The sequence below is a fragment of the Thunnus maccoyii genome, chromosome 3 (genome assembly GCF_910596095.1).
Source record: "Thunnus maccoyii chromosome 3, fThuMac1.1, whole genome shotgun sequence".
Taxonomy (NCBI): domain Eukaryota; kingdom Metazoa; phylum Chordata; class Actinopteri; order Scombriformes; family Scombridae; genus Thunnus; species Thunnus maccoyii.
The window spans coordinates 17,579,855-17,685,509 of NC_056535.1; the positions used below are offsets into that span (position 1 = coordinate 17,579,855).

The 105,655-nt window shown below is 40.7% G+C and overlaps 13 protein-coding genes across 25 annotated transcripts; 7 read left to right on the forward strand and 6 right to left on the reverse strand.

The window, feature by feature from the left end:
* The first annotated feature begins 10,894 nt into the window (after nt 1-10,894).
* On the forward strand, nt 10,895-20,281 carry LOC121893888 (von Willebrand factor A domain-containing protein 1-like). Of its 3 annotated transcripts, none has more exons than XM_042406033.1 (7): nt 10,895-11,237; nt 16,017-16,556; nt 16,753-17,031; nt 17,279-17,335; nt 17,535-17,810; nt 18,057-18,350; nt 18,475-20,281. In XM_042406033.1, exons 1-7 carry the CDS (start codon nt 11,156-11,158, stop codon nt 18,492-18,494), a joined length of 1,548 nt encoding a protein of 515 aa, XP_042261967.1. In that variant the 5' UTR covers nt 10,895-11,155; the 3' UTR covers nt 18,495-20,281. The 3 variants fall into 3 exon arrangements, with proteins under 3 accessions (XP_042261967.1, XP_042261968.1, XP_042261969.1); XM_042406034.1 differs by having other exon boundaries at nt 18,060-18,350; XM_042406035.1 differs by lacking the exon at nt 17,279-17,335.
* On the forward strand, nt 18,484-24,163 carry LOC121893924 (olfactory receptor class A-like protein 4). The gene is made up of 5 exons (XM_042406096.1): nt 18,484-18,538; nt 21,087-21,692; nt 21,974-22,237; nt 23,021-23,266; nt 23,496-24,163. Exons 2-5 carry the CDS (start codon nt 21,414-21,416, stop codon nt 23,706-23,708), a joined length of 1,002 nt encoding a protein of 333 aa, XP_042262030.1. The 5' UTR covers nt 18,484-18,538; nt 21,087-21,413; the 3' UTR covers nt 23,709-24,163.
* Nucleotides 23,783-39,098, reverse strand: LOC121893896 (olfactory receptor class A-like protein 4). 5 transcript variants are annotated; one of them, XM_042406056.1, is made up of 3 exons: nt 39,011-39,098; nt 25,645-25,854; nt 23,783-25,549 (listed from the first exon to the last, which is right to left on the reverse strand). In XM_042406056.1, the coding sequence occupies exons 2-3, from the start codon at nt 25,729-25,731 to the stop codon at nt 24,527-24,529; spliced, it is 1,110 nt and encodes a 369-aa protein (XP_042261990.1). In that variant the 5' UTR covers nt 25,732-25,854; nt 39,011-39,098; the 3' UTR covers nt 23,783-24,526. The 5 variants fall into 5 exon arrangements, with proteins under 5 accessions (XP_042261990.1, XP_042261989.1, XP_042261991.1 ...); XM_042406055.1 differs by lacking the exon at nt 39,011-39,098 and adding an exon at nt 35,998-36,125; XM_042406057.1 differs by lacking the exon at nt 39,011-39,098 and adding an exon at nt 28,809-28,865.
* On the forward strand, nt 28,013-30,128 carry fndc10 (fibronectin type III domain containing 10). The gene is made up of 2 exons (XM_042406063.1): nt 28,013-28,098; nt 28,253-30,128. The coding sequence occupies exon 2, from the start codon at nt 28,401-28,403 to the stop codon at nt 29,472-29,474; it is 1,074 nt and encodes a 357-aa protein (XP_042261997.1). The 5' UTR covers nt 28,013-28,098; nt 28,253-28,400; the 3' UTR covers nt 29,475-30,128.
* Nucleotides 32,644-37,823, forward strand: ssu72 (SSU72 homolog, RNA polymerase II CTD phosphatase). Its single transcript, XM_042406083.1, has 6 exons — nt 32,644-32,684; nt 32,778-32,926; nt 33,899-34,042; nt 36,132-36,271; nt 36,444-36,562; nt 36,874-37,823. Exons 2-6 carry the CDS (start codon nt 32,847-32,849, stop codon nt 36,973-36,975), a joined length of 585 nt encoding a protein of 194 aa, XP_042262017.1. The 5' UTR covers nt 32,644-32,684; nt 32,778-32,846; the 3' UTR covers nt 36,976-37,823.
* Nucleotides 39,070-41,316, forward strand: LOC121893920 (transmembrane protein 240-like). Of its 2 annotated transcripts, none has more exons than XM_042406093.1 (4): nt 39,070-39,344; nt 39,482-39,589; nt 40,288-40,496; nt 41,120-41,316. In XM_042406093.1, exons 2-4 carry the CDS (start codon nt 39,504-39,506, stop codon nt 41,269-41,271), a joined length of 447 nt encoding a protein of 148 aa, XP_042262027.1. In that variant the 5' UTR covers nt 39,070-39,344; nt 39,482-39,503; the 3' UTR covers nt 41,272-41,316. The 2 variants fall into 2 exon arrangements, with proteins under 2 accessions (XP_042262027.1, XP_042262026.1); XM_042406092.1 differs by having other exon boundaries at nt 39,071-39,268.
* A 1,018-nt stretch (nt 41,317-42,334) lies between these two features.
* atad3 (ATPase family AAA domain containing 3) lies at nt 42,335-48,472 on the reverse strand. Its single transcript, XM_042406022.1, has 16 exons — nt 48,135-48,472; nt 47,475-47,551; nt 46,679-46,780; nt 46,442-46,501; nt 46,273-46,342; nt 46,005-46,170; nt 45,720-45,789; nt 45,060-45,215; nt 44,890-44,946; nt 44,648-44,773; nt 44,409-44,533; nt 44,225-44,276; nt 44,005-44,075; nt 43,746-43,913; nt 43,189-43,297; nt 42,335-43,097 (listed from the first exon to the last, which is right to left on the reverse strand). The coding sequence occupies exons 1-16, from the start codon at nt 48,334-48,336 to the stop codon at nt 42,618-42,620; spliced, it is 2,091 nt and encodes a 696-aa protein (XP_042261956.1). The 5' UTR covers nt 48,337-48,472; the 3' UTR covers nt 42,335-42,617.
* A 509-nt stretch (nt 48,473-48,981) lies between these two features.
* Nucleotides 48,982-52,716, reverse strand: mrpl20 (mitochondrial ribosomal protein L20). The gene is made up of 4 exons (XM_042406091.1): nt 52,480-52,716; nt 52,249-52,359; nt 50,434-50,511; nt 48,982-50,326 (listed from the first exon to the last, which is right to left on the reverse strand). The coding sequence occupies exons 1-4, from the start codon at nt 52,564-52,566 to the stop codon at nt 50,153-50,155; spliced, it is 450 nt and encodes a 149-aa protein (XP_042262025.1). The 5' UTR covers nt 52,567-52,716; the 3' UTR covers nt 48,982-50,152.
* A 660-nt stretch (nt 52,717-53,376) lies between these two features.
* On the forward strand, nt 53,377-59,288 carry sdhb (succinate dehydrogenase complex, subunit B, iron sulfur (Ip)). Its single transcript, XM_042406068.1, has 8 exons — nt 53,377-53,541; nt 54,754-54,887; nt 55,662-55,747; nt 56,375-56,511; nt 56,694-56,810; nt 56,914-57,015; nt 57,112-57,234; nt 58,648-59,288. Exons 1-8 carry the CDS (start codon nt 53,392-53,394, stop codon nt 58,726-58,728), a joined length of 930 nt encoding a protein of 309 aa, XP_042262002.1. The 5' UTR covers nt 53,377-53,391; the 3' UTR covers nt 58,729-59,288.
* A 1,322-nt stretch (nt 59,289-60,610) lies between these two features.
* On the forward strand, nt 60,611-67,677 carry mfap2 (microfibril associated protein 2). The gene is made up of 9 exons (XM_042406089.1): nt 60,611-60,704; nt 62,657-62,718; nt 64,541-64,588; nt 65,001-65,027; nt 65,142-65,231; nt 65,345-65,386; nt 65,472-65,559; nt 66,671-66,744; nt 66,861-67,677. The coding sequence occupies exons 2-9, from the start codon at nt 62,688-62,690 to the stop codon at nt 66,962-66,964; spliced, it is 504 nt and encodes a 167-aa protein (XP_042262023.1). The 5' UTR covers nt 60,611-60,704; nt 62,657-62,687; the 3' UTR covers nt 66,965-67,677.
* Nucleotides 67,678-67,820: 143 nt separating this feature from the next.
* LOC121893877 (rootletin-like) lies at nt 67,821-91,929 on the reverse strand. Of its 5 annotated transcripts, none has more exons than XM_042406011.1 (37): nt 91,634-91,929; nt 87,819-87,945; nt 87,570-87,715; nt 85,670-85,861; nt 85,506-85,586; nt 85,324-85,415; nt 85,044-85,209; nt 84,851-84,957; nt 84,509-84,736; nt 84,338-84,428; nt 83,758-83,844; nt 83,438-83,650; nt 82,075-82,274; nt 81,769-81,951; nt 80,917-81,061; nt 80,680-80,826; nt 80,320-80,550; nt 79,912-80,105; nt 79,705-79,832; nt 79,283-79,452; nt 79,015-79,194; nt 78,700-78,834; nt 78,444-78,587; nt 77,793-78,031; nt 77,540-77,699; nt 77,218-77,385; nt 76,696-77,119; nt 75,337-75,500; nt 75,108-75,228; nt 74,824-74,987; nt 74,080-74,295; nt 73,328-73,552; nt 73,093-73,242; nt 72,675-72,875; nt 72,019-72,150; nt 69,789-69,962; nt 67,821-68,768 (listed from the first exon to the last, which is right to left on the reverse strand). In XM_042406011.1, exons 3-37 carry the CDS (start codon nt 87,702-87,704, stop codon nt 68,670-68,672), a joined length of 5,886 nt encoding a protein of 1,961 aa, XP_042261945.1. In that variant the 5' UTR covers nt 87,705-87,715; nt 87,819-87,945; nt 91,634-91,929; the 3' UTR covers nt 67,821-68,669. The 5 variants fall into 5 exon arrangements, with proteins under 5 accessions (XP_042261945.1, XP_042261943.1, XP_042261946.1 ...); XM_042406009.1 differs by lacking the exon at nt 91,634-91,929 and adding an exon at nt 91,161-91,220; XM_042406012.1 differs by lacking the exon at nt 91,634-91,929 and adding an exon at nt 89,602-89,672.
* Nucleotides 91,930-93,319: 1,390 nt separating this feature from the next.
* On the reverse strand, nt 93,320-98,525 carry necap2 (NECAP endocytosis associated 2). 2 transcript variants are annotated; one of them, XM_042406075.1, is made up of 8 exons: nt 98,219-98,525; nt 96,972-97,072; nt 96,587-96,691; nt 95,731-95,812; nt 95,108-95,216; nt 94,728-94,881; nt 94,547-94,631; nt 93,320-94,415 (listed from the first exon to the last, which is right to left on the reverse strand). In XM_042406075.1, the coding sequence occupies exons 1-8, from the start codon at nt 98,311-98,313 to the stop codon at nt 94,370-94,372; spliced, it is 777 nt and encodes a 258-aa protein (XP_042262009.1). In that variant the 5' UTR covers nt 98,314-98,525; the 3' UTR covers nt 93,320-94,369. The 2 variants fall into 2 exon arrangements, with proteins under 2 accessions (XP_042262009.1, XP_042262010.1); XM_042406076.1 differs by having other exon boundaries at nt 94,737-94,881; nt 98,219-98,517.
* Nucleotides 98,526-99,609: 1,084 nt separating this feature from the next.
* On the reverse strand, nt 99,610-104,409 carry LOC121893918 (SUZ domain-containing protein 1-like). The gene is made up of 4 exons (XM_042406090.1): nt 104,072-104,409; nt 103,034-103,083; nt 102,666-102,935; nt 99,610-102,513 (listed from the first exon to the last, which is right to left on the reverse strand). The coding sequence occupies exons 1-4, from the start codon at nt 104,120-104,122 to the stop codon at nt 102,402-102,404; spliced, it is 483 nt and encodes a 160-aa protein (XP_042262024.1). The 5' UTR covers nt 104,123-104,409; the 3' UTR covers nt 99,610-102,401.
* Between the last annotated feature and the right edge of the window lie 1,246 nt (nt 104,410-105,655).

Below are 105,655 nucleotides of genomic sequence, written 5' to 3' on the forward strand. Positions count from 1 at the left end.
GTTATTACTGACATTTTTAATATATTACTTTGACAGGAAAATGTTCCCACCTGCTTCAAGACAGCCACCATCATCCCTGTATCTAAAAAGTCTGCGTCTGTGTCTAGTCTAAACAACTACCGCCCTGTGGTGCTCACCCCCATTCTGATGAAGTGCTTTGAAAAACTAGCTCCCAGGCACATCAAAGACACAATCACAGACAGCCTGGACCCTCACCAGTTTGCATACAGAACCAAAAGATCCACAGTGGATGCCATCTCCACTGTCCTCCACACAGTCTTCATAACAGCACCAACATCAGAATGCTGTTTGTTGATTTCAGCTCAGCATTTAATACAATCTCTCCCATGAAACTGATTGGAAAACTTGGCACCCCAGGCTTGAGTAACACACTCTGCAACTGAATATTGGATTTCCTCAGACCCCAGACATTTCAGATTGGTGGTCACACCTCCTCCATTCTAGTGCTCAACACCGGAGACCCTCAGGGTTGTGTGCTCAGCCCCCTCCTATTCATGCTGTACACCCATGACTGCAACTGCCGACATGGAGAGAGAAATCCACCATCATCGGCCGGATTTCAAACAACAATGGGAATTCATATCAGGAGGAAATCAACAATCTTGCAGAATGATGCACAGATAACCTACTGCTCAAGATCAACAAAGCCAAGGAGCTGATTGTTGATTTTATAGAAAAGGAGGCAAAGACACACACCTCTGTCTACATCAGTGGAGCTGAGGTGGAGCAGGTGAACAGTTTTAGGTTCCTGTCATGGACATTACACATCTCCACCCTTGTAAGGAAAGCTCAGAAACATGTGTATTTCTTAAGGAAACTTAAGAAGACAAAATTCCCATCTCAAGTTCTTGTTAACTTTTACGGAGGAGCAATAGAAAGCATCCTGACTGGAAATATCACAAATTGGCAGGAGATGTGCAAGACAGGAATGCTCTGCAGCAGGTGATTTAAACCGCCCAGAACATCATCGGTACCCATCTACTGATCATCAGTGATATCAGTGAGGTGAGGCCCAAAGGATACTAAAAGATAAAAACCCACCCACAGCCTGTTCACCCTGCTGCCGTCTGGCAAGAGATACGGAAGTAAGAGCTTCTTTCTTCAGGCTGTGAGACTCCTCGATTCATCCTCCGCACTCCAATATAAAACATTGTTTTATTTTTATGATTTATTATTTATTAATCCATTTACATAATTTCTGTTTTTGTGAGTAGCATAAAGGGACTACAAACTACATTTTGTTATACAACCTTGTGTTGTAAAATGTTAATAACAAAAGAATTTTGTAACCCCTTGTTGGGGTCCCAACCCAAAGGTTGGTCACCCCTGATCTAAAGCATGATGCTGTTTTGCCTAACAAAGGCCATTTGTACGATATACATGAAATAGTTTATTTAATTTGACAGGTGGATGAGGGGCGAGGGGAGGGATTGGGGTCAAATGGGGTCGTAGATGCATCTGGAAGCATCGTGGAACCCGGGGAGTGAGACTGAGGGAGGGTGCACATCTCAATGAGCTTCGGCTTCATCATCATCATTGAATTAGGGTGAGAGAGAGGCGTAGTCTTGTTCCTGAACCTTAGTTATAATAACTATATATATAAAGTATACTATATGCGATTTGTCATGAAGGTATGTGAAAGTGAGGTCCTTATGCACTGTATATAAGTTAATTTTTAGAAATTGATTGGGACCAATAAATCTGCAGCTTATTTTGTCTGGGCTTTAAGTGTGAAGATAAAAGATTCACTGGAAAAAATAATAAACATCACATTTTGTCTTTATAAGCTGGAATTTCACAGATACTGACAGCCAGTGTCATTTAAATGTGGACATGAGTTTTGCTGGAAACTGGGCTCAGATTGCTGCACTTGTCCTTTCACTAAAGAATGTGTGTTTCAGTATTTCATAACAGGGTGACACGATTCTTCTCACCCGAACCACAGCGCACATTTTCCACTACTCCAACAAACGAATGAAAAACAGTTCGGGTGACATTTACCAAAATGTGGCCCTTGATTTTCAAACCTCAAGATTCACCCAGAAAATGAGTCTGTTAATGATATTTAACATTATTTTATCATCATCATATTCTCGCTGTGGCTTTCAACAAAGGTCATGGCAAAGGTCAGGTAGCGCACACACCATTCAGACACATTTCTCTCTGCAGCTCTCCACTGCTGCTTGTTTTCCTAGTCTCATTCTCCAGGTCTTGCGTCAGAGGAGAGTTACTTAGTGCTGACCTCACTTCAGTTTTGACCTCCGTTTCTGTTTTCTCCTCCAGTTGTCTCTGTTACAGTAAGCCTGCTCTCCCTCTATTTCCTGCATCCTTTCCTTAAATTTCTGCATCTTTCTTCATAATGACTGTTTGAACACTTTTATTGAATTATAAATATGACTGGCAGACATTAAAGTCAATTACACGACTTCAGCTGCTCCATTAGCTAAATGGTGTTAGAATCAGAAACCTGCTATCATCTGTTACACTCCGGTCAACCAAATCAGCCTCCAGATGAATGGATGGATGAGATTCGACTATACTTTCAGAGTACACTGCCAGGGTAACTAATTGGCAAAATGCCGGTAGCCTTCACAAGCAGACAAAACGGCATTCATGTACCTACGTCTCTGTGTTTTATGAGGCAGCTGAAGGTTAGCTCTCTCCAGGATGACACTGAAATGTTTTATTTATTACAACAGAACTCTGAAACTGGTGATTAGATCAACTACTAACACACATACCCATACACACACAGAGGAGTGAAGTTATTTCACACTTTGGACATTTAAAATTGAAGCAAAATAGTGTTTTGTTTGTGTGCTGTGTGGGCTTTCTTTTGTCCCTCACAATGTACAGTGTTGTGTGTCCATATCAACCACAAATTGATAAACAATTTAAATCAACAAAAAAGGGAAAATTCATTCCTCCATTCTCTCTTTTTTTTCTGTCTCTTCCTCCTCACTTATTCTCCCTCCATGATCGACTCTTGTGAGTAAAAGTGAGTAAAAATTATTTATATAGAACCTGTCTAGATGTCACAAAAGTGCTTCACAAAAAAGACAAAAGAAAGACAGAATATAGAGATACAATATTCAAATAATACATTAAATAGAGACACATATTAATAATTAAAGGCAACTGTTCTTGAGCTGCTTTTCAAAGGTGCCCACGCTCTCCACAGATCTTAAGTCCAACAGGAGACAGTCCCAAAGTTTAGGAGCCATGACTTCAAAGGCGCATCTCCTTTCATTTTGAGACTGAAGCAAGGAACAGCCGTCAAACCCTGATCAGAAGATCTTTGAGACCGACTGGCAATATAGGGCTGCAGTAGATCTTTAATGTAGGCAAGTGCCTGAGCGTGCAGAGCTCCAAAAGAGTTGGATTCTGAATTTGATAAGGAGACAGTATTAAGAGATCAGGATTGGAGTTACGTGAGACCTCTTTGCAACAGAATTCTAGATCACTTGTAAATGATTCAGGGAAGTTGTAAAATGGGATGAAATAAAAGCTTAGATAATCATCTCCCTCTCAGCCTGAGACACATTAGGTCTAAGTTTAGTAATATTACTCAGCCGGAAAAAAACAGAATGAATGAAACTCTTCATGAGCTGGTCCAGAGTCAGTGCCTGGTAAGAAGTGACACCTAGTTTTCCAGCTGAGGATTTAACAGATGAGGAAAAGGAACCAAGGCTTTCCTGCACCAAGACCAGAGCGAGAACAAATAACAACTTCTGTTTTTATCAGCATTAAGCTGTAGAAAATTATTAGCCATCCAATTTTTAATAGCATTTAAACAGTCATGTAAAATAGACAATTTTGTCATATGTTGACGGTTAAAAGAGATGTATAATTGAATATTATAATAAGATATACCTTCAAAACTCTTAATGCGCCCAAGGAGAGGCATGAACAAGGCAAACAAGATAGGGCCCAGAACAGAACCTTGGGGCACACCGCAAGTGTTGCAGATGAGGAGCCAGAGTTACTAACAGCTACAGAAAAACTCCTGTCCGAGATGTAGAGATATACCCAGAGATACCCACACACCGCCTTAGTCTGTCAGTTCAATAAGGAGAGGTGTATAACAATATTTATTGATGTTAGTTTTTTGGCAATTAGACTCCATCGATGTGAAGAATCTTCATAAAGCGTAGGTCCATATGAAGATAGGAAACACTGGTGGTGGTGAAGCAGAGCTGGCAGGTGGTTGATAAAAACCTTTGGACGAGTCTCTCTGGATATCATGGAAGTCATGGTGGTGATGGGGAGGAGGTGGGTTGCGAAATACTTGACCTGAAAGACAGAATGGCAGAATAGCAGCAATATTTCAAGAATGGCATCAGGGGGGCTTGAGAATGCGGGCAGAAAGATTATTGGTCAGGTATGGCGAAAGTGAAATAGCAGACATTCACCCATAGTATAATAAAGGTAGAACATGAGGGAATAGATCTTCCTTCTTGAACTTTCAACAAAGCTTCATTTAGGTTACTGTTGTCTATGTTGTCAAAAGCTGCACCGAGATCCAACAGTGCCAAAACACAGCATTCTCCTGCTTCATCATGTATTAGCACTGTGTGTCATTTGAGACTCTGAGAAGTCCAGTGTAGCCTACTGAAGCCTGAATGAAACTTATCAAGAACGTTATGTGCATCTAAGCATCTGTGAGCTGCACTGCAGCTACGTTTTCTAAAATGTTGGCTAATGAGGACATCTTCGTGAGATGGAACAAGTTGAACTAAAATGAAAAGCATCAAAAAAAAACTTTGCAGCAGAAAGACTGTTCAGAGAGTGCAAGACCCAATTAATCGTAGGCAAATGTAAAAAGACAAAGTAAAGAGTCCAGATTGAAAAACTAATTAAATAAAACACAATTATGATCCATAATAAAAAGAGCCTCAAAATGAATGGGATTAATATTTAAACTAAGAGTATAAACAAGATCAAGAGTAGGCCATCTGTTGTGTGTAGGGTCTGACGCATGAATGTTTTGTTCACTATGGATCGAGCATTGAACAGTCCCATCATTGTACTGTCACTTTTCTCCCTTTACAGACCATTTAAAAAAAAAAAACAATGCCAAGAAGGTGAGGAAGAAGGTGTCTGTCAACTATAATTAGAAACGCCATAAAATGGATGCTTGTTAAACATTCTGACTTTGGAAAATCCATAAAGTCTCACAGAATTACAGGTATATACAAACCAACATATATACTGTCAAAAAAAACACATACCAACATGCACAGACTCTCAAAAACACATGTGCTCATGTACATGTTTGTCCATGCAAACAGGAAGAGAAAGCTGCTTTTGCCAAACTCTTCTTCATGGGAAATTCCAGTTTTCAATCTTACAGGGAGGGCTGTGAAGCCGCAGGCCCAGAGAAGCACCAGACAGCGGATGGGTATGGTGATGGAGGGCAGGCTCCATCCTTATTAATCTGTCCTTTGAGTCAATGCCTTTAATCAATATCTGTAAGTGCATATTGTGTTTTCCCTGCTTTTACAAGGGAGACTTTTTGGTTCAAAGTTGTCCTTGAGGGCTTTCTCTGCCACCAACATTCAACATGAAAACACTGCAGCGGCTCAAATCTTCACTCCACTTTTTAAAGAGCTTTTTCATAATGAAAGCATTTCAAACTTAAAGGGAAATAGGTTACCACTTAATTCCTGTCCTGTGCGGTCAGTATTGTTGTATTACTGTGCTGTTGTGATAACAAATCCTGTTAATTTGTGCAGCAGAAGCGGAGAGCTGACAGCACATTCATCTGGAAGTTAATCAGCAGGACTCCTCAGCAGTGGCAGAGCTCATAAACATGGTGTTAATAAAATGGCTTTTTAATAGCACATCTTCCTTCTTTGTGCACAACCAGGCCATGCATTTTTTACACTGTGGAGAATAAAGCCCTGATAGTTTGTTAATCAAGTACGTCTTCATGGTGCATGCACAGAAGGAATTTATAATACTGCTCTCACAGCCTTCTTATAGATTAATTGAGTTCTGAGCTTGAACACATGGACACACACATGTAACTGGGGTGCTGCAGAAGGAGCTAATGTCTTGCTTAATATATGTATAATATTAAAATAAAAATGAATCTGTTTTGGAGGTAAAAACCATTGCTTTCAAAGTAGCACAGTGAGAGTTACAACAGCGAGCTGCTGCTGTTAGAGAACAAGACTCACACGTCACTTTAGAAAAAATGTGAAACAGAATGTGGCCTCGACTGTATCTACTTTACAAATGTGAAAGTTTTCTAGTTTATTTAGTCTTTTATGACAGTAAACTGAATGTCTTTGGGTTGTGGACTGTTGGTCGAGACAAAAGAAGACACTCAAGGACGTCCCCTTGGTCTGTGGGAAACAGTGATTGACATTTTTCACCATTTTCTGACATTTTATGTACCAAACAATCGAGAGAATAATCCACAGATTAATTGATGAAGATAGTCGTTAGTTGAAGACTTTATAATAACAAGAAGAGTCTACAGCCATGCTAGCAGCTCTGTGAGGCTGAGCTAAATGCTAATATCAGCAGGCTAACATGTTCACAATGATAATGCTAACATTCTGATGTTTAGCAGGTATAATTTTTACCATGTTCAGCATCTTAGTTTAGCATATTAACTGATGTTTGCTATTAGCACTAAACACAAAGAGCTGAGGCTGATAGTAATGTCATTAGCTTTGCAATTAAGTATTTGGTCGTAAACCAACGTGTTGGACAAATTGACATTGTGACTTGATGATGGTGATAGATGAAAAGTTAAGGGATCACCAAGTTAAATTCACACCGAGGGGACATCAACATGTACCAAAGTTCATAGCAATCCATCCAGTAATTGAGATCATTTTGAACAAAATGTCAACCTGCTGGTGGCGCTAGAGGGAAAGTCGGGGGATCATCAAAGTAAAATTCATCCTTGTTGAGATATTTCAGTCTAGACCAAAGCTGTCGGACTGAGATTGACATTCATACAAGCCTCCCGCTAATGAGACTCGAAATGTGAGGCAAAATGTGAAACCTCTTGACTGTCTCTACTTTTTTAGTCTTTCTAATTTATCTGAGTATAAAGCTGAAAAAAATGTGAAAAGACCTGAAATCAAGCCTGCTTATCTCTCTGACTCACAGGCTAAAGACCAGTCTTGCCAATATACAACATTAAGATGCTTACAAAGGGAAACGCTCATGTTTAAATATAAAATATCCATGACAACACACTTGTTCAAGGATATCAAACTCTAACATTTGTGCCTAATGGCATATTAGATTAGATTTACACACACACCCACACACACACATACTTATGTGTGTGTGTGTGTGGGTGTGTGTGTGTGCTATTGTTATTTTTGAGCTTAATTACACAGAGTCCAGTGAGTTCAAGAGTGGTGAGTCAGGCTGGATTTACAGCTTCATACACTGTGGCCTCAGATATTGATCAGGAACTGTCTGAGGAGGAAAACCAGAGGTATTTAAAAAAAACAACAACAGTAACGTATTACAAAGCTACAGAGCCTGAGAGGGGCCATGGAGAAAAAAAAAATTGTGCTTAAATTAATAATTTGTGTACACAGATTACTTAATTAGTTCTCCATTTATCTATTTTGCTTGTTCTTGTAGGGGACATCAAAGGCATTCAATCAGCTCTAAGTTTGAAGAAAGAGATAAAGAAGTCAGTTACTTCTTGTCATGATTAGCCGTACGTCCTCCTTTCTCACAAAAACGCCACGTTCCGTGTACATCCAGCTACATCCATGAAGCGCTGCAAAACCCTGAAGCTGAGTTTTTATGAACTCGATGACATCCACTGGAGCATGAAAGTTTTTATGGTGAAATAGTCTTTTATCCCATATGAGAAAAAGTATATCCACATATCTTAGCCCAAGATCACAATAAAACCTTATTGAATCCAAGCAATCCATATTGAGGTCAGACGACAGAATGACATGACAAATTATTAAATCAAGAACACTAATTGGTTATTTTTTTCTCCATGGCCCCTACCTGGTTCTATATAAGGCCTCAACAGAACTTAATATACGTTTATGGCAAATATGCTTACTTGCTTTCTTAAAAACTGTCAGATTACCACTCTCATGTCTGGTGTCCAGTTAGCTTAGCTTGGCATAAAGACTGGAAACAGGAGGAAACAGCTAGCCTGGCTGTGTCCAAAGATAACAAATCTGCCTACCAGCACCTCTAAAGCTCAGTAATTAACACATTATATCTATGTTAGTTTAAGCTGTAAAAAAAAAGGTGGTACAAATGTAAGAGTTTTACGGACAATTTCCGGGGACAGACACATCATGAAGGCCAAGATATACTCCGGCACACAACCCTCTGTAAAACCACATTTTTAGACTTTGGTTTTTGTGCGGATTAAACAACAAAATATAACATCTTAATAAGTGAAATTTAGAGGTGCTACTATGTGGATTTTATAACCCTTGCACAGAGCCAGGCTATCTGTTTACCCCTGTTTCCAGTCTTTGTGCTAAGAAAAGCTTTCCAGCTGCTGGTTGTAGCTTCATGTTTAACAGATAAATATGACAATAGTATCAATCTTTTCATCTAATTCTTGGCAAGAAAGTGAATAATATTTCCCAAAATCTATTCAAACATGTCCTGCTTTGACAGTAAACCACAAAATGTTACCATTAGGAGATCAGGAGATGTTTTATATTGATTAACTCATCTTCAACTAAAATTAGATGAACCTCTGGAAGACTTCTGGATCAATAAACCTGCAGACAGACTCTTTGTCTACATCAACAGACTGAACTTCTGCCACGCATCAAAAGGCAGAATCAACAAAACATGTCCTCTTTAAGAGACATAAAACATTATCGTTCCATTATCTGTCTGCCACCTCTGCTCCACCCTGCACCACTCCCTGTCTGCTGGGTCACTGGCACAAAGTCAAAAAATAAAGATGAAAAACACAGTCACATTCAGTCAAATTCTGATTATCTGCATTACTTCCAGTCAAGTAAGAAAAGCTCAGTCTTGGCAGCGGGCACATGCGGGGGCACTCTCATCTCAAGAGGGCACATTCAGTCAATGCCCTCCTTACTAAGCCATTTTATCTTTATCTGGTGACAGGCAAACACACACATAGAGGAGTGTGTGGACTTGGGTCCTGTTGTAGTCGATTACAATAAGCGCATGGGAATAGACTGCACTTGATCCAAGTTATCTTTCTTATAAGTGGCAGCTGTGGTATTTACTGTAATCCTGCCTAATGGAGCGACTGAATGGTTTTCTTTGCTGCTGCTTGATCCAAATGGTGTCTTGTTCTGTTCTGTTCTGTCTCAATTCAGGGGTTCCCAAAGTCGGGTCCAACTTCTGGGCATCCTGAGGGGCTGTCAGGGTGTCCCAGTGGTACATTTACTCAAGTACTGTATTAAGTACAATTTTGAGGTACTTGTACTTTACTTGAGTATTTCCATTCCATGCCACTTTAACTTTATACTTCTACTCCACTACATTTATCTGACAGCTTTAGTTACTTTTCAGATGAAGAGTTGACACATTAGATAATATAACAAGCTTTTAAAATACAACACAGTGTTAAAGATTAAACCAGTGGTTTCCAACCTTTTTGGCTTTTGATGTCTTACAAAAAGCAGTGTGTTGTTGGGGTCAAATTTCAGATGTCTATGAGTTGTTAACAGCTCCAACAAACAGTGATTTTTCCCTCTAAACTTCTCACATGGTTTCACTTCAATAAATGTTCATGTGATTCAATATTTCACTAAAAAACAGATTTGTGTATCAGGACTTTGTTTTTTCTTCTTTCCTCTTCCATTAATCATCTCATGACCCTCAGATTTACCTGGTGACCCTTTGGAGGGGCCCGACCCCTAGGTTGGGAACCACTGGACTAAACTAGCTAACTGAGAATTACTCAGCTGGCACATATGCCAAAAAAAGGGTTTGCTTCCGTGTTGTGCGGCCCACTGAATATGCGCAGTCGTGTTTCCTTCGCTGGCCCCACCTGCAAGTTCCCGCTCGGCCCATAGACTTTACATTGCGATGACATCACAACACGCTTTTCTTGGCTTGAGGAAAGTTTTACGAATATAAAATCTCCATGAATCAAAATTCGTAATAGAAAGAGACATAATTGACTTTGTTTGAAGGTCAAGATGAGTGGTCTATGGGGAAAATGCTTTTTGAGCCGCAGGGGGATTTTTCGCTGCAAGTGACCACTGGGAAAAACTGTCTGCAAGGCTGAGCGGTGGAGCCCTATCCAGCTCTTATAATACATCCATGGGACTCGCTCCCTATGTAAATACAAAGGGCTCATTCTAAGGAAACAAAAACACAATTCTTATTTTCGGATGATTGCACACTAATTAAAACATACTTATGTATATTATGTTCCATTTCTTCCAAGTCTGTTGTCTTTTCCACTAGATGCCACTAAATTCTACACACTGCACCTTTAAGTAAAGGATCTGAATGCTTCTTCCACCACTCAGGTGTCCCCAGAGAAAACAGAGCTCAGATCACTCTCAGATATTGTACAGGGATACCAGATGAGATCATTTCTCTTGCAGCTACAGCAGACATTTAATTCAGAAATGCTTAACGCTGAGATTTTCTTGGCCCCTCTGGGACACACAGTCTCATTAAATAGTTGACTTGTGGTGTAATGCCTGCCTGCTTAGATGAACAAGTGTGATGACCTCTGGACTGCATTAGATTATTACTAGCGGGAACAGAAACCATCTAGAAAGCATCTGTCTCATCAAAAACCAAAGTCCATTAAAAAAGTAACTGATTTTATATCCTGGCTGAAGCAGTTGGAGGAGGAGGTGGAGGAAGAGGAGGAGGAGGAGGAGGAGGAGGAGGAGTAATCTGTACTAGAAAGTGAACTCATGAAACAATTTAACGAAGTAATCCTACTGTATATTACAGGAAAGGAGTACACCGCGGAACAAACGCAGTTGTGAGTGAATAGTACGCATGACGCAGGTGTTTGCTGCTGAAAAGTTACCAAACTGTGAGCCGACAGAGCTGCTCCTGTGTGACAGTGAGCCGTACGATGGGAGCCTGTGAAGACACGGTCGTTAATCCACCTGCCTGTGCTGTTTCTGATCAAATTCACGATTTTTGATGTTGCCCGGAGAGGATGAAGAGCTTTTTACTCGGCTGCGTTTTTCTCTTGGCGATGTTGCAGCGGAGCAACATGCAAATCACTGTACCTGCCACAGGTGAGGTGATACCTTTATGATACATTTATGAAACAAAATGGGAGTCAGGTATTTAGCCGAATGCAACATGAACACTTACCAGATCTGATACACAAATGCGACCTTTATACGTCGTAATCTTATTCGTCCCCAGTGTTAGATTAGGGGTTATTTGTTTGTTTTTTTTTAACTTTTTCTTGTAAATGGAGTTCCTCAGAAAAATGTTGTGGGAGTTGGGGGGGGGGGGGGGGGCGTTATCCTAATATGCAAATACAGAGGGGACGAGAAAAAGTACAGTAAGTGAAATGTTGCAGCAGGCCGGGATCATTTCCACAGGCAGTCTGGTTTGGACAAGTTACCACACGGACAGTGTTGCTCTAGTGAGCTAATGTGTGCTGGTGTGTTACGTAATATTCAACTACATTTTATTCAGGAAATGTAATAGGTATGTCATTTTATATGGTCACAGATGTAATCATATAAACATTATAATACTCTGCAAGGGGTGAAAAAAATCATTCAAATGTCACCATCAACAAACAGATGATTGTATTTCTCTTCATTGGATCACAGTACATCTACTCAAGTACTGTGCTTCACTACAGTTTTTGAGGTACTTGTTCTTTACTTGAGCATTTCTATTTTCTGCTACTTTATGCTCTATATCCACTAAATTTCAGGAGCAGTTAAAATTGTTTACTACATTTATCTAACATTTATCTATAATTACTGAAGCTACTTTGCAGTTTATGATTTCTCTTATCATCTTATCTGAACAAATATGATCAAGTATTATAGATAAAGCTACTCAGCTGTAGATAAGGTAGTTAACAATTGCTTAACTAGTTGTAATATTCAGATTCTGCTTTGACATTAATGTAATAATAATCCACCAATAAAACATACAACACTCACAGGGGGCATTTTTCTGCATTATGACTACTTTAGGTATATTTTTCTCAAAGCTAATACTATAAGATTTTGAATGCAGGATTTCAACTTCTACTGGAGTATTTTTATTTTGTGGTTGCTACTTTTACTTAAGTAAATGATCTGAATATTTCTTCCACCACTTCAGGTGATCCATGTTTTTCACAGGTTTGAGCTGGAGAAGAAGTCAGTTGGCTGAACTGGAAAAAGTTTGTTTTTGTGGCTTCTTATGGAACAAAATATCAGGCTGTACTAAATGCAACAAGCTACGGAAAAAGTAATTTCTTCCAAATTATGACAAAACTGGACAAATTACAGCCAAACTGAAACACAGCCAGTTAATAGAAACATATGCAAGTAAACAGTGTGTCTAACTGCTCTGGTCTGCCCTAAAACATTTCAGCTGCATGTGACTGAGCGGCTTGTAAAGGGGAACTCTTCCTCTTTTTAAAGAGATGTCCTGACTTACATTTCCCATAATCCCTGTCTGGTGAACGCCCTCGTTTTACAAACTACTGGTCTTCAGATTGAAACGCAGGCTTTCTGTAGTAAAAATTGGAGCCTCAAAGCCCAAGTTTAAATAAACATGGACATCTAATGACAAACAATGTCTCTGATGGCATCACTGTGATGTCATCAGAGTTATTTTCCAGAGCCACGAAAGATATTATGCAACTTTTTCTTTTTTTTCGAAGGCTGAATCCTCATCGTGACAAGTAAACTGACCTTTATATTTAAAATTGTTGGAGAGCCCCTTTAAAAACAGAACAATTTGTTGGGTTTAGACAATGAGCAGTGGATGCATTTCCTTTCTTCTCTGTGCTTTTGATGCTACTGATGGGAGGCTGTCTAGTGCCATTATCTGCACCTATCAAATCTGTATTTTTAAGTATTTTAGACCGGGCAATGTGCACAAATGGTGGGAAAACAAGTTTCTACACAGGCTCGTAGGTATAGATGTATAAATGAGTCGAATCAACAGAAAATACAGATTTTCTGAGTAGAGAGGACAAAAAAATGCATCTACAGTACTTAATACAGTAGGCATATTGCACAGAGAACCAATTAATAACCAATTAAGAGTGAGGGGTAAACTCTGGGAGCGTGACATGGAGGATAGGGATTGGTTAGCAGATCAGAGAGGTCTGAGGGTATAAAAGGGGCTGAGATCAGAGATGAAACTGATGCAGATCCATGCAGTGCTTTAAAAGTTAAAGTTTGATCCTCCACATTATGTTCATATTTAATTCATGCATTACTGTATTTTTTAGGGACAATGGTTTCGCTCCTCATGCTGACTTTAACATCAGAGAAAGGTCTGGTGCTTACAGGTGGCCACAGCTTATTAAAAGTAAATATTTGGACTCATTAGCTAAGTCAGGGATCCCACAATAAACCTGCATGGAATGTGTGGAATTTTTAATTAAATTGTAGTTTCGCTTTTCTACAGGAAATCTGTTTAAAATTCAGCAGAGCAACATACAGTAAATGTGCAAAGCGTTTAGAAGTAACATGCATTGATCTCACAAAGACTGGACAGTCTACCATCTGTCTGATGTTGGCACATGATGATAGTGCACTCAGTAAACTTCATAGGAAACATTCATATATTTTCTTCTGTGCAGCTCTGCAGTGTGGCATATGGCCTTGGCACAGCTTGAAACCAATTAAATGGGAGACGACATGCTCCGATCTCCCTCTCCCTCTCTCTCTCTGTGTCACACACACACACATGCACTTTTCCTCAGAGGCATGTAAAGACGGAGTAGTTCCTCTACATCTCCATCAACAACTCTAATCCAGCTATCTGCCCTCATCTTTCTGTCTCATTTGTGTCTTCTCTATCTCTGTTTTTCCCCTTCAGCTTCTTCCCTCTGCCGCCATGTACTGATATTTCCACAGAGGTCTCACTCCCCCCTCCGTAGCACCTCTCTCCTCTTTTCTCTCTAATCTCCTTAAATTATCGGTGCTTCAAAGATGTTGGCTGACACGTCTTCGTCTGATTGCTCTGTTCTCCCTCATTTCCTCTCTGCCTGTTTATTTTCCTGCTGCTTTATTTTCTGCCTACATATTAAAGTTTAATGATTATGGACCATTGCCACAATAAAATAATGGGTGTGTTCTGCAGAGGAGTTACAAATGGAAAAGACAGAGAAGTGTGAACGATATGGAAGAAGTGATGCAATAAGCAGATGTTTACATTGTGTAAGGAGTAATTAGGGGTGTGTGCGTTGAGTTTGTTCTTATGTAGCACACACTTTTAATCTGATCCTCAATCCAAATTATTATTACAACAGTAATAGCTACATGAGAGACTTCACCAATATTTCATGAAATACAGATACAAAATGTACCAAAAGTCACATTGCAGACACATGCAGTGAGCAGGATTATTAGGAAATACTTGCTGGTTTCCAGGAGGAACAGACAAGTGAGTCATTCACATGTATTGGGAACATATCTGATTGTGAAGGCTAGTGCTTGTAGGCGGAATTGATTCTTTTCATTGAAAATTATTCCAGTAAGATGACTTTTTGACAAAGACACGGGGGCACAATTGCTTCTGAGAAATGATGTGAGGTGAGATGGAGAAACCAGTATGTGTTCATTCAAGGGGAGGGATCCTAGCATGTGGTGTGCTTTCTCTTTTTCTCTCTGTGTTGTCCCCCTTTTTTTTTTTTTAAACTGGTTTATCTACAATGTAAATCTCACTTCAGCTTCATTTGATAAATCAACTCCTGTGGCCAATTCCCCTGCTCCCTCGCTATAATAAATCCTCTGCAGCAGCTCCACTTTAAGTATTCTCAATGCTATAATTATTTCTGGACATGTTTTGACACAGTGTGAGCAACACTGCAGATTGTTCTGAGGATTTCAGTGACATGCATAAACCAAGACACCTCATATACCTGTTATTGTCTCTCATTCTTTATATTAATATTTCCTCAAGGACGGTAATGGTGCCTTTGACATTAATAAGATCCTTCTTGCCTAAGATACCTCAGATCAGTGTCCCTTTTTTCTGTGACTGAATTATTAGGTAGTTATGATAGGATGATATATCACTGACAACACTTTCTAGTATCTTTGAATGTGTGGGCACCTAATAAGTCACCAAATTTGATGAAAAATTCATGTTCACCATTAATTAAAAACTTGCCTGTCTTTGCCCTCATCCAGTATCTTAAAGGGGGGAAGCTCTACTCTAAAACTGCTATAATGATTTTTTTATATTAGCATGAATCAAATGTCTTTTTGAAAGGTGTGGCTCATTGTGATGAAGCCACAGAGAATTATCTAGACATTGAGAATTATTTATAGACTTAGAGACAGACTTTGTAGACTTAGAGCTCTACAGAGTGTCACAGCGTCTTTCGTTTTGGTTCTAGTAAGGTTACAGTTTTGGTTCACTCATCAGCATCTTTTTCAGCAAAAAAGCTCTAGAAACCCACTGTACACTACTCATCCAGTACCAAACAGAAGACAAGCAAAGTTAGCAACTAGCAAGTGGACCATTTAGCAGATAAAGAGCCAGATATTTCTCTCAGGAATTCGTGGAGACCAAAAACAGAGCTAAAATGAGATTGAAAACTGCACTTACACTCTTAAGGTGGCCAGAAACACACCTCCAAATGAATGATAATCATATTTACACATCTGCTGGGAACTGTTTGCTAACAAGGTGATAATATGTCAGTGTCGACAGGTTGTTTCCGCTGCCCCCAAGTGCCCAAAAAAATCAGTTAATGCAGACTTAAAGGTTGTATTGTGGCATCAATTTGCAAAATGGTAACTAGTTAATCTGTCAGTCAAAACAAGAAGGCACCCACATATTCAAATAACCTTCCTGTTTTTCCTCCTCTTGTGCAGTGTTGAACTGCTGTGAAGGGGATATTGTCATTTTGCTGGACTCCTCAGGAAGCGTGGCTAACTACGAGTTCTCGCGCCTGCTGCTCTTCGCTGCCGAGCTGTTCCGCCCCTTTTCGCTAGGCCGTGGGCACGTGAGAGTCAGCCTGCTGCAGGTGGGAACCATGCCTAACCTGGAGTTCGGCCTGGACGCCCACAACAAACAGGAAAGTCTACAGAAAGCTTTGTGGAGTGTCACGCAGCTGCAGGGAGACACCAACACTGAGGCAGCACTCAAGGTGGCCGAGCAGCTCCTGACAGAGACAAAGACAGACGTGCCAAAGATTCTGCTGTGGCTGACTGATGGTGTGCAGCCTGGAGACGTGGACGAGCCGATGTCAAGGCTGAAGGCGCAGGGAGTTTCTGTGTTGGCTGTGTCTACAGTACACGGCAACTACCGGGTGCTACAACGTGCAGTGACGCCTCCTCTGGAGTCCCACCTCTACTCTGTGGACATAGATAACATCGACATCATCACACAGGACATAAGGGAGGCCATCATCAGTATGTGTGTGTTTGAAATATGAAGTTTAGCGCAGTAGAAGCTGTCACTCCATTCATAGCAGATGTTAAACGATTATTTTTACACAGAAGAAGTGTTTTTTTAACTACATAATGGCTCATTTACATTCAAATGTACTCACTTTTCTTGATCTCTCTTTGCCTCTCGCTATTTTCTCCCATCTTGTCTTGTTTACAGAAATTATTCGTGCAGAACGGCTGAGCGTGGTTGACTTGACTTCCCATAGTGCTGTGCTGCAGTGGCGTCCTGTTCTAAGCGCAGGCAGCGGTTTCTATGAACTCTGGTACAACTCCATGTTGAATACAAATACTGAGACCAGATACAATCTCCCAGGTGGCTCCAGCTTCGTAGAGCTGACCAACCTGCAGCCTGACACCACCTACACAGCGTCCCTCCGCCCGGAGTCCAACGAGAGGCTGTTTAACACCCTCTCTGTTATCTTCACCACTCTTCCTGGTGAGAGGATTTAATTTAAGTTGGATTTTCACTCTAAATGTCTGTGTCTGACAATTCATGACAAAAAGGGAAACGGAAGGAAGAACTAGATGGAAACAGTTGGCAAAACAATCTCATAACAAGGTCCATTCAGTAGCTATTCTGATTCAGAGTTTTCAATAATTGCTCACAATCATCCTCAGCAGATGGATTTAGCCCAAGAGTCAATAAATTACAAATGCTTCAATTTCTGTTTTTTTTCCCATAGAAATAAATAATAAAACTGGAGAACCAGTCATTCAACAGGCTGAGTCTATGTCAGGAGGTTTGTTTCTAGGCAGATGACCATGTCATTAGGGAGCCACTTACTGCATGTTTTCCATCAACAACATCAGTTTGCCTGTCTTCAAATTTACAGTTTGCACAAACATATACAACTCTTTATTTGTACAACTGTACTGCAATCTAAGCCACAATAGGGTTTCTGATTCTACTTACCTCTCACCTGCCTGCACTCCCCTCAGATGTTTTAAGCCCGGCAGCGGTCTCAGTGTCAGACTCCGGCCCTCATCAGATCCGTGTGAGCTGGAGTCCTCTACAGCCAGCTCGGGTCCAGAGATACACTGTGGAGTACGGAGCAATTCCAAGCGGTCGGGTCAAGACCGTGACGTTATCCAGTCAGCAGAATTCCACCTTACTGACTGGCCTGGAGCCAGGCACTCAGTACCTGGTCACAGTCAGCGCTCTGCATGTGAATGGAAAGGAAAGAGCCATGTCTGTGAAAGCATGCACTCAGAAGGGTACGCTTTCAATTTGACATTTTTATATCTTTGTGCTTCACTTGTAATTCAGTTGTCTTTGGTTGAAAGCGTCGCATTTGTTCTGTTTACTCCACATTATTGAAAGCTGACCTTTAGATGCTGCCAGTTCAGATTTCCTTTGTAAATCAGTTCTACTTTTTTTCCATGTTGTATCAGCTTCACATGACCAGGCTGTTTACATCTTTCCGTTGTTTCCTTCTATGTATTTTCCACGATTACCTGCAGCAGCTCTGCCTGTCCTGGCTGACCTTCAGCTGACCCCAGTGGAGCATCAGGAGGTGCAGGTAGCGTGGCGGGCCAATGAGGAGGGCCTGAAAGGCTACTGGCTTAGCTGGGAGAGAGAAAACTCCCACAGCTCCTCAAAGCCCTCAAAGCCGTCCATGTCCTCTGTCTACCTGCCCCCTACCTCTCGTTCAACGCGGCTCACACACCTCGCCCAAAGCAGCCGAGTGTGTGTGTCTCCTGTCTACAGCTCGGGCAGAGGAGAGGGGATATGTTGCACCACAGAGAAGCAAAAAGGTTGGCCAAGCTGATTATTATTATCTCATTTTTTGTCTTAATTCCTGCATTTATGTTCATATATAGCAGATTTAGTTCATGAGGACGTGTAATTTCCCCTTTCTCTGTCTCCTCTCTCTGATAGATTCCAGCCAGCGGGGTTAACAACAAGAGTCTGCAGCAATCAGGCAGCTGGAGCAAAAAAATAGGTGAAATCAAGCATTTCAAGTGCTGGATGCACAAGATAAGATGTGCAGGACTGAATATTATTTCTTAAGTGAAAATTTCATCTGGAAATGAATTATAGTGACACAGCAGGCTTTATCGCATAACCCCAGGCCTCTGTCCTCACAGTGGCTGAGCAAATACTTAGCATAATTTATTTCAGTGGGTGTTTTACTTCATGGGAAAACTGTCTGCTAGAGCACCACAAATTCATTCAAACATATGAACAGCAACTTACATAGCTGCTGCCGAAGACAGACAGACAGGAGGGAGATGCAGCAGCAATGTTTAAGAAACTGTTGTCTTTCAGAAAGAAAAAGAAAGAGTATTCAGGTAGACAGAACAATTATTTATTATTATGACTGACAGTCTATATTGTCAGCCTGCTCTTAAATTGGATTGTTACATAATTCTAGGCGTATTTACTTGACATTATATGGAAACGTTATCTCCTCCATGAAAGTATATTCATTGCTCTTATCAGTGTAAAATTTTGTCCTGCCAGTCAGTTTCCCTGGTGTCGTCTGTCACTGCTTTTAAATCCTAAAACTTGTTAAATTATATCTTTTTTGAAACAAGGCTTTTCTCAGCTGATAAGTGACTAAAATTTGAATGAAGTTTTGGTTACAACACCTGAAATAAGGTCTGTGGATCATGACAAGCTTGATAAAAATTTCATGTTTTGTATCTGTGTGGAACCATAAACCATGAAACATCCCGGTAGAGCTGAAGTTTGACAGTTAAAAACACAAGTGTCCTGATAAATCATGGCATTAGAGACTGAACTACAGCAACATGATAATCAGACAGAATTGTCATTTGTTTCCACCTCATTGTTCATTTTTCATTGCTGAGAAAAATCAAAGATACACAATGTTTTTTCTGTGTTCACGTGTATGTTGTTAAATCATTTGGAAACATAAATGGCTGAAGAAGCTTTGAATGCTCATCAAATGGCTGTAATTAATGTTTTTCCTTGATTAGCAAAGCGCTTTCGCTCACTGATACTGATCATTCCTTTTCCTTTGAAACTTATAAAAACAGTTTTAACTTGTGAAAACTGTCAAAGTGTATGAATATAACAAAGTTGTGTTAAACAGAGTCTTATCAATCAAAATAATCCATTGTGAGGTTGCGACCTACATAACCTAACTATGGTGATGCTATCTGAGCTGCAAAAAAAACAGTTAATAATTTTGATTAACAACCAAATTTCAGCTTGTTATGTCTCATCTGTGGCCTCTGAAGTGGCCGTTGACTGGATGAATCGTTCATTTTATCAAAGCAGTTTCAAATGGTCAGATTGTGGAGCCGATTATGATTGAGAAAGTGTTTTTTGGGTTTTTTTTTTTTTTGCCTGGACAGACAAGTTTGATCCGTTCTCTCTTGGTTTCACTCAGTGATGGACATCTAGCCATTGTATCATACGCTGGCAGCAAACACTGAAGTCATAGACGGAAGTGTTTCTGCATCGCCGTCAGTGATGAAAAAGCAGAGAGGATGTGTTGCTTGTAAAGCTTAAAGATGATTATTGTACGTTCTGTCCTCGGCTCTTTAGATCACAATAAATTCCATACTGGATCAGCTTCCTTTTTATGTGTGTACATTTCATCTCATAAGCATTCAGATCTGATAGTCAATATGTACTGTGAATATTTTTGTTTTATTATTTCATTGTTCTGTATTTATACGCTGTGGCCATGTTTGTCTGGTAAAATATTTCTCTGGACGAAGAAAGAGGATTTTTTTTAAAAAGGTGTTTGCACAGTGCCCATGTGCATTTGAATTTTTAAAAAAGTGTAACTAAATAAAAAATGAATTACTGTAAGAATGTTTTGTACTCTCTGGTATTCTGGTATTTGGTTGTTTGTGGGGCCATCTAGTGACTGTTGGCTGTAATCAGACATTGCAAGCTGAGTAATTCAACTTAATGTCATCTTGTCATGTGACATAAATTGTTTATTTAGGATGATTAGAGGTCATTTTATAGTATAGTTCATTACTTGAACACACTCAAAAACATTCAGGAAACATTCTTCTAATCAAAAAGGGGGCACAGATATTAACTGGTTTAACCTGCCCTGATATTTGCAATGTATGGAACCAAAAAAGTAGGAGGTTGTTTGAAGATGTAATATATTTGTTACAATAACTTACACTTAATGAACCCACTGATCATATTCAGTACTCTTGTCCTGCACACAAAACTTAAACCTCTCACTGTAGGGTTGAAGAGAGACATGTTGTGTGTTTAATATATTGTATATTCACTTAATTAACTTTCACAAAAGTGATATTAAGGTAATCTCACATCTTTAAGGAGAGAAGCTTGTTTGTTAGGTTTCAATATTATAGTGAGAGAGTTATATCAAACTTTTTGTGCATTTACTGAAAACCTACCCACAAGCAAGTACATACATGCACATGAACAAACAGGCTTCCACCTAATGATGCCGTAATGAATCAAGCTGCAAAGGAAGCACATTTCATTCAGGGAAGCTGATTAATCTCTTGTGTTTCGTTAACTTGCAGCTTGAGCTCCCTGAAGAATAAAACACGGCTTTCTGTGAGCCTTAACAGGGATTATCGTACCGGAACGTAGCACAAAGACATGATGGCGTGATGACACAGACAGGATCAACTTCCTCCATTGGCCCAAAGAAGTTGACTGACTGCACCTGCAAACATCCAGAAGCACAAAACATCTGTAGGGTGATTTCTGTGGTGCCCACCATGTTGGCAGCAGGTTGGAGGATGATATTCACCTGACAGACATCAAAAATGAAGATTGAGCATGCTTTAAGGCTTTATATCAGCTGTTAAAACTGCTTCAGAGATAAGGTTGTTGAAACAGTGTCTATGATGAACGGGCCCATGGAAAAGAATGGAGATGCAGAGCTTGTGGGGATGGGACTTCGTGTCTCTGTGTCCCCTGCACAAACTGCCTTTTACATCATCCTGGTGATGCTGGGCATCCTGGGTAATGCCACAGTGGTTGGGGTGATTGGTAAGAGTGTAATCATGGACCGTGGAGGTGGACGTAACTCGGACATCATTATCATTAACATGGCACTGTCGAACCTGCTGGTGTCTGTGATGAGGAACACACTGCTTGTCATCTCAGACATGGGACTCGAGGTATGTAGTCTGCAAGATGAAAGCATATTTTGGGATGACTAATATGTGGATGGAGCTTTCCAATCAGTCACACTTTTGTTAGTTTAAAAGATTTGACTTTTTTTTTAAAAACCAATTACAATAGCAACTGACTATGCCAAAGTGTGAATCTTTGTAAAATTTTTGTCTGGGAAGTTTGTGTTTGACAAAGTGTTCCAAGAGTTGGATGTCAGTACAGGATTATATAAGGAAAAGTGCCAAATTTGTGAATATACACCCATCGCTCTCTTTTTTTTCCACAGCTGTACTCATCCAAAGAGTGGTGTCAGTTCCTCATGGGTGTCTGGGTGTGGCTGCGATCAGTCAATGTGTGGTCAACGCTCTTTCTCAGTGCCTTCCACCTGCAGACCTTGAGGCGGGTGGCTCCTACTATTGGGAACCTTCAAAGGCCTCGGGGCGCTCCCAGGACCCTACTGCTCAGTCTGGGCCTCATCTGGCTTCTAAACTTTATTTACTCCATTCCTGCTCATATCTTTTCCACTAGTGGGAACATGAACAGCACAGAGGTGAGAGAGAGCCTGATGCAACAGGTGGCTGTGGAGCTTTACTTGCCAGTGCCAGTGGTTTTTACTGTTTTAGCCCATTTTCTGCTAATCATGTACACTTTACATCAGAACATTTTGTAAACCATACTACTGTGTGTTTTTAAATCAGGTTTAAATCTGGTTTCCATTCTTTAAAAACTTGCTTGCCTTGTGTAACCCATCACAGTGAACAACAAATCCACATCTATGTTTGTCAAAGTCACATTATCGTTATGAGGTTATTAAGTGCAGACTTGGCAGAGCAGAATCCTGCCTGCAGTTGTGTTACCACACAATGATAATGTAAAATTGACAAAGAATTATGCTGACTTGATGTTTTCAGAGACGAACATCTCTGGAGCTTGCTAATCAATTAGTACAAAAATCAATGGAAAAGCAGTGGGTGTCTGGATTGGTACGAAAAACATATCAATCTAAAACTGCATAGCACTTCAAATGGTCAACAAAAATGTGAAGTACACAGGACAGGGTTGGTGCTGTTCCACCAACACTGCAAATTAAGGGCTCAATTTCAACTAATTGTAGGTTTAAAAATAGTTTGATCTGTGGATTGCTTCATGTTAATCCCAAGCAGATTCAAGCTTTTAACAGCATCAATCCCCTCCTAGATCAGTGGTGTTGTTACTTATATATATTTATATATGATGGCTGCAGTACTCATTTAGAAGAGTACTTCTCTCTAAACTCAGTATATGTGACCCTCTTTCCTCCATGTTGTGCCCTCTCTTCCTTCCTCTTTTCCAGACCCTGATGCTGGTGAGCAGCACAACACGCCCCCTGCTGGGTTGTGTGTGGAACTTTCCCTCCATCTTCAGTGGCCTGGCCTATGCCACCACATCCATGGTGATCCATGAAACAATTCCCATAATCTTGATGGCCTTTACCAACCTGGGCTCCCTTTATACGCTCTACACGCATGGCAGGATGCGCACCTCGGCGCAAGATGCACCCGTCATAAAGCGAGTACCAGCTGAGAGACGAGCGGCCAAGGTGAGGAGGAAGAGCTTGTCAAGAGTTCATTGAAGGCATGTTCATCATGTAGATAAGATGGGTAAATTAAACTGTTTATAACACAGTAGACTGGACACATTTGGAATGTAAAGAGCATGCATCTGAACTGTTTTAGCAACATTTGTGTTGGATTTAAGGTTAACATCTTTCATCATGTCTCAATGTCTGAGTTTCATTTCCTAATTCTTTGCATTGTTTGTTCCTCCAGGTGATTCTCGCTCTCATCATGCTCTTCATTGCATCCTGGGGAACCAGCATTATCTCTGTCAACTATTTCAACTACAACCGCGGCTCGTCTGCTGAGTTTCTTCTGGTCATTGCTCGATTTGCCAACATTATCTTCATTGCCATGTCACCAGCTGTTCTGGCAGTTGGCCACCGGCGGCTGCGTTCTTTCATGAAGTCTGTGCTCGATCACTGACCGAGCAACAGTACACTCTGCTGTGCCAGTCTCCATGTATGCGTGTGACTGTAGAGCTGCGTGATTGACTGGATGAAAGGCAACTGAAAGCATCTTTATGTAGATAAGGCTGATAGTTGGTGACACATTTTTATTTGTACAGTCCAAATAAATGGTCAAAAGAAAATGAACAAAAATATCATGGACATTTCCATCAGGATTTATAAAAAGAATGTCAAAAATATTTATTTAGATTACACTGATACATGAGTTAATAATTATCAAATACTGCCAATGTCTTGATCATTTTGCTTTATGGGTTAAGTGTAGAGTTGGTGTGATTTGAAAGCAGAATCAAAGGTTTACTGTTACTGTTTGAAACAGTGATTCTCACAGTGGTGTGAGTGGATACTTTGGATCACATGTAGGGTTGTTAATGAGAGACATGGTTTTATTAAAGGTATTAGTTACCATGATGGATTCTTTTATCTCCCTTTTTGCAAAACCAACCAACCAAATGTTACAGTGAGACAGAATATTGGCCCAGAATTCCAAATGTTTGGGTCTCTGGATCTGTTTGTAAGTTTATTGATAAAACACAGGGCCAAAGTGGTTAATATGATGGTAAAACACAAAAGGACAGCGTATGATAAATCTGTAGCTTTGGACCTGGTAACAAACTTTAGTGGAGAGAGGATTGTTTTATTTATATTTTTGAGTTTTTCTATTTTGAGATTCAAGACTGATTGGACTTGGTCTGAGTTATTGGAAAGTTGTTTTTCCGAGCCTTATTCTTGGAAAACTTGTATTTTTCAGTGTTTAAAGGAGTATCAGTGCTGTCATTTGTTTGCCTTAACCTTCTCCTCCACATTTATGACCTGCCTCTCTTTTTGAACAACAAAAATGGTTTGTTTTCCCTTCTTTCCTTTAGTCTCTGGGGATTCATTCCCCACTTCAGCGTCTGCATTGTGACATTTAACAATTTTAAACCACCCAAGTATCATACCCATGATTTTCTTCCTCAGCTTACCATGTCCAAGTGCCACCACCATGGGACTGAATCCTACAAACAGTGAAGCAGAGAAATGAGCTACAGTCAGCAGCCCCTCAGCATGGTGTCCTCCATCATGGTTGTAGTATGTCACCGCGGCGACCTGTAGGGCCCAGCAGACCACGAAGAGTGACACCAGCGACATGATTACATGAGCTGCTTTACGTTCGGAGGAAACATGTTTGTCCAGCTCCCCATGGGTTCCTCCAGAGTGTCCCCCTGAGGTAACAGCTCTGATGTGCTTTGCCAGAGCGTGCAGGGTTGCCAGGTTGGTGAAAATCATCAGCACCAGTGGCAACACCTCATTGAGCGCCAACGAGCTGGAGGCAAAAGCTGAACCCTGTTCGTTGGAGGGGAACTCCCAGACACAGCCCAGCAGAGGCCTGGTGGTGCAGCTGATCACCATCAGCTCCACGGTGGCATTACCGTGAACATGGGTGCTATATACCAGAGCAGGGATAGAGAAGGCCAGATTAGCCCCCCACACCAGCCCCAGAACAATCCAAACTCGCCGCCTCTCCCGCTGCTGTGCGAGAGGTCCAAAGGTGACATGCTGCCGCCTCAAGGTAGTGCAGTGGAAGACGCTAAGTGCCAGAGTCACCCAACAGCCCACAGCTCGCCACCACACCCATAGCAGCATGAAGACACGACACCAGCCCGGAGACAGAGACACATCCAAGCCCAGGTCCGACACAAAGATGGGCACCGTGCGGAAAAGCGAGGTCAGCAGGTTTGCCAGTGACAGGTGCACCAAAATAGTGTCGGAGGGAGGGAGTCGCTGAGACGGACTCTCAACGGCTGTCTGAAACACCTGCGAGTGAAGGAGAGAGAGGCAGCAACACTGAGAGTAATCCTAACAGAAACATTCAGCTCAATTCATGAATAAAATGCTCCATGTTAACTCACCACATGGATGACCAAGATGTTTCCTAGGATGCCAGAAAAGACCAGGAGCCCAAACAAAATAGCATCGACAGTGAGGACCTCTGACATGGCATCATCCTCTGCATGGCAACACAGTTTGCTTTTTCTTTGTGAAATCCATGTGTATGAGAGTCAAAGAGAAACATCAAAGCTTCGTACTTGTATGCTCCACTACTGCTGCTGATGTTCCTCCTAGTGTTTTATATACACACACACAGACAAACAAACAGATTCATCACACGGATTCATCTTCGCTGACTCGGCTCAGGGTCAATTTAGTCAAATATGTTGATGCTTTGAGGCAAGCACTTTCCATGTTTTATTTCCACGCCACCAACCGACTGCAAATGCGACGCTGTCTCTTGACCTGAACGATCACATCAGCAGGTGTGGGTCGTTGTTATTTGTTGTGTTCACAGCAGCCTGTTCCCATTAAATTATGCATACAAATTATCACTTGACTCTGGTATGGAAATGCGTGTTTGTGATGGACCAGTGATCTGCTTACTGCTTAGTTTTTTTCAGCAGTTCTACTTAATGTCCCATTACTACAGCAGCTTAGATAAATAACAACGGTTGATATCAGACTATCAGACATACCAGAAACTGCAGATCACACAGATTTCTTACCAGTTATCCCATGTGACATTTCAGGGACAGGTGGTGCTGAGCCAGTCCCACTGATGCAGCATTTTTCTCTCATTAATCAGCCATTCATACTCCCCTTGGTACTAATTGTCGGCTCGGTTGAAACGTTTCTCTCTTGGGATGAGGCAATCATTGCTTAGAATAATCTCATATAAGCACCACTTGATTAAATGTATTGTGAATTATGATGAAGATATAAGCTCAGAGAACAATGATGGGCAATGTTTGATTTTTTTCAATTGTGCTTGAGATAATTTATTATCAGGAGGCTTTTTTCCATTTAAAAGCCTATAATGTAAAATATTAAACAGCAGAAACTTGGTTAATTGTATTACTCCTACTGACCACGACAGCTGCTCCTTTTTCATTATGATATTAAATTGAAAACATATGATGTAACCTATTTCAACAATCATTAAAGTTTTCCTAGTGGTGGGGCCCTTTCGCCTGATGCACCAAATGTGAAAATGCTGCATGTACAGCGAGGATGGACAAAATGAAAGCAACACCTGCACTACAGTGTGATGCAATTGGATGCACTTTCACCTGCAACAATGACTCCATTTGTGGAGATTATAATGTTGAGTTTGAGTGTTGAGATTGTGTCAGAGAGGTCTTATTATAATTCAGAGCAAACTCTTTGGACTCTAGATTCGTATTAGTAGTTTGTGTCATCACCATCAAAGTGGTGGAAACAGTGACATGAAGGTCTTAAAATACACTTCCATGCAGCACAACAGCACAAAATACAGTCTTAAAAATTATCATAAAGTTGAGCACAGTCTGACACAGTCTCAACAAAATGTGAACATTATGAGCCTTACTGAGGTATAGTTGCAGTTGATTTAATTGGACTGCCTCCAGATTGTGGTGTTGCTTTAATTAGGTTCTGACTCAATGTAAACAACACATTTACTAAAGAAATTTAAGCAGCTCTGTTTTGCAGTAGCAGCTACTGCCCCAGCTGTGAGAATAAAGGGTGTGAAAGTGTATTTCTTTTCCTTTTTCTTGCATATTTCTACATGTGCAGAAACCAAAAAAACAGAAAATTCAGATATTGGATATGAAAGGTGAAAATGTATAAATATAGGTTTTATTTTAGCGTCATGGTGTAACTTCACCGCTGACCAAATGAATTAAACGATGAGTTCTGGAGCACCAAAACAAATCTAGTTTACAGGTAGTTTATTGAATAATCTAAACCATAAAATGCTACCAACATCAAACATTTTAGCACCTTTTGATACTCAGAAATGTTACCAACATATCATTTATAGGTTGCACATGTTGATTTATGATTTATGAATCAACACTAATACTGATTTTTAGGCTACAGGCTGAATAAAATGCAAAAAAAAGTTGAAACTAATAATTCAACATACTCTTCTACCTTAAATGTTAAAATAATAGAGGAGAAAGGATGCTGTTCTTTTTTAGGAGACTGTGATGGGTGTTACTGTGTACAATGTTACGGTGTTTCTTGCTTTGATTAACAGCAGTTTGATGTTGGAAGCAGGATGTTGGTTAAAACCCTCCATCCATGCTCAGTATTGACAGACACCTGGAGCACTGTGTGTGTGTGTGTGTGTGTGTGTGTGTGTATGTGTGGGATGATGACTCACGAACCGAGTGTTGATGACTACTATTTTGTGCACGCTCACGGTGCGCGCTCCGTCCACGTGCACTCTCGCACAGCAAGCATCAAACCTTTTACGTCAAGCCAGACAGGAAGAGGGAAAGAAAAATCTGATGGCACGATAGCCGGTTGCTCGCATCCCACCGAAAGAAGTAGGTGATTTTTAATTTTTTTTTTCCAGAAATGAATATGAACGCTGGTTGCTCGTATCATCATTTAGGTTGTATTACCTTCATTCTGCGAGCCAGTTCATCCCATGCAAGGTCACACTCGGAGCTGCACGATTAAATGTTATTTCTGTCGCAGATGCACACCCGCTCCTCTCGCCCATGGACGCGCTATCCTGCTGAAGCAGAGCTGATCTTATGGCAGTCATCATCATCATCATCAGCCCGCCTTGTACCAAACTGAATCAGTGTGCGTGAAAAATAATAACTCGACGAGAGGAAGGGAGATGAAAAGCCAACAACGACCATCATTGCTCGCCTTATCTGCGCTCCTGCTCTGCACGTTACACCAGGCAGCTGTGTCCAGCAGCAGCACGAGCAGCTCAGCATCATCAACATCATCATCATCAACAGCAGCAGCAGCAGCAGCAGCATCAGCAACATCCCCATCAGAGGTGACAGGCAGGGATAATCTGGGGACGCCCCATAACTGGCTAAAACAGACTAACATCAGTTTCAACTATGGCAATCAAAGCCACGAAAGTAGGCCATCACCAAAGCTAAAAGAGGCGTCAGGCCATGTGAATCGCTTCTCGTTCAACACCAGCAGAGGCAACACTACTACTGTGATATCTGAAAGGGCTGGCAGAGCAAGCTGGGGCTCAGAGAAAGGGGTGTCACCGCTGTGTGCCTACCGTATGATCGAGGGAGGCATCGGGGGGCAGCTCTGCTTTCGACAAACACTGTTTGGGTACAAGTGTCACAAGGGAGACTGCAGAACTGTGGTGTCTTTGGGGAACCTTGTGGCAAATATTCTTATCAATGGCAGTGTACTGTTACAGTGGTCCCATGAGGGAGAGTCCACGATGACCGGAGGGCTGGACGTCAAGACCGCAGTTGGACAGATGAGCGGCGGGGACTCTGGGACAAATTTAACAAGAGAGGAAACTCTAAAGTCTCACACTGTTTTCGGTGTTGGTCGCCGTCACAGACGGGGAGGATACGAGTTGAGCTGCTGGTGGAATGGGAGCTATACTCAGTTTGAGTGTGCCGGTGTCCATCTCGGATCCGGCTGCAGGGACTTTCTCCTGACCGACCTGCATGAGAACATCCCGTACCGCATCTGCCTACGCTCCCTGGTCCGTTCAGATCCAGCTCAGAGGGCAGACCAGAGGGACTGCGTAGAGTTTACTCTGCCGCCGTCCGGGATGCAGGACATTGTGATCGCCATGACAACGGTGGGGGGAGCCATTTGCGTGATGCTGGTCATCATCTGCTTGCTGGTGGCATATATCACAGAAAACATCATGAGCCCCACGACACAGCACTCATACTCCTACCGCACTCACTCCCGCCACTGAGGTTACACTAAAAAAAAAAGATGCACTGCTAAATGAATAAAAGGGCCTACATTTAACGTCCATCATGACCATATCTAATCTCACAATCATCGTCAGTCATTGTCAATAATTATTTTTCAATTAGCCACATAATATGTCATGTGAATATGAATCGAAGCACAATCTAGTGTGGCTCTAGTGAAAGAAACGCAAATAACATGCCTTGTCAACCTCTGCGAGGATGCACTGAACCAAAAGTACTGATAATCTAAATTTAGTAAACAGTAGTTTACTGTGTAATTTTTCTGTTTAGGGGTTGTCTGTGATTGAGTCTGTCAATCTGTATGCTGGCAGCATTTATACAGCAATACAATTAATGAAATGCTTCAAGTACATCAGAAACAGAGTTGGGGTTTTTTTTTTTGCTAAATGTGCAGCCTGTGAAAGTGTCCATATTGATTGTGTCCTTGCTGGGGCACAGGAAAATAAACCTTTATTGAATTACTTTTTTCCACTTGACTAGTTTTGCTTTTAGGTCTGCATATGTATTTGTACCATTTTGTGAAGGGCAATACAATCTGGTGTACAATCTCCAAATACTGTGCCAAACATCTTGAGTTATAATGCCTTTATGTCCTGCTGTCAGTGAATAAAGTACCATGAGGTCATTTGTAATACTTTTCAACTTTCCTTATTTTTCTGTGTGTGTGTGTGAGAGAGAGAGAGAGAGAGAGAGAGAGAGTATGTTAATGTATTCGCCTTCACATCCCCGAACAATTTTACAAGAATCAAAAACTGACAAGAATTTAAAATTATTGTACAAACACAAACGCTCACAAGCTGTGTGATGCTTGTTAATCACCAAAGAGAAAATGGAGCTTTATGCTATTAATGAGCTAGTGTTGTTGAAGGTAAATTATGTGTTTTCGGATGTTTTAATAGCAAACAAATTTAAATTAGGGTTCTTAAAGTATCAAAATCTAATTAGGAGTGGGAGACATGGTTAAAGTTCTCATTATTAGGTTATATATCTAATGTTATTTCACTATAGCAATCTGTAACCAGCTGGGTTTCTGTTTCTTGGCTGATCATGCAAATTAACTACCTGAATATTTGAAGTAGTTCATCACATAAATTTAATAAATATGTAAATATGACATAAAGCCTGTTCAGCAAACAGGCCAAATACTCTAAGAGACATTAAAGGCAGATTTGGCAAATTTATGTAGTCTAAGAGTATCATCATATAGATGATGATCAGATGAAACGATAAGTCCAGTGGAGAGAATACACAAAAGAGCTGCAATGATTAGTCAATTAATTGATTAGTTTCCAACTCTTAAATTAATCACCCACTATTTTGATAATCAATTAATCGTATGGAGTCATTCTTTAAGAAAATAATGTCCATATTCTCTGATTCCAGCTTTTCAAATGTGAATATTCTTTCTGTAGTCTTCTATGATGGTAAACTGAATATCTTTGAGTTTTGGACTGTTGGTTTGGACAGAAGATAACATTCAAGGATGTCATCTTAGATTTGGGAAACAGTAATCAACATTTTCTGATATTTTATAGACCAAACAACTAATCGATTAATCGAGAAAATAATCAACAGTTTAATTGATATTGAAAATAATCATTAGTCGCGAAGCACAATATAATTTAAGAAACAAACAAAAGATATTGCAACTGCCAGTATATACGCTTTAAAGATGCAGTAACAACCATATGAATGTTGGGAAACATATACTATTCTAATCCTATCAATAATATAGAGGTAATATTACATATACTATTCTAATCCTATCAATAATATAGAGGTAATATTACATATACTATTCTAATCCTATCAATAATATAGAGGTAATATTACATATACTATTCTAATCCTATCAATAATATAAAGGTAATATTTATGGACAGGAAGAGCAAAATGATCATAACATGTAGCGTAAACACAAAATATTGGTATTAAACGCAGGATTCATAGGACAAATTACAGGGAAAAGAATGTCATCAAATATGGCCTAAAGTTATGTATGCTATATATATTAATCAAGAATTTGAGACAATTTTTGTATTTTGTGTTTTTCACTCAAGTTGGTTTTGATCAGTGGTGGAACAAAGTGCTCAGATCCTTTACTTAAGTAAATGTATCAATACAGCAATGTAAAAATATTCCATTACAAGTAAAAGTCCTGCATGAAAAATCCTACTTCAGTAAAAGTCCAAAAGTATTAGCAGCAAAATTTACTTAAAATATTGCAGTAAAAGTAGTGGTTTGTCCCTCTGACTGATATATTATTATATATGACATCATTAGTTTATTAATACTGAAGCATCAGTGTTAGAGCAGCATGTTACTGTTGTAGCTGCTGGAGGTGGAGCTAGTTTGAACTACTTTATATACAGTTAGTTTAGTTCTGTGGTTCCCAACCTAGGGGTCGGGCCCCTCAAAAGGGTCACCAGATAAATCTGAGGGGTCATGAGATGATTAATGGGAGAGGAAAGAAGAAAAAACAAAGTTCTGATACACAAATCTGTTTTTTAGTGAAATATTGAATCATATGAACATTTATTGAAGTGAAACCATGTGAGAAGTTTAGAGGGAAAAATCACTGTTTGTTGGAGCTGTTAACAACTCATAGGGGTCATCTGAAATGTGACCCCGACAGCACACTGCTTTTTGTAAGACATCAAAAGCCAAAAAGGTTGGAAACCAATGGTTTAATCTTTAATAGTGGGTTGTATTTTAAAAGTTTGTTATATTATCCATTGTGTCAAATCTCCATCTGCAAAGTAACTAAAGCTGTCAAATAAATGTAGTGGAATAGAAAGTACAATATTTTCCTCTGAAATGTAGTGGAGTGGAAGTATAAAGTAGCATCAAATGGAAATACTCAAGTAAAGTACAAGTACCTCAAAACTGTCACTAAATACAGTGTTTGAGTGAATGTACTTCGTTACTTTCCACCACTGAAGTATCACGATTAACTTGTGTCACTAGTATTTTTGGAAACTCTCCTGTGTTTTCACATGGCTACTTTTACTGTAGCAATATATATATATATATATGTATGTATAACTTTCAAGGAAAGTCTATTTTTCCACAGCATGTTTGTTTATTGACGTCACGTCATGACACGTAGCAAACCCCGCCCTCCAATGACATCACTACATAAAGCCGTATTCTGCTCTCTGAGCTCCGCCATTTTAACTTCCTGGTTGGTAAGAGGGCGAGCCCATCGCACAGTATTTGTACTCGAAACGCTTTCTAATTTAGTGTAACATAGGGGTCTGTCTTGTTATTATTTCTTACAGGGATCAAACTAACCACCTCTCTGTTAGTTTCCGACAGCTTGTATCGACTAGTTTCAGCCGGGAGTCGCGATGCCGAGCCACCCGCTGCGTGTAGCGGTTGTGTGCTCGAGCAACCAGAATCGCAGTATGGAAGCGCACAATATCCTCAGGTAAAGACGAGCCGCCGGGACGAGAAGAAACGGGAAACGACTGCGAAGTGAACGAAATATGTTGGGTATCGAGCCGTTATCTAAATGATGATGACCCCGATGGCAGTCCGTCGGGCCTCAACGCAGTTTAACAATGGACCCGCACCCCTGAGTGTCACACCGGGGCTACAGCGCACTTTAAGCGCCGCTTTATAACTAGGTTTCACGTTTACAGGTGCCTTTTTAAAGTAAAAGGTCCACACAGCTTTTGCTTTCAAACAGATTCAGGGCTGTCAAAATACCGGCCCAAGTTGTTTTAGTAGTTTATTTCCCCCCCTCCCCACACACACTCACACATACATATGCTGACAAGAGCGCCCCCTGTAGAGAAATATCCGGAAGGGAGGAACTGCAGCTGTGCAACACTGGATGACTTTTAAAATCTGATCAGTCCCCACATTCACACACGTTTGGTACATTTGTGTTGTTAAGTAGTTCTTGGACAGATGTGGGTATGTTCAACTAGGAGAGCTCAGTGGAAACTTGCGTGCCAGGATTGGATTGGAAACCAGTGTGTCGGTCTAGAATAAAATGTTTATGGACTAAAATAGATTCCTAATAGTGGACTGTCACTTGTGGTCAGCTGAAGTTTAAAAAAAAAAATCTTTTTATAGAACTTTTCTGTATTATATCAGTTTGTCTGAGTTGGTAATGATTTTTTTTTATTCAGTAAGGGTATGGCTGTAAATGGTCCTACAGGCGTGTCCAGTGATGTCTTATTTCAACCTGTGGCATATAAAAGCCACTTTTCTTACTTGAACATTCAGTTTCGATCTTGTCTCTGAGGAGACAATTGGAAAAGCTGATTTCATAGGTTTCCTATGGATGTTGAAAGCCCCGATTATTTTATTCTGCTTGTATGTGATGGTTTCTTGTATCTAAAGTTGATGCAAGAAATGTTATTTACTCTCTTGTCCTTTTTCCTTTTTGCAGTAAACGTGGATTTGATGTTCGTTCATTCGGGACAGGGTCTCATGTGAAGCTACCCGGTCCTGCCCCGGATAAGCCAAATGTGTATGACTTCAAAACGACATATGAACAGATGTACAACGACTTGGTCCGCAAGGACAAGGAACTGTATCCCCTTCTCACTCATTTTTACACACACACACACACACCTTAAACACAGAACTGGAGGCCAGATAAGTAAACACATGTACATGTGTCTTCATTAGAAATTAATCTTTGTGGGAGTTCAGGAAGGTATGATTACTTGGAGCAGCACAGCGGACGGGACTGCAGCGATGGGTAAATGACATGCAGGGATTTTAAAATGTGCTTTGTTGTTTAAACCTATAAAATACAGGTGATTGGGGGGGGGGGGGCACCTGGCAATACAACAGCCGTGAAGCCGTAAATGCAGTTTGGTGAAGATCATGATGGAGTTTTTTTTCCTGAGAACATCGACACAGGTTTTGATTTACATCTAAAGTCACTTCTAAAACCGTAATTTATATCTAGTGTGAGAGTATTTGATTAACCACTATTCTTCCTTGCTAATGCACTTATAAAATATTGTACCTTTCCCCTCTCTACTATACATAGCTCTACAGTTACAAAACATTTGGTCTTATGTGAGTGGTTATGCTGCTATGATAACCCACAAAGATGTTAATTGTCAACCCTTTCATAAAGCAGACACATTTCGCTAATTAGTATTAATTGTAATGTAACTCGGGTGTCCTTTCGTAATTGCTTGTGCATCAGTGGTAAAATATTTGTAAGGGGGAACATACAAAAAAAAAAGCAACCACAGAAGAACTTCATTAAAGAAGAACAGTGGTCAAAAGTAGACAAATTCACAGGAAAAAAAAAAACACCGCAAAAAACTCTACAGGCTGTTTCCAGGAGCAGACTATTTAATCCTGGTTTGAGAATGTGCTTTCTTAAGCACATATTAACTGGATTATGTGCTAATAGAATTAGTGTCCCAGAGAAAATTATAGATTTCAACCACTTGTCTTAATTAACAATAATGAAAATATATTCATATGCCACTGATTCAAAGGTGCTCAAAAAAAGCTGGAGTGCACCTTAAAAGGCCTGTAACTTGGTGGAATTGGGTGGAGGAGCAAAAACTGAAATGGTTAACTTCATTGCATTTTCTTAAATTGTGAAAATAATTTAATCCAAACTATTAGGCTGCTCGGTTAGTGCCTATCTGGCTGCTGCTGTTTGTTGGTCTTCACTGAAATAGCTAAAATGCAGGTTTATTTAGGCTTTCTTATAGTCCTCCAGTAACTAATCTTCCTTCGGAAAATAGGTAAGATTTATTAAAAACGAGACTAAATGTAGGGCTATATCTAAACATGTGAGAGAAAGCCTGTTTTAGTTAACCTGATATAAAAAACCACTTCACTGTACAATAAGGCTTAACCCTCCTCTGGGAAACTCACCATTTATTTATTTTTTTTTACTTGCAATAGTGTTGTTGCTTATAATGCTACTGTATTGCAGGTGTAAGTTTTGTCATCATACTGTAGGTTGAGATGTGAAATCTGTGTTGTTGCATATGAAAGGTGCCTTGTTAGAAACTGTAATGTAATATAAATGCAAGATGTACATGCTACCTCCCATATAACTCAACTATTTGTAGTATTGCAACCTTGCATGGATTTCTCAAATATAGTGCACTATTGTGGACAATGCACCATAGTGGTTGGTCTTTTTTTTTTTTAAATCTCAGTGCCTGGTCAGATGGTCATGTAGTGATACTGAGTCGCATGGACAACTTCAGCTGTGTCTTGGAAATATTAAGGAATATTAATAATGATTTAATCACAGTTAAAAGTTTTCAGTTTTACAGTTATCGCCCTGAAATCTTCTTCTATTCTCCTGCTGGGGTTTTCTCAATGACTACTAATGAATGATAGGTGTAGATTTCACAAACACCACTAGAGGGGGCTGCAGCTCGTTTAATGCAAACACCACTGACACCACTGAAGTGTGTATTCACCTGTTCCCGTGATATGACCGAGACGTAACCCTACGAACTCAAACAAAGCACACAGTCTCATCACATATCTGAAAACCTGTTTCCACACAGTCGTCCCAGGCTACTGCAGCCACTTCCCAGTGCTCGGCCGATTGTTTCTGAGTGTGTTGTGTGTGACCTTGAAATGTTTGTCTCGCTCCTGCTGTGTTCCTTGACCTCCCCACTCTTCAGATACACACAGAACGGCATCCTGCACATGCTGGACCGCAACAAGCGCATCAAATTGAAGCCGGAGCGCTTTCAGAACTGCAAGGATAAGTTTGACCTGGTCATCACCTGTGAGGAGAGAGTCTATGACCAAGTGCTGGAGGGTGAGGCTTCTTATTTAAAAAAAAAAAAAAAAAGTTTAAGGGTGTAGCTACTAATTCAGAGCAAGAACATTATCACAGCATTGACTCATGGCAAGTTTTCTAACACTCACTTTGTATACAGACCAAATTTTTCACTCACTCACTCTCTCTCTCATCTGTTGTTGCTCCCCAGATCTGAACTCAAGAGAGCAGGAGACTTTGCAGCCCGTGCACGTCATCAACGTAGACATTCAGGATAACCACGAGGAAGCCACGCTGGGCGCCTTCCTTATCTGCGAGCTGTGTCAATGTGTGAGTCACTGCTGCACGGGCACACTGAGGGCAAGGTTTAAGGCTTTGAGCGGTTTAACGATTACATTACGCAGTAAATATCTGGGTAATATTAGAATAGTTGTACGTGTATTTAATCTGCTAATAATTGTGCTTCTAAAAGAGATTCTGTGGTAGGATAATGAAATGCTGTTGATGTGTATAATTTCTATAGATTCATGCATGGTGTACATTGATTTGGTTGTTGGTGCAGCTGAGCTGTGTGTGTGTGTGTGTGCATGTGTGTGTGTGTGCGGGCTGTGTTTAACGCGCTTCCTCCTCCGCCCCTGCAGATCCAGCACACCGACGACATGGAGAATGAAATCGACGAGCTCCTACAAGAGTTCGAGGAAAAGAGCAACAGGCCTTTTCTCCACACTGTCTGCTTCTACTGATACTCAACAGAGATTTGCAATAAACACAGACTCAGATCACAAGCAATCAAACAATAGTATATAGACAAACACACACACAGTTCATCTACAACACAATTCATGCACATTGTGTGCCTACATAGACATACACACACACACAGCTTTGGGTCAGGACCTAACAAATGGCTGCTGTCGGACATATTGGTGATGATGGGTTTTTCCTCTATGCAGAGGACGGACTCGCTGCTCTCGCTCTGCCTTTATTCCTCCGGATCAAGGTCAGGCCAAGGTCCTCCCTCCATCCCAGTCCAGTGAAATCACTCAACCATGTCTCCTCAGGGAGAGCCATAACACCCACAACACACAACCCCCAGTCAAACAACTACAGTTGTCCCAAGTCCTTCTGATTTTGTTGAGTACAGCATTATGATGCTGATTTTTTTTTTTTTAATTTTTTTTCTCCTCCAGATGAAATATAACTGTAATTCATTCAAGCATATATGTCAGATTTATATTCCTGACCTGGGACAGTGTAAGTGTGTGTATTGGGGTCAGACAGGGAGAAGAATTAGTTGAATTGAATGCGTGTTTCTTTTGTGCGACCATGTGTTGTAGATTAGTTAGCATTAAGTTAAAGTGGCTGGGCTAATAATGAATAACCAAACCTAGACCTCTCTGAGGCTCTCTTCTGATGTATTTCCAATATAATGTGTTGATTCATATTTAAACTTGGATATGCTATCTTTCAGGGCATAGTTTTTGTTTTTTTTTTCTTTTGTAAATGTTAAGGAATTGAAGCATTGTCAGCTCAGAGTGCCTGATTTTTCTGTATGTACATATGAATCCACTAAAAGAATCTCTAAGAAACATTTCATGACTCTTTATTTGCTTTGTGACATTTAGTTCATGGTTGTTTCATGTAAGAGTATTAATGTAAAATTGTTATGCTAAACTTTTAGCATTCATATGTTAACTACTACCACCACAAGCTGCTAATAGAGATGTCAGGTTATTTTCATGTTTTACATGGTACAGACCTCTTGTATGATTATTTTACAATATTTCAACAGGTGAGGGTGAGACAGAAATGATTTAAACCATGTCCTCAGTTTGACTTTAGACAGTCATTGCTCACCTCCATCTTGGGGTTCAACCAGAAAAACTTTGGGCTGCAACTAAACGATACTTTTCATCATCGATTAATCTATTTATTGTTTCCTTGATTAATCATTTAGTTGTTTGGTCTGTAAAATGTAAGAAAGAAGTGAAAAATGTCTGTCACTATTTCCCAAATGTCTTTGCTTTGTCCTTCCCACAGTCCACAACCCAAAGATACTCACTTAATTATTAAAGAAACCAGTAAATATCCACATTTAAGAAGCTGGAACGAGAGAATTTTAATTTTTAGTTGTTTTTTTTCTCAAAATTACTATCAGAATAGCTGTTGATTTATTTATTTTTTGTCAATCTTTTAATCCAATGGTTCACAAAGTGGGGTCTGGGGTCTTTGAGGTTGTCTTGGGGATCCCAGACATGGACGTATTATAAGAGCTCTTATAATACGTCCATGGTCCCAGGCAAAAAAGGGGAATAATTTATTTTCACTATAATTCCATCCATAACTAACACAATGACAGATTGTATGACTATGGTCATGGGTTTCATACACTTTCTGTAACAACACATCAGATGGGGGACCCTGACACAAAATCTTATCAAAAGGGGGTCTGTGGTCTAATTTGTGTCAATTTAGTTTAATCCTTGATGTGAAAAACTTTGAGAACCACTGGATTACTGGTCGAGTAATCGAGGTGTGCTAAATGAAGTTTTAAACCTGGATGGATGACATTTAATGTGTTTGTAATATGGAGACTATGTATAGTTTTCTACCTATCGATAACCGCAATATGTCGTTACTTACTTTTACTCTCAGCTCAGTTTTAATCAACCAATCTAACTGGCTGCATTATGTTCAATGTAAATGACAAACGACCGTTAGCTTAAACAAAATGTCGGCTGAAGTTCGACGGAATTCGAATAGAAATGAGTTACGTACATACGTTGCATTAATGAAGGTAACCATGGCAACTTCTGTAATTCATTGAAAGCAGAAAACAGTGATTGGTTGAACTATCTGTAACTGGGAAAAGTAAAATTGTCCATCACTGACTGTTCTCCGGTGGTTAGTGGATAATTAGCTGAGCAGGAGCAGGTCTGTGAGTGAAGGCAGCGGCACCGTGCGGATGTTGAAGCTCGGATAGTTTACCGGGAGACTCGGGAGTCCTTTTTGTCTCGTCTCGGAGCGCACAAACATGTAAGCAACGTTTGCTGACGAGTCTGGATACGAGAGCATCATGGTTCTCCTAATTTTAGGATCTTCAGTTGTGATGGTAAAAGATAATGTCATGGTACAAAACGCTATTTAGATGACTGGACCATCAAAATTTAGCTAAAGTCTTGTTTTTTTTCTGGATGTCTTTGGAATAACATTGCTGCGGAGTTGACTTCCGCTGTTGTTTTGTTACAGACTGTGACTTTCCCTGAAGGACATGAACGCGTTTCTTGACCGCTTTCACAACTTCGTCTTGCCGTTAGTGAGAGGAGAGGACCGCGTCTGCTCCTGCACCTGCGGAAGGTAAAATACAGAAAGACACTTTGCTTTACTGTTGCACACAACTCGACGCTTTAAAGACCCAAAAACAACAATAATCTCCAAACTGCAACTGCGTTTCCATTGAAATTGATGAATGAATCCTGGATATTTAACCATCTCTTGGCTCTCAGCTCCAAACATGAGTTTTCAGTATTTACTCCCTTTTCAGAGTCAGCCAGAAAATGTCCTCACCTCTGAAGCCCATAAAGCCTATTTTAAACTCCCTGGGCTTTTAAAAAATGTAAAGCTATTAGTTGATTAATTGATTAATCAGCAATTATTTTGATAATCGATTAATCGCTTGGGGTATTTTTTTCTCTCTTCTCTCAAATACTCTGATTCCAGCTTTTCAATTGTGATTATTTCCTGGCTTGAGGAATTTTTCTGACTGTTTATAGACCAAACAACTTATCAGTGAATCAAGAAAATAAATGATAGATTTGTTGCAGCCCTATAAAAGTGCATTGTCACTCAAAGAACTGGTTTTCTTAGTTCCTGATAAATTGATGTTTTGAAGATCTACAGTGCATATTTCACAAAATATAACTTTTGTCAAATTCCTTAATCTTCTAGTGCTTTCTACTCTGATGAATGTATCATCCCATAACCCCACTGACACTGTTGTCACTTGACTTTTCTGTGTGCCAACATCCCACCGGCTCCTGCTCTGTCCTCTGCAGGTATCAGATCCATCGTATCGTTCCATATCATGAGGCTCAGTCCGTGGTGGATTCCAACATCAACTACTTTGTCAGTGACATCATGACCAAGCAAGAATTGGATGTGATAGCTGGGCTGCTCCTCGGTCTCTGCATCAGCTGGTTCTTGCTTTGGCTGGATAGTGTTTTGCACTCGGGGCTCAGATACTGGAGGGCAAAGCGACTGAACAGTAAGTCAGTGGGGCTGCTCTTTGGTCAAGATACAAAAGAAAGAAAGATCTGAATGGACGTATATATTATACATTATATATTTAAGCAATAGTGTTGCTGTAAAGAGATTTTCAGCCTGATGTCACAGCAAATTCATACTCGTTTCTACAAAAATAAAGATCATATTTTTTGGTCTATTGAATCTAGTCTATGAATCGAGTCTATGAATGGAAAGGAGTGGACAGAGAAGACTCAAACATAAACAAAACCTTAAGCTAACCACACTAAAATTAATGAACATAACAGATGTAAAACAGAAAGAAAATAGAAAATAGGTATGGTGGTATTTTCCATAATGCAAATTTATGGTAAATTTACCAAAATAAGGGCAATTTCTCTCACAACCTGTTGAACTTTTTAAGTATTGCAACTTTTCAAGATTAAATGGAATACTTTCCTTTCACTTTAATGACATATCTCTCCTTACTACTCTGATTTCCCTCTCCCTCCCATCTGACTCAACTACGTTCATGTCATTTCTCCCTCCCCCTTACACATACACACACACACACACACACACACACACACACACAAACAAAAACAAAAGAGCCGTTCACCATCCCAGTTTTATCTTTCTTTCCAGATGTGGGTTTCTTGTCACGGCTGCCCAAATTCAGTAACTCAAAGGACTTGCTCAACCAGCTACGTCCCAAACACACTCAACTCGAGGACTCAAGGGGGAACATGGTGCACGTCAGGCGAGATGCGCAACATAATATTAATGGAAGCATTTGACACTGAAAAGATAAAAAATGTGAATTAAATCCAACAATTACTGTGTGTGCTGTTTTCTGTCTAATAAGTAAATTCCTTGAAGTTGTGTTTTTAATGGAAATGATGCTTTACCTAAAAATGTTAACTTATGGAGAATAATGACTAGTTCCAGTGCTTCGCAATCAAAAAAGATTAATTAAAACCACAGCAAATTACAATTAAAAGATCAGAAAGATGGGGCCAGGCCATGCAAAGAGCCTCAAATTAACTAATAAACTCTAAACATAATTTTCACAAGAGGTGAGACTTGGTTTTATTGAAAAAAATTGTTGCATTGTAAATAGATTTACACTTTAAATCAGTTTCAACTTGGGACTATTGTACAATCAATTATTTTTGAATGAAAATACTAGTGAATGCTAGCACAACTTTTGTTGTATTTTTAATGAAGCCACACAGTATTTTGTGCTTGTGGTTATATTTTTTCAGTTTTATCTCTCTGTTGAACAGCTCATCCATCACCATAAGAGACCTTTCACTTTCCTAATCAGGATCACCAGATTTGTGGTTTCTTTATGTGACGTGATCATACATCATAGTGCGTGAAGGCCTGCTATAACGTCTTGACAGGGAGTTTTATCATGTGGTCAGCTCCGAACCAAGGACGGCGTCATGCCCTTGAACTGCTTCGTATAAGAAGGTGGGGCCATTACTGTGAAATATTAAAATCCCAGGTGGATTCTTATAGGACGGGATCACTGCCTCATCCAATCGTAACCTTTCGTCTCTACTAGCACCTCTGCTCTTATATATTGTGTCACTCTATCATGTGTTTTCAAAGCCATATACAACGGTTGGCAATGTCACTGCAAGGTCTGATCTCTTTAAATCATCCTTCAGCATTTTATGAGGGTTTCGCAGGGTTAAAACAGATGTCACACCTCTGACTGTTGATTTCTAAATGTAGCAAAAAGAAACGTTAACTCCACTGTCTCTCGATCATTGAGGTGTTAAAACTCCAAGCTACAGGGCATATTGTCATATAACAACTTTATCCCAAAACATTTGTAAGAAACCTCAGAGCTTTTACTGTTTATAAAAACACAGATCATTTTAATCATTTCAACAGAGACACTTAACTGTGCACGACATTTATATACTGATATTACAGACACACTGTCAGGTACACTTTTACAATGTTTACATTATATATTAGAATGAAAGAGTCTCAGGCGTCATTTGTGTTTTGATCATCTTCTGTCATAAAGACAGTCCAGCAGACTTTTAGACATAAACTGACAGACTAGTTAAAGGGGCAGGACACTAATGTTTCTAGTCCAGGCAGCCCCACTGAACAAATCTACAACTCAAACTGGAGTTCCATCCTTTGGAGGAGATCCAGTCTTGTCTTCCTTTTCCGCCTTGCCCTCACCGTCAGCGGGGGCAGCGGGCTGAGCTAAACTCTCCGCTGTTGTCGTAGCCTCTGCTTTGACAGCATCTTCACAGTCCCGTCCAGCTGGGACGGCGCTTTTTCCCTCAGCTGATGTGTCTGAAAGAGGTGGTGTCATCTCCTGTGGTATACTGTCACCTTCTTGCTTCGTATTAATCTCTAGGACCGGAGCGATCACCTCCTGAGCCTGAGGTGTCTCGCTGACGGGCAGAGTGAAGCCCATTTTTCCTTCACTGCCTGTTGCCCCAAGTGGTGGAGGTGTAAGGGTCTTGGTCTGAGCCTCCTCGTCTCCGTGCAGCCAGTCCATCTTCTGAAGGTGCTGCTTGACAGCGTCGTCAACACGAGCATCAATCATAGCCTCCGTCAGGACGCCGTCTTCGGAAGAATATGCTGCTGCCTGTGAGCACATGAAGCAACACACGTTTGACACATTCTTTTACTTCTTTTATCATGTATAGCATTGTTTAAAAAGACTGTAGGGAACGTACCTGCCAGGCCACACCCAGCTTAGAAATCTCTCTGCCGGACATGCCTTCTGTCCTCTTTGCTATCTCAGAGCACTTTTTGCCGTAGTCAAACTGTGCCAGCTTCATCCTCCTGCACAAAACCACATGAGACAGAAACACAAGGATGACATCGTGAGGGAGGTGGGAACAACATGATGAGTTTCCTGCTGTTTCTTTCTGACTTTGTTGTGTTTTTGCAGCTCAGTTCATTGCCTGCTGGTCTGTGTCTGTGCCCCGACCCCATCGTCTATCAGCCTCCATCACACATCTGAGCTCTTTGTAATTAAAGCCTCACATGGCTGGCCAGGCTCCACGTACCCAGCAGGCTGTCTCTGAGCCTGATCTTATCCTGGCACAGCCCTTTTAGTCAAATATCACTTTAACAAATATAATAAGACTCCTCAAAATCACTCAGAATTAATACATCTACATCTATGCGAGTGTGCAGACATGGTAGACTGATCTAATTACTTGTTTCAGTATGCATCCCTAGTGTGCCTGTTGTAACATCTGTGTTGTAGTGTAGGGATTGTACTCACTGCCTCCCTCCAGTGGCGGGCTCAAGCACGTATCTGTCAAAGTACAACCGCACCAGCCTCTCCCTCTCCTCAGGGCCTGGCAGAGCAAAATTCACTATTTCATCTATACGGTCATTTATGGCCCAGTCAAACTGCTCTGGCTGGTTACTGGCCAGAACCAGCATGAACCTGCAGGACAAAATAAACAAATCAAGCTGTTAAGAGATGTGCTGGGAGGTTGAAGGTTTAGGTTACAGTCCAAATAAAAATGAATTCTTACTTGTTGCTCTGTTCTCCAGTGCGATACAAGAAAGCATTCAAAGTGGCTCTCAGGTCTTCACTAATCTTCTCCTGCAAAAAGAAAGAATGACGATTGTAGGTTAGTTAAAAGTCAAGGAAAATGTCATTTTGGAAAGGGTAATAAAAAGGGAGAAAAAAACAACAACACATTATTGTCCAAAGTTTCAAGGAAATAAATAAAAAAGTGCACACAGACTTACAGTGGATCTCTTGCGAAGGAACGCATCAGCTTCATCAACAAAAAGCAGCAGTCTGTAACATAAAAACACACGATAACCTAATCTGTTGGTATTATATCTGGAGTAGACAGTGTTGCTGTTTATAATTTATATGCAAATTAACCTAATTTGATATAATATCGAGGTGCGTATATGTTTAGCATACCCGCGTCGATTTGTGTTAGCCCAGTCAAAGACTTTGTGCATGGCAGTCACGCCATCCCGGCCCATGGGTGCTACATCACCACCGGTCATGATTGCATAGTCCATCCCAGAATGCATTGCCAGCTTCTACTCAAAAGAAAGAGAAATGTATCACATGTAGGCAAAGTATCACTTTCCATATATATTATGGTTTAAAGTCGGTCAGTCATCAGTTTAAATCATTTAGTCACTGAGGTGTACCTTGGCAAAGAGAGTTTTGCCGGTTCCTGGGGGCCCGTACATGAGGATGTTCCTGTAGAGGCCGTGGTTCTGCCTAGTGTTTCTTGTTGCTATGGCAATATCACGCACACGCTCCTCAAGGGTAGGCTAAGAATTTTTTTTTTAAAAAAGCATTAATGTCAGGTGGTTACAAAACTTAAAATGTAAATTTGTTACAGTCTTCCGATATGTGGTGTAAGAGCTTTTATATAAATGCTACTTACACTGAGCACAACTCCTTCAAGGGCATCCTGAGGTTTGCTCTTCAGACGTTTGACCGTCTACGTAGTCAAGAAGAAGAGACAGAAAGATTGTCCAATATAAGAAAATTAATATTTTTAAAAATCCACATTTTAACAAAATGTGAACAAGAATCAAATTCCATATTAGCTACCTTCACAGGATGCTTGATGGCCTCGGCCACAGTGAACCGGGACGTCTCCCGAACCAGCGACGGCTTCCCGAGCCTCGCTTCAATGTAACGTCCCGCCACTGCTGTTGCGTTCCGGGCTGAATACACTCCCACTGCTAAAAGAGTCAGTCCTGCCACCTGGTGATGTGAAGGAAAATATAATATAATAAATATTGGTCACTCAATTCTAACCCATTTCAGGTTCGCCCACCGCGACAGTCCAAACATTTAAACTGAAATTCTTATGTCATCAATTGCATGATACTAGCAAATGTAAATATGGGTAATAAAAGGATTATAATACTGATGCTTCTATTCACATGTAAGTTTTTCAGTGAAAGAAAACACTCAACTTGCTTCAGCTGCTTCTGATTTAACTATATTTTTCTTAAGTGTGAAATTTGTGAGTATCAAGATGTGTGGTATGTTTTCCTCATCTGTTAAAAACAAAAAAGTACCAAGCAATGATGAATGTGAACTAGAACCATCTAGTACATAAAGTATATAAACTCATTTATTTGTTGGGAATTTTACACCAAACTAATCTATTTTTTTTGTAGTCGAGGCTTTCAGAGAACTTGTTTTTTTAAATATTGTACAATCGTTCAATAAACTTATTGTGGATGGAAACAAACGTCTCACCGTGGCTGTGACTTTGTCCCAGTCTGACACAAAAGCCCTGAATCCTTCTCCAAACACAGCACCTGCAGTCCTAAAAGCAAACAGACATTAACAGTCAGCAAATGTTTTGTGTGTTGTAATACAAAAAAAAACTGACCAGGTATGTTATAAACTGGTTTGCTTTATCATCTTCGGTTTCAAGTAGTTACATGATTCAGGACACCAAGAACATCACTACACTACATCTAATCATCAACATTAGATCATATTATGGTGTTAAATCATAGAAAAGTCAGCACGTCTTACTTTATGGACTCCAGGACCGTCTGTCTGTGTTCTGCAGCCTTCAGACGGATTTGCTCGCGGATTATATCGGCGTTCTCTCTTTCAACACGGGCTCGTGCTTTAGTCTCGGCCTCTATACGCAGAAGCTCGTTCTTGTGCCTCAGTTCCATCTCGTGCTCTATCGTCGCTATAAAAACCACAACAACACAAAGTACATAAACCTCCACTCAACATTTTGAAAACCTTCCACAAGATCCTGTCATGAGTGTTACTGTGGTGAAGTCCATACCTTTCCTCATGGCCTCCTGTTTCTGTACAGACTCCTCCTGTTTGCGAAGGTTCTCCTCATTCAGAGCTTGCTGGTGGAAGAAAAGAGAAGAAAAAAAAGACATTTTTGAATTTGATACTTCATCTTGTTTATAAGGACTTTATACTAAATATGGAGGAGATAAACTCACCTGTTGCCTTAGTTGGTCTTCATATCGCTGTCTGGCCAGCTTGTCTTGGTACTGAGCTCTCTGATGGGAAAAAACAACATAGTGTAACTATACAACCCAAATTGGTTCACTGCTGCAACATGCTTCTAATTGTTCTTTACTTCATTTACTAAAAGAAAAGGAAATGTGCTTCAACACATATTGAAGCATTTAGGCTTATTTTGTTATCAGCAGACCCTCCTGCAGTTCTGTTCTCACCGCTTGATGCTGCTTGGTCTCTTCATTCAGAGTTTTCCTCCTCTCCTCAGCCTGGATTCGCATCTGGTCGCCTTTGAGCTGCTCGACTGCTGCTTCGTACTCCTGTTACAAAGGATGCCAGAACTATCAGACTCAAGCAATACACTAGTGAACATTTAAATCTGTTTTTGACCCCATCATCAGCTCAGTTGTGTCACTTTAGAGTCCTCAGTAATATTCAGACGTACACTCATGGGGCTTTGAAGTAGTGGTATTAGACAATTTGACAGATCTGGAGTGGAGATAGAAATGAACACTTTGTTTAACAAGACTTCTATTTTTGGCAAACAAATCTGTGAGTCTTGATTTTAAACCTACTTATCCACATTAATATTTAGACTTCAATTGATCCAAATGTCAAACTTCCTCATCTGTGCCATGACAAGTAATCTTTAACTTAAGTAATCAAAATGTGTGCAGCTTTCATCAAGATGCAGCGCAAAGATAAAGCTCTAATAGATGCAGTTTGACCCAGTAAATAATATGCAATATTTACTTTTTAACTTTCATAATATACAGTGTAAAACCTGCTGTATAGTTATTCTCTCATTCTCCACTGACTGTGTCATGATGTCGCTACATCTTCCAGCACCACTATACACCCGTATATCACATGATTTTTTTTAAACATATTCTGTAGTTGATATAAATTGAAACTAGAGAAATAAACTTAATTCTCTGGAAAAAAAAAATCACTGATGTCCTGCTGAAAATCAAGAGTGAAGCAGCACTTTAAATATGTGAGCGTCTGCTGTACCTTCATTTTGCTCTGGTGCTCCATCTGTGTGGTCTGCTCCTGCATGCGAGCCAAGTCCAGAGCTTCTTTGGCATGTCCTGGATTTAGGACAGACAACGACACAGAGCTGAAAGATGTGACTGCTTCATAAAGTATGATTATAAATCCTGCTGGTGGCTCACTGATCTACAGTATGATGGATCTGTCTCTGAATCCTGACAGCGCTCTCTCTCTCTCTCTTTTTCACCTTTCTGATCTTCCTCATATTTAAACCACGATTAATTGTGCTTAAAGTAAAATAATGAAAACAAATCAAGACAGAAACTATTGGAGACCCTTTGCATGTTTGAGGCACAAGAGGCATTTGTGTGTTGCAAGCCAAACTGCAAGGCAATGACCTTTGAACCCTCCCCACTAGTTTGAATGAAGGTGAGTGCAGTAAAGCCATTTTCACGAGCAAAAACGGCACAAATGAATTTTCACATTAACTTAATTTGTATAAATGAATAAAACGGATGATGCCTGTGAGTCTGGGCCTCATTGTCGAAGGTGTTGCAGTAGCATGAACCGGAGAGGAGCAGATCCCAGCTGGATGCTGGTGCATCACGACTTTCAGTGACAAGTAAGACCTCTACCCCGGTGACCCACCCACAGCTAACCTGCCACCTCCCGAACACTTACGGGACTTGTCGAGCTCCTTGGCCGCCTGAGCAGCCCGCTCCAGCCCGGTGGGATCGAAGTTGCTCCATTTGTCCTTGGGTTTATCTCCGCCGCCGCCGCCGCCGCCGGAGCCCCCGGCCGGTGGCGGAGGCGGCGGAGGCTGCACCGGGAGGCCGGGAGGCACTTCAGGCTGCCCCTTGTTCAGGCCGAACAGCCACGACATGTTGGTGGCAATAAATAAATTAGAGTTTAGCCGGTTCTGTGCGGAGCGAGAGGTAGCAGCTGCCGCAACTGTCACTGCACTTCCTCCACACGCGTGTCACGCCGCAGTCTTTTGCGCAAGTGCAGCAGAGAGCGCAGGTTTCTGTGAATAACAGTGACGACGATTGGCTGGTGACGAGTACGTCTTCTTACCATTGGCTGTCCCTGCAGCGGTGTTCAGTAAAGGTCATTGATAGAGTCCCGCCCCCAAAGGGTACGGCAACCGCAGAGGGTCAAAATGTGTCCACATCACAAGTAAGGACATGGTTTTCTCCAGTTGCATCAGACTGATTGTGGTTTTATAAGTCAGGTCAGTGACATTGCTGTCATGTGTCCTGCTCTCTCTAACAAGGAGCAGCACTGAGTTTGATCACCAGAAATAAAGGTTGGACTGGACTTCAAATCTGGTGTTCATGCTGCTCAAATGCCACCAGTTTATCAAATAAAAATAATTTTGTCCTTGTGTTCTCCAATATTTTGATACAATGCAATTTGTGTTGATATAGTAACCAACACGAAAGCTAAAAACCTCTCAAATACATGCTTTACAAGGCTATCAGCCTCAGCAAATGTCATTCACTGAAGAGAATAAAGACAGGATGACGAGTATATATCAAAATGTTTAATGAACTAAACATTAAGAGGACAATCATACCACAAGAAATGGCAAAATATATATTTACACAAAGACAAAAGTCATCACATGATAAAGTCTGAGGTCACAACCTCACAAAAAAAACTCACAATCCATCCGCATCCAGTCATAACTTAAAGGTTGCATATGATTTACACGGGGAAGATGGTGGTTATTGATAATCACATTCTCTATCATGATACTGGAGGTAATCAGGAGGGCTTCTGAGGAGCATCTGTTGGTAGGAAATCTCTGGTAGGCGTGATAGAGATGTTGGATGAAAATCAGTGAATCGAGCAGGTCTGTCTGTGGACACACAGCTGCTATGCTATTTAATGTTAGCTTCTGTCTTGGATTATGATGATGTTCTTATGATGACTTAAAACACAATTTCAGAAATACTCTTGAATGAATCACTAGTCCCCTGTAAAGATGTTTCAACAATATTAGAGAGTTGTCTATTGTCATCAAGAGTCTGGATAACAGGAAAATTCAGTGTCAAATTCTCTTTTCATAAATGCATTTTGCTTTCTGACAGCAGGGTAAACATTAGTAGAGAAACCGTCTGTCCTTCAAGGCCAAGGATCAAGGCACTGCAACAAAAATCATCTCTACTGATGGAGTGTCCTTGAGCAAGACTTTATATCCTTATCCACTTCAGGGACATAGCTTTAGTAACTCTGTTTCAGATCTCCCTAAGGACAAGGGGCAAGTGACAGAGGAAATTTATTTATTTTTACACCAAAGACTAAAGTGGGGCTGACCCAATATGAGACTCCATAATATACGCATGTCAGCTGATTTATAAATGGTGCAGGCAAGAGACAGAGTTCAGTCAGTGCATCACAAAAATAGTCTACTCTGGTCAGCCAGTTATCACTCTCCCCAAGTGGACACCTTTCCACAAAGCGACCCATATTACAATGGCGGCTAGACCCTGGTCTCATTTACAGAACAGAGTATCACAAAAATAAACACAAACTGACTTGACTCCATTAATTTTTCTTTAAAAAAAAAGAATCTTGAAACTGTAAAGCAAGAAGGTGAGTGTGTGTCTGGTTGTTTCATGAACATCTCCACAAACCAAGAGCTCTGCCCCGTTAAACCACATAGCAACTGGAAGTCTGTAACTGTAACAAGTCCGCTAGTGTAGCACCACAACACGGGAGAAGACACCAGGAGGCTCTTTGCCGTCACCCAACGCTGCACAGAATCCTTCCTGTTGCCGAGCCTTCGCCAGCTTCGCGAGGGAGAGGAATGACCGAGGTTCTGTGACGGCCAGGTCACTGACAACACGTCGGTTGAGCTGAACGCTGCTCTGTACGGAGGAAGAGAGGAAATGTGTTACATACAGACAAGATGAACCAACCACATGAAGAGAACGGAGAGAACTGGTTTGATGCTGTAACTTTCATCACAACTAACCTTTGTGAGGTTGTGCATGAGGACGGGATACTTCATGCCGTGCTCGCGTGACGCTGCAGCAATGCGTGTGATCCAGAGCTGAAGAAATAAGAGCACAACAAACATGATATATGACATTGATTACCTGGTTCAAACAAGGATTTTTGAGTATATGTGATTCATACAAAATTATTCAGTGCAAAAAGTCAATAATCCCATGCTGTAAAAATCAGTCAAAAATATGTTTTTCTTCTTGTTCCTTCAGTTGAATGTTTGAGCTTCACTGTGCAGAATGATGTGTGTGCAGAGTTTGACACTTGAAGGCTGTTTTCACGTTCATCTGCTGAAAGTGGAAAGTTTCCCTCAGCTCACGTTAAATCTGAGTTTAGGACGTGTACCTACAAGCATCATTTGTGACCTCACAACTAGTTTGGAGCCAATCATGGTCCAGTATACAACTTATACAAGTGTGATGTGGAAACTTGAAGTCCGCTTATTCATAGACTGGATTTTTCAGTTAGGGAGAAGGAGTAGATGTCATTTTAAGAATTTTTAATGACGGTAATTGGATTTTCTTTTGTGGAAAAAATATATCAAAAATCATTACTTCAATATATATCATATAATATTTTACCTTTAACAATTAATAAACTAACCTTTTCTGGCTCAGGACCCCCTAAAATGAAGCAATCTCTACTTGTGATCATTAATCACAAGTTATGGCCTTAGTGTGGATCTGACTGATAAGCAGTTCAACCAAATAATGACTTTTGTCCTTCTTGATTATTTCATTTGAAAGATTTAGGGGCCGAGAAAAAGATAAAAGTATAGTAGTAGTAGTAGTATAGTAAAAGTATTGTGTGTGTGTGTATATATATATATATATATATATATATATATATATATATATATATATATATATATATATATATATATATAGTTTTAAAAAAAGCTATATTATAGAAATCTCAGGAAAAAAAAAACATAAAGATCCCCTCCAGACACGTTTTAAAAGCTATATAAAAGACTCTACTTTGAATAATAATTTGTGTCTGATTTGAATATGCAAATATTTTCCATTTCACAAGTTTAACTGCGAGACAAAAGACGTCTCCTTCTTCACTGTAAAGTCCATTCTCAGTGTTTGTGCGCTGGAGGCTTCAAGTTTCCACATCAAACTTGTGTAAGGTGAATATTGGACCAGGATTAGCTTCAAAAACTAGTTGTGATGTCACAAATCCTGCTCATAGGCCTTTAAATTAAGATTTTCAATGAGCTCAGAGAAACTTCACACTTTCAGCAGCTGAATGTGGAAAAAGGCTTCTAGTGTCAAACTCTGCACAAACATCATTCTGCACAGCTAAAACATTCAACTCTAGGAACAAGAAGAAAAACACATTTTTGATTGCAGGGGGAGAAAGTGGAGAAAGAAATGCATGTTTTTTTTTCTTTCCTATCCTTTTAATCATCATGTGACCTTCAGATGTATCCCCCTCCAGGTTGGACACCATCTAGCAAAACAGTTAAATGTTCCTCGTGTACCTGCTGCTACACATTGTTTTACTATCATTTATCATCTTTGGGATTTAAAAAAAATCCACAGTTCACTGTTGGGTGTGGAGACAGGTGTGGTTTCAGTCTGTATAGTCCCAGAGTGCACAGTCACACCTGCCCATCTACAGTATCCGCTACTGGAGGAGATAAAATATCCTCAAGGACTTTTTATTTTACTGCCACAAGCGGTGTGAATTACACAACAATTAGAGGCTATTCGTCCGTCTTGTGCATCAGCCATGTGTTAGAAATTGGGGCCGGTTCAGTATTTTTTTGTCTCACCGTTCTCATGTTGCGTTTCTTGAGCCTCCGAGCTTTGGTGGCGTAGACGAAAGCCCTCCGGACCGCCCGCACAGCCAGGCGGTAGCAGCGGTTCTTCCTGCCTCTGAAGTGCTGTTGGAGGAACCGACAGGAAGGATGATGTTAACTTTCAATATTATAAGGTTAGGATGGTGAGGCGTCTTTCTAACCCGGGTTAGCAGCCTCTCCTCCAGGATTTAGTCTTGACCTTACCCGTGCATGCTTGAGAAGTTCTTGGACTTTCCAATATCTGTCGGGTCCACGACTTCTGATCCAACAAGACAACGTCAGAAACACCATTTCTGTCCTCCAGTCAACTTCACCACAAACTCCCTTTAAACAGAGAGAAAACACCGGATTATATGACCTTAACTCTGCGCCACATGAGACTCGGTTGTAGCTGTTACGAGAGTTCACTTGTACACACGCCGTTGTACTACTGACGGGTTTGTTTGATTTATAATCCGGGGAATCTGGTGTACACGTTTCCTCGGCTCCGCCCGCGTTTGCTTAACGAGCGAAGCCAGAAAACAGCCGAACCACTTCATTCCAGATAAGGAGCATATGCAAGATAATAACGTAATGCTGATAAAAAATTAGTTACAATGTCATCAAATGAACCATAAAATTTAAACAAGCACCTTTATTTTCCCTTCTGTTAAAAGGAGATTGAGCCCTTTTCTCTTTTAAATTATGTCTGTTCTCACTCAAGTAACTTTTGGACTCAAATTTCCTTATTAATTTGGGAATCGAGAGAATGAGAGAAAATAAGAGATGAAAGAATCTCATAAGGTCTTGGTCCCTATTACAGAAAGTAAGGCCTTATTTTTGAATGTAGAGTCTAACGACAGTGAAGTTAAAATTGCTGTGTCTTTGGGGCAAGGTGATTAAGTTGGTTTGCAATATTGTCTATTCACTTTTTAAGTCATATTATATATATATATTTATTTATTTTATTTCCTCTTGTGTTTTTGTGATCAGTTTATTTATTTATTTATTTATTTTACCCCCAATACTCCCTGTACTGTTGTTTGTCTTGTAATATTACTGTGCTGTTAATAAAACTGGAAAAAAAAAAAAACACTCAACATTTCTTCCGTACCGGGAGATGCTGGTACGTAAAACATGCGCTCCCATCAGCGTCATGACGTAGCCACCCCGGACGCTTGGACAGCACGCAGTGGAGGTCAGAGAAGCTCCAAAATGTCGGTTGCAGCGCTGACGTCCTTGAGCCGCTGCGGTGTTTTGGCTTTCCGCTCGCCCGCTGGACTGGTGGTATGTTAACATTTATTAAAAGTTAAGAGGAGTCTTAATTAGCAGGTATTGTCAGTTACAGTTTCTGACAGCGGGGACTGTTTCTGTGCTCAGGATAACGTCACAACACTGAGCGCTGGGCTCCGTCTATACCCTGAAGTAGCATGTTACGTAGTACAGCGAACAGTCATCAGGTAGCTATTAGATAACCACCCAGCCCTCCTGTCAACTGTCTTACACCTGACTTAACAATAACCTTTGTTAATTTGTTAATGTATTGTTTATCAGTTGGTGTTTATTTAGCTTTAAAAGATAGCTTAGACGTTAGAAATCTATGTAATCATAAACGTGACAGGAAACGAGTTAATGTAAACATTGTTCAGCTAACGTTAATAAATAATTAAGAAATATGAGACGTTACTGTAAGAATTTCAGTCAAAAAAAAAACAACAACCAAACAAAACTGTGGAATTTATAACTTTATTCTGTGCAACAGTAGAGTCATGTTGAGTAAATCATGTCACTGCAATGTTTCTGAGGGTCGTGATACACATCAATATGTTATAAATGTGTTGTGATCAGGAATTTGTGTTTGCTTAACCAACAAAAAATGCGTCATGATCATTGATGTTGCTGCCGACAGTGGTTTAAAAGTTTAAATATTAGGCTGTATTTGATGTCAAAATCTGATCACTGATACTTGGATTGAATAATAGTAAAGTTCCTCCAATGAACCGGTAAAAATGAAACCCTGAAACAGCAAATATGCCTCTGTCTTCTACTGGAGTATCTTTACTCTTTTACATTCTGATAGATAGATAGATAGATAGATAGATGGATTTGACAGCAATCAAAGTGCATACAAGACTGCAGTCACAGAGTCCTGACATACAATTAATTATCAAGGATAAAAACACAGTAAAGCTAAAAGCATTTTTCTATTGCAGTCCTCTAAGGGGTAAAGGGAGGTAAGACGGCAGATATTGCAAAATTGCCCTCTGGCGATTAATAAAGTCTTATCTTATTCAATTCAGGCAGGACCGTACACGGCACACCTTCAAACAAACAAAACAAAAACAGAAGAATTATACAAAAGTAAGACAAACTTATGATTCTGTTGCCTGGTCTAGTCAACAAGACAATGAACCGAAGAACTCTATAAAGATCGGTGCAATTGTTATATTTTTAAATGAGTACATCATCTTTTTCTAATTCCTTTGTCCCTGCTATCAGGCGGTGCGGTATGCCCAGACAGCAGCAGCTCCAGCAGCACAGCCCAGGATAAAGAAGTTTCAGATTTACAGATGGGATCCAGATACTCCAGGAGACAAACCCCGCATGCAGACCTACGAGATCGACCTCAACACGTAGGTGCTTTTACTTTCGCAGTGAGGAGACTGAAGAAGCCCAGAATGTGCTACATGGCGTCAATTTGTGTTGTCTTTCATTAGCTACTGTAATACTTCATTAAGGGATCCTGATATCCAGAAATAAAGGCTGAGGTGGAGGTGAATCTGTTAAATTCTGAGAGGCTAGTTGTAAATCTATGAATACCTGTCAGAAATATGTTATATGACCAGTTTGCTGTGGTTCCTTTTTGTTTTTTATTGCAGCAAAGACTAGTACTTTATCAGGTTAAGTATTAACTGTCAAGTCTGCTTATCAGTTAGACTGAATACTGCTGACTTTGGACTGTTAACGGCGCTGCAATGAATTCATATCATTAATAATAACAGCGATGTGGTTCTGGTTGTGTTGACTTGCACTGATGGAAACTTGTTCCTGAGAGCATTGAAAGCATTACACAAGCACGTGTAAACAGAGGGCATTATTAATGAACTGAGAACAGCCCTCAGCTGGATTTAACACAGATGGCTCTGACAGTTTGGCACACTGTCTAGTCCTCATCCTTCATCTGGTCCTTTAATCAGCTTGAGGACATTCTCTACTCACTCCTGTGAACATGACACTGCAACATGCCAAAACAGTCAAAACAGAACCATGCACTCAGCCATGACACTTGTCAGGGTTTTCTTTGGTCCAGTAAATCACACTTAAGATTTCCTGTTATACACTTTCAAGTCTTGACATTCTTGACTTGTCTTATCTTATCTGACTGTGTGTAATCCTCCTCTGTGTAGTTGCGGCCCGATGGTTCTTGATGCCCTGATCAAGATCAAAAATGAGATGGACTCCACTCTGACTTTCCGCCGCTCCTGCAGAGAAGGTCAGTGATATGAAGGCTGGAGTGAGACAACAGCAAATTATTGACCTCTAAATGATAAAACAATCATTAAATGTGGCAAATAATACGTCTGTGTAATTATTCCAGCTTTAAATTATGAAAAACTAATCACCTGAAATGAATTTGTAAAATGTAAAACAACAATTTCATAACTTATTTTGAGAACATGTCAATTAATAGAGTTTAATAAACCACAAAAAAGTCTCAAATTATTCTGTTATGACGCAGCCAACATACAGTAAAGGTCATGTGTTTGTTTGTTCTCGAGAAGTTAAAGAAAACTCCAGGCTTCTGTATTTCAGGGAATACATCAACGTGTGGGAAGCTCTGTACATCACTTAACTTCTTAAAACATTTATTCATACCGACTACCCGTCATTCAACCATGAAAAATAAGAGCTGTGCACATAATAAAACTGCACAGTCTTACTCTTTTCTCCCTATAAAGCACTACGTGTATATATAAGTCTAAATTACTTTTACACCACAATAATAACTACTTCTGTCCAGAAATGTAATAGAAAAGCTGCTGACTTCTCTGCCTCAGAAATAATATTTAAAGCTGTTTTTTTTGTTTGTTTGTTTGTTTTAAATGTCTTGTTAACGCAGGTATCTGTGGATCCTGCGCAATGAACATCAATGGAGGAAACACACTGGCCTGTCTCAACAAGATTGACACCAACGTTGGCAAACCAACCAAAATCTACCCCCTTCCACATATGTATGTGGTCAAAGATCTGGTGCCTGTGAGTAAATATCCTGAATTATGACTCTGCCTGAACAGTAGGAAGTTTATCTGGAGGGGATCCGTAAGGAGTACTGGGACCCTTATTCAGTTTTAATATCAAATCTGAAGTATTTTATGTTTTATTGGTACATTTTTTTGAATTTTATGCCGGCTTGATCTCTGATTGCATTGTGTTTGCAGGACATGAGTAACTTCTACGCTCAGTACAAGTCGATTGAACCCTACCTGAAGAAGAAGGATGACTCAAAGGAGGGGAAGGAGCAGTACCTGCAGACTGTGGAGGACAGACAGAAACTGGTACAGCACTGCTTTGATTTTGGTTTCACGTTTACAGATGCGTTTTCCAGGCGCTCAAAGTCCCATGACACTAAATATCCTCTCTTCCTCTTCTCCTGCGTAGGACGGGCTGTACGAGTGTATCCTGTGCGCCTGCTGCAGTACGAGCTGCCCCAGCTACTGGTGGAACGGAGACAAATACCTGGGGCCTGCTGTGCTTATGCAGGTATGTGTGTAGGAGCACATAAGCATCAAGGATAACTGATAAAATTCTGCAACGGCATGCGAATGAATAGTAAATATGCATACTGTTGTTTTTCAGGCGTATCGTTGGATGATCGACTCTCGAGATGATTTCACAGAGGAGCGTCTGTCCAAGCTGCAGGATCCTTTCTCTCTGTACCGCTGCCACACTATCATGAACTGCACCAAGACCTGCCCCAAGGTAACCAGTCAGCTCACATCCGTAATACGGTACTCACATGCCCATAGGTACGTTGAAAGAGTTATCGGTTGCTGTGATGATTCCTCCCGTCCATACTGAAGTCCCTGACATGATTCCACTGCAAGAGATGGGGGATATTAATCGATTAGTTGATCAACAGATAAATAATTGGCAATTTTGATAATCATTTCAGCAAGTTTTTGAGCAAAAAAATGACTAAAATTCACTTGTTCCAGCTTCCAAAATGTGCCTACTTTCTGGTTTTCATACTCCTCTATGATAACAAAAAGATTCTCTGTGAGTTTTGGACTAAGGACGGATGAAACAGGAATTTTTTAAGAGTAACCACGGGCATCTTGGAATGGACATTTTTCACATTTTACTTTGTTATCTGAATTGTCATGACATATGAACAATTGAGAAAATAATGGGTAGATTAATCTGGAATGAAAGTATTTGCTAGTTGCAGCCCTAGACAAAATACAAAGCCTTCTTTCTGTGCAAACACACTAACTAAAAGTTCAGCTGAGGATAATGTGAGGCAGCAGTCTGAGGTAGACAAATAAAGTGTGTCATGATTTCCCAATAAAGATTCAAGGAAAATATGTGAAGAAAAAGGAATGGAGGAAACATGTTTTTAATGAAATGAGACGTTCTTCCCTCTCAGACGTCATGACAACTTTATTCTTTATTTACAGTGTGTACAGATCTGTTGAACCACATTTTTCTTAATGGGCTTCGCTGCTCAGACACTGATGTATTCATATGCATCTGCATTTATTGGTATTCTGTTTGTTAAATCATTGTTTAATAATCCAGGCTCAGACTAGAATGTCTCATAGTTTGTAGACGTGAGAAAGTAGCCTTAATGTTTTAGGGAAAATGGGAATAATGTAAATTTATCCAAGATCAAGATATAGTTTCTATTCAGGTAATAGAGATTTTAGGTATCACATGTGACTGAATGGAAATGACACAGAAAGACAATTAAAATGTTTTTATTGCTCAAATACAACAGACTCCTTCTTCCCCTGAAGACAATCTTATCCATGATACAGGTTAAAAAAAAAGGAAAGGACAGATCTCGAAATGTGAATTATCCAACAAATTTTTAACTAGATAATAAATCTGAATCAAATCAAAGCAGCGCGATCAGCTGCAGAGTTCAATCAACTACAAATATTCAATGAAGGGATGTGTCGGTCCATGGGAGACTTTGATGAAGTCTTGATCAGGCGAGGGTTTGGGAGCGAGGAATGATCCAGTAAAAGAAAAGGGAATACTGTTTATCTTGTGCCCTTCAGACACAGACTTGTGTTTGTGTTCTGCAGGAGGGCGTCATCGTGCCTCTTCATCATATACCTCGAAATGATTTTTAATGCTCTCTCCTCATCTGTCTCCTCTTCCTCGTAGGGCCTGAACCCGGGAAAAGCGATAGCAGAGATCAAGAAGATGATGGCCACATACAAGGAGAAGAAGGCAGCTGCTATTTAAACCTCCAGTTGTCCTGTACTGCTTTTCCCTATACGATTAAATTATATATTGATTTTAAAAAAAGATTCTTACTGAGGTCTGAAGGGCCAGTACACCTGTCAGCTCCGTCACCACCACCACCACCACCACCACCACCACCACACCCTGCAAGACTGCAGTCGACTGTAATGAAAATGGGTGCGGGTGGGTGTGTGTGTGTGCGTGTGTGTGTGTGTGGGGGTGGTTTGAGGACTTGGTGTTACACAAACGCACATGTACAGTATGAATGCAGGAGAGAAAGTGTGTGTCTGAGTCTTGCGTGTACTGTAACAGAGGTATTTAACTCCAACCCAACTGTTTGTATGTTTGTCCACTCGGGAGACATGATGCTGCATATTCTAGTAAAAACAAGGCGTTTTTCTTTTGTGTTTAAACACTTTTTTTTTTTTTTTTTTTTTTTTAGCTTGTTGCTTTTTAGATTAGCAACAGGTTCACATACATACAGTGTATAAGTTCCCTCAGATCTTCCAACATACCAAATGCAGTCTTTGTTTTGATGAAAAATAAATAGTCAGAATGCCTGCAGCTGTTTTGTTTATTATGTTTCGGTTGTCACAGCGTCACCCTGATTATCCGCTTTCTCCTTTAACACACATCCACAGCGGTTAGCGGCGAGCGTCCTTTAGATGTCACTGTTGTGCTGAGCCTGAGCTGCAAATGACTTCTGCAGCCTCATCACTGAGTCAGTGGGTTTACTTGAAGACAAACACAGATATTTGCATTAATATTTCTTTAAGAGACACATTTTTCATCGTGTGTTTAGGTTTTTGCTTTATGGTGTTCATGTAAAAAGCATTACGTCCTCTTGCACCGGCCCTTATGTGTGTGTTAACTTGAACTTAAATGTCAATAACTGCTTATCAGAAGCTTATATGAGGGTGGACACAATAAAGGCAACACATACATATTCTATTGAAACCCAATATAAAAGCTGTATCGGGTTAAATTTGAACTTATTAAGTATTTATTGAGATGGAATATGTGTTTATTTTTAAGGCTGTATCATTTATAATTTAGCTGAATTTAAATGTAGCATCATTTTCAACATTTTGTTTCCTCATACATAAAACAATATACACTTACTGGTAAACAGCTGGTGATATATTTCCAATATGGACATTTAAAGGTACCATTGTAATCTGATTACACTTATCCTGTTAATAACGTTGAACTAACTTATGTGAGGAAGTCCAGGTTCAGACAGGATGCAGTGTGATCAGGTGTGTTTGTCACTGTATTCTGCGAGTTATTTGAACTGCTTTTACCAATCAATCAAATGAAAATTACATAAATTAAAAGATAATTAAGATGCAGGAAGAGAGGAAATAAACACTAGGGCTACATGACCAAGGTAATGTGAAACTATATTGACACTTTCAAAAATGTTTGACATAAAAAAAAGATTAAAAGAGGTTAAAATCTCTTTAAAACGCTGTGTAAAACTATGTTATTTTAACTACAGGCCTAATTGAAGAAAGCTTTCCATAGGACTCCTAAATCTTAGGAAAACTGACCTTTGACACCTGATCAGGAGCAGTTGCCATGGATACAAACTTCATTTTGATTGCATATTTGACCTGAAATAGCCCTTTTTTGACAGCTCTTACATCTGATGACACAGTATTCACATAATAGTCGATACCACAGCTGGTAAAATAGGTGTTGATGCCAGTGACGCAACATCAACAACCATTTAATAATTAATTAAAACATTTCCCACTCACACCTGTAGCGTCACAGTATTTGACGGGTCACATATCTCGGTGTAACACCGGAGCCGGTGCGGGTCGGTGCGAGGAGCGGGGAGGGGGGGGGGGGGGGGGAGGCAGGACGGGGAGGAGACTACTGATGCGGGGTGGTACAGTGCTGCGAGGTCCTCTGCACTCAGAGGACGCATGAAAGCTGAGGATAGTCGGAGCAAACTGAATCAAAGTGAGGTAAGAACTTTTTTTTTTTTTTTTTAAGGTTGCATTTCATCTGCTTGGATTAGTTTGACCTACTTTTTTGTTTTCATTTGATGCATGTGTGAGCTGAGAAAGTTAGAAATACTTCAACTGCTGAGCGTAATGCAGGAAAAAAAAGAAAAGAAAAGAAATGAGGAGATGTGAAGGTGATTGTGCACAGATTGCGTGCAGCCAACTCCATGTTTCAAGCACATGAAAGCATCCAAAGCGTTTATGTTAGTGCAGCCTAGACTGAACCATCGGGTGTAATTTGCGTGTATGTTAATGGTTGTTGGGTGCTGACATGTGGTCCTGTGTTTTCACTGGAGAGAAGAAGGAGGAGGAGGAGGGACTTTCACAGCACAGCCTGCAGCAATGGCACTACAATGGAGAGAGGGTGCCAAGAGGGAAAACCAAACCCAAAAAAAAAAAAAAAAAAGTTGCTTTCAGAGAATAGGGGTCAATGAGGGCAAAGGAAAAGAGAGTTTTTCAAAAAAAAATATTCATTTGTCAGGGTTACAAATAAAACACACAAGTAGATGACAGCAATGCACCTCCTGCTGCTGTCCTCAGAAACTCTTACTAATGAGTGTGTGTGTGTGTGTGTGTGTGCGTGCGCGCGCGTGCGTGCGTGTGCGCGTGTATGTGTAGGTGGGGGGAGAGGGGGTCTATGGGAGGGGAAGGACTCAATGGGGAGAGGGGGGCTAATCGCTCCCAGATGTGTGCTGTGAAAACATATGGTTTCCGATAGCCACTGTGATGCACACAAAGAATTTGTGAGCTGTGTGTTATGCTGGTAACACACACACACACACACACACACACACACACATATACACACACACACACACACACACACACACACACACATATACATACACACACACACACACACACAGATTTATTGATACACATGCAGAGTTTTGTGCAGACAGTGTCTCAATCTCATGTTTTTTTGGGGGTTTTTTTGTTCAGTGTGGCCTCACAAATATCTACACGCAAAAACACACAGAGAAAAAGTTCAAAACTCCACTTTTTATGACGTTTAAAAATGTCACAAAGCACAAATCAACTGCTTCATGTTGTGTGAATGAAGTCGTCTACAGTACAGAGCTGCAGCGGAGGAGGAGGAGTGCTCATACTTTCCACAAAGTGGAAAAGTAGTTTAGTCAGTGTCAGAGGAAGTGAAGGTAATGGATTTTACTGTATGTAACACTTTTACAGTGTGACTTCCTGAATTTCGTGGACGATTTAAGCAAAAACAACAATCATCTGGTTTACTAGTCAGTGATGTCTTGATGCTGTCAGTGTTCGTGTTTTTATGTCCACATGTCATTTTCACTCAACCTGAGCGGCTCTTTGCTTGGTGGAGTGAAGAAGAAAGAAAAAAAAAGGGGGGGGGGGGGAGGAGGGTTCGAGGAAATGACCAGTGAGGGCGACAGAAGGGAAATGAAGGATGTGGAGAGAAGGAGGGAGGGATGAAGAAAACTCAGAGAGAGGGGTGGGGTTGAGGGGTCCTCTGTTTCTTTTCCTGGAATGCAGCCTCGAGACTGTCTGCTGCAGCGAGGAAAAGTAGGAAAACAGAGAGATTGTTCTTAGGAAGACAGACGTGCCACATTCTTGCTGTCAGAGTCCCCCCCCCCCCACCACCACCACCACCACCCCTCCACCCCCTCCTCCTTTTTTTTTCTTGCTGTGGCTGTTTGGGGCCAGTGGAGGGGTGGGGGGAGGAGGGGTGAAGGAGGGCAGAGAGAGAGAGAGAGAGGAGAGCAGTGGGGGGCTGGAGAGGTGACAGAGGGCGGGGGGGGGGGAAGCGAGGAGGAGGAGGAGGAGGAAGAGGAGACTTCAGGAGACCAAAGGAATATCCAACACTAAGCACTTTATGCCCCTCATGTCGCTCTGTTTTTGTTGGTTGATACTCTCCTCATCTTCTCCCCCCCCACCAGAGTCAAAGTCAGTCTACCTCCCAGAGTGACCATGAGAGTCCTCCTACTAATCTGCATGCCAGGTAACTGCACCATGTTCCTCTAAAGATGAAAAACTCTCATTGAACTGCTGTGAAGTTACATATTTCTCAAGTAGTTGTGTCAAATTTTTAAAGAATCAGCTGTTGTGAATACAAGTGAGATATGATGTTCATGTCCTACCTGTTTAATCTCTCCAGTTCACAAAGACTCTTTCAAGATGTAGGTCATTTTTTTTAGCTCTCTTGCAGACCCAAAGGTCCAAACGATCCAATTTAGTGCTGCAACTAACTATTATTTTCATTACTGATTAATCTGCCGATTGTTTTTGTGACGAATGGACACATTTTATTGGGTGAATATTATAATACATCAAAGACATGTTTGTTAGGGTTAATACTCCTGTCAGTGCTCCTGATCACTGGCACTAGCAAAAAGACCTGGAGTTTGGTCCCCGGGCGCTGCACTGCAGCTGCCCAGTGCTCCCAGTGTGTAGGATGGGTTCAGTGCATCAGTTTCAATGTATGTGAGTGCTGAGGAATGACAATAAAGCAATCCTATGTATTTTCATAGGAGTTGTTGACAATAAGAAAAAAGGATAAGAATCGCAGTTTCCTACACTCCAAGATCCTCAAGTGTCTTGTTTTGTCTGACTAAAAGTCTAAAACCCAAATATGTTTAATTTACTATCACATAAAACAAAGAAAAGCAGCAAAATCCTCACACTTGATAAGCTGGAAGCAAAATTCTTGGTACTTTTTGCTTTACAAAAAATTTACTCAAATGATTCTTTGATAATCAAAATAGTTGCAAATTCATTGATCGATCAACTAATCGTTTCAGCGCTAATTCAAATCGAACTCAAACAGAATATCTATTTACTTTTCTGCTTTAAAGCCGTCACCTTGTCTGTTATGACCAGTAACTTATGGTTGCTCATGTCGGCTACTCTTAGCTGATGTTTCTATACATGTGCTGCTGTTACATTATCGTTTAGCATTTATCATTATCACCTTCAGTTACACAGTCTCTTAAACAACAACTGTTGGCTGTGACAGGATGTAATCATTTATTTCTCTTTTCTCAAGATCAAGATCCTTTTATTGTCATTCAGCAAAACATCAGCGATGCAAAGCAGAACGAAATCGTTTCTGTATCCGCTAAGAGCAGATGTTTTATGTATTTATTTATTATTTAATGTTTATTTGTATAGGGACAAGTATACAGTATAGCATAAACTAACGCCACATACCACAGCATTTATAGTCTGAGCCAGTTTGTAATGTCCGTTCCCAGATCGGTCTTTAACATCAAGAAAATAGATACAAAACAGCGCAAAACACAAACAATTTATAAACAGTGATTCAGTAAACGCATCATTAAACGAAATTTTGTGAAAACTATTGTAAAAAGATGACGATAATGTTGTTTTGTATAGTTTGTATCTATGTGTTAGTCACATGACTGATTGTTTGACTGTTTATAAGGAAACCAGAAACAACCTCAGACGCCACCCTGATTAAGACAGAAAAGCAGAAAACATTTGGTGAATAGAGCGCAGTGTACTGGAGGAGAGCTGTGTGATTTAATTTTTATGGACTTGCACTGAAGCTCACAGTGGTCTGTTCCTCGCTCAGTGTGCACTCACAAAAAGTAGCGGAGAGCAACGTTCAACACTTAAAAAGTTAGAAATTTAAAAAAAATAAAATAAAAAAGAAAAATGAATGGATGATTACAGATGTTAGAAAAGTTCATGATAAAGCTGTTTAGTTACAGTATTCAGAGTGATTGTAAATACTTTCCACCCCTGCATTTCACTCATCAGCCCATCTTTGTGATGACTTTGTTTTTCTGAAATATCAACAGTTCTGCTGCTCGCTCAGGGCCAGTACCAGGAACAGTTTCCTTTTTTGGGTGAGTTCATTAAGAGAATATTGGCTCGGATTGTTCCAGCTCAGCGTCGGTTTATATCCGAGCTCTGCACATCTGTTCCTGATTTCTCCTGTCCTCTGATGTGTCACCTAGCCTCGGGGAGTTCTCTCTCCTCCTCCGATTTCTATTTACCACCCGGAGAGCAACTGTTTTCACAGTGTAAATAGTACTCTGACCACTCTGCATGTCATTATTTGTAAGCATCTTGCATATGAAGTCATGCATTGCCGCCTCACAAAGCTGCTCTGATCTTCAGTTTTGGCGTGCAGGTGGTTTGTTTTATATGGTGCGGTGCTTTATGTGTGTGTGGAGAGGGTTACGAACTGTAATTAGTTTCACAATGTTGATCTCATGAAACCTTTTTTCCCTCTCTGCATATTTTATGACCTCACAGAGGACTATGGGCCGGATTACTTTCCAGGTAAAGCATGGTTAAGTTCATAGAAAAGTTCCCTGACGTTGTTGAAACGATACTTTCACATTTAAACATTAAAAAGTGTATTTGACAAAAGGGATTTCTCTTCTTTCTGTTCAGAGAGTCCAGATCCTGTAAATCCTGAATCTCTTCCTGGAACCTACCAGCAGCAGGTTCGACTCGAGCCGGTTGTCCGTCCAGAAAAATCAGGTATATCAGCTGAGCTCTCCTCTGTGTCCTCACAAAGCTGTTATGATATTTAGAAGATGTTTATATTGTGTCTACGACTGACTTTTAAATCTGTCTTTCATGTGGATATCAAGAGTCAGAGTTGGAGACAGAACCCACAGAGCCCGGCCCTCTCGGTGAGAAAACTGGAGAAAAGAGGACAGATAATCAGTTGTTTACTTTTGAGTGGAGAAATTATCTCGCTGTGTGTTTGATTTGCAGATTGCAGAGAGGAGCAGTATCCCTGCACCAGACTCTACTCTGTGCACAAGCCATGCAAGCAGTGCCTGAACAGCCTCTGCTTCTACAGGTATGTAAACACCCGAAAACACGAAAATGAGCCAGTCACCCCAAATCTCAGCATCTCTTTTCTCTTTTGTGAGTCAAAACCTGAATCTGAAGTTTGTATCTCCATGTCAGCCTCCTCCCAAAAACTATTCAAACTACTTTTACAGCTCCAAAAGCAGCAGAAATTGTCCATCAAATCTGTTAGAGTGCAAGCAGAGACCCCAACAGTCCACTAATTAACGTGCTTTTTGGTATATTTGTTGCTTACAATACAAGTATGTTGGTGTATTCTAGGTCAAATATCATTGAGGTAAATCTTTATATAAATTTGATACTTTTGAAACCAAATTGCATTTATATGTCTAGAAACACTCGGCCACACCTGGATGTAGATTTCATGTTTCTTCAGCGCAGATGTAAAGGAGGCTGTCAAGGATGTTCAGGGGCTAAAAAACACTGTTTGGTCGTCTTGTGGACTTAGAAAATAAGAACAAGGATATTTCTTATTGTCAGCAAATCTTATTAAAATACAAAGACCAACGTTGTGTAAGTCTGTATACAGTGGCTACGGCACTGCAGCCACATTCACGCCTACTGAAGACATAAATCTGTAAAACTCGGTCACAGATATATAGTTTTATTTCCTAGAAAGACTTGGTAATTTCTTAAAACAGTTGGGCACTGTAGTTTTGTTTGTTTTTTAATCAAAATTACAACTACTCAAATAAAAAGTGCATTTGTTGGGGACTATTTTCTGATGCGGATTAATACACATTTGCTGCTCTTTTGAGTATTTCCAGCAGCAGGAAGGTGAATGTGGGATTGATTCAAAATAAACTGCAGTGCTCATGTTTATGGTCATGAAGTGAAGTCAACTCACACACGTCACCCAACGCAACAACATTTATGTGTTTTTAATAGAGCTCAATAAACTATATCAGGCAATATTTGTTAGTGGGATAAATTCTTTGCTGGTTTTGTTTTTTATTTGTGGGATTTGTTGACTATCAGACAAATACAGAATATCACCAGACTTACCCTTTCTGTAGAGTTTTGACTGTCTTTGCATTTTGAGGTGAACTACTCCTTTATTGTTTGAGCTTCACTTGACCACCTCATATGTTTTCATTCAGTTTGCGACGGGTGTACGTCATCAACAAGGAGGTGTGTGTGAGGACTGTGTGTGCACATGACGAACTGCTCAGAGGTGAGTTCAGTGTGATTATGTGTGTGTGTGTTTATGTGTTTGTATATGGAGACATGTTATCTTAACTCTGACCTCTATGTGTGTGTGTGTGTGTGTGTGTGTGTGTGTGTGTTTAGCGGACCTCTGCCGTGATCAGTTCTCCCGCTGTGGCGTCGCAGCACTGAGCGGTCAGTGTGCATCACTAGGAGGAAGCTGCGGAAAGAGCTGTGGTGGCTGCTGATTGAGTACTGAGATCAGGGACACTACCTGCCCAAATACTGCCGCTTTTCTACCACTTGTCCACATCCCCAACTCATCTTACAATGTTCTCTTTCTTCCTCTCAGTTTCTCCTCACTTTCTGCCTTCTGACTCCTCCTGTACGACACATTACACCTGTGCGAAAAGCACTTCTACATTTGATTTTCGTTCCATTTCCGTTTGTCTTTTCACATGTATGTCTGCCCTGTAGATCCTGTGTGTATGGATAAATATACTCCAAAGAACATTGATGATTGTAAAAATCACTGGTGCTATAAAATCATCACACTGGTGCTATAAAAAGTTAACTTTTATAGATGCACATAACTGCGGAAACATCTTTTCTCTATGTTTTTTTTTGGCATATTGTACCATATTAATCTCATGCTTTGTATTTGTTGATATGTTACTGTACTTGTGTTGAAAAGCAGTCATTGTCATGATGATCAGCTCATCAATGTTGGCCACCGTGCACTGACATCAGATAAACTAATCAATATCCAGTCTCATCGTTGAAGATCATGAGACGTGTGAACAAGCAGGTGGTGAGTGACCTCAGTTTTTGTACTACTGCCACCTGGATCTGTGCTTAGCAACCAAGCAGCAAGCTTTTATAAATATATTCCAGTGGCAACAAGTGCTTTGAGAACGGCCTCGGTACTACTGCTTTGTAAAACTGTCACTATAAAAGACTGAGAAAAAAAAAATAAACTTTTTTTTTTTTTTTTTTTTTTACTACAGCTGTTTGGTGTGTGATTGAGTCAAACATGATTCATCGCTGTAACGTAATCTGAGGCCGTGGCTCACTGTGCTGAAAGGTATTTATGATAGACATGAATACGGTGCACACAAGTGTGTTTATTCTCCTGCAAACATGTGGGATCCATGTGTAATGTCCATACAAGTTATTAATCATTGAAGCTGATATGTCAGTTTGTCAGCCTTTATACGGTAAGTAAAAAGTCTTATACCTAATAAAACTAATCATAATAACTAATAAAAAACACACACTGTTGGTTTATCATCATACAGCAGCACTTCGCTGCTTATGATCCCTTTTTCAGTTATAAAACAGTGTCTATATTTCATCCGACTCACATAATCAGTAAAATCTGCGCCTGTTTCTGAGAGAAAATACAGTGCAGCTCCTTCATTACAGTCAAATCGTTGCTTGCCTGGCACTCACACACACGGTGAAGACTGTCCCTCCTCTCTCTCTTGTGTCCTCGACTATTAATGCAGAGGATCGAGGCCAAACTGCGAACCTGGCAGTGGCGTGATTTTCGTTCCTGCGCTACATCAAGATTCTGTCTGGAGGAGAATCCTGCGGTGATTTTGGGCTTCTTCTTGAATAAGAGCAGGAAGTTTGGGAAGATGTTGAGCACGGATCAAGTACAGATGGCTGCCAGTAATCAGCAGCCTGCTGGCGTTTAGAGCACAGCTGCTGCTGCTAAATCACTGGCCTGTGCTCACGTGCTGAGTGTGTTCTTCACTGTACAAAATACCAACAAAATGCCATTGGAATGACGGTAGTGTTCATTTCAGTGTCAGAAGTAAAACTAATCATATTTTAAACACTAAAGTTACAGTATGAACACTTTTAGGAATGTTTCTGTAGGTAAATATTGCTTTCAGACATTCATGGTGAGTGGATTTTCCCTGGGTTAGACGGTGACGCGCTGGTGCTTTAAGCTGCATCTCTGTTTCCTGCCGACAGTAAGGAGGATGGAAGTGAAGGCTGCCGCCGTTTCATCTCCTGCTGCAGCTGCTCCTTCAGGGTGGACACCTGCAGTAAGGACAGCAATAAACATTCAATCTGTAGTACAAATCACAAGATTACAGGTTGATGCCACAAGGCTCTCCCTCAGCTGGCCACAAATAACAGAGTAACGAGGGCCAGGTTTGTGGTTGAAACACTGTCATTTCATTTAGAATACCAGAACTGGAGACAATACAGCATCGTGCAGGTGTTTGTACATCTTTTTGTGCTGATTATTGTCACCCAGCACCTGCAAAGAGTTTACGGATGAGCAGACCAGACAGCTGGCTCATCCTCAGCCTGGTTCTGGCTGTGCACATGTAAACACTTTGTTAACAAAACTTTGAATAAGTTCAGTGACACGTAAAGATCTCAGTGGTCTTATTTTGGCTTTTCTGGCATCTGCATAAACTCAGACTGACACAGTTGTGATGTAGTAAAAAAAAAACAAAGTAACATCAATCATAAAAGAAGAGACTCTTTTTTTTCTTGGTGTATTAAACGTAGGATAACACTGTAGGTGTTGAGTAGAGGATCATCGGAGCCTCACATAGTTCATTTTTCATTCTGTTTAATATGGGCTAAAGCAAAAATAATGAAAGGGCTTAACCAGTGCATCGTTGAACAAAACCTACTAATGTTGTTCAGAGGGAGGTGAGAACAAGTCTTTGTCTCTTGAGAGAAACTATGAAACCACACTTTAATTCTTCCATTCCCTGATTTTCATTCAAAATGTTGCAGACATCTCTATGATTCAGTCCTGTGTTGTAAGTACCATCTATCTTTATATCCTGGAACCTACCATCCAGTATATAAAGCAGTGGAGGCCATCTGCCTCATGAAGTTAGCTTCATATGTGTTAAATACATTAAGTATTCTCCTCAAAATGTATCAGGTGACTCTACCCTCTACCTTTAATACTGGTGTTTCCAAATAGTATTATGTATTCTAGTTTGTAGCAGGCAATGAAAACCATGAAAGGTTTAACCCGAGAAAGACTTTTATAACCTGTAGCCTATTACAACACAATGTCTCCAATGTCTCTACCTGCTCCTCCAGGCCTTTGACTCTGTGCCGATGAGCTCGCTCTCTGGTGCCCAGAGTTCGCTCTATGTCCCTAAAGCTGCTCCTCAGTCTCTCCGCCTCCCGCTGGGCCTCGTCTCGCTGCCTCACCATACTCTCACACAGACTGTGTGACTGCTCCATCTCAGCCAGCTGAGTCTACTCGTGAAACACACACACACACACACACACACACACACACACAGATGGAAGAGACCAAGATGTGAATGAGAGGAACACTCGGTCTGCTCATATAGAAAAAGTCTAAACGATGATGAGAGTTTAGCTGGAAGAATCTAACTCGGCTCTTAGTAACACCACCGATCAAAAGCAGACAGCGAACCACCCAGCGAGGCTCTTGGAGGCTCTGTGGTGACCTAGTGGAAAACCATACTCATGTTTTCTAGAGATGCAGTAAATTAAAGCCTTTCTGGGATGATGTAAATGCAACTATAAAAGACATTAGGGGAATATAGATGAAGACAAATCTGGCTTTTAGCGCTCAAAAGAAGAAAACAAGAATTCAGTGTAAAGCTGATCCTCCAGATATTGTTCAGGAAATGTATTCACAGAAAAAGTTGATCTGTCTTTTGAGAATTAAAAGAAATATTGTGGCAGAAAATGGGAAAAGCGGATCATCTACGTGAAACGTGATACCGAACAAATTAACTATATGTCTGAGTTTTATACTACAGTCACACTTTGTTGTTTCCAGATCAGAAAATCAAATAAAAAAGTATTTTAAAAAGGAAAAGTCCGAATAAATGAATACAGTTAGTGTCTATATTACATTCCACACTTACACTTTGTAATTACTGTGGGTGTTGTGTCAAAGCATTAACAGATGAGGAAACAAACATCACAAATCTGTCGCTCACATTTCTGAGACAATTAACAGCTGGGATTTTTATTAGTCTGGAGGTTTTTATTTGTCCTCTGACAAATGGTTGATGGCCCCATGCAGAGAGAGTTTCAACATGTTGATTTGTTTCTAGGTAAATGACACCAAGTGTTCATTCTCAAACTATTTTTTTACTTACTTTCAACTTTTTTTTGCACCACAGACTGGTTTCTTCACATACTTTTGTTTAAAATCTGTATTTTTTTTGCGTGGCATAAAGTAACGAGGAAAGATGCAGCACAGACAAAGCGTACAAAATTGAAGTTTATTACAACAATAGCCTATAAAGTTATATAGTTACAGCAGCGTTCCTCGCAGCCCGGTAGCAAACGCAGTTGTGGATCACTGCTCTAGTTGATAAACAGTTCTGCAGCCTGGAAAGATTTTTGACTAAATGAGGAGAAATGAACAGTGGTCTGAGATAAACAACTTTAATGACTCTTTCTAAATTCTTCAAAAACCCAGTGTAACTTCTTTATTTGCTTGTTTATATCATGTCTGGTTTTAAAAAAACAAAAGTTATGATGTTTGTTTTGGATCATGACAGAAAAATGACGCCTACCCAGAAACACTAAATGCTTTGGTCTGCTTTGTTTTTTGGCGTCATTCATGTAACAATAAGAATCTCATGTTACAGTAAGAGTCCTCTGGAGTGAAGCAGTGACAAGAATGAGTTGTGAAGAGAAAATAAAAAAGGATTTTTCCAGCTAATTTTTGATGCCTTACAGGAAGCAGATGTATCCACAGCTGGAGACATCGGTTACACTGACCTCACTTCACACTTAGCGGACGCTCCAAACTTTCGGTGTAATCTACGGAAAACTTTAGGGAGGGTTAAATTGCAAAATTAATACATACACTAATAATGTTTTGTCCGACTGATTTCTGAGCTATTTTCAAACCTCCCAAGGCACAAGCAAGCCTCCTGCGCTCACACTGATGAGAGAGAATGTTTTTTTTTCTCTTGAAACCACAAAACCCTCATTTCTCAAGTCAGTAAAGACACAATGTAAATGTCTGTTCACTGGAGGGTGTGTGGTTTAATAGTAAGTGAAATAATTTATACAAAACAAAAACATATAAAGCCCAAACTATGGGCTAATTGAGGTTGTCCTCCTGACCACAAGCTGAGGTGTGAAGCAGCTAAGAAAACAAATTCTGTGGGAAGTCGTGTCACCAAGAGTCAGTCTGCTGATCAGCAACACTTTGGTGTAACTTCTGAGGAGTTTTTGCTTTTATTACACACAGTAAAAGTAGTGAAGGCCAGTATGATTTATGATGAATCTGTAAGTGTCACGTGGATCAGTGGATCACCTGCAGCATTAGTATCTGTTGCTGTGCCTCCTGCAGCTCCTGTTCAGCGGTGTTCAGAGAGCGATCCAAGCGGCTTCTCTCTGCAGACAGACGCATGCTGCCTTCTTCAGTCTTCAGCTTCTGACGTTCAACCTAATGACAGTATTTATGAACATATAACCAGTAGAAATCATGAGATCCCTTGCAAAAATGGACACAGTTTTACATCAGGTAAAAAACTTCCAATTCATAGGTAGGTGGTTGTGATTGTGAACCCGCTGTGCACTACCTGTCGAGCACCAAATGGCAGACAGACACAGTTAGCGACCAGCTGGTGAACATAATGGAGGATTTAGCTGCTAAAGAGCCACATATTTCCCTCAGGAGTTAGTGACAAAAACAAAGCCAGAAGGAGAGAATATTGGACTTGAAACCAGAAGCCTTTGTGTCTGCTGCTGTTTAATAACAAGATTTCCAGATCAACTTTATAAGGTTTTAAGAAAGTTATGAAAATTTTGTACCTCCTGTGGTTTACCAGTGTTTTTGCTCTACACACCACTGACTAAACCTTACATGTGTCCATGAACTTCTGACTTTTTTCACTCACAAAAGGCTCTTTGTTCAGAAGTGACCGAAGGAAACAAGCTGCACATTTATGGACAAGATACAGCGCTGACCTTATCCAGTGTATTCCTCAGTGCGTTTTTGTCTTTCTCCAGCCTCACAGCCTGTCTCTCAGCATCTTTTTTCTCCGTCTCGAGCATGGCGACCGCTCTCTGCAGCCCACGCAGCCGCTCCTCTACAGTGGCCCGCTCTGTCTGAGCCGCCTGGGCGCTGCGCTGAGCCTCCACGAGACTGGCTGAACGCTGACGCAGAGCCTAACAGAGGGAAAACAGAGATCACACACACACTCACACAAAGACATGACCAGCCAAAGCAGCCACATTGAGCGTGTTACTGTTTTGTTTTATACTTTATTGATACCTTGTGTGGAATTTCATTTTTTTTTCAGTTTTCTGCCTTGAGTGAGGCACTGATACAGCTTCACATCAGCAGCCCTGAAAATTGAATTGTAGTCATTTATATCTCTGTTACCTCTTGAGTGTTGGTGAGCTCGGCCTCAAGCGCCTCTCGTCTCAGCTCGCTCTGGTTCAGCTCACTCTGCAGGCTTTGCACACGCTCAGTGAGGGTGGCCATGTTTCTCTTCCATTCAGCTAATGATACACGGGATTCATCGATCCTTTCCTGATCGACACATAATAATAATCACAACACCATTCAGCTTTTGTCTACATTGTCCACTGCCTGTTTTTGTCTTTGTCTCACTCACCTGTAGATGCCTTTTGTCCTGTTCAGCCACACTCAGCGACTTCTGCAGAGCAACCAGGCGAGTCTCTGTGCTGCTGTGAGCAGCCGCCACCTCCTGGAGGCTCTGGTTGAGGGAAGTGACTCTCTCTTTCAGCAAAGATTCGCCTTCCTGCGCTTTGAGCAGAGCCTGGCTCAGCCTCTCCACGTCTCTCTGAAGCAACGACACACGGACTTCTCCCTCTGCTACCTGCAATTTGTGGACATCAAATGAACTTGTCAGTGAGCAAACCGGCAAAGAGCCTCCTTGTCAAATCAGGGAAATTATTGTCATGTAAGATTTAAAGACAACCCTTTATTTTATGGATCTGTAATGTTCTTAAATATTTTCTAAAAGGTTTTCAGCAAAAGACTAACAAATTTGGTACTAATTTAAGAGAAAATAGTTTGGAGTAGAGTAGAGAGAATAGAGTTAAAATTCACTCATTATTAATTCATTATTGGAAACTTTATTCTGCATTCTTGCCTGTAGACAAATTTCACATTGTTGCATATTCAGCTGATCTGCTGTGCACTGACTAAAAGATTACACTCACAATTAATTTGAATTAATTCATTGGAAGTGTACCAATTAAACAATATTTCTATTTTCCCTAAAATTAGAGTAACTTCCCATAAAATAAAGCATTGCCAAATTAAAGAGGGCCCATATCTGTGCATTTAAGGCCAAAATAATCCCATTCAGCACTCAGAGATATGAAAACCACCATGCTGTACCTGTTTGAGTAGAGTGTCATGGCGTTCATGGGAGGCCTGGCTCTCAGCCTCGCGGTCTCCCAGACTCAGTTTGAGTCTCTGCAGCTCCCCCTCCACACTGCGCCTCCCCAACTCCACTCTGGTGGCCCGGGCCTCAGCTGCCTCCAGCGCCTCCCGCAGACGCCTCCTCTCTGCCTCCAGACGCATTTCAGCCGCACGTTGCTTATTTAACTGCTCCTGCGGAGATGGAGAGAGCACAGACATAATGAAAGACCAGTTGGCGGACATTTAGGGTGTAGATTTCTTTGTTGTGAAATGGAGATTTGAGTTTTAGACTAGTCCAAAACACGGTTTCTAAGAGACCAGACAGACACAAAGCACACACAGATGCTCCACAGCTCAGTAGCACCCCCCCCCCCCCTCCCCCTCCCCCAAACAAAATCCCACTGAGAGCCTCACTTTCACTTTGTGTCCCTGCTCCTCCTGTTGCCCATAAGGTGAATTATGTTGAAAGGTGCTGGCATGAAAAACAGACATAAGGAGAGCTGACATGTGACACCACAAGCGGCGTAACACTGTGTGTGCGCTGCGTCTGCTGTTATTACATTCCCTGATAGTTTTTGCCTCTAGATATTGCCTCTACCGTTGAGTACAGCCATATGGTGATCATGGCAGATCAGTGCTCACTGCTGAGCAAGTGACAATACAAACACACGGTGTTCATGTACACAAAGTACACAAATGTGTGTGTGTGTGTGTGTGTACCTGCGTGTGTTTCTTATCCGTCTCAGAGGCCTGCAGCGCTCGCTCCAAATCCTTCACCCTGTCGGTGAGAGCTCTCCTCTCTCTGTCTCCTCTCCTCACTAACTCCTCCTGCTGCTGCAGCAGAATCTGAGTGGCCGTCAGACGCTCGTCCAGCCCGCACTTCGCTACAATCACACACATTAAACACGCATTCAAGATCTCCTACAGTGAAAACACAGTTTGACAAGAAATGCTTGTGCTTGTTTTTGCCTTTTGGTTCACTTTCAAACAAAAAAATGTTTTGCCTTCTTGGTATTCCTGTAAGGTGTTTTGTAGCTGAGAGAGACGACTCTGAGCCAAGTCTCGCTCCCCCTTCAGCTCCTCCACCTCCCGCTGCAGGGCCCCCAGCTGGCATCGGGCATCATCCTTGAAAATCAGCAATAACCAAAGACTTGAACCATGCAAACACAAACATATCCTTAAATTATGACAACATTTATTGTGTGCTTTTTTCATGCCGTGCAGCTCTATTACCCGCTCTTTCTGTGCCTCACGCAGCTCCTGGAGGAAGTCTCTCAGACCACTTCGTAGGGTCTCAGGGTCCAGCTCTGGCTGAGGGAGAGGCAGTGGAGTATCCCCTCTCTCAGGAGACACAGCTCCTGAGCCTAAAGTGTTGTCAGGGGTGCTTACTCGAAATTCTGTAAATATTAAATAAAAAGAGCTGCAAGCAACGTGTATAATCAAATGTTTTTTTATGTTCAAGCAGGAGGGCTCACATTACGCAACGCCAACCAAAGACAAATGTAACATAACCATACAGTATCTCGCTGGAATAGTATACTACACTTTACACATTTTAAGAAGCAACTAAAGGTTATTCTTGGAGACAAGTCCACCAAATAAATAGTTTAAATATTCTTTAACTTTTTTACCATTTTTGCAGTACAAATGAGATTTTTTATGGTTTGTTTTACTGGTCAATTACTCTCTTTAAAAGGACAAGTGTGTAAGATTTAGGGGTATCTATTGGCAGAAATGGAATATAATATTCATAAGTATGTTTTAATTAGTATATAATCACCTGAAAACAAGGATCATGTTTTTGTTACCTTAGAATGAGCCCTTTATATCTACATAGTGAGCAGGTCCTCTTATAACGGACGCCACCATGTTCCCCATAATGTTTCTACAGCAACCCAGAATGGACAAACCAAACACTGGCTCTAGAGAGGGCCTTTCACATGTTTTTCGCAAGTTTCGTGGCCACCGTAGATTCTTCTACATGCTTGGAAGGGGAGGATGAGGGGAGGAGTATTCACTTGGTTGCAATCTGCAACCTCACCACTGGATGTCACTAAATCCTACACACTGGTCCTTTAATGTTTTGTCTGTCATATATATTTTTGATGTGATTGCATAACTGTATATTTATTTAACTGTAGCTGCTGTCTGTAGAAACCTTATTCACTGTGATTTATTGCAGCCTATACATCCATTTACTATGTTGTTATGTTTTATTATGTTACATTATGTACTATGTTATTTGTGTCTCAATACATTTCTGTTGTTAATGTGTATATATCATGTATATAATACCTATATTTTAAATGTTTCTTGTGGTAGATGCCAATAATGTAAATATTATTGTAGTTGCTATAAATCTATTCTTCCTTTTGCTGCTCTAGCTATGACAGTGTTGGTTGATTGGTCCACCACTTTGTTCCAAACTGAAATATCTCAACAACTATTTGATGGATTGATGTGAACTTTTGTACAGGCATTCATGTTCCCCAAAAGATAAATCAGCTGTGGATCCAAATAACATTAAAACAGTAAAAAAAAAGAAGCTCTGAGTGATAAATGTAGAAGTATCCCTGCACATTTAATTATTACCTTTAGGAGGTGACAGTGAGGAGCGTAGAGGTGAGATGCTGGGGTGGCGTGACATGGTGCCGGCTGATGTGGAGCTCCCCCCCGGGCTCCTCCCCCTGGATCCTCTGCCCCCTGCTCCGATGCCCAGTGTACGTGTCAGTACCGACTGGAGGCTGCTCAGACGATACTCCAGCTCTCTCCTCCCAACCTCAGCCCGGGACAGCTCTGCCTCTGTGGCAGCTAGGCGGCCTTGAGCCTCGCTCAGCTGCAGGCTGGACAGAGCAGAGGCGTCCTGGGCTGCCTGGGCGCGCAGGGCCAGATTCTTGGCTTCATCCTGCAGCTTCTTCTCACAGCCTCGCGCCTCCTGCAGCTGAGCGGTCAGTTCTCTCTCGCAGCCCCTCCAGCTCCCCTCCGACTCCACCAGGCGCTTTTGAATCAGGGAAAGCTACATTGAAAAATAAATGGAAGAAAAATCATGAAACCATCAAGCCCAAAACTAAGAGAAGAACCTGGAAATCTCTCTTCACTGTCCTCAATCCTCACCTCCTTCTTGAGGGAATCTCGAGCAGTTTCAGCTTCAGTTAACTTCTGTTTGAGGGTGAAAGCCTCTTTCCCTTTCTCCTCTTCCCTTTGCTCCTCCAGTGACAGGCGAGTCTGCAGCTCTGCCACCTCCCTCTCTTTCTGCTCCTTTTCTCCATCCAGAACTTTCAGCTGGAGAGAAAAAAAGCACAGATCAGAGTCTAGTCTAGACTGAAAACCAAAGTTTGGGATTTTTAATTTTAAAGTGCCTATAGAGTGCCAGTAGATCCTAAGCTTCTGTTTTAATGTTTTACAGGTGTGAAGGAGAGGTGACTAGATGTATGACCTGTCTACGGAGCTCCTGGAGTTCTCGCCGAGCCTCAAGACGTGACCTCTCAACCTCCCTCAGGCAGCTACGCAGCTCCGTCACCTCTTTCTGAGTAGATGAGAAATTCTCCTCCAGCACAGCCAGCCTCTGCTCCTTCTCCTCACACTGTCGTTTCACACTGACAAACCCAACAAACACAAACTCAGTAACTATTTTTAACTATTTTACTCTGAACATACCTGCATCTCTCTTATTTCTTTCAAGTTTTTACCTGATTCTCTCTGTTTCTGCAATTCGCAGAGTTTCCCTTAGTTGGGTGTTTGACTGGCTGAGAGTGTCTCTCTCCTTGGTGACGTCCCCGAGGCTGCGACGCAGCTCTGTCCCTTCTCTCCTGTGTTTTTCTGCCATGTCCTGAGTTTGGTTGAGACGACGCTCCACCTCCAGCATGTCCCGCCTCAGATGATCCCGACTCTCCTCGTTAGCTGAGAGAGAAGCTCTGTATTGGTCCAGCTGGAGGGCGAAAGTGTCATGTGTGTTAAAAGGTGTAATGTAATGTAACAGAAAATGGGTGAATTATTTAATTACATCCACCCAGGAGGTGATAGCAGCTTATCTCAAACATTTTTTTAACATTTTTCAACTAAGTTTGGTGGAAATTTAGGCCATTAGTCAAGAAACAATTGATCATTTTTTGGTGCCGATCAAGAAATTTTATTTGATTAATCATGCAGCCAGGTACTGTTTTTACGTTTGCATTATTTTCTCATAATGTGCAGATGCAGACAAAAATTCTGCACAATATTAAAATAACAAATTCAAAGGATTGTGCATCTTTGGTGGTTGGTACACTATGTGCTCTCTGGAAGCTTTCTAGATTTGTACTCTATCAGTTTCATGTTCTCTCTTGTGCAGGATCATCTACCTCTTTGAGAGCAACATCAGCGCGTGACTGAAGGTCCGTACAAGTCTCTCGCAGACTATGAAGTTCCCTCTCATGAAGCGAGGCTGCATCCTCCAGCTGAGAGCGAAGCTCCTGCAGCTCGCTGGTCAGAGCCCCAACTCTGATCTTGAAAAACAAAACAGAAAGTTAGATTAATTAATCGTTTATGCAACATAAGACAGAAAAGATCATTCAACAACAACAGAATTCAGACAGGAAGTCAGGATTCTTCTTTCACCTGCTCCTGCTCTTTGCAATGAGCTGCTTCTCTGGCCATCCGCTCGGCCTCCAGGGCTGCAGCTGACACCTCAGCCTGCAGGCTGGACACCCTGTCAGACAGGACTGCTTTCTCTGCCTCCTTCAGAGAAAGAGCCTGGAGAGAAAAGAAAAAAATCTGTTTAACAATGTGGTGGAACTTACGGCGGATGTACCAGAGTAAGTTATCATTTCAATAAAAAATTGTGGGTTGCATTGTTTATCATGATATCAGGATTCAATTAATGATGCTGAATGATGATGAACCCAACTCCTCGCTACAGCACCCAGAACAGACCTGTTGTTTCTCAGTCTCAGCCTGCAGGAGACTCTGATCTCTGTCGTGCTGAAGAGTCCTCAGTTCATCCTGCAGCTCCTCTCTTTCTCTCTGCGCTCTGTGCAGCTGATCCTCCACCTCCTGCCTCAGCTTCCTCAGAGCGCCCTCATGCTCCATCAGCAGGCTGTGCCGCAGGACTTCCTGTGTAGCACAAACATTAGGATTAAAGAGTCACAAACTTACTCTTTATCACAATCCTAAAAAGTAAAATATGTTCAAACCTTCTCACCTTTTCTGAGATGAGTCTCTCCACCTCCTCTTGATGTTCAGAGATGGCCTTGCGTAAGGCCTGCTGGGCCTCCAGCTGTGCAGAATTTAGAGTCTGAGTCAGAGCCTGTTTCTCCCTCTCAGCCTGGGCCAACGCATTCTCCCAGTCTGAGCGAACACGCCTCAGTTCAGCTGGAAATCCCATCCAGGAAAACAAGAGAGGCAAAGACAGAACTCAAACATTAGCTTCTTTTTCTGATATATTACTGACCAACTGTCTTTCCCATTATACTGTACCAAACATCTTCCGTTTAGCTCATAAAGAAGAAGGTTATCTCTTCTGCTTTATTCGTCCAATCCTCTAATCAAAATATCTTTCTCTCTTTGTTTTCATGTTTTCCTCACATATGTCTGTCAGCCTCTTCTCCTCTTCTCACCACTCACCTGCTGCAGTCTCGCTGCGGACTCGAAGGTTTTGGTTCTCCGTCTCAAGCTGCTCTCTGCGAGACTCCACCTGAACCAGTTGCTGCTGCACCTCGAACAGACTGGTTTCCAGGGACTCACGCTCCGACCTGCGGGATTACAAACACACGTTAAACACACAGACACACGTGAGGATGTGCTGCACACAGTGTCACTGACAACACACACCTGAAGGCAGCCAGCTCCTCTGACAGCACGGTGTTCTCTCTCTCAGATGCCGTCAGCTGGACCACCAGTGCTGCTTTGTCTCGGGCCAGTTCTGCCCGACCACGGCCGGCCTCCTCCAAGGCCACTTCGTTCCGCTGGCTCTCGCCTCTGGCAAGACTTAACTCTGAACCCAGAGAGGTCACCTCGCCACAAAGCTGTCAATGGAACAGCCAAATAGAAGTGAATTCATTGTTGTTTTAGCCAAATTCATCTTCTGTAACTGGGAAAGGAAGTTTCTCTACATGAGGTCACATCACCAACTAATAAGGGAACTAATAAGGGCTCATAAAAACAAGTTGCATCACCAATTAAGTGTTTTTAGGTTGGACTTATCCTTTAAATGGTGATGTAATATAATCTGTTATGCACCTGGGTGACTCTCTCCTGCAGCTTAAGTCTCTCAACCCTGAGACTCTGGAGCTCTGCCTCCATCCCTGCTCGGCTTAGCTCAGTGTCCTGCAGTGACTGGTGCAGCGTGATGCGGGTCGAGTCCAGCTCCAGCCTGTCCTGCTCCAACCGGACCAGCTCATCTCTGATGGCCAGCTTCTCTTGCTCCGCCTCCCGTTTCTGAGCCTGCAGAAGGGCCTTCTCCTCCTCCAGCTAAGAGACAGAGTTCAGAGTGAGACTCGGAGAATAAGAAATGTGTTTTGGACCCTTCAGAGGTTAAATATACTCATTAAAATGAGTGATATAAGGGTATTTCAGGATATACTCATGAAACACCCTTACCTGGAGGATGTAGGTATTAAGGTCAGTTTTATCTTGGGCCAGGCCTTCATTCATGCTGCCCATCTTGGCCAGAGAGTCTCTGAGAGCTGCATCCTCAGACTGGAGCTTGTTGAGCAGCAGAGAAAGCTCTGCGTTACTGCTCTCAGTCTGGAGGGAAGATGAGGGTCATATAAAGGTCACAACCAACAAGAGAACACACAAAGCAGCATTTTTACACACGTTCTGACTTTTTATTACCCGAGCCAGTGCTTCAGACAGTTGGGTCTTCTCTCGCTCCAGCAGCTGCCTCTCAACCTCCCCCTGCTGGTGAGTCTCCTTCACTACAGACAGCTCCCCACGCTGAGCAGAGGCCCGATTCTCACTCTGATCCCACTGCATCTGTCTGTAGAAAAACAGAACATACATACAGTCGACAGAAAATTAATCAGCGATTATTTTGATAATCAACTAATCATAATTTCTGTCATTTTTCAAGCATAAAGGCCAAATATTCTCTGGTTTCAGTCTCTCAAATGTGAGGATTCGCTGCTTTTCTATGTCATATGTGACAAAATTGAGATAATAATCATCAATGATGTAAATAATCGTTAGTTGCTGACCTATTTCTGAGAGAGTCTGACTCAGGGTGTGTGTGTTTGGTAGCGTGTAAAGCTTATTTACATGTGCAGCGGGTGGGTGAAATATAGTGTGTGCTATCAGATGAAACCTGATGCATCGGTGAAGCTGTTGGACATCTACATACCCAGATATTTAATTTCTTACTGTTTCATTTCAATTTCTAAGTTTCTAAGTCTGAAATTCTCCGACAGATGTCTGAAAAGTCCAAAAATTACAGGTTTTGTCAGAAATCTTAAAGGAAGTGTGTAAACTGGCTTGAATTTCATGGCGTAAATGTGTCAGGGCAGTGGAAAAGACCGTTTGAATCGTGTTTGGGCTTGTGTTGGCGAAGGAGGTCAGTGAGCTACCATGAGCTGTTAATGAAGATCTATTAAATGGCTTCCTGTGAACATATGCACTGTGCGTTGGCTAGACTCTGTGGATTAGTGTCTGCATCGCATTCACCCAATCACCATCAATTAGCCTACTTACATCCTCTGAGTCTCTGCCTTCGCCCGGTCTCTCTCCTGAATGACGGCTTCCTTCTCCTCCCTCTCGTGGTCTCTCTCTCGCTGCGTGGACGTCACGGCCAACTGCAGCTTCTCACAGTCCATCTGCAGGATCTGGTTGCTGCTCTGTACAGCCTGGGCTGTCTTCTCCAAGCTCGCCTTCTCACTGCAACGTTCATAGGGAGAACATACAAGTATAGTAGAGATAGTTATACACTACAGGATTCAAGGATTAAGTAAATGACTGCTTGGACGCAGATTGTGAAAGGTGATGTAACTGTCAGTAAACCTGGCCAGCGTGTCTCTCTCCTGCTTCAGACGGTCCTTTTCTCTCTGTGTGGTCTCCCTCTCTCTCTGAGCGGCGTCCCTCTCTCTCTGCAGGGCTTGGTTTCTCTGTTCCGCGTCTCTTTTAGCTGAGTCGCTCTCTGCAAGCTGCTTTCGTACCTGTTGTAATGAGGACTGAGAGGAGAGCAGACGCCCTCGAATATCCTGTAAAGACAACAAGACAGTAGAGGACGAAACATGTCATATGTATATAATAACAGCAACAGTAAGAGTATCAGGAGTTTTAAAGGATAAGTTTGGTGATACATATCCACATTCTAGCTTTTAGCAAATTACTGACTAATTACTTACTTTTTGAAGCTATACATGAAACTATACATTTGTGACCTGTTTTTAAAGATTGATGTTGTTCGTAGCAACCAACAGACTCAAGGTTCAGTACCACAGACAGGTCACAAAGTACTGAGAGACGGACTCTTCTCATGGAATTTGTTGTCAATAAGAAAAATATAGATCATTTCCAAATGTATCTTAAGCTCCACTCTGTGGCTGTGGAGCCTTAAAGGACAGGTTCATAATTTTTCAAGTCTGTCTTAAAACAATAGTTAGGTGCCAAAATGAACAATGGCACATTTTTTGACACTTTCTTTTTTTGCTGTTATCATTCCTCCTGTTCATACTGGCCATTAAGAGATCCCTTCATAATGGGAAAAAAATCCACAGCCCTCCATCCTTGAAAAAATGTATTAGTCAAATCAAGTCAATATATTTAGAAGTTAATGTATTTTTAGTGCCAAATTCCCTCTTTTTGTTACTATCCCTCCACTGCAGCTGAACAGGAAAACATTGTCTGTCGCGACACAAGGAGGGAATTCTTTATTAAAAAGACTGTAACTGTGGAAGATATCCACTTGATTTGACTAACTCAGACGTTGAAGCCTCATATTATCTTCAGATAAACTTTCAACTTTTAAGACAGATTTAAATAATTGTGAACTTATCCTTTAAGGTTTAAGAACTGCTGTAAACTGATTTAAGATTAAATCTTTGCTGGAAATGAATAAAACACAGTCAATCTCTTTCAAAAATATGCTCAATTCATATTCAATAGAGGCTTATCAGAATGAATTGTGAAAGTATTAATATGACAAAAAGATCTCACACACAGTTCTTGGAAAATTAACATTATTTTATGTTATTTTAATTTATCTACCTTTGTCTTGGTCTAATCTGTGCTATCTCTATAAACAAGACCACATGAAGTCTGCTATCCGCTTGAACCTTTTACTGTGTGTGTATAAATGGAAACAGTGTGAACCCGAAACGGTGAACTATATGAGTAGAGTGTTTTAAAATTAGCATGTCACCTGCAGCTGGAGCGTCTTGTTTGTGACTGCAGAGCGTAGAGCTGACAGTGCTGCTTCCGGGAGATGAGACAGCGAGGTGAGCCGAGAGGGAGAGGACGACCTCCTGGGAGAGGAGGAACGGTGAGGGGAGGAGCCACGGATTAAGGCCAGCAGCGGAGCCCCAGAGTTGTCCTGGTCTGCCTCTGAGGAAGACTCTCCATCTGACGAAACCGTCTAAAAAATAAATAAATAAATAAAAAAAAAAGCAGATTGAAGCAGATGATGCCCTCCCATCCTCATGTGGCGTTCACTGATGCGAAAATGTATGTTTTACTGTTTACCTGTGCAATGTCCCGCAGTGTGTCTAATAGTGTCTCATTGTGTGTTCTCATCATCTGCATGTCAGTCTCATCGTTGCCATTCTGCTCCTGAAGGGAAAACCAGGAATATGAAGCACAGACACCTCAGTCATCTGGAGAAGGAAGATTAATTCAACTGACCACTAAGAAATCCTTTGAAGGATAAAGATGGAATTCTTCTATATTTTTCTTACAAATCCCATGAAAAGTTCACTTTTATAGTTTTACTTTCATTTTCCAAACAAGCTACATATTTTTTATACAGCTTGGTGCTGTAGTTTTTAGCAAATGTCAGTAAGTAGTTAATTTGTTGGGGACTATTTTCAGCCACATTTATGGTCCACAAGCGAGTATTTATGGGACCAGGGGGACAGCATATGTGTGATCAACTCAAAATAAACTACAGTGTCCATGCAATGAAAGAACCTGTCACCCAGTGCACACAGTGTGGCTCATTGGATTGTTTTTAATAGTGTTTGAAAAGCTATTGAGGTTTATGGAACAGAGGAGTAAGATATATCAGGTGTTGGATACTCAGGCAATTCTTTTTAAGGCCTCTCACCTCAAGCCTCCTCGTCAGTAAGACAATTTCTCTGTCTTTCTCTTCAATCTGCCCCTTTAGTCTCTCCCCCTCTCGCACTGAATCCGACAACCTGATGAAAAAGACCTTTTTTTTTAGACAAAAGTTGTTAAATACACAACAACAATACGAGAGATCAATGTGTTGACTGACCTGACGTTGAGTTCGCTTCTCTCCGCATCCGTCCTGGTCTGAAGATTCATCATTTCTGCCACTCGTTCTCTCAGCTGCTGCTCCAGCTGATCCCGCAGAGCCTTCTCCCGCTCCAGGGCCAGAGCCGCTCCTCCCTCTCGGCTATGCAGTGTGGCGGACAGACCTGCACAGGACACCTGAGCAGAGTGGGACGCCCGAGCCAGCTCATTACGCATGTCGGACAAGTCCCTGAGATTGGAGAGAGATTGGCAGGGATCAAAGGAGTGTCAAAATGTTAGCACAGAACAGAAATCAGAAGCTGTTTAAGCATCAACACGCAGTTTACAAATTGTTTATCTGAACCTTTCAGTGGCGCTCTTCAGTTCACACACGTGCCTCCGAAATCCGACCACTTGCCGCCACAGCATCAGCAGGCGACTGTGCTCACTGCTGAAGTAACTGTGGAAAGACTGAAAGGAAAGACAGAAATAAGTGGTAAATAATTGAGACTTCACATTTAAAATGCTTTACTGTTTGGTGCGCATCCCTCTCCCACCTCTTCTTCTCTCCTCCAGTCAGACTCCTTTTGCTCCAGTTCCTCTCTGGCTTTGGTCCAATCAGCAGTGAGCCTGCGAATGTCCTGGCTGAGAGCCTCATTGGCCAAACCCGCCTGCTCCAGCTGCTCTCTCAGCATGGCGTTCACTGCAGACAAACTGCTGCTCCTTAAAATAGAACAAGGAAAAACATGTTATATTGACAGAGCAGAACAGACAAAAACAACGTGATATTCTGACGTGTTCAGTAAACATGCCATATTACATCTTTGGTGTAATTACCTCTGTTGTTCTTCCTCCAGACGGATTAAAGCATCTTCCAGGTTGCTGCCTGATTCGTCTTGATGGCGACCATTGGATGTGTCACTGTGACCCTAAATAGGAGGATTTGATAGTTAAAGTCTTAGTTGTGGAACGTTGTAGTGGTATGAATAAAAATCCTGATACCAAGAATCTCCACTTACACTCCTGTGTTTCTCCAACTCTGAGGACTTCTCCTGCACCATCTGCTCCAGATCTCCACACCTCTTTTTGTACTGGAGTACCTGAAGTAGCAGGAAAATAATTACTACCTATAATTACCGCCTATAACTACATCTCAGCTAAAGACAGAATAAAATACTCGTACCTTGGCCTGCAACTTCTGCACGAGCTGCGCCTGCCTCTGCTGCCCCTCCTGGTACGCAGTGAGTTTTCTCTTGTAGGACGCTTGCTCCTCGTCCAGACGTCTGCGTAAGTCCACGTTCTGCTGCGCCAGGCTGCGTGACTCCAGTGAATCATGGTCCCCGTCTCCCGCATCGAAACGTAGCGCCTGCTCCAGCTGTGGGTTCAATTAAAAGTAAGAGTTTGGGGGGGGGGGGGGGGGTGGTGGTGTGTGATGTTTAATGTTATACAAGGATATTTCACAGATGATCATAGACCTACATAGTGTCGAGTTTTTCGAGTAACTTGCAACTTAACTTTGGTTTTTCTTGTAGTAACTCATCATTTATTCTGTGCAAATTGGTGCTCTAATGCAGTGTTCCATTAAATCAAATAGTTATGTTTTAGATTATGAATATAAGTATGCTTTATTTGGGCGCCCTGGTGGCCTTGGGGTTTGGGGCAACAACCATGAACCACATTGTTTAAATGTAGCCTGGACCTTTTTTCCATCTCTCTCTCCACCTATTTCCCGTTGTCTCTCTACTGTCAACTATGTAATGACGGCATGAAGTTTAAAAAAAAAAATTACAAAAGTGCACAAAAGCAGTAACATAGTATTTACAGTATGATAATATATTTTTCTTAAAAAGGTGTTTCTCCAGTAACTTCCTAATATCTGACACATACCCAAACATGTGTGAATATACATGTAACATTATGTTTATTATAGGACATAAAGCCCCTGATCAAATCTCTCCAGTTTATAAGGACCAATGAAAAAAAAGTCTTATAACAAATAGCGTGGCATTAATAACAAAGGATGAGTTCTTTATTGTGATAATACTTAGAAAACTATATGGACTGTGGTGTGGAAAGGCACAAATGTTTGTACTAGATGCTGTCAAAGAACATCACTATTGAAACTTATGATTGTCAACTCAGTTTATCAATATGCTGTTGTTCATGAATGTTAACACTACAGTTTCGTACATGTAGATCAATGCATATTTAACTAGTTTAATTAGGATTATGACTTCAAGTATAATAAACAGCAGTCAGAGAGCCTGGAGCCTTAAAACAAAAAGGATTACTTCTGAAAATCTTTGCTTCAATCGGTCTCTACAGTAGAAAGAGTTGGAGCATCACAGTGTTGGGACAATCGCTTTATGTTAATGTTCTGATAAATCTGGTGATCAGAAAAAAGAAAAAAAAGAGTCGCAAGATCTGAAGAACTTTCTAATGAAAAACGTTGCAGAGAAACTTCTACAGGTTGGATTTGGGACATCTGTCATAGATGGTGCAAGTCTGAATAGCAGCCCTCAACCGAACTCAACTGTTGGTTCAAATTCATTGAATTATTCTGTAAAGGGATTATTTTCTTTAATCTGAGTTGCCTTTTGTTGTTGGACCCAGACTGCATGCTTCCTTCAGTAATGTTCAACCCCAATGTGGCGCCCACCCACCGCCAGACCTCATCTCCACTCCACTGAAGCCCCTGTTTACAGTCGCCCAGGGTGACAGACGCCATGGCAACATGCCACTTCACTTCATTCCAGGCCCCATCACCTGGGAGACCAGCAAATCTCAAACAAAGACCAAGAAAATACTGAAATGGGAAAAAGGGAAAGTGCCAAAGCGTTTCCTTGACATTCGTACTTTTTAAACAAAGAGTGAAGATGATGGACGTGGGTCGATCACGTAAAGAATCCAGGATACTTGAGCAGCGTGTTATTCTCAGTAATATCTAACATTTCTCTCAGTTTTCTTTTTTATCAAACTAACAAGACCTCTAAACTCACTGTTCCTATTTCATGTTTTAGTGCAGCTCTGCCCATCTTGCCATCAATGTCAGTTGTTGCTGTTGTCCTGCTGCCTTGTCTTACCCTCTCACTAATTGCACCGTACTTGATGGCGAGCTCGTCTCGGTCCGCTCTGCTGTGAGCCAGCAGGTCCTCCAGCCTCGCTAGCTCTCCCTGCAGCACGCGGTTCTCCTCCTGGAGGGACATGACCGAGGACATGGCCCCCGCTGCTGAGAAAGAGGGCAGACAGAGACAGTGATTAGGCAAAGAAAAGGATCAAGATATACATTAAATACAGTGTTCTATGGCTGAGAGCAGACTCCGGCTACTTACGGCTATCGTTTAGGTTCTTTGTGACAATCTCCCGCACTCGGGCTGGTAGACATGTAGGGGGGGCATCTGGTGAAGGACCCCGGACTGTCAGCCTCTTCTCCTCAGACAAGACACTCTCCTCCAACCTCTGATGGGCAAAACACAAACATTTGGACTTAAATTTTGTGACATTTGGAGAGAAAAACAGCGATGACAAACAGTTTACACCCGACAAAAATCACAGCAAATATGGAGTAAAACTCCATATGCAGGCTGCAATTAACGATTATTTTCATGATTAATCGATTCATTATTTTTAGTCTATAAAAGTCAGAAAATAGTGAAAAATGTTGATAACCGTCCCGACCAACAGTTCACAACACAAAGATATTCAGTTTACGGTCATAAAAGACTAAAGACACCATAAAACATTCACATTTGAGAAGTTGGAAACTGAGAATTTGAATTTTTCTTCTTAAAAAAATGACTCAAAATGATGAATTGATTATCCAAATAGTTGCCAATTAATTAATAGTTGGCAATTAACCTGTTGATCGATTAATCGTTGCAGCTCTACAGGTAATGAAAACTATGAATACACCAAAGTATGGTGATGTGATTGAAAAGTGCCACAAGACCAGGAATAGTGGGGCCACAGCAGTCACACAAGTCCAAAACTGCTGCGTAATGAAAACACAATACGATCCTCCAACACAAACACAAGTCAACACAAGTCAGCAGCTTTATGTATCACATCACACACCTGCCAGCACTTACACGTATTATTAATAAGCGATGGGAGATGGATGAAGGCGCAGCTCACCTGTATCACAGACTCCAGTTTGTTGGAGTCGGTGTCCGAGTTTTCCGCTGTGCTCATCGCAGATATTTAAACACCTCCAGCGAAGAGGATTAAGTCCGAATAAATAAATCTACGTCCTCACAAGATGAATGATCGTCTTTTGCTTTCCAACGAGTGCGATAAAAAAAATAAAGAGGAAGATCAAAACCCGAAGCTGAGTTATTTATTAGTTGCTGTTGGAGCTCGGAAAAGTTAATTGGTCGGAGAGGTGCAGAGTGTGACCGTCCTGCTCGCCTCCTCCACGCAGCCAGGCAGAGATTAGAGACAGAGACTGCAGGATTAGCAGGTTTTAAGATGCACACCCTCCCCTCCACCTCCACCTCCACCTCCCCACTCTCACTGCTCGCATTTAAAACCCTCCACAGACCTCTGCTATTCAGCTGCACAATGGATACATTAAAATAAAACATTATCAGCCCTCCTCCTATTTTTCACAAAGAAAAATATATATATCCGAAGGCGTTTTGAACACAAATGTTGCAGGGAAACTTTTTCATTTTAAAATCAAATTCTGATATTTATCTTTTGATTTGTCAATTTGTATTTACTTTTTATTCGTGACAGCAGGTCTTCTCTATGTGCACAAATTTAACAGCAAGCAGCAATATGATGTCACCAATGAGTCAGATGACTCCCAGCCTGTGTGTGATAGTATTATACTGGCAAACCCACTGAGAATCAACAGCCAATTTTGAGATTTTTAAGTAAATATTTTCACAGACAAACCAAAACAATGACAGTCTTTCCTCAAAGGTGGTTTCCCTTTCAAACAGTAGGTTATTTCCTGTGGTGCTGCCCTTTGTAGTTGGCATGGAGACCATTTAAGTTAAGGTTAAAGATCTCCTCCAGACATGTTTTAAAAGATTTTTTTTTTAAAAAACACTCTGTTTGAATAATAATTTGTGTCCAATATGGTTATTCCACAAAAAAAAGTTCAATTACCTTGTTAAAATCCTTAAAATGACATTGACTCCGTCTCCCTCTTGAAAAATCCAGAAGCTATAAATATACAAATATTGTTCATTTTGACTGCTAGATGCTAAATGTCTCCTACTTCACTGAAAAGTCCTTTCTCAGTGTTTGTGCACTGGCGGTTTGAAATTTCCACATCACACTTATTGTGTGCATATTGGACCATGGTCCCCGATTGGCTCCAAACTAGTTGTGATGTCACAAATCACACTTGTAGGTCAGCTACACACCTTTCACTCAGAGAAAGGTTCCTCCTTCAGTAGAAAAATGTGAAGACAGCCTTCTAGTGTCAAACTCTGCACATACATCATTCTGCACAGTGAAGCTCAAATGTCCAACTGGAGCAACATTAAACAAAAACACATTTTTGAGTGGAGGAGGACTTTAAGATTACTGGTTTAGGTTGGTTGGAGCTAACGTCAACAGAGAAACAGACTACTTGGTGTGTCTGAATCTGTGGGCAGCAGCACAAAACACAAGAGAGATGAAAATATTATGAATCACACCTCAAATGCACCTTTAATGCAATAATGTCTTTAAAATCAACAAAATGTGTTGTGGCTGTATTGTGTTGTGGGGTAAAGGGTGACATCAAGTGTCTGATTGGAGGAAAGGTGGTACAGCTGACCTCGTTATCCACCACTGAAGCATCACTGCAACATTTATAATGCAGCTTAAGTTAATACCTAATACCATAAGATACTTTACTCAACTTCTCAATACAATAGTAAACTCATAATAAAAACTACACAGATGATCTGTCAATCTTTGGACACGTCTTTGTGCTTCTTTGGTGTTATAAAACGTTTTTGAGGTTAAATGTCTGTTTTCTGTTAAACACACGGATGTATCTGCAGCCTCAGAACAATAATGTTTCTGTAAAAGAGTCTGAATAAGAAACTGTGACAAAACCATTTAAACACGAGCATTTCTGCACTGTACTACTTGGTGTTTGGATTGTCATAGTTACAAACAAGAGGACCATTGTGTCAGTACAAGACCCCCAACACAGCCTTAACAACACACACACACACACACACACACACACACACACACACACACACACACACACGGTCCCCATAAATATAGAAGTACAAGAGCTCACACAAAGTTAAAGAGTCACACAAAGTGACTTACAACCATCACTCTAAATACAAACTGCCATACATTTCTGGTTTCAAGATACTTAAACATGTCAGTAAATATAATAATAATAATAATATATAAATCCATATTGATAATAATGATTTATAGCTACTGTCTGACTTGGGTTTTCATTTAAGTGTTTTTGTTTTTTTTCTTAATTTATTTTGTATCTGAACGTCTAAATAAAGTTTCTGCTTCATGATGATTACTGGACTTTGATGCTGTTAGTGTGTGTGAAGTGACACGCCTGCATGAAATCAATCAAACTTTATCAGTTTTAATTGCCAGACATTTGTGGCACCCCGAACTGGTGCAATAAAAAAAACGTCAGGCACTGATTTCAGTGTGTGAGATGTGAGCCTCGTATCTGTTGAACTACACACCTGTTGATCCTTCATCTCCACAGACAAACCGAACCAGATTACAACCCAGACTTGTTGACTTTTCACTGTAACTTCACTTTCACAGCCTTTATGTTTTACAGCCAGTGATGCGACAATAAACACATACAATGATCTCAACTGCTTCCTCTCCAGTTCTTGCCTTTAACGTGTCGTTTTGGTGCACAAAAGGGAACTACTGTGTTTTCCATTCATCACTAACATCCCGAGACAACAGATATTCATCCAAACAGACACGCCCGAGTTTTCAAAAGTCTGTGACAAGAGGAGGAGGAGGAGGAGGGGAGGAAGAAGAGGGGGGGTTGATTATTAAACTATGCAGCATGTAACTAAACTGAACTGCAGATGAATTAAGTCTGAACCTCGCTGCTGTTGAATCAGCCTGAATATGAAAAGCATCTTAAACATCCACATCTCGCCGCATGTACGCAGTGACTTCCCTTTTCTATACTCACCTCGAGTCTTCGGTTTGTTGAGCTTCACTCTGCCATCCCTCCATTCCTCTGAGCGGGTTTTTTTTGAGATAATAGCCAAACATGAAGCTCATCCACAGCGGCTGAAGTTATAAACATATCCTCAGCTGCTTGCAGGCAGTGTTGCCTTGTTCCGAAATCTCCTCCACGCTTTTTCCGGGGAGGGACTTCCAGTTCACTCAGCAGCCTGAAGTCTGTGCGCAGATCCGCAGACACGACGACACGCATCTCATCTCTGTCATAACATTTCTAATGAAATCCATCAGTAAATATGGTTTTCCCTACAAATAACTGAGAAAAATCCCAAAATATATTCTAAAGTACTCAAACCTATCGCCTCAGAAAGTCTCAAAATCCAAATCTTAATACTTTTATGACGAATCTTTGGTAAATTAGTCATTTCTTTCTTATATTGAATATTTTCTGTGAAGCAAGAGGCTCAGGGAATATTTTAAACTAAGGTTACTGATAACCGATAAGGTTAATAATCTCCTCCAGACATGTTTTAAGACATAAAATAATCCGCTTGGCAGCATCATTTGTTTCTGTTTTGCGTTTTCCACAAAAATTCTTAAAATTACATCTACCATTTGTCCCTGTTTGAAGAATCCAGAGACTGTAAATACTAATTTGTAGTTTTAAAGATTAAACTACTAAACACAAGATGTCTCCTACTTCACTGAATCGTCTATTGTCAGTGTATGTGTGCACTGGTAGCTTCAAGTTCCCACAACACTTCTGTAAAATGCATACTGGACTGTGATTGGCTCAAAACTAGTTGTGATGTCATAAATCATTCTCTTTGGTAGCAGAGAAACTTAAACCTTTCAGCAGATGAATGTGAAAACAGCCTCAGAGGACAATCAATATTATTTAGGGGTCCGGAAATTCTAGCTATACCCCAGAGTCCAGTGTCTTATATAGCACATATGGCCAATTACAATGAACCAGATATAAATAAATCGCAGCTGCAACCAGGAAATTTGGACATTTTATTTTAAAAAAGGAAAAAGGATTGTGAAACATGTAGGTTTTTCAAATTCTTTTTATTACCAATTTACTTTTGACATGAGAAGTTTGTATTCTGGTAAATAAATAGGGATCAAATATATTTTTGATGTTCATCTAGATGTTACAAATTGTGTTTTAAGTGAATCCTTTCTCTCCGATTATTGAAATATAAAAGCAACATTGTGCAACTATAGGTCACAAAGTGTATCAGAAAAAACCTAATTGCCTACAGCACCAACTGATCAATACAACAAATAACTGAAGATAAAACCTGAGTGATCTTTGAATGTGACTGTTCATAAAATAATATTTGTTGCTCCTCTTCATTGTTTTAGATGAAAAGTTGCCCATTAAATCATGTTCATTTCATGGACATATTCTCAACTTCATAACAATAAATCAGTTTGTAGCCCAGTTTCTTACATTAATTAATAAATTACTGACTGGATATTACTTATAATCCCTCAGATTATGTTACTGATGACACTGAGGTACTCATCTATGGCTCCATGTGCTGTGTTATCAACAACTTCCTGTAAAACCAGAAGCTTTTAAAACTGATTGAGGACAATGTGATGCAAGTGTGAAGAGCTAAAATATCAATAACACAGACAGACCGTCTACATTATCCTATTAAACATAAAAAACAAGGGCAAATGAAATATATTGTTTATTTACAAGAAGACATAGGTTTACATTTTAGGTTTCTTTTTTTTTCCAGAAAGGCACTTGATCAAATACTTGATGCAAATTATCAATAAGATTAAGGAAATTTCAATTTGGTAAAAGGCACAATTAAAAAAAAAAGCAAAAACACATGAGGCAAAGATGAATGAAGGGTGTATACCAAGATGAACGTGAACAACAAAACATGAAACGGCATTCAAATCCTTTTCCCAACACCGCTGATTAAAAACAAATCTTGGTATATTTGATGAAGGCTTAAGAGCTTTAATGTAAAACTAATCATCAAATATTAATATCACCGTGAATCATCTCAGCTTTGCAAGAACGCCTAAAACAAAAAAAACCAAGGGAGATGGCAAAGTTACAAACCGAAAACAAAACACACATACATGGCATAGAGTGAAAACAAAACATGGATACTTCAATAGGTAAACTATTCAACTTTCCCAAAAACAACCTTGAGATGAGTGGCGCTGTCATAATGAGATAACTGTATGACAGGAAAACAGGAAAATGTAATGCATGATGTTGTAAAGAAAAGGGACACAAATCTGATCTGATTCTGGGCAGATGAGCAGACAGGAGGTCGGTGAGAGGACTAGAAACAATGAAAATGAGGGAACGTGTGATTTAAGGCAAGATTATCACCTGCTTAGTGTAACCCGACAACCTTCAATATGCTCGCTTGTCTCAAATAGAGCAGAGACTCCAACAATGACAGGTGTAGTGGTGACCTGACTACTAAAAATCAAAGAATCCTACTGCATAGCAATGAGGGGAAAAAAGGGGATATGATTGTAAAAAAAAAATATGTACATTTTACTGTTTGTTCCTCCAGAGTTTGTTGGTCGGCGAGCTACTGTTTACGTGTACAAACTCTTTACAGCACGAGTGCAGCCAACGAGACGGTCAAGTTTGCTAACAGTTCCCCACTTTTAGTTTCTTTTTTTTGTTTTTGCCACAATCATCCTGTCCGTGGAATGTTTGGAACCTGAGTGTGCAAACGTTTTCTCACCACACTCAACTAAACTGCACCCATCCCGATGTGACAGCATCTTTACTGGAGCTGTGGAGAAGAGGCGATGAGGACATGAGAGTGATGATGGGAGTGAGGACACACACACACACACACAAAAAAACAACACAAAAACACATATGATGGATGGATGATGTGACGCCATCTTTGTAGAAACTTACTTGGAACCTGCTGATGTGAAATCTCCCCACATGTCAGAGCTGGGCTGAGCTGCAGGGACGGGGGACCCGAAGTCTAAAAGAGTGGCTGGATGAGGGGGAAAATAGTCTTGTGTCAATATGATAAGTGTGAACTTTTTTTTTTTTTTTTTTAAACATCATGTGAAGAAGAAAATATATGCACAGTGATCACCAGCGTTTGTTTGTTCAGCTGGGGCCGTCTGCTGGCCTCCAGGAGGCGGTATGACACCTCCAGCCTTCACTCCTGGTGGAGGTGGGAGCAGACCTCCACCCATGGGCCGCGGTTTGGCACCACCTGCCTCCTTCTTCTTGATGTTCTGTGATACAGACAATCATGACAGTTTCTAAACAAATAGTTCCAAATAGTTACTCTTTTCTTGCTAAACGTCGTCTAAAATCAAGGACTATACATGCAAGTGGCCCAGATCTGATATTACAAAAAAAAAAAAAAAAAAAATCTGATTTGGTTTGTTCACACTTCCGAGAACAAAAATCAGATCTGAGTCACTTCCAAATGACTATTTCACTGGGCTACATGCTCACCCCAATGCTGATCTTGATAGTCTGTCCTTCCTTGAAGCTCAGGTCCAGCTTAGGTGCGGCGCTCTGAGAGGCTTCCAGTTTTGCAAGCTCGCCTTCCTGCTTCACCCACCTTTAGAAAAAGAGCATGAAAGCATAATGATTATCAATGAAATTAGTTTCGAAAGACAGTTTAATGATGCTTCTACAGAGCGTCAAAGTATCGGCCACTTTGTTAACTGCTGACATAGTTTTAACAACTATATATGTAGTTAATAGTTATGATATAGTTTAACAAAAACATTTACATGATAAGACAAATGTGTAACATTGAGTGTGAATTTAAAAAAGAAAATCAATATGCAGGAGTGCAAGGATTTTTCTATCCTGGCATAATACACCATGAGCATGTTGCAGCAGACTGACTGTGAGTAGGTCTCGTTCACATATTTATAAGATTGTTTTAGTGCTAAAATGCTTTGCGAAATACTTTTACACCAAAAATGTAGGCATCTCAAATTGAGAAATGACACACAGCTTATTTTTAGAAGTTTCTCCTAACTCTGCCTGTTAGGAGAAACTTTTAGGATGTTTTGTTAATACGGATCCAGACGGTAAAAAGTCAGTGTAATGGAAGTTTAACTTACTTAAAATGGTCTTGTAAAGCTACGTTGAAGTCAAATGAGTCTCCACGATCAGCAAAGCCAAGACCGATAAAAGCATGACGACCTGCATTCGAAGCAATTGTAAAGACAAAAACACATTAAAACATAAAACATACATATTCCTGCAGTAAGATATATATAAAAAAAAAGTCAAAGAAGAGCAGAGGACAACTGGGACTTAGCGATGGATCAAGTTTCCACCATATTAACCCAAATATAAGACTATTTAAGTGAAGTTTATCTAACGACTAGGTAAATGCCATTAACAGCAACACATAGGGCATGTTTGTAAAAAAAAAATCCTTTTTGAATTAATAATCTACTATCAACTGACAGCTCCAGTGTTACAGTGACAGATGAGTCAAGTTAACCAAGTCTTCAGGAGCTCTGAAGGCACCTTTAAAGATCATGATGATCAACAACGCAGAGCCGTCAAACAGCTTTCAAGCAGCCAAGAAATACACTTTTTAAAATGTAAAAACAAAGAGAAAATCTTTCCATTGTTCAGGGTAAAGCTGATTATTCCACGTCCATAGTCCAATCTGAATGCTGATGCACTTGAAATGGAAACCAGAAGAACTTGTTGGCTTTGTCATATTTCGTCTAATTTAAAATAAATGTATACATTTGTATTTAAACGGATTTGTTTTTTAAATCAATACAGTCCTACTACATCAATGTGACATTACACTTAAGAGATGTTTAGTACAGTAAATCTCCTCCTACTTAATTCAGTCTTATGATCAGATTCGTCTTATATTTGGACCAGTATAATAACTCAATTAAACCAGTTTACCTTTATATTTTCATTGATATAGTTCACATGAAAGTTGCTTACCATTGCCGTCCTCTATCCGGATCACAAAGTACCTGCTGGAGTCTGTTACTGCTTCAACTACACAGCCTGGATACTGTTCGACCGGAGCTTGGGCAAACAGCTCTCCTGCAAAGAACACAGCAATCAGTGCCTCATTGTTACTTTCTGTGTTGCGAGTAATAAAGTAAAAAAAACGTGGTCGAAAAGGACAACGCAAGGTAGCAAAACTTGTTGACAGCTGCTTTAATCACACTGTGACCAAAGTGTCATGTGTTAAAGATGGATGAAACAGTGGGTACTACAAGATGCTGGCAGGTGTTACAGTGAATTGTAAAGAAGACACACAAATATCCAATGTGGTGATTTACGTATGAGCACACTGACACAAGGAAATGTTTTTGTCTACCTGTGTTTTTGTCCTCTAACTTGATGAAGGCCATCTTGCCTTTAGCTGTGATTTTCATCCTGCCGCTCCATGCAGGTTCATCCAGCTTCCAGTCAGCAGCGCTAGAAACACAGATGAACACAAAAGCTGAACATGAAAGTAGTTTGTGATTCTAATTTACAGAAGCAGCTGACTTCATCACCAAGCAGCTGTGGCTTTTTCACAGCAGGAGGAGGAGGAAGTGAAATTGAGAAATTTCGAGAAGGCTAAATATGAGATGTTCATGGAAACAGTGATCTTTTGTTGCCAACTAAAGAATAGCAACACTGTAAAGATCAGCCAACATGTCTTTAGAAATTGTTCAAGTCTTAAAATTGTGAATCCCTTCAAATCTATTGGCTCCTTCCAATACATCTTATCAAGACTTACAGTAGGATGAACTAATATAAAATATGTGACATCTGTGGATCCTTTAAAGCTCTTATTAGGCCCTAAATCCTTGCTGGTTGGGTTTGAATGTAAGTTTATGATGTTACCTAAGCACAAAAACAAACTGTGAGGGAGGGAAGATGTAGATTTACTGTTCAGTGAAGTTTGTAAAACACTGAACATGATCCTGAAAATTGTTTTTTCAGACCAAAATATTTTGCATGACAGTTTCTTTATGTAGAGAGACAAACAATTTATGAGCAGCGATAAAATGTACATAAACTGTATGTAAATACTTGCACTTTCAGCTACACACACACACACACACAAACGCATTAGGAATTAGCTTTACGCTCTTGCATCCATTATCGGACAGATGTATGTCGAGTAATCTTTTTTTGAAACGTCCGGATATGAAGTTATCTCTAATGTCATCATTTCAAATGTCCCCCACGACTTAAGTCAATTTTTTTTTAGAACAACAGGTGTAAGTCGCAAGTAAAATAAAGATCAAGTCTGGATGACGGGGTCCGAGTTCCGTAATCTAAACACAGGTTAAGCTAACTAACTTCTACTGCGGTAAAATTGTGTTTCTAAATGGCGTTTTTTAGCGCATCTAGCCAGTTTTGTTCATTTAGCTTCATCGTTTGTCGTATCTGGCTGTCTGGGCTGGAAACATCCGACACAATTTAGTTACAACAAGTTCAAAGAAGCAAACTTCTATCCTAATAACTGTCCGATAATGGGTGCATTGTATTAGCTAGCTGACAGACACTCGCAGGCAGTCAGACTCGTCAGTTAACCGCTGCTAACGTTTCGTGTTTCTGCGGTTATCTTACCGATATCCACGGTTAGTGGCCCGCGGTGGGATCCGGTAAACGTGAACCTCGGGCTTCACACAGAGCATCGACTCATAACTGTTATCTTCTGCCATTTTGTCAAGTGTCACACTAACTAAAGGCAAACTTCCGACTTTCAACGCGTTGTTCGTGCCTAGATGGTAACCCTAGATTTGCGATAACTCTCGCGAGATTTCTATTAAGTGTTCATTTTAACCCAAACCATGATCTTTACTTAACCCAAACCAATTGTTTTTCCGACTAAATCCAACCAGACCTTAACCACGGCGTTGTCACATCATTGAGCATAATTATTTTGTGAAATGACAAACAACGCGCACAATGAAAGAACAACGCGTACTCTCTCGCGAGAGTTTTTTTTTTTTTTTTTCAAATCTAGGGTTACCATCTACGACACGACCGTTTTCAATGGACACCGAGCAACTGAACCAACCGAACAACGAGCCGTCGTGCTCGCTTCAAACAGCGCCGCGTCCGGTGAGGATGGTTTGAGCAAAAATATGTGACAGTGTAAATCTCCCACGGCCACAGTGACAGTTATGTGTCGGTGAGGATGTACATTCACAGCGTACATTATTATATTTCTATATTATGGTCAGGTGCATGACAATAAATTAAATTAAATTTTTCTTTTTTCTTCTCTTGAAATTGGTTGAATACCAATTTCAATCGGTATTTAAATGATGTCCTTTTAAACTATACTATGGTCCTTTAAATGTTGTTTTAAAGGTTTTTTGAATGTTTTCAGAAAAAAAAATCTGTGCAGTCTTGTTTTGTTATGTTGCATTTGTATTGTATATATTTTGCAACAAATGTCCATTCATTTTTGATACATTCTGTGGATATACACTCACCAAGCATTTTATTAGGAACATCTGTGCAATATTGCAATTCAATACAGTGGTGGAAAGTAACTCAGTACATCAAGTACTGTCCTTCTTAAGTACTTTGTACTTTACTTGAGTATTTCCATTTTCTGCTACTTTATACTTCCACTCCACTGCATTTCAGAGGGAAATATTGTACTTTCACCAAATAAATACTTGTTCAGGCCCAATATTTAACAAATAAGTTCTCTTAAGTTTTCTCTAAACTTTGCTTAAGTTTTTCTTCTTTCCTATACCCAGCTGACATTAGTCACAGCAGCTGATTTTTTGCAAAACTACTTTTACTTTTAATACTTTATGTAAATTTAGCTGATAATACTTTTGTACTTCTACTTAAGTATATCTTAAATGCAGGACTTTTACAAGTAATGTAAAGTAATTTTACATTGTGGTATTGAAAATAAATGCCTCATACTCAAACAACCTCCTGCTGAAGAACTAAGCTGTTTCACATAATACAAAACAAACATATACCAAGTTCTCTTTGTTTTAAGTGTCTTTATTAAAGGGTAATCAATTTCCATCTGTGTTTTCAAGTCTCAAAATAACAATGACATCAAGTCAGCCTCAAACTAGACAGGCGGCTGTAAAGGACTGAAACAAAGCTTCATGGGTAGATCACACAGGTACAGGATGGTTATCTACTGTAGGTGGTGGCGGTGATGGTTATTTACTCTTCAATATCAGTTTAAAATGATTACAGAACAATTTCATCTCAATAACTGAACCTGATCCTTGGGAACAGTGTATTAAGGGCATGTATTCATGATGAGATGGTCCACTCCTCCTAACAGTGAGTGTTTACATGCGCACAAGTATGCTGGTTATGATGTTTATTTGTTTTGGGGTTGTTGTTTTTTTTGAGTATTCAGGTTGTTTGCACATGTAAACATCACATCCTGGTTTCAGAGAGCTGGATAAGGCCCACTTGTTAGAAACCTGAATACTGTTATCATTTACATATTTAAACGTCATATCCCAAATAAGATCAAAACCAGAATAAGACTCAAAACTGGGATACTTATGTGCATGTAAAAGTACTCAGTGTATACTATCTCATAAAATAAAAATACTGAGATATAGGAACTGCAATAGACAACTGAAGAGCAATGTAAAGGTAACTTCATTTCCCAGAAATCATCAGTTAATGATGCAATCCGAACTTAAATGTCTTATTTTTAGCAGTTGGTGAGGTTAAAACAGGTGGTACAAATGCAGTTTTTTTTTTCAGCTTTATTTGTAAGTTTGCGTCATGGAGAATTTGCTCACTACTGTTTAAACGCAAGGTGTATAATTTACCATTTCAATTAATTACTCTCTGTGAAGCCTACACGTCCTATGAATATTTCCAATCAATGATTTTGACTGACACCTGAAACTATTTGGACAAACTCTGCTGAAAGCAGTCACGGAGCACTTCTGTGAGAAAAGCATTATTGCACTCTTACTTTGTCTGGTTTTATACTTCCTAAAACTCTTGCTTAGTTCAGCTATAAACTGAGCCTCAGTTACGTAGAGTTTATTCAATGGAATAATGAACCAATCACGAGTGCACAAAACAGCACTAGATTAACAAGCTCTTCCTGTTGGACAGTATACTTATGTAACCACAGGTATCATTTATCACTTAAGGCATAAAAAGGGTCAAAAGTTCAAAAATTGCTGCAGGTATCGTTTATTTCGAACCTGTCAGTAACTGTCAGTACTGCTAACTCGTCAGTATTTGATTAGATTGTTGGTTTTCAAGGTTTGCAAACTTTTATTTTCAATCAGTTGCAAACGAGGCGACAATGGTCTAAAATCCTGTTGTGTGAAAAACACTTCAGGAAAGACCAGACAGTAGAATTTGGCTTCATACTTAAGGACACCGATTAAAAGATGATTTTTTTTGTAGTTTTCAGCACAAACTCCCCTGACAGAATGTTTTCCAAATGAAGCAGTTGTCATGTGGAGTCATCCTCCACACTGGCCATCAAAAAGTTATTTTTGAAGAATTTACCAGCCATCATTTCAATAACACACAGTCAGTCAATATATTAAAACAAACCAGTCTGCGTTGTCGTTGGCTATAAGAGAAGTTCCAACTTAGCCATGCTAAGCAAGGCAACACAAGCAGGGACATTAATGCATCACTATGCACTTCAGATTTTCAATTCATGAATAGGTCAGACTTTTCCTATTTTTATAAAAATTTTATATGACACTACCAATTAAGTTAGCTATGCAGGCTACATCATCTAGTCGCCTATAAACTACTGATCTCCTGACTTAAACATGTCTCAAACTAAAAAAGAAAAAAAAAAAAACACAAACTTGAGAAAACAATGTTAAGTGTTTCAAATAAAAGATTTGAAACAACACAGATAATTAGGCAATATGTAAAAAAACAAAACAACCCAGGGAGTAATTTCATTATTATTGCTTGAATAAGCTTAGATTTAATGACACTCTGTCCTTTCGATCTATAATCTTTGGCCACAGGCTGTGTGCCCACCGGACATTTCTTTTATAGCCACCAGTGCCAAACAGAGGCCTCTGGACTGTGGAAAATGCTGGTCTGGGCTGCTCCCATTGCTATGCAACTACAGTATTAAAACACACTTCTGAGCACAGTGTACTTTTACTGAATATATCTATCTATATCAGTATGACTTTCTATCACCTTACACTCAAGCTGCTGAACCCATAGTTAACTCTCGGCACTGTCAAGCACTTTATTTCCACCGAACCCGGCTTCCCGATGGACACACAGCCATGACTGACTCCACTTCCCACCGATACCTTCAGTGGAAAGGCCAGCTCACTCGTTTGCACGTCTCCGGGGACTTCCCGCAGATTGACGAGCTCTCCTTACTCTCCCTGAAGGGACAGACACCTGATGCCCTGGCACTCAGCCGGCCAATGAGAGTAAGAATCATAGGGCACCTCATGGTACATCAAAGTATCACAGTGTGTAGGGACGTGAGGCAAAAGCCTGTCCACAGTGTGGAACAGAAGGGGTTTCGGATCTTTGGCTGATCTCTGCCAGCCCCTTGCATCGTTCCACAGAGGGAAAAGACAAGGCGAAAGGCAAAGACCATGCCAGTAAGCAGAGTAGAGAGAGGGTGGCATAGTTCGTCTCAATCCCCATGGTGCGTCTTCATATTTCTAATGTCTGTCAAATTTTGTGTTGCCCCACCACTCTGCTCTTCACACCACGCACAACCCCAGTAACTGCCACCCTTCACGCCCTCTCAGGGAGACAGCTGATCCCTTGCAGCAGCAGCAGCTCCTGTTTATCTGCAGAGTCGGAAGCCTGAGGTGCCGTCTGGGCCGGTGGGCTGGCGGATCACGTGATTGTTAGGACGAACTGGTTCTGATGGTTGCTGCGCACTCACACGAACTGGCCTGATGATGAGGAGAAATGAGAATGAATCATAAAAAGTGTTGTTTTTTTTCACTTCTAATTTATCCATCCATGTATTCTCTTTTCAATTTTAACAAGTGTAGAAATGTAGAAATTTTGTTGTTTTTGCTTTAAGAGCTTTAAGAAATCTTACCTGTCCTGGCATGGATTGTCCTGAGGCGTATCATCTGAGGAAGCACTACCCAAAATCCTTCTCCGGGCTTCTGCATACTCCGCCTCCCGCTGCGCCAAAGACTTCATCTGCTGAGAGGGACGGGACGAGGACGCAAGGTTTCCTGCAGTACCGTTATTTGAAGGACGCTTTAAAATTCTAATTTGTGGTGGCGGTGCCGCAGGAAGAGAGTCGTCCTGGATTACAATAGCTGTTCGCACAGGTGAACCACCTGAACCCAAACTGGATTTCCTGCACAGGTGAGAAAATGTTAAGAGGAATAAAACTATTTGCATTTATATATTCTTACCATATTTTAAACATTTTCAATAAAGTTCTTGATTGCTTACTTTGCCTCCTGATTTATTTTCAGCTTAGCCTCAAGTCTTCTCTCTATTTCCTGAGGAGAAACAAATATTTAATACATTTTTATTGCTGTCCAACAACTTCTTTCACGCATGTCTCATTGACCTGTATCGCAAACATGTTCACAAGATCTGGATTTCTGAGTTGCTAATTTGTCACTGGCATCTTAGAAAACAAACTTTTGACAGATATTACGACAGAGTTCAATCATCACAAACCAATAATCTCTCACTACGGTGAGAAATATATTCCAATTTAATCTCTGATCAAAGTTTGACAGGTAATTATGCTGATTGTAGTGCTATCACATAACAGGTGCTATTCGATGCATAAATCAATACATTTGCTCTTATAGTGCAACTATAATGGACAATATAGATTTGCTTCACTCAGTAGAGTCACATAGAGGGTCTTACATTAATCAGATTACATTTGTTCAGAAATTTACAATTGTGCCTCTACTTTGGTCTTTTGTTGGCAATATGTCATTTATCATATACAAAAGTTTACATTACACTGAAATCCAAAAAACATGACATAATATGCACTGAAACAAACGTCACCGTTGTGGCACTTTCTCAGTGCTTTTGTAACATCAGACTGGATCAATAAAACGCAGCAGCCCTGAACATACTACACTGTTGTGGTGTTATTACTTCAGTGCAGCCTGTCGTTTCCGCAATGGGCGGGTCTACACAATGAGGATAATATAGGGAAATCTCGACTTTGTTAAGAATAATTATTTATTTCATAATGTTACATGGCTTTCCCCGCACATAAAAAGCTAATTTTCGTTCAACAAGTAAAATAACATGACGGCAGGCTCAGTCCCACGTCGTTGAGGGACAGCGGGGCCTGCAGACTGTTTCTCTGGCCGTATTTCAAAAACGAAACCACATATTCAAGCTCCAGACACATCCAACCTATCACGGATATTTGCTCAGTAACCGGTTGACTGTCAAACTGAAATCTTGTTAACTAGAGCCTCTGTAAACACAATATGTGAGGTTCGTGTTTCTCACCCCGCTGTCCGCCGCCTCTTCCCAGCTCTCTGCAACCTCTTCATCCTCCATGTTGATCAGCGCTGCTCGCTGCTTTCCTCTTCGGCTCCCCCGGCTAACTGTCTCCCGTCCCCGCAGACACAGGCATGGGACGGTGGGCAGCGTTCACGCAGGATCGCCGGGAGCTAAATTTTGCGACTTTTTCTTGTCAGGCGAGTGCTGATTGAACAGATTAGCAAAGCTTTCCTTGGCCGCGTGTTAGCCTGCTAGCTTGAAGCGCCACTGAGGGTAACCCCCTGCCTGTTGCTTTAAATCTGACGTCACGTCCACCTCGGTAAATCAAGCGACTACTTGTGACGTCACCACGCCGCCTAGAAAGAAAACAATGACTGTAAAATACTTTTAAATATTAATTTACTTATATTTAAAAAAATATTTATTTATCTTATACTGGCCCTTTATGCAGCCCCTCAGTTCAGCCTCTGTCTGAAACAGGTTGTTTTAGCTCCCGTCTCTTCAAGGCCCTCCTCCCAGTGAGCCCACTCTGCTCTGATTGATTGGTTTTTGGAAACTGTCCCTTGACATCCACCTGTCAGGTGGCAACTAAGCAGGTCCAAACACACTGAGGTGCAAACACAGACTGGCCAGAGACAGGGCTGGAATGAAATCGTGTTTATTTAAGCACGGCACTGTTAATTAGCCACATGAGGCCCAGGGAACGGTTCACAGCAAAGCCAGGTGGAGATCCCAAAAGGTGAAGTATGGAGCCTGGTGGGTCCAGGTTAGGGGAGTGGGGCAGACAAGGTGAGGCAAGGTCCAGGAGACAAGGGCCAGAGAGCAGCACAGACAGAATCCAGCAGAGGCTACGATCTGGTAGAGCTGAGAATATATAGGCAGGGTTGATTGCAGGATGAGGTGCCGCTGGTGGTGCTCTGCTCTGACTCCGGCATACCTGTCTCCACTCAGACAATCAGACACATGCGCAGGGAGAAGAGGGAGAGAGCCACTGGAGAGATGACAGTTAGAAAGACATAGAATTATTTCACTACTTTTTCTTGTTCTTTACTCAAAATGTCAACTTCTTAAATAAATCTGTACATGTTCAAGCCGAAATCCAATCGGGAGTATGGAAGTGGACAACACAAACAAACGTGGAACAACCTAAGCAACAACCTTAGCAACAAAGGCTGTGAAACAGACAGCCATTTATGGGCATGTGCAACAAGTTGATGTCAACTTGTCTGCAAGATAGGAAAAACTGTCACAAACAAAGTGTACAGAGCAGGTTGAAGCCTGGAATTTGACTTACAGCAGCAACAACAAATTCTTCAGGGAAGAAGGAACACGTCACCCAGTGCAGCAGTGTGGCTCACTGATGTGTTTTTAACAATTTTTGGACAATGGAGCACTACGGCACAGAGGAATATGATATATCAGGCTTTGGATACACGCACAATAGGCTACTTGTAAGTAGTATGAGTTCATTGTTAGTTTGGCTCTGCACATGAGATTTGTGGACAATAAGAAAAATATGTAAAAAATCGCCATCCAGATCCTTTTACCTCAGGTTTTGGAACATGATATATTTAACAGATTAGTTTTATA

Bases quoted from the DNA above. Each gene is read 5' to 3' on its own strand.
- LOC121893888 (XM_042406033.1), top strand. From the start codon at position 11,156: ATGAAGAGCTTTTTACTCGGCTGCGTTTTTCTCTTGGCGATGTTGCAG. The intron at 11,238-16,016 runs GTGAGGTGATAC...CCTCTTGTGCAG, and splicing joins AATCACTGTACCTGCCACAG to TGTTGAACTGCTGTGAAGGG. The intron at 16,557-16,752 runs GTATGTGTGTGT...TCTTGTTTACAG, and splicing joins CATAAGGGAGGCCATCATCA to AAATTATTCGTGCAGAACGG.
- LOC121893924 (XM_042406096.1), top strand. From the start codon at position 21,414: ATGATGAACGGGCCCATGGAAAAGAATGGAGATGCAGAGCTTGTGGGG. The intron at 21,693-21,973 runs GTATGTAGTCTG...TTTTTTCCACAG, and splicing joins TCTCAGACATGGGACTCGAG to CTGTACTCATCCAAAGAGTG. The intron at 23,267-23,495 runs GTGAGGAGGAAG...TTGTTCCTCCAG, and splicing joins CTGAGAGACGAGCGGCCAAG to GTGATTCTCGCTCTCATCAT.
- LOC121893896 (XM_042406056.1), bottom strand. From the start codon at position 25,731: ATGTCAGAGGTCCTCACTGTCGATGCTATTTTGTTTGGGCTCCTGGTC. The intron at 25,550-25,644 runs GTGAGTTAACAT...CTTCACTCGCAG, and splicing joins ACATCTTGGTCATCCATGTG to GTGTTTCAGACAGCCGTTGA.
- fndc10 (XM_042406063.1), top strand. From the start codon at position 28,401: ATGAAAAGCCAACAACGACCATCATTGCTCGCCTTATCTGCGCTCCTG.
- ssu72 (XM_042406083.1), top strand. From the start codon at position 32,847: ATGCCGAGCCACCCGCTGCGTGTAGCGGTTGTGTGCTCGAGCAACCAG. The intron at 32,927-33,898 runs GTAAAGACGAGC...TCCTTTTTGCAG, and splicing joins GAAGCGCACAATATCCTCAG to TAAACGTGGATTTGATGTTC. The intron at 34,043-36,131 runs GTATCCCCTTCT...CCCACTCTTCAG, and splicing joins GTCCGCAAGGACAAGGAACT to ATACACACAGAACGGCATCC.
- LOC121893920 (XM_042406093.1), top strand. From the start codon at position 39,504: ATGAACGCGTTTCTTGACCGCTTTCACAACTTCGTCTTGCCGTTAGTG. The intron at 39,590-40,287 runs GTAAAATACAGA...TGTCCTCTGCAG, and splicing joins TGCTCCTGCACCTGCGGAAG to GTATCAGATCCATCGTATCG. The intron at 40,497-41,119 runs GTAAGTCAGTGG...CTTTCTTTCCAG, and splicing joins GAGGGCAAAGCGACTGAACA to ATGTGGGTTTCTTGTCACGG.
- atad3 (XM_042406022.1), bottom strand. From the start codon at position 48,336: ATGTCGTGGCTGTTCGGCCTGAACAAGGGGCAGCCTGAAGTGCCTCCC. The intron at 46,343-46,441 runs GTGAGTTTATCT...TTCTTCCACCAG, and splicing joins AAGACCAACTAAGGCAACAG to CAAGCTCTGAATGAGGAGAA. The intron at 44,076-44,224 runs GTAAGTCTGTGT...TTCTTTTTGCAG, and splicing joins TCCTTCGCAAGAGATCCACT to GAGAAGATTAGTGAAGACCT.
- mrpl20 (XM_042406091.1), bottom strand. From the start codon at position 52,566: ATGGTGTTTCTGACGTTGTCTTGTTGGATCAGAAGTCGTGGACCCGAC. The intron at 52,360-52,479 runs GTAAGGTCAAGA...TTCCTCCAACAG, and splicing joins AACTTCTCAAGCATGCACGG to CACTTCAGAGGCAGGAAGAA. The intron at 50,327-50,433 runs GTTAGTTGTGAT...TCCTCCGTACAG, and splicing joins TCATGCACAACCTCACAAAG to AGCAGCGTTCAGCTCAACCG.
- sdhb (XM_042406068.1), top strand. From the start codon at position 53,392: ATGCGCTCCCATCAGCGTCATGACGTAGCCACCCCGGACGCTTGGACA. The intron at 56,512-56,693 runs GTGAGTAAATAT...TTGTGTTTGCAG, and splicing joins TGGTCAAAGATCTGGTGCCT to GACATGAGTAACTTCTACGC. The intron at 57,235-58,647 runs GTAACCAGTCAG...TCTTCCTCGTAG, and splicing joins GCACCAAGACCTGCCCCAAG to GGCCTGAACCCGGGAAAAGC.
- mfap2 (XM_042406089.1), top strand. From the start codon at position 62,688: ATGAGAGTCCTCCTACTAATCTGCATGCCAG. The intron at 65,560-66,670 runs GTATGTAAACAC...GTTTTCATTCAG, and splicing joins AACAGCCTCTGCTTCTACAG to TTTGCGACGGGTGTACGTCA. The intron at 66,745-66,860 runs GTGAGTTCAGTG...GTGTGTGTTTAG, and splicing joins ACATGACGAACTGCTCAGAG to CGGACCTCTGCCGTGATCAG.
- LOC121893877 (XM_042406007.1), bottom strand. From the start codon at position 88,677: ATGAGCACAGCGGAAAACTCGGACACCGACTCCAACAAACTGGAGTCT. The intron at 87,946-88,620 runs GTGAGCTGCGCC...TTTGCCCATCAG, and splicing joins AACTGGAGTCTGTGATACAG to AGGTTGGAGGAGAGTGTCTT. The intron at 85,862-87,569 runs GTAAGACAAGGC...TTGAACCCACAG, and splicing joins ACGGTGCAATTAGTGAGAGG to CTGGAGCAGGCGCTACGTTT.
- necap2 (XM_042406075.1), bottom strand. From the start codon at position 98,313: ATGGCAGAAGATAACAGTTATGAGTCGATGCTCTGTGTGAAGCCCGAG. The intron at 95,813-96,586 runs GTAAGCAACTTT...CTTCGAATGCAG, and splicing joins CCGGATAGAGGACGGCAATG to GTCGTCATGCTTTTATCGGT. The intron at 94,632-94,727 runs GTGCATATATTT...CCCCTCATCCAG, and splicing joins AACAAACGCTGGTGATCACT to CCACTCTTTTAGACTTCGGG.
- LOC121893918 (XM_042406090.1), bottom strand. From the start codon at position 104,122: ATGGAGGATGAAGAGGTTGCAGAGAGCTGGGAAGAGGCGGCGGACAGC. The intron at 102,936-103,033 runs GTAAGCAATCAA...TCACCTGTGCAG, and splicing joins AAAATAAATCAGGAGGCAAA to GAAATCCAGTTTGGGTTCAG. The intron at 102,514-102,665 runs GTAAGATTTCTT...CCTCATCATCAG, and splicing joins GACAATCCATGCCAGGACAG to GCCAGTTCGTGTGAGTGCGC.